The sequence below is a fragment of the Nymphaea colorata genome, chromosome 3 (assembly GCF_008831285.2).
Source record: "Nymphaea colorata isolate Beijing-Zhang1983 chromosome 3, ASM883128v2, whole genome shotgun sequence".
Taxonomy (NCBI): Eukaryota; Viridiplantae; Streptophyta; class Magnoliopsida; order Nymphaeales; family Nymphaeaceae; genus Nymphaea; species Nymphaea colorata.
The window spans coordinates 25,200,503-25,337,174 of NC_045140.1; the positions used below are offsets into that span (position 1 = coordinate 25,200,503).

Here is a 136,672-nt window from a genome sequence, read left to right on the forward strand (position 1 = left end):
CTTAACATATTTTCCATCAAACATGGTCCTCCCATGTTTTCCTACTGTGACTTTTCCTGAAACAAAACGAACTTCAAAACCTTTCCCAGTCAAAGCAGGGACTGACACTAAGTTCCTCCGCATAGAAGGAACATACAAGACTTCAGTAAGAATGATGCTTGTACCCCCAATATTCAGTTGATATGTGCCAACTCCCATTACATCACAGTATGAGTTGTTACCCATATAAACCTTTTGCATTCCCGGACTTAGGTTTTCCATACGAATCATGCCTTCTTTTGTTTTTGCAATGTGACGTGTAGCTCCCGAGTCGACCCACCAACCAGTTAAATCTCCATCTGCAAACAAACACTCTGACACAACACAAATGATTTCTTCATTGTATTCCTCATGATCTTTTCCTTTGTTCTGAATCTTGTTGTCCTTCTTGTTTGAGAATTTTGTCCTGCAGTTCTTCTTGATGTGTCCAAGCTTCCCACATCTGTAGCATTTCACTACAGTTCCTTGAATTCTTGGAGTTCCTGCAAAATTTTCTTTGAACTTGCTATTGTTTTTCCTTTTAAAGTCTTTAGACCTTATAGGCGCAAGATTTGTTGGTTTTTCTTGAACATTCATAAGTTCTACATCATTTCTCTTGGTCAAACGTTCTTGCTGAATAACTAATTGTATAGGGAGTTTCTCTAGATTCAAAGTGTCAAATTGAAGACTCAACGCTGTGACAGCCATATCCCAAGAAGGTGGTAAACTATTCAGAATGGTGCATATTTGCATGTTATCAGATATCACATTTCTCACTACTGCTAGGTCCTTAGCCATGACCAACATTTTGTTAACATGGTCAACAACTCTATCTGATTCCTTCATTTTATACGAGGTATACTGTTCTAGCAACAATTGAACATGCATAGTAGTAGTGGTGTTGAGTTTGGATGAAATACTATCTAACATATCTTTTGCTGTTGGACAGTCTTCAAACACTCTGATCAGATCATCTTCCATGAATGTTAACATGATGGTTTTGGCCATCAAGTCATCATTCTCAAACGCCTCATATTCCTTCTTTTCCTCATCAGTAGGTTTGTCTCCTAAAGTAGAAAAGAGCTTGTTGATAACATAAATCAGTCTTTGTAGAGTTAAGGCCAACATGATCATACGTTTCCATGCTTGAAAATTATTTCCACTGAGTTTTTCAGTCTTAGCTAGTTCAGAGGCTCCCACTCTTGAAGTCATTTCTAAATTAATTTATAATGACAAGCAAAGTACAATAATCAAGAAGCAATATTATGTCAGAAAATCCCTAATAGTAGCATTTTAAAATGATTTGAATAGAAAAATAACAGATATCACAATATTATTGGATCCAAAAAAATATGATAACATATAATTGAATCAATGTAAAGAAGATATGATATTTTTAACCAATATCCGACCAATATGTCATGATTCAAATTGAATATGAATATGGATCTTAATCAGATCTAAAGTAAGAATCGTACTAATTATTTAGATTCAGATCTTACCATTGTGGATCCAGACATAATGATATCACAACTCGAACTAATATGTATTTAAACAAATAAATATGGTCCATATTCAAATCCAATTAGAATATGTTCAACGTACATGGATCTAAACATCAACGACGTTCAACCATACAATAGATATGGGTCCACAATATGTAGAGGTTCAAAAATTATGAAATGGATAATAGTCAAATCTAAAACCGTTATAGGTATCCACATCATAACTAATCAAATTCATTTCATTTTATTCATTTTTCTTTATATCAACACATCCACAATATCAATTCTTTCTCGTCAAGACCGTAGGACATTCTAAGATGTCTGTTTTGTAATTGATAAGCTGGAGTGGTACCTATATGTAATTGTACGTAAAAACTCTATTTTCCATTGAAATTGCAAAACAATTTTTCAGAACCCTCTTTCAAAAATTTATAAGAACTTTGAGGGTACCACCACGAAATTTCGTATGAAATTCCTGGTTTTGCTGAAATTAATTTTTGTAAGCCTCTTTTTGAAAAACTTTTCAGCAAAAATGCTGCGCGGCATTAATTTATGAAAAATGCGACAGTATTTTTGACAATTTGACGAAAACTGTGGACTAATTTCGTAATTTCTGAATTGTTAGTATAAATACCCCTCCGAACGAGATTTCCTCATTTTTTTCGTTCTCTTCTCTCTCCTCTTCGTGAGCTTCTCACTCCACTCCCGAAAAAACCTTTTGCTAGGGTTTCGTCCGCCCCTCCGCCGTCGCCTTTGCGCGATTTTTCTCCACCGCCACCGTGAAGAAGACCTTGATAACGGCGCGGTGAAGATCTGGGAGAGGCACCTTTCAGCCAAGGTGAGGAGGACGGTCGAAGGTCTCTGCTACCATCGTGAGGAGGACGGTCAGAGAGCGTCTCCTCGCTGCAGCAGTCTTGGGTTGTTGCGAAGAGAAAAAAAACTTAGGTAGGCGGACACCAGCTGGCTAAAGGGTCTTGGGTTGTCGTAAGAGAAAAAACGACCACCAGAGTCTCGGCCAAAAATTTTTAAGTGACTAGCGCACTCCATCCCGTGAGATCGAAGAGACGGTTATCTTGAGACCAACGGAAGAAGGGATCAGAATTTGTTCCAAGTAAAGTCCCTTACTCTTCCCTGTTTTTCCCTTAGTATTCTGTTGTAAGTCGAGCAGAGCAAGCTCTGCTTTCTGTCGTTTGAGGCGTTGAGCTGCCTCTGTTTTCATAGGTCTCAGAGATATAGCAATAAACAGAGCGCAATTTTTATTTGAAACTGTAGAACAAAAAAAAACTGTTCGAACTAGCATGCTTCATGCATTTGAATTCATGCTTCAAATCAATAATAATAATAATAATAATAATAATAATAATAATAATATTATTATTATTATTATTATTATTATTATTATTATTTTATTTTTTATTTTTTTTAGGCATAGCATGATACACAGGCGTTAGCTGCAGAGCATGTTCTGCTAGAACTATAAATAAAACTGCAAGCTATAAGCGCAGGCCATAATCCTGCTGAAAACTGCAAGCTATAGACTAGCATGCTTCAAACTTTTATTCTAGCATGAATTCCTATTTTTCTAGCATGCTTTCATATACAAATAACTATCGATGTACTTACTTGGAAGAAGCGTGGCTCTGATACCACTGATGGAAACTTGGAAGAAGTATAGCAGCAGAAGGTATCGGTGATTCTTCAGCCACGATTCCACAGCAGCACCGTCGACAAAATAGAAGAGAAAAAGGAAGAAGCAAGAGAAAAATTGATTTTGGGGGTTTGCTTCTGAGAGACGCCCAGTTGATTTCTCAACCATCACTTTTAGATGAATAGAGGCTGAGCTATATAGACAGCCTCTCAGGGTTTCCCCAAATCCCAATTACGGTTATGACATGAAGATTTATGAAAAGAATTAAAACGAAAACTTTAATATTTGATTTATTTCCTGCTTTAATTTCATAACTGCAGGATCTCCATTGCAGTTATAGAGGGAAAGGGATGGGGCTCAAGGCCACTACCCAACAGATGTTTAATACTGGCAGACAAGTAAGTAGCACGAGGCTGAGGCTAAAGGAAGACGATGCTCTTGGAGAAAATGTGGTAGAAATAGAGTGAGTGTCAAATATTAAAGAGAGTTTCGGTCTAAGTCGACGCTCCCTCCTGAGAGAAAGTTACTCCAGTAAATTGGTGTCCGACTATTTACCCCAGTAAATTGTTGGGCGTCCTCCTGCCCATCTCCAGCCCATTACGTGAAGCCCATTTACCATAGCAACCCAAAAACGCACAGTGGCATCGAGGTATGCATCTCTCTTTCTCTCCCGCTCAGCTGATTGGGTATGCAAGCGTATAGAAGGCACATCCCATGTTTGATTATTATAGATTCTACTCTTTTAGATCGCCAAAGGTAGACATGCAAGTGTATAAAAGATATGTCACATGTTTGATTCTTGTGGATTATACTCTCTTAAATCGCCAAAAGTGGTGGGATTGCGACATTCAAATTGATGAGTGTACCATACTTTACCTAAGTCCCAATGCAGCATAAGACTTGGGAGACCGGGGCAATGGAGGGAACGTCGGGTCTTGTTGAGGAGGTGGGTTGCATAATTTTGTGTTGTCAATATGCATCACGCCTGTTTTGTAATGAAACAATAAATAAAAATAAAAATTAAAGTTAACCTTATATACTTGTTAAAGATCGATAGAGCTCTCTGGCTATATTAGATCAGTTTTCTCATAAAGCAAAGCTTGTAAAAAGCGTGGAACTTGAGTTACACTCATTGGCTACGAATTTTTGTATAGAGGTATTCATGCAATTTTACGCAATGTCTATGTTTAAGAGGAGGCGGTTTCTTGCATTCATTGATGCTTCTCTGATAATGAAAAGTTTTGTCTTTGAACGACGTGAAATCTTTGTGTCTTCTTTTTTATTTCGTTCTCCGGTTTCTTTTGATGTGATAAAGAAGAGAGAGAAGGCCTTGTTCCTAACATATATTTGAATGTTGAAGATCGGCGGACAAGTAAGTAGGAGAACATTGTCACATAAGAGTTGCCAGGCTTAAAGCTAAAGGAAGGGAAAGCTTTTGGAGAAAATGTGGTAGAACTGCACCAAGTATGGGCATCGGGTTGGGTACTCGGTTCAACTCGAGTTCAAAAAAATGGCATTAGGTCAGCCCGATTAAACCCAGTTGGATTCGATAAGATTTTTTTCAATACTAATTTTATTGATATATATATATATATACATATATGTATATATATTATAATTAATTATATTTATATATTATTTTATATTAAATATATATATATCTAATTTTAGTCTAGCTGAGCCAATCTTGGGCTCGGGTTTTAAGTGTCGGTCTGATCTCGGGTTTTAGGTGTTGGCTCGAACTAAACCCGACTCCTTTTATCTAGTGGGGCCTGAATTCGATGCAAAGGACATGTGGTTGTTGAAGAAAGTAAAAAGAAAAAGCTGATCATCAAGTTGGGGCGCCCATATAAACCCATATAAAGTGGATTGTAGTTGAATAAGCAGACCATAATTGATTGCATGTTTGGTATAGCATAAAATGCTGACCGCAAGCCAGCCACGGAGTAAATGTCAGAAGGTTTGGTGTAGGTGCGGACCTACACTTTTCGTAGTGGAGTAAATGGGGATCCGATTATTTAGTGTGCTGGGAGCGTTGGACGTCCTCCCAACCCAGCTGGCCAGCCATTATGTGATGCCCCATCTACGTCACGCCACCCACCAGTCGTAGCGTTGCACATAACCAGCCACCCATAGAGTGTCTTGTCAGAAGTAAGCATTTCTTCATATTTAATTTTAATGAAGCCTCTCTCTCTCTCTCTTTCTACGGATTCTCCTTGTCTCCTTTGCTTTACATTTCTTCGAGAAAGGTTTCCGTAGTGTCGCCAATTCAGTGATGTAAATAAAATTAACGTAGACACATCTATTGTCACGAGTGGACTTTTTGAAACTTTATTTGACTCGTGGGGTGTTGAAGGTTGCTCGAAGCCTTCGGCTAGCCTGACTCACTGTTTAAGATAGCGAAAACATTCATTTATTTTCTGAGACTTTGGACTAGACGAGAAGTGTTACGCACCCAGCACACCATTACCCAAGTTTATTCCATTGTAAACCATCGGCAAGCCATAGTCATAAAGCCCTGTCAGAACATCGCTATTCCTCCAAGTGCTTATTTACTTCCATACGAAATCTAAATGGGGGTAAACTTATCTTGAGAGAAAGACTCCAGTTGAAACCAGTTGACGACTATATAAGTAAGACAACCGACCATCGTCCTACTCGACGATGAGCATTCACTTGCTCATCCCCACGTGACTCTATGCGGATGTGGACGTAGCATATGCGTTCAGTGGGAGATTGCCCCTAACCTATGTGCACCCCCTTGCACATCCAAACGTTGCCCATGGGAAACCCATTTGATTTTCCAACGACAAACAAACTTGTAATGATTATGATGCATTTATATGCTTCGTCACTTCACCACTGCACTGCACTTCTACGTGCATTATTTTTTGCTTGACTTTTGAATTCTATATGCTTTCCAAACAATGCTTAAGTTGCGACACCCAACCTTGACTTACTTAAGGATAAGTGTTTTAGCCATTGAAGCATACTTGAAGATTCCAACTGAGCAGTCAACCAACCAGGATGGGACTACCCTTTTTAACTTTAAATTCAAAAAAAAAAAGGTACAACTTCTTAATTATTTTTATTTTTAATGACAGCCATTGAAAAAATTATGAGACGGGGCAAGGGCAAAAGTAAAGCTTGCCAATATTACCTTCCACAACTAAAATTAAAAGTTAATAAAACTAGGAAAACGATCGCTCTGCTTGGTCTTCTGATTTTGATAACAACATCACGAACAGTCGAACACAAGCATAAAGATTAAACACAGGAAATTAAGAAAAAGCACGACACACGCGGATCTGTCGGTAGCATGGTACTGGTTCGGAGTCGGATTCTGAAAACCGATTCACATTACCGAGCCATTAGGTCCCGCCCCCCTCAAAATCTGCAGCAAGGCTTTGAGGTTCTCAATCGAGCTTCCACCGGGCGCCATAGCATCCTGTGCCTTGCTCTTCCAGTAACCCACTTTCTCCCTCATCGCCTTCCCTTCCCCTTCATGCAGCAGCAGCCGAATCGCCTCTTCCACTGATTCCTTGGTGCACGTCCCGCCCCTCAGCCGCAGCCCCGTCCCCAGAACACGCTCCACCAGGCGGGAGTTCACATGATTATCGGCCCACGCCGACCGGCAAATCATGGGCACCCCGTCCACCAAGTTCTCCAGCAGCGAGTTGTAGCCTACATGAAAGAAGAACACCGCGGTGGAGGCATGCCGGATAACCAGCGGCTGCGGCGCCCACGGCACCAAAAGCCCCCGACCTTTCACCCGGTCCACGAAGCCGGCCGGCAGGTCAGCTTGCCGCTCCGGCTTCAACGACCAAAGGAACGGCTGCCCGGAGGACTCTAGGCCCTCCGCTAAGCCCACGAGCTCGTGCTTCGGAAGTAAGAGATCAACTACTGTGCCGAAACAGACGTAGATGACAGAGTTGGGTTGGTGGGAGTTGAGGAAGGGAAGGCAGCCATGGTGGTCATCAGCTGTTTCCGTCTGGCGGTACAGTGGGCCGACGAAGAGGCAGGCCGGGACCTTGTTCCGGATGGCCGGGAGGGAGAAGGACTCGAAGGCGTCGAACGTGTTGACGATGATGGCTGAGGAGCGCGGCGCTGTGCGAGCCACATCTTCGAGAAGAAGGGAGAATGGGGAGTCTAGGCGGCCGGAGACGACGCCTTCTGGTAGATCCTGGAGTGTTAGGAAAGGAAGGCCGGGGATGCAGTCGACGGCAACATCTCCGTCGCTCTCTGGTTTCACTGTCGTTGTACTAAACACAATTAAATGTTACCGAGCATCGACCGAATCATTTATGAAGACTTTGGCGGAATCAAATAAGAAAGCCAGCAAGATATAATGATCAAGGGTGAGGACGTTTTTTGCTTGCTAACAATCTCACATTAGCTTTTAACTTTGAATCCCAATAATTTTCCGTACAAGTGCTTCTATGCTTGTGTTATTAGCTTCATTAACAATGTGTCTTCACTTTTTACTTTTTCAAGTTCATGCATCACTTTTACTTAATTAACCGAATCACAAGTCCATTTTTTTAGGTCATAAACTATTAGAGCAACTAGCAAAAACTATCATACATGAAAAAGACAAACACCTTTATTTATTCATGGCTTTTGAATAATTCTAGATAACGGAAAGATGGGTTTACTGTCGGGAACTAAGCTATAAAAAAAATTTACTGCTGTATAAGAAAGGGGTAGTCTGAATAGTTTATAACCTTAATTTATATATAACGGGTTGCTAACTAACGGCCAAGAAAGAAGGTGGCTTGCAAATGTCTAAAATATATTTTGAGAGAGAGAGAGAGAGATGGACGTACATCCACGTGCATCAGTCGTATCCCTGATAAGGTGAGTATAGAGATGGACGGAGAGGCTGGACGCTCCGGCCGTCCAAAAGGAGATCCGGGGCACACCCAACTCGTCGGCCAGGTCCTGCGTAAGGGGTAGGAAGCAGTCGCTGATCAGGCAGGAAACGGTGGGCACGGCCGCCAGAGCCTGACGGAGGCCGTCGGGGGCCGACCTCATGAAGAGCTGGACGGGCTCCTCGGGACGTTGCGGTGAAAACGCAAAGCCCTCCGGCAGCCCATCAGGGACGGCGTGGAAGGAGAGGTTGGCGATGTCCTTGCAGGCTGCGATCTGCTCGGACATGGAAGCCATGGAGGCAGAAGTGGTGAAGAAGGAGAAGCGGACGTCGTGAGCCATGCCTGCGAGCTTCTGCGCGAGTATTAGCATGGGAGTCCCATGAGATGTGAAGGGGAAGGCCAGCAGGGCAACATGGGGAACCTGCACTTGCAAACTTCTCATCTCTTCGTCTTTCTTCTTATTCTTCAACTCAAGCAAAATGGGCAGCGTTATATTTGTAGAGAGGAGACGTGGTGATTAAATCCCACGACAGCCTGGGGAACAGTCACAGTCAGCCATTGTGTTGGTGAGATGAACGGCCGAGGAACCTGGATCTGACAAATAGACGTCGTCCTCCCTGTAGGAAGGTTGTTGCCTCCAGAAGCCATGGTCCCACCGTGGCAAATAAAAAAAAAAAATTTTATATTAAAAAAATATAATTTTTTAAGTACGTAATGTAATTTTTTAGAGTTGAATTCAATTTGGTTCTACCAAATCTAAAGGCTGAACTGTCGGCTCGTTCCTAAGAAAAATTCTGGTCCGCTCCTACAATGCTTTTCCTGTTCCACCTACTCATTCTCGGTCATGTTCATTAGGAAAGGGTCACGCATTCTCCCTCCTTCTCAGTTTCTCTTCTCTCCCTTCTTCTCATTTTCTCTTCTCTCAGCCTCTCGGCCGTAGCAGCAAAACTCGTCTGCATCTGAGGACAGACAGCTTTGGCGGCAAATCTCTCGTCTGCACTGAAGCAATGCTAAGACGCCGCTGAGGACAGACAGCTTCGTCCACTCTATTATAATGATAAACTCATTATTTTCTATTTACCACTAACACTTCACCATTCACGTGGACCATAAAGGACCGTTGCTAAATGGTTTACCAGCGCTCCCGACACGTCCACTGATGGGAGTTGCGTCACACATTAATTGGCACACTTCTTTTCCCTAGCATTAGTGACGAAGTCCTTTCTTCCCTCAAGATTCATTAACATTGTTTATTGCCATTTGCATTAATTGGCACACCTCACAAACATTAGTGCACACATAAATAACATTGTTTATTGCCATTTACACCCAATCAAACTCAAGTTATTTTAACGGCTGCTCAGATGTACTCATTGGGTAGCGTATAGTAGTGGATTTTACCATTCTAACAAGAACACTCCAAGGGAAGTGTGCCTGATAGCCAGCAACGGTGGAAACGAGAACTGCGTACAACCAAGAGGCGCCATTTTCAAACGTACTAAACCCCACGATGAAGCTCTAAAGGAAGGCAAAAGCTTTGACCCGGCCAAGTGCCAACCCTTCACAAGCAAAAGGTATTTCGTTTATTTTTTGGGGAAGTTTCTCTTTGAACTACATTTTAACGTTAATTTCAAAAAATAACTTAATATTTTTCAAAATAAAAGCCATTGAAAAAGACTATTAAATAAAAGCTAATTAAAGTGAATGACGGACAGGAAAAAAGTACAGCTTCGCTTCCCTTTGAATATTAATTTCCACAACCAAATTACACGATAACAATAATAAGAAAATGGTCTCTCTCATTGGTCTTGTGTAATAATGACTAGGTTAACGTGTTAGTTTTCAAGCATGGGCCGTCTTTAGTTTCTCCTAAAAAACTTAATAAGTTTAAGCTCTTGTTAAAATCCATTGGTTGATCATCTAGTGGAGTACATCTATGATATTAAGTACAACAAGCATCAATGGGTCCTAATGCATTTAATGTACTAAGGTTTTTAGGGACAAAAATAAGGTTTTCAATTGTTTTTTGTGTAACATCCAACAAATTTAGTCGAAAATTGTGAGGAATCTTTAAGGGTTTATAAAGGGGTTGTTACTAGATAGTTGTTTTGTTTCCTAGCCCTTTTGAGATTGGAGCTGAAACTGTTAGGAGGTGGGTTAGGATCCATCGAACCAAGGGGCCGAGTCTAGAAGTGGGTTTGTTGTTACAGTAGTATCAGAGCCGGTTCAACATTCGGACCTAGGGTCTCACATGCTTTGATACCTGTACTTTAAGGAGGTGGATTGTAATACTCTACAAATTTAGTCCTGTATTAAAAATTGTGAAGAATCTTCAAGGTTTGTAAAAGAGGTTATTACATAGACGATTGTCCTGGTTCTTATTTGGGGTTGAAGCCGAAACTGTTATGAGACGAGTTAGAATCCGTCGAACCAGGGAGAACCAAGGAGCAGAGCCTAAGAGTGGGTTTGGTTATTACACCTTGCACTGAATGTGTGCGTAAACTTGGTATCACATTTTTTTGAAGAACGCGAGTGCTCTTTTCTAAAAAAGTGCTATTCTTGTGCTGATAACCAATTTGAGTATCTTCATGTACATGCTAGGGAGTGAGTTTCTTGCTATGCTTTTTAACTTCCTCATCCTCAAACCTTTTGTTCATCGTTTTGACAGCTCATTGTTTTTCTCTTTAGATGTTCCTGCCGTTCTCTGCAACTGTCCATCTTATTGCAGCATAGTCATCAAGTTCTCCAGAGTGGTTCATAATTCAAAACACTGGCCTCACAAAATTAAAATCTCTAGTTACCTAGTGACATATGAACTAAAAACACTGTGGTGTGCCTCGAGATTTAATTTTAAGTGATAGATCAGGTGAGCTTTGACCCATGTATAATGTGTGCTTCTATCATGATTATATACCCACAGGACCACATCCATGTCACAGTGATATGTGATCTGACTGACGTGGCTTTGGCTTGTCAACTAAAAGCGTGTTTTAGAAAGCGGGCTGTAAAAACATTTTCCTTTATTTTTGAACCAATAAAAAGTTGAAAAAATGAAATTAATGGAAATGTCATAAACATGTATTTGAAATTACCAAAAGCATGAAAACATGAGCTGTATGTGATAAAATCTGAATCCACCTCCGTGCATGTCATTGTGGATGTGGCTGGGTTCTGCCATGATGCCAATTTTCTTTGTTGCTTGGTCCTGCACCGTGATGGGATCAAGCATTTCATGACAAGGGTTCCCATGTCCATGAGACTGTAATCACCTTCTTGCTGAGGGTGGATATGGAATCGGAGTTTGATAGTGGTTTGTGATTCTTTATCTTGGTGCTGATCATGCACTTGTCTATGTTGTTTTGTTCTGAATCTATCTAAGGATTTAATTTGTCAAGAAAGTTCATAGAGGAAAAAGAAACTCGTCACATGTTCTTTGATTTTTTGGAAGGTAAATAGAGATTGTAGTTTTCTCTATCCTAAGAGTACCTTTACGCAGTGGATAAATTGCAAACCATCAAAGGGAAATGGTGACCACCTGGTACGGTAATAAATAGAAACTGTATGAAATTTGGAGCTGGTGATAATCATTTTCTTATGTCAAACAGTTATTAGTAGATTACATAATTCCTGCACTTGCTGAAACATCACATAGGGTTTCATGAAAGAACATATAAATTCAAGTATTTGCTATTTTTGTTGTTTATCTTGCGTCTAAAATACGTGTGTATTATATCTTTGAAATGATAGCTATAAAAAAACTTTACTTTCAAGAACAATTGATGGTTGTATAATATCTGATGTTTTCAGGAGCCAGAGAGAGGGAACAAGCTTTTTGTTTCATAAATGTCTTTATCTAGATACCATAGTTCATGTTCCATTGAGGTAATTGGAACAAGCTTTTTTGTTTTTTCTACACACACTAGTGACGCAAACTCATCGTTCAGCCTTACTAGGAGTGGACGTTTCTCTCTGAAAATGCTGTAGTATTTTCAGTGAAGGTCTCGAGATGCAATATGTGGAAGTCATCGTAATAAATTTCTTGGTTCTTTTAATGCTCTCAAGAATCCTACCATCGTCTGATCCCTTTCTTTTTCTTATTTAGATTTCTGGAATACTTTTAGATCAAGGTCAGGTGTGATTCTGTGAAGTTTCATTGATGAGCTGAAACAAGTGATTACTGATGTAACGACAAGGAAGAGAGCCATCCTTGCTGTCACATTCTCTTATTTTTGGAAAATATGTATCGTGTTTATGAACTTTTTATGAATGATGAGATAAATGTTTTGCGACGGTTAATAATTTTAAGATTTTCTTAATCGCCTATAATTTCAGGTAGGTGATTGCTTCGGCACCTTGAGCAAAATATTCAAGGCAGCCTTTTTGCCATGATGAGTTTGCTTGATATGTAACTCATAGTGGGCTAGTTATGTAGCATAAATGCTACTTTGATATTGTTGCCTCTTCTTGTTAGATACATGTAAACTTAACATGGATATTTTCAGATATAGAGCTTTGAACGGTGCTATAATACTACTATAACAACCCGACTCATTGGTGGGCTCGAACCCTGGTTCGGCAGATCCCAACCTGCCCCTAACAATTTCGGTTCTAAAAAAAAAAGTTAACCAATTATTTAATAATTTCATTTATAAGCCATTGAAAATCCATCACAATTCAACACAAGACTAAATTTTCTGGGTGTTATAATTTATCTCCTTTAAAGCACATGTGTTTGGGTGTGTGGGGCCTCAGGTCCGAGTGTTGAACCGTGCTCTGATAGCACTGTAACAACCCGACTCACTTTTGGCTGAGATCCCTGGCTCGGGCGATCCCAACCTATCGTTTAGCAGTTTCGGTTCTAACATAAAAAAGGATAGAAATTAGGACATCTAACTATCCTCCTCATTCTCTCCACAATCACCTTAGTAATAAGGTTGTATGTATTATTACATAGACGGATGGGGCAAAAATTTGTAATATCTATTGCACATTGCTTTTTAGGAATCAAAAGGATGTGAGTTCGATTAACTTTCCTTACTAAGAGTCATATTTCAAAAAATCCTTGACCACCTCACAAACATTAGTGCCAATGATATCACAAAATTTACGGATAAGATTTTTTCTTTACGGCCCGTTTGATGGCTGGAAATCTAGAATTGAAAATATATTTCTAGAAATATATTTCTTAGAAAAATGGAATGAGAAAAATCATTCTGATTCCCATTTTGATGTGTGTGTGATGACTGAGAAATATATTTTCTGGAAAAATGAAATGAGAAAAATCTTTCCGATCCTCATTTTGATGTGTGTGTGATATTTCTTAGTTTGATGAAAAAGAAATATATTTCCACGTTTAGTGGGATGCATCTGGTTCTTGGTGTTCATATACCTCCAATTGAATCCGTTTAGTTTCTTCCTTGATTCTTCCCTTTTAGTTTGCCTACCAATTCCAGCCCACCTTCTACGTCATATGTGGTTCAATCTCCAATTGACTACCAGCATGTCGTACCTCCTGTTTCCTGCTTATGAAATTTTCACCATGTACATTTCCAGATTTCAATCCTATATTGCTCAGTGGTTTTGTTCCCAGTCTAACAACTTTGAAATAGTTGCAAGGGGCCCAATGAATGCCACCACTTTGTGGTCAGTAATCACAATATGTCCAACAACAAAATTCAAACATTAGCTACAACTGCAATGCTTTCAGCATCCTCAGCAAGCAGCTGTAACCACAAAAGGTGAGGGCTGACATGCATCAGATTTGGAGACATGACCACATACATTTGACAAAATGTCATGCCATTGTTTGAACTAAACAACCAACATCTCCCATTACAGCTGCCAAGGATCCAAGCAGTTCATGTTTGCGTTCAATCCGTGCTACAGATCTGTCATCATAAAAAAACACATTTGCTTTTGCATTTATCTCAATCCAACTGCAACCTGGCTGCTTGTTTGCTCTCCGTTTCCTCATTAGGGTTCCAATGATTGCAGCATCTCACCACATTCCCCTTGCTGCATACATATTTGAAACAAGTACATGTACTCCATCTATAGGCTGCAAATTCATGACTTTTCTGGAAGCAATTTCTCCCAGATTCAGATTCCCATGAATTCTACATAAACTGAGCAAGGTTTCCCATTCAGTGGTTAAAAGATCATCAGGAATTTCCCTTATAAATTTCACAGCCTCATTGAGGTGACCAGATCTACCAAGAAGGTCAACCATACAGGCACCTAGCATTCCATGCAACTAAATCTCTCTTCAGTCAAAAACTAATGCAGCATCACACAGAATACCACATCTTGAATACATGTAATTGGTGAACTCAAAACCAAAGTATCATGTTCAAAAGAAGATTTGATTGTGCGAAGGTGGACCGTTTCCCCCCATCCTAAAGCAGCAAAAGCAGCACAAACTGAGAGGACAACTGTAAAAGTGCCTTGATCAGGCTGATATCCATCAACAATCATCCCTGGAGAGCCAAAAAAGTGCTTCCCAACTTTGATAACCAGAAATCAGTGTGTTACATGAAATTGTATCTCTTTGAGGCATCACTTCAAACCAATTACATGCATTAGCCATATCACTTTTCATTACATAGCCTTGTAAAATACAATTCCATGACACAGTATCTCGTTTATGCATCTGCACAAACAATTTTGAAGCATCATCAAGCATGCCATTCTTAATGTAACCACTAATCATCGAATTACAGGCCATAACCTCTTTTTGAGTCATCATGACAAACAATATCAATGAGCAACCTGCTAGTGGACATGTTCCTCACTAATTGCACTTGTTTATAGTCAAAATTAGTGCAACGATAGTGGTAGAGCAAAACCAAAATAAACGTAACCACTGCTATCAGAGGCTTCACTCTCAAATGCCTACGTGAAGTGGTGCCTTTGATGCCTCTTTGGTTGATCTTCTGGAGGGGGGGCTTGCAGTTTTCAGAGGCTTCACTCGTCTTTTTTTTTTTCGTTTACTTTTACTCCCTGTGTTTTTCCCCTGCCCTTTTCCTTTTTATTGCTGTTGACTATTAGTAACCCGAAACCCCATCTTTGGTTTCTGGACAATAACGATGGTAGGCGCCATTATGCACATCTACCATCTTTGGTTTCCTCTTTATACACGCGATTGTAATAAGGACATTGAAACCAGAAAATGTGTGCAGAACGGGCAAGAAACCCGCAGTCAAAAACAACATTAAAAAATTAAGTCAAGCCCTTCACAAAATTAGGCAAAACGGGTCTCCAAGATCATTAATCAGAAAGGAAAATAACAATAGAGAAAAAGATGGAAGTGGAGGAGGATCAGTTTTAGGAAGCCGCAAAGAAGAAAAACGTCAAGGAAAAGGAGCAAGAGATAAACAGAATAAGAAAGACGCTGTCTACTGCTAGGACGAGCGAGAGAGAGAGTGGTTGAAGAAACTTCTATCAAAAAATGAAAACCGCCACCTGATGAGGACGAAGATGAGAAGAGGAAGACGAGGCAGCAGCAGTGTGAGGCAGTGGTGGAGGACGAAGAAAAAAAGAGAAAGACGAGGCAGCGGCACCGTGAGGATGAAGATGAGAAGAGGAGACGAGCAACGTGAGGCAGCCGCAGAGGACGAAGATAAGAAGAGGAAGACCAGGGGAGCCCGACGCAAAGATCCTTGACGGGCAAAAAAATATTTTTGGAAACATTTCTCCACCTCTTGGTTGCGGTGGAAACATGTTTTTGGAGATTTCTTTCCGAAAACGCTTTCAACAAGATAAACCACAAAATTTTTAAAAATTTGAATTTTTTTTTTCTTGAGCTACGGGGTTTTTCCCATCAAACGGGCCCTAAGGATAAGATTTAAAGAGATATCGTTGCCTCCATTTGTTCTCCATTATTGAGATTTTCAGTCGTAGTTGATTACTTTTGAGAATCCGGACAATGCCCTCAATTATTGTCGTTGCCCAATCATGGAGCCTAGCAACTTTTTTTTTTTTTTTATACTTCAGTGAAAGAAATATCTATAACCCGTGCTTACTCGAATCAGTTCCATTGAACCCACCATCCGTTTTCCTTCCAGAAACAATATTTTAGTTTGGCTATGACTCAGCGTTTGGTTAGACAAGTTTGAAACGTCATGACAAAAAAAGATTGCGGCTCACGTGGACGACTATCAATAGCATTTAATTTAGGGGTGGGCATTAGGCCCTGCCCTGTAAGACCTAGCCCGGATCGGCCCGTCGGGCCTTGTAAGACCAAGCCCGGGTCAGCTCGTCGGGCTCGGCCCGATGGGGGAAGAAGGAGAGGTGGAGGGGAAGGGGGGATGGGGGAAGAAGGAGAGGCTGAGGAAGGAGGGGAAGGGGGAAGCAAGAGAGGTGGAGGATGGGGGACCGGTCGGGCCGGGCCACACCATTGGGCCCGAGACCTGGTTTTCCTGGCCTGAATTCGGGCCCGACTGGGCCGGGTACCGCGTACCCACCGGCGGCCCGGCCTGACGACCAGACCTAATTTAGATCCTCATTTCACGGTTTGGGAATCGTAACATGTGTTACTTTTATTCTAAAATATTTAATATATGTAACTAATTTAAATTAAATACATAAAACAATAACATCCGGTCACTGTTCTCAAACAATCAAAGAACTCAACCAGCATGTGTAAACTGTAAAGTGTAAATCATGAGTTAAGTTAACTTGCTTATGGAAGTTAGGTCCTAACTAGTGAGACGAGGGGCATGTTGTATTTCTACACATTAAGAAAATTACAAATATTTTAATGTGCACGAGGATGGAACATTAGAAATATATATATATATATTTTTGACAAGGATATCTAAAATATGACTGCCACATGCAACACACGGATGTGCATTATTAATTAAAACGCACCACCCGATTCATATACTCTGAGAGGCTAGAGAATATTTCCATCAAAATCTGGACAAAAGAATCCCTAACTCATGTCAAACAGGGTTATATGCATCATATTAGTGCACGAATTTTCGTGTGTCTGTATTGTTAATGACTAAAACACACTTTTAGTGTATATTAAAAGTAAAATTTTACTTCTTATGAAAAAATAAAAGTACCCTATGGCGAAATGGAGCAAGTTGTCATGTTTTTGGGTGCGTCTAGAGCTGTTCATGAGTGAGTTTGGGCCGAGTTCAGCCAGCTCGAACTCGGCTTGCATGTCTTGAAAGAAACTCAAACTCGACTCGATTAAGCTCGAGCCGAAGATTGGCTTGAGCCAAGCCAAGCATTTCATCAAAAAAATATTTTTTTAAATGAAGAGGTGACATATAGACTTAAACATGGAACCTCCCACGTACTGGTCACATGTGTACCCATTTGAACAATCTACTTTTTTGATAATTTTATGAAATGTATTTTATATATTTTCTTTATCAAGCTTAGCTTAACTGAGTCGAACTCACTTAAGCTCAACTCATTTAGGTTGTCAAGTTCATTTCTTAACTCGAACTCAACTTGTTTAATAAACAAGTCGAGTTCAAGTCAAGTTTATCGAGTGAGTTCGAGTCGAGCTCGAATTAGCTCAACTCGTTGAACAGCCCTAAGGTGTGTTTGCTAATTTAACACCAGAGTTATATGTTGATAAGAGTCATTGTATGTTGGGATCTGACATTTATAAATGTCTCTATCGATTCTATTTGTGAATGCTGGATGAAAACTGCATGTATTATTAGACAAACTGGTTTTAGTTAATGTCATCAACTAGAACCCAATCTATTCCTGCATAATATTATGTTCTCGCCCTCTCTATTATTGTACAATGTTTTGCTGCATCATGGATCATTTATTACCAGGAGGCTGCATGTATTAATAAAGCTAATAAAGTCAGCACAGGATGCACCTGAGATAATCTATCTTATGATTCCCTCATGCAGTTAAAATCTCCTATGATCACTGTAGGAGAGCTTTGAGCCTTTGATAGATGATGCAAGCAGCCAAATGCTCCCTACACCAGCTTCGAACAGAACTACTACTAGGCATATATACACTCAAAGCATTGAAACTAAAACCAGTTTGTCTAATAGTGCATGCAGTTTTTATCCAGCATTCACAAAGAGAACCGATAGAGACATTTATAACTGTCACTCCCAACATATAATCACTCATACGAACATGTAACTCTGGTGTTAGATTAGCAACACACCTAGGGCTGTTTAACGAGTCAAGCTAATTCGTGCTCGACTCGAACTGGCTTGATAAATTTGACTTGACGAGTTCGAGTTAAGACATGCACTCGAGAACCTAAACGAGTCGAGTTCGAGTTAAGTGGGTTCGACTTGGATAAACTCTAGAAAGAAAATATATGAAACACATCTCATAAAATTATCTAAAAAAGCAAGATTGATCAAATGAGTACACAAGTGACTGGTTACGTGGAAGGTTCCATGTTTAAGTTTATATGTCACATCTTCCTTTAAAAATATATATATATATTTTTTAATAAAATGCTTGAACTTGGCTCAAGCCAATCTTCGGCTTGAGCTTAATCTAGCCTAGTTCAAGTTTCTTTCAAAACATGCAAGCCAACTTCGAGCTGGCTCAACTCAACTTGAAAAACACACCTAAAAATAAAAACGCGACGACTTGCTCCATTTCACCATAGGGTACTTTCATTTTATTCATAAGAAGTAAAATTTTACTTTTACCCTCATAAGGGAAATCTTCTGGTTTACCATCAAGGACATTTTTTTCTTTGATGCAGAGTCAAACCTAACATAAAGCATTTTCTGAGAGTAAAGCATAATGAGCCAAGGGCACCACTAGGCGCGGAGCTGGGGCAGGGCCATGGCAGGTTTTAAGAACAAAAATTTCTACTAATAACTTTTTAAAGTATAAAATGTTGGAAAATATAATTCATTCTTGTCAAAATTTTGGAAAATATAATTTGACCTCTAACAAAAATTTCGTCTCTCCTCTCCGGAAGCACCATGGTCTAAAAACATTTAAAGCCATTGAATGTAGGGTCGTCCTTGACAAGAATTTGGTGCACACAAGTACAGCAAATATAAACCCGGTTTGGTTGTTAAAGGGTTGCAAACGAGGAAGAAGCCCAATGGTCAATACACGTCGATGGATCTGTATCCTGATCTGGGTCCGAGTCAGATACCGAAAAAAGCGAGTCACTCTACCGAGTCAGTAGGTCCGCCGCTCAACATCTCCACCAGGGCCTTGAGGTTCCGACTCGAGCTTCCAGTGGGTCCCGCAGCCTCATGCGCCTTGTGCTTCCACTGGCTAACCTTCTCCCTCATCCCCTTTCCCTCCCCTTCGTCCAGCACGAGCCGAACCGCCTCCACCACCGATTCTCTGGTGCACGTCCCGCCCTTCAGCCGCAGTCCGGTCCCCAGAACACGCTCGACCAGACGGGAATTCACACGCTGATCGCCGTAGAATGGGCGCATGATCATGGGGACTCCATCGACCAAGTTCTCGAGTAGTGAGTTATAGCCACCATGAGACAAGAACACGCCGGTGGAGGCGTGCCGGATAACCAGCAGCTGCGGTGCCCATGGAACCACCAGTCCCCGACCTTTCACCCGGTCAACGAAGTCGGCCGGCAGATCAGCATGCCGCTCCGGCTTCAAGGACCAAAGGAACGGCTGCCTAGAGAACTCTAGGCCCTCCGCCAGCGCCACGAGCTCGTGCTTCGAAAGCAAAAGGTCGGCCACAGTGCCGAAGCTGACGTAGACAACAGAGTTGGGCGGGTGGGAGTCGAGGAAGGGAAGGCAGCCATTGCGGTCAGCTGATGCCGTCGAGAGGTGCAGTGGGCCGACAAAGAGGCAGGCCGGAATCTTGTTGTGGATGGCCGGGAGGGAGAAGGACTCGAAGGCGTCAAAGGTGTTGACGATGACGGCTGCAGAGCGCGGCGTGGTGCGGGCCACTTCCTCGAGAAGAAGAGAGAATAGGGAGTCCAAGCGGCCGGAGATGATGCCTTCCGGTAGGTCCTGGAGTGTTAGGAAGGGAAGACCGGGGATGCAGTCGACGGCCACAGCTCCATTGCTGTCAGGATTCACTGCCATTGTTGTCATACAAGTAATTAAAGTACAGACAAGCCACTTGTGGAAGATTTTTGGGGAGATCGACTGACAACTCACAAATCCGTGGAGATGTAGCAATCAAGGGTGAAGACGTTTTTTTTTCTTTACTAACAAGATCATATTAGCTTTTTAATCTTGAACCATGACACCTTTTCATAAAACCGGGATCCTCATGTATCTTACTGGCCATAACTATATCTTAATTAATCGGTCCTTTACTTTTTAGATAAATGAACAAAAGACGGGCGGCTTTGGAAACTAGACTGCATAAGTGAATGCTAGCTTCATATAAAATTAACCACAAAGATGCGACTTGTTTGTGTTATAAAAGTTAGCAATGAACAAAAACTCGCGCTTTTCAACGCAGATAAAAGATTTTACGAGTATTCAGCTTATGGGAACCTAATCATTCATATCAAGTTAGGATTTTGGGCATGAAAATTACGTATCTGTGATTGGCTTTTTGGAAAAAGTGCTTGCAAATTGGCTTTTCTCCACTCAGTAGCTTACGCAAAGCGTTAGGTTATGCTCATGCTCTGTTACTGCAGCCCCTGGTTTTATACTCTCTATCTTGCCCCTTTCATTTTACCGAAGGTGACATCTTGTCATCTTGTTTTCCCTTCTAAAATACTTGTGTTGGATGATAGGCGAAGCCAGAAGAACCTCTTCCGCAGAGACAGAAAGAGGGAGAGAGAGAGAGACGTACATCCACTGGCGTTGGTCGTTTCCCTGATGTGGTGGGTATAGAGATGGGCGGTGAGGCTGGAGGCTGCGGCTGTCCAAAAGGAGATCCTGGGCACACCCAGCTCGTCCGCGAGGTCCTGCGTAAACGAGAGGAAGGAGTCGCTGAGCAAGCAGGAAACAGGGGGCACGGCCGCAAGGGCCTGACGGAGTCCGTCGAGGGCCGACCTCATGAACAGCTCGACTGTTTCATCCGGCCGCTGCGGTGAAGAGGCAAATCCCTCCGGCAGCCCGTCGGGGACGTCGTGGAACGTGAGGTTGGCCATGTCCTTGCAGGCAGCGATCTGCACGGACATGGAAGCCATGGAGGCAGCAGTTGTGAAGAAGGAGAAGCGGACGTCCTCAGCTACGGTGGCCAGGTTCCGGCCGAGGGTCAGCAGGCAGCTGGGATGTGACGCAAAGGGGAAGGCCACGAGGGCGACGTGGGGAACCTGCTGTTTGACACTTCTCATCCCTTCTACTTCTTCCTCCTCCTTCGATCCTTTCGTCTTAATCGAGAGTTGCACTTCTCTGAGCGGCGGCACACACAGAGTGGTGCCATATTAATGGAGAGGAGGCAGGCGATGGATGGCCTACATGCGGGCGAGTGATACGGTCGGATCCGTGCAGGTGAGATGAACGGCCGATCAATCTCGATCTGAAAAACGGACGGTGGAAACTCGTCCACAAACACCTGGCTGTCCCCTCACGGACGACGTGTCTCTCCGGTTTGCTCTGAAACTTTGCCAAAAACTAAGGCATCAGGTCCATCCTTCTACCAAACGGTCCAAATCCCGTGCTTCTCCGCTTTCTCCATTTTCATTTTAAATGCAATCGAGAATTCGCCAAAAACTGCTAGTTACCAGAATCCAGTTTATGTCTCAATTATTTCCGTTGCCCAATCATGGAGCTTAGCTAGCAAAGTTTATATAATTTCTCACTGACTCATAATTCCATTCAATGGTTGAGAACTGTTTCATCCATTTACTTCGTTCCCTTTCAATTTCAGGGATGAAGCATTATTAAGGTTTTTTTTTTCTTTTTATGTTGTACTTCAGTGAAAGAAATATCTATGTTCTAAAACCAATTGTTTTGTTTCTTTTATGGTCTTTTAGATCTCACTAACCCATCTAAACGAGCATCTTCTTAAATTCTGATCATTTGTGTAAGTCGAAATATTTTACTTATAGTCTAGAGCCGAGCCAAAAAAAAATTCATAAGGGAGACCGAATTAAAGTTTTTAAATTTTATTAAAGTTTTTAAATTTTGACATTTTAAAAATTTTAAAAATTTACATGTAATTTAAAAAACAATATTGAAGTGGCCCAAGAGCCCATGGGGTCCCCCACTTGACTCCATAATAATGTGAAGCCCATTATTTTCTCCACAATATCAAGTTTTTTTACTGTGTGAATTTTCTTACAGAACCCAAAAAGTTTGAGCTGAATCAGTGTCATGTTACATCCAACCACTGACGCCTCTGTCATCAATTCTCCACTAAAAGTTTTGAGTGCAAGAGTATATTATTTGCAGTGGGGTAGCCACATGTGGGCAATTGCCCACACCAGTTCTTTAAAATTTGTTTTTTTCTTTCTGTCACCATGTGATGAGTGGTATGTTGTAGCCACTTAGTTCAGTCTTCTGCTTGGCAGTGGGAGGTTGGTTAAATGGTTTCTCGTTCATGTTCTTAAATTGAAAAAGCTGTTAGAGGCAGGTTGGAATCCATCAAACTAGAAGCCGGACGGACCCAAACTGTTGATCAGCTTAACATTAAGCCATTGAATCAAACTAATGAAGAAAAGTTAATATCATGTCTCAATCTGAATTGACAAATTCCAATCCGACTCTCAAGATTTACATCTAAAACCAAATCTGACTTTTAAATAAATGCAAACTGCATTGCGATATGTTAACAAGTGGTTTCTTAAATACATGGATATTAGAAAATTCGAATTTGAATCTGTTTGGAAAATTTTAAAACCAAATTTGAATCCGAATATAATCGTATGCCATTCTTTAAATCTGAATCCAAAACAACTTTTTAAGCAGATGTTAATTTTTTTCCGTATCTGATTTTTTCTGAAGAATTTTTTTAACCGAATATATGATCATATGTCATATATCCAGTACAAATTGGATTTTTTTTTTTATCCTAGTTGAATCCCTACTGGATATGATCCTCAGCACGCTATTTCGTGAGGTCCTGCAAATGAGCAGAAAGAGTTGTTGGCCAATGGTGGAGCTGAGGCGGCCACTTGCCCATACAAATATTTTTACGGAAAATGTCTTTTAAAAATTTAAACAAAAAATTTAGTTTGAATAAAAAAGGCATATTCACCATCTAAATACTAGCTTATCTTTATTGGCGACGCTGAAGCCAGAAAATTCTTTGGTCTATATGCCCGTGATCTAAACGGGACAAATTGGACCGTCGGATAAATAAATAAAATGGGCTCATGATTGCGGGAGGGCTCACGGGCTACACATCGACAAAAAAAAACCCTCGTTCACGGGGGGCGCTGATTTGCCCAAATTACACAAATACCCCTCCCAAAATTGGACTGAGGACAACCTTGATCATAGATGGCTTAGTCGGTGTAATTCTATTTAATACGTCAGTCGTTTTCTTATTGGTGTAGTGTACAGAACTCCATGATGCCCATGCAAATATGCACTAAATATTGACATTATTTTCCAATAATCATCACAATGGATCCCTATTTCCGGACAATTTTATCAATCAGAGGCACAATGTTCAAGTCTTTTTTACACTTTCGTATCCTTGAATTATTTTCCGAATGTAGTTACCAACAACAAAAGAAGACTTTCTATCGAACATTGTTCTGGTGACTTTGTTAAGGACTTACATCAGGATCTTACCCGGACAAATTGCCAGTTTATACAATTAAGCTGTAGAAGGCCATTTTTGGTATTGCCCTTCATTTTTTTTTATATATATACATATAATCGCGCGCACCAAGACAAGGCAAGATGAACAATTTGCCAGGCAGACCAAGCCCCTTCCAGCACCAGACTAAGGCTCAACCGCAGAGTGCACCTGCACCCCACTCATGGCAGTGGCGCCACTCTTCTTTCTCCTCCTCACCACCCACATAGCCTCTGCTCGTGTTTTGCCTTCACCGGGAACCGCCGAGACCTCGCCGGCCGATAACCGCACTATCTACGACGCGTCGAGCCAATTCTGCTTGGGCTGCATCGCCGAGTCCATGGAGTTCCTGCTTGCTCACAACTGGGCGCGAGCACAGCACCTGGAGCTGCCTCTGATATGGGACTTTGAGGTAGAAAAGTATGCGAGGTGGTGGGCAGGTGAAAGGAAGTCTGACTGCAAGTTGCAGCATTCATTTGACAATGGGACTTTTGTGATGGGGGAGAACATCTTTTGGGGCAGCGGCTCTGGCTGGTCTCCTCGTGATGCTGTGCGGGCATGGGTTGATGAGCAGAAGTACTATTCTTACAGCGGAAACCAATGCCTAGGGGGGCATGTGTGTGGGCACTACACTCAGGTTGTGTGGAGGGAAACCAGAAGGCTCGGGTGCGCTAGGGTTGTCTGTGACACTGGGGATGTGTTCATGACCTGCAACTATGACCCGCCTGGGAACTATATTGGCCAGAGACCTTACTGAATCAAGAACTGTTCTTGTTCAATAACTTGAGATCATTTCCTTTTCGATTGCTTTGTTTACAGCCGTGATACTCCATAAGAGACATTTATATACATATTTGCCTTCTTGGTGTTTTAGATTGTATTGAATGAGACAAAGATTAGATCGGTTTGTGGTTTTAGTTGAAGGGACCTCATTTGGATGTATATAAAAAGCAGAGTGGGGTGATATTCTAACCTTCTTGCGAAGGATATGGTCCCTGTTAGCTTAGGCGATAAATCTTGTGCAGTGTATTCTGGCATGAGTCTACTGCTACTTGTAAAATCCTTTCGATTTCTGCATTTGTTTTTCTGTATATGGAGTTTGTCCGCCATGGTTCCTGCTGCATTTTGGGGAGTGAAAAACTCTCTCTCTCTAGGCCCTTGTCCGACTCGGACAGGACCTGCGCCTGGGCTCCATGGATCCAGAAGACCAAGAGGATTATGAGTTTCAAGGCTAGCCCAAATGCCTGGTTCACCCATTTCTTCTCGAGTCTGCCAGAGAGCACGACCAGTAAGTACTTGTCATGGCTGGCTTACTTACAGATGGTGCTTGTTTTTAAAAGGCAGGAAATGCTATTGATGCTCAGTGTCCGGACAATTTCATCCTTCCCGAAGTTTTTTATATTCTACACCCATATTTTTATGCTTGGAATTTACTTGTCGGAGGTAATGTGATGTTCATTTAATGAGGACTAGCAATTTTACATATGATGATACATTAAACGGATGCAGATACCTTAACCTTTGCTACTGTGCTCCATTCCCATTTTAGCCGCGAAGAAGAATCAAGACCAACCAAAACAAGCCCAATTTTACATTCAGTTTTGTTCATCTAATATGTATTGGTACAACCACATCGACGATTTTGTGAGCTTAAACAACGGCATCGAACAACTTGTTTGAGCTGCAGCGCTCGCTGATGACACCTATCGGAGAGGCAAGAGCTATAACCTGACGAACTCGTTTTTATAAGGTGAGAATAGTACAAAGCGACTCTTCGAAACAGCAGGAAAGTGCAGGGAGCTTCTGCACACATATCATGAGCCAATCACGCAGAACAAAGTTACCCAACAAAGTCTTTATTAGAAAGATAAGTTCATATATGAGAGGCTTTCACAAAATCGGAAGCTAGGAGCCCTCTTCTTCCTGTCTACTTGGAAAAAGCTCATTTCAGCCATTAACTTCAAAAATAAAACTTAAACATAAACCCTACTCAAGAAGCTGTTGCGATCAAAAACTGCATATTATAAGATCTTCACTTCTGATCTGTTGGTTGATCATCTCTTCTCAAAATCAATCTCATTTCACATAGGATGATGGGCAAAGAAAAAGAAAGAGCAGACAGACAATGGACAAGCTGAGCGTTTATCACCTGGAATTTGTGGTTACTTATACCACATGTATCAAATGTACTGAGCAGAGAACAACCAAAGATCACACTGCTATTTTGATGGTAATTTTGTTCCTTGAAGACTATGCACAAGAAATGCCTTACAAGAACTTCCACTTAGGAAATAAAAGAACTTTCCCAAATTCGAAGACTACTACTACAAATCATATAAACAATGATCTGAAGTCAACAAAAAAAGCAGCCTAAAGGGGAAGACACAGAAAAACAGATTCTTCCTTGACCATTCACCCCCCCACAAAGACACAAAGAATCTCATGATTGCAAATTTAAACAGGTATTCTCAATTATACGTAGCCTAGTCCTCCGGATAAAATTTGCAGTCAGCACTGTACAACAAGATAGCTACAAATATCTCCTCAAGAAAAGAAAAAAATATCGCTTCAAATGGCAAAAAACAGAGGAGAGATTCTAAGCTTCAAATCTACTATCTGTAAGGTGGGAAGATTCTGAAAGATGAAAGTAAAATAACAATCATGATTATTAGGCAATAAGAAGGTCACGAAGTTATCATTCTAAATGACACTTAGATCCCTTTCTCTTTAATTACGTGTAAAGTGTAAACCATAAACTTGAACAAAATGTTCCCTAAGCTGCTCGCACATTTCCAAATATGGAACCATTACACCCATAACCTTCAAAGAGTAACCATTTTTTAACAACTAACACATAACAAGGACAAAAGACTTTAAGGTCAGGAATTTCAGAGAATAGATGGTGTGACTACATTAAAATGTACAGCTAACTGTGTATAGTTTGAGGACCTTCTTCTCATAAAGAAGAAGGAATTCCTCGTGTAAGGAGATAAGAACCTTCGTTCAAGATTAAGAAACCATAAACTCAATCTACGAGCCTTGCAAAGTTGCAGGAAACAAGGCTGTCCACGTAGGAACCCATTAGGGAGCGAGACCTCCCTGGATATTTTGCAACCTCTGGAATGTTCTCAGTGTTGGATTATAAAAGAGATAGCTTGTACTCGCAAGATTGGTCCTTCTATGCACGAAGTGTGCATGCTGCTCCAACAAAATTTCACCATCAAGCTTGGCACGGAAAGAAAGCGTCACACCAGTCGGTAGGGTCTCATCAATAAAATTCATGGAAACACTGTAATCCTTTTCCCACACCTGACCATCATAATCCTTGAGCACCCATACATCCATAGTTTGCTTGGTGGCATCTGGATGCATCAGATGCATAAATCCGTTGATTTCAATCAAGGGAGCAGACTCTCGATGACATTCACCAATTTCGCGATAAGTGCCAGGATGAACAGCAGGGCAGCAGTTAGGGTGTGAGAATATCTGGAATTCCTCACTACCCACCTTGAAGGCGACTATAGTTCTTCGAGTGATTGCGTAACCAGGATAAGGGAACCCACCCCAACCGCAATCCCGCGCCCAGTGAATGGCGCCATTGACTAGTGGGTATTCTAATGCCTTTGAGTAACTGGTTGCACTAAAATCAGAGCGACTACCATTCGACTTCCTCCATTGCTTGTCGACGCTCAAAGTGAAAATCTGACTGCAAGTCTCTTTGGATTGAACGTCCGGAACATGAAGAACCTTATAAACCTTCGCTGCAGGATCGAAAACCAACTGGTGGACAGTAAAAGGACCCGACCTCCGGAGGCGAGGAAGGATTACAGTTTCTCTGGTTGCTGGATTATAGACATACAACGTCCAAGGCGAGTTACTTCTTGCTCCCGTATCACGGTATAAGAGTAATCCATCTAAGGAGGAAACAAGATTGTGGCTGCCTTCAGAGAGATCAAGAGGAGGATCTATGGCATCAACCGGTTTCCCCACCACCAAATCGCATTCAAGTGGGTTTTTGTATAAAGAGATATTCTCCCAAGCAGGATGAACCCATCAAGTAATTGCGTGTAGCCCTTGACACAGAGAGATGCAACCTGATGAATGACTAGTCAGAGATCAGGGTACGCCATGACTTATTCACGAGAGCGAACCTAATCAGGGAAGTTGCAGGAAGCCGAGAGAGGATGTTAGAGAGAATGTCCAACGGGAGATTTACAAGGCCCTTGCTCCTCTTAGCGCCTCCCATCTTCACTTTTCTTACGTGGGGAGACGTGAAGAGGAAATAAGGAAGATGGTACCGTAGTTGCCTCTCTTCTATGCCTTCTTTCTTCTATTTTCCATGAAAATAACTGAGGTATACCACCTGCATATCTTGCCTGGACTTCCACCTCCCCACCATTGCTTTGTCGGGGCAAGCTTTTCTTGTCCCGATCTAATTTCTGCTTGAAGGGCCCATACAGCCTCCTTTCCTAGGCTCCAAGATCCTGTAGGTTGCGTTTGTGGTTGAGGTTACCCTCTCGTCCCGATTCCCCAACACAAACGTCTGTCTTCTCGGCGCCTCTTCGATCCCTACATCATTTGGGCTTCAACCCTTTCGATCCCACTTGGCCCAAAGCAAAACACAGGGTCAGCCCTGTTCACTCGCTTGGTTTGCGCAGCTAGTTAAATGTTCCCCTGATTTGTGGATCCGTTCTCATCATATGCCCACACAGGATGCACTTTGTACAATCTAGATTCTAAACAAGAAAACTTGTTCAGCTCAGTTCAAGCAGGCTGCCTAGCTTTGTTTAAGATATGGTCATGCACAAAATTTATGTCATAAATTGATTTTAAGGGGGATTGGGGAAAAGGAGAAAAAAACTCACATCTAACTAGTATATGGTATATAATGTTATCGATGAAGGTAGGCATCCATTTTGATTGTTAATTGTTAGGAGATGTTATGTAAAAAGGATATCATGTGCAAGTTGAAGAACAAGAGAATGACATACTGAAGCACTGAAAGCAAGCCCTGTACTTTAAAGGATAGGGATTGGATGGAAGCTTCAACACTCACGGTTGGTCTCCTCGGTCATTTGAAAGGATTGTGTCTCTTTTAACTATAAGTCCATGAAGGTAGGGAAGAAATTATGAGATCCAAACTTGATACTGGTTCACAAATTAATTACTAACTTCCAAGAATATGTCAAATGAGCCATATACTGCCCATTCGTGCTAACCCTCATATTGAGGGTGGACCTTAATTGTCAGGCCAATGGAGTTCTATTATTGGTCCCAATAGAGTTTCTTAAGGAATAACTTAGAGATCCTTTATTATGCAGTGGCGACGTTTTATTTTATTTAGACAAGCATTACATTGGTTCAAATAAATAACATTTTAATGCAATTTCAACATTCTATTTTAGTTGGCAGTTGTCTATGCTTGTGAGTCTCTGGACAAAAGCATGATTGGTTTGCACAAATCAGCAAAATATGCTTTTATTTGAATATATAATACATTTAGCTGGAAGCTGGGATAAACACAAACAAGTCGATTAAATGAAATTCTTCTGGACATAAGTTAGTTTTTGATGTATTCACTAAGACAAGCGTTCTTTTAAAAGCCAGAACAGGCACAGGTGTTTGAGGTACTAGTAAAAAAACACCCAAAAGAACCAAAAATAAGAAAACAACAAATAAATTGCTGATATCTGTTATGGATTCTGTAGCATATCTTAAAAAGCTCAAATTTCTCGGTTTCAAAGAAGTTGGCGAATCCCAAAACGCTTTGCTATGATCTAATAAAGTATGGTTGCTGGCAGGTCGGATTTCAACGCGATAAGGAGAGTTTGAAGGCGTGAAAGAGAAGGTCTTATACGAACCATTTCTCACAACCTTCTGGAATATGGCAGAAATTTTGAGGAAATGAAGTCCACAATTTAGTGAATGATGTTTGGAAACGTCCCCCGTCTTGCCTAAATAGATAGTTGAGATAAAATGCATCTTTGTGACGTTCTTTTCTATCGGTAAAATGAAGATAGTTTGCATATCTTGTGATAGAAGAGGTTTTACCACTGCTACAAGAGGAGAATGTTTGAGTTTTCATTCTTCTCGTTGAAGAAAAACGAACATAGTCAGGGAGCTCAGATTTTCTCCGATCCATCGAAGAAACACGTGACAAGAGGCTTTTATGATGGATGGTGAGCTCAATTCAGGTCATCGACCGGCCGAATTCATATAAGCTACAGTTGGAGTTTGCCGGATCAGTTTTTCATGGAATCCGAAGCACCAGAATTCCCTTTGCAGAAGAGAACAAGATGACGAAAAAAGAGGAAAAGTTTTCCATGTATATAAAAGAGAGAGAGAGAGATCTGAACTAGTATGAATATTTATATATATGCACATGGATGTTATTAGTATGGTTTTTCGCCGACAAAATTTCCCGGTGGGTCATAATTGCAAGTCATGAAAACACCAGCGCCACCATCGCACGTCACCTTGGCGCACCCAACGCTGGTCGTCGAGCTCCAGACGATCTGGGTGTAGTGCCCGCACTTCCTCCCTCTCACGCAAGAATTGGTGTGGTGGTCATAGTTCCTAGCCTCCAGCACCCAGTCACGGACGGCGTCGGCCGGAGTCCAGTCAGTGCCGCTCCCCCAGAATATGTTCTCGCCGTAAGGCCCCTCCGAGTGCCTGAGGTCGCAGTCGGCTCGCCGCTTGTTAGCATATGATTCGGCGTACTGCGCCAGTCGACCGTCCCAGGCCAAGGGAGGCTCACCCACCGTGGCCCGTGCTGCATTTTGTGGAACCAAGAACTCCGTCTCTAGCCCCTTGTTTGACTCGGACAGGACCCTCGCCTCGGCTGTATGGAAGAGGAAGACCAAGAGGATGATCTGCTTCAAGGCTAGGCCAGTGACTGGCTCGCCCATTTCTTCTCGAGTCTGCTCTGCTGCTAGAAGGAACGGCCAGTAAGAGGTTCTCATGCTGGCTTACTTATATAAGGTGCTTGTTTCTTAAAAAGACATGTATGCCCTCGATGGCTGGGTGCCCATTGGGAGGGCAGTTTCGTCCATCCCTCCGGATGATTTAATATTTTACATGCATAATTTTATGCTTGGAATATACTTGTTGGAGTTTGTATGATGCACATTTAATGAAGGTTAGCAACTTAATCTGCAGATGATGAGACATTTCAATGCAGATAAAATTTAAAAAAATGATCCAAGTTATAGAAATTTATGCCAGTGTGGTTGTTGTTAAAATGACAAAACTACCCTTTTAGCACAAGGGCAATTAATTTTTCTTTTGAAATCTACAACGGCAGTTGAAGTATGGGACTCATCATTAATTTTTATTTTATAGCAGGGAAGAACAGCTTTGCTCATTATTCAATCTCTCCCAGCCTGAACCACTCGCCATCTTCATCTTTCTATCTCTCAATCTCGTGAGTCAGTGGGACACACTTGATGCTTTTATTATGTTCATGATTATTGCCAAGTTGCCTGCTGCAATTAAAATTTATCGAGTTTATCGTCTGAAATTCCTTTATATTGAAAAACGCACATTATATTTTAATGATTCAGTTGTTGGGTCATCCACAATCTGCATGTGGTTGTAATTTAATTCCATGACCATTTTAGTTATAAAATGAATATTTTTACTTATGAAAAGATCACATTATTTGATCCAACGTAAATTTCTCCTCCCTTGTGCCAGTCCTCTCCATTTTCTCCTGCTGGAATTCAGCACTGACTTTTGGGAATCAAAAGTTACATTGATTCGGTATTTGGTATTTTCTGTTTCGATTTTTTAATGCACTACATGCCAAAATCCAGAAAACCCTGGATTCTTCTTTCCTGATATTTAAATATCCAGGTTTGGTTTCTTTCTCCCCTACCCATGCATCAGATTGTGATTCTTTTATTTTTTTAAACTTTCTTCTACTTAAGGTCGTAAAAACTAAGTCTCTAACTAGGTAAGCATAGCTCGGTTTTGGAATAAGAAAAATGGAAATTTCTTTTGGAAGGCAATTCAAGAATCTTAGCCATCGAAGCAATGCACGGTTCCATCACGTTCGTCGGCCCTACAAAATGTACTTCAATAACTTAAACAAAGTGTAAGTTGCATATTTCATTGCAACTTTTGCTGGTCGATTTGTCTTTTTAACTGTGCTTTTTATGCTTCCATCCTTTTAAAATTAATGTCGTAAAAAAACCTGCAGAAGCTCCATATGAAGTCAGTCTTTTTCGTGAGAATCGTTAGCTTGGTCTTCTTCCAATGAAAAAATAAAGGGAGCGAGCTCTTCAACATCCTACATATATACATACGCCTAATACAAGCTCGAGATTTGTATCAGAAAACATCATTCTCAATGTCTCGAAGTCAAGCAACATCTTTGGCTACTTAAGGTCGCAGTCAAGGCCTACCAAAAAGGGAACCAAACATGGATATGCAATCGAATATCTTATTGGGAAGAACAAAGTGAATCTATTCCCTCATTCCAATGATTGCAGAAATAGTTTATGGAGTTTAGGAGATCTAAGCATCAATTATAAACTTCCTTTAGATATGCCAGCCATGGTTTTATTGGAAATTAGTTGACTCCACGTCTGCCCCATGTGCAGGGTTCTGCGTGGTTGTGTGCCACCATGCAGCATGTGTGTTGTGTGTGTGTGTGTGTGTGCGTGAGAGAGAGAGAGAGAGAGAGAGATTATTCAAACGGAAAGAGATGAAAAGAAAATGCAAAGTATGGAGGTGATGTGAGGCTGTAAGCAATGAGCACATGGTTGCATGCTTTCACATGCACAAGTTGAGAGATCAAATGCTGAGTAGCACACATGCTTCCATGTGACCTAGGTTACTATACGAGGGTTTCAATCGAGTCAAGCCTTATACTATAAGGATGAGAATCCATGACTCGAACTTTTGCAAGGCAAATCATATGTATGCTTTCAAATATACAATATACATGTAACAATCCAGACCACAATATACGATATACAATATACAACAGGAGAACCCGGACGGCTCCAACTCGTCGATGTGGGTTCTCCTGTTGCCTTGTGCCCTTCCCCGTCCATCGGAGAAATCTTCCACCGCTGGAGCCCCTCAAGAATTGTTAACCAGAGAGATCATGTCCCGCAGATGCTCGGTCGGAATGCCTAGGAGGAAGGCGAAGGTCGTCGGAGAGCGACTGCTGGAGGAGGAGGAGGAAGTGGGGAGGGGTGGTGTAGAGTGAGCCGGTTGCGGCAAGAGGCGGCGATGCCGTCGTTCATTTTGCTAGGCAGAACTCTGCGGGCTTTCCCCATCGCAGCGGATGTTTGTGCTCCCTCCTTGTCGTTCACTTCCATCGACGCCTGCCATCGATTCTATCTATCCTTATAGGGTCACATGGACCCGTGAGTTGCTCTACTCTTCCTCAATTTTACTTTCTTGTTCTTGGAGCCATATTGGGTTTCCTTTCTCTGTTTTCTTTTCTTTTCTAAGCCTTAAAAAATATTGGGTCTCGGCAAATGTAAAGGGCACACTTCCATCTTTTCGAGTTGTGGGAGATGGCATGATTTTTTTCTTCTTTCTGTTTTGGGCGAGTTCGGTTATAGTGAGATTTTAGAGGATGATGGTTCGCTAGGCCTGTGGGTGTCTGAATCAACGCTTATAGGAGCATCGAGAATCTGGTATGCGTGGCAGGAAATTATTGTTCCTCAAAACATAACAAATTTTTGGAGCTACTTTTCAGCAATTTAGCGGGAGGCAAACAACAGATTTAATACAAACTAATATGAAGAACTTACATAAATAAGTGGAAAGATTTTTCTGTTTCTGCTGATTCATCAGACTCATACCCATGTTTTTTTGCTGCATCTTTTGGAAGTACCACATATAGATTAAGAAAAGCCATTGGATTGTCAAATACAATCGAAAGCTAGAAAACTCGAAAGCATAATTGAACACTAACAGCAGTGTTGCTCTCAGCAAGACCACCTCTTCCATTTGGAGTCACAGCGATACAGGTTCGTATCCCTTTCCTATCGACGCCTTGACTGCATCAAGTACCATCTGTGTCTTCTTTGTGATGACGGGCCATTTCTGATCTGGCTTTGAACCAGAATCTATAATTGCCCTCACCAACCTTGCAAATTCCCTCACCAAGCAGGCCTCTTGAGGCAGATCAGTGGCAACATGAAGCTGTGTAGGCAATGGTGACCATCCTGTCACCAGCTCCGTAAATCCCGAGTCTGAGGAGAAGGAAAAAGTAGCAGAATTCTCCTTAAAAGGTACAACAAAATCATCGACGTGAAGTGTACCTCTGGTTCCACTGACAGTGAAATTCGTGGTCAGGTTGGAATTGAACGAGCAATGAAAGGTCGCTACTTTTTCGTCATCCCATAACAGCGACGATCCGCAAGACAGCAGAACTCCCGCTGCATTTCTGGAAACTGTGCCACGAATTGCAGTCACAGTCTTAGGCAGTTCATAATCTGCTGCCCATAAGATCGACCTGATACAGTACCATCCTGCGTCCCCCAGAGCACCCAGAGCATCAAGATCTGGCTTCACCCTGATGTCGTTCTTGAGAAAATAATCCGTGGCAGCAAACGTGAAGGCACTGTTTACCTGAGAGAATTCATGGCTAGCATGTTCATCAAATTGGCATCTCTGGAAACCAAATAGAACACAATGCCAAAGAGTCGCCAAAATAGGCAGGCAGCAGGTTCTGTGTCATCAACAGGGATTCCATTATATGTCTGTTTATTTATTTTCCCTATCGCAATTGGTTGCAACATTTCATGGGATTTGCCATCGATTCCATAGGCCAACGTAATTAGTGGAAGAACCTACATGTGAAGGAGACAAGGAGATGCCATTTACCGTGAAACGCCAAAGAGGCTCTCAGTCACAACAGTATTTCATTTTTCTACAAAGGCTGCATTCAAAGAACTAAATTGCCCTCAAATTTCAAGCCTCTGTTAGGCCTACTTGATTATTCGGATAACTTCATATGAAAAACTATGTTTGCTGTCTACAAGCATCTAAGGTGAAGTTCAATACTTTCTTCACTTAAGCACAAGCTTTTAGTTTTTTAATCAACAGCTTAACTTTCTTCACTTGATTTTATTGTGTAAAGCAGAAAAATCTGAGCAATCAAACACGGCTTCACATAAGTAAGCTGTGATTAGGTGAAACCCATTCAATTTAACATTTTGATTCCAAGCCCAAGCTGAAGCGAAATATAAGTAGAGGAGAACGATCAAAGGTAGAAACGAGAACATATGCGCTAGTAGTTTCCTCAAGTAATAGTTGAAAATCTATTTACTACTATTAAATGTTGTTGTGGCGTTTGATTATTTCATATTTAAAATCCATGGATCTGATGTGATGTGACATGGTTTTGCTGATGTGGCTTTGCTGATGTGGCGAAAAATTCACACTAAAATCCATAATTCATCAAACTAAGATCTTAAGTTAGCTCTAAGATTTATACTTGAAATCCTTATTTTGCTTTTTGTATTGAGAAGAAATTAGATTTAAGATTCAAGGAAGAAAGTTGGATGTTAAACTAATCTAATGTGCCCAAATCCGGGGGATTTCAGGTAAGGGCAAAAAACAGCGTCCCTGGATAAAATGGGTCGTGAGACGGCATTTTACCCATCTGAGGTCCCCAAAGAGGGAGGCGTCGGAGAGGAGCTCCCGCATCTTGGCCGTCCGTGGATGGTGCATCCACATTGTCCCGTCCATGAACTGCACTCCCATGTCCTCGCAAACCACCAGCATTTCCTCCAGCTCCCTGGCGGCCAGTGCCGCCGGCTTTTCCACCAGGATGTGCTTCCCTCGTCTGGCTGCCTCTGGCACCCACCGGCGATGGAGCGACGTCGGGAGGGGCATGTACACCGCGTCCATCGCCGGGTCCTCCAGCAGCTCCTCGTAGGATCCGCACACGCGGGCGTCCTCTGGGAAGCCGTTCTCCATCGCGAACCGTCGAGCCTTCTCCGCCGTTCGACTCGCGACCGCGACGAGGCGGGCGTTGGGAGCGAGACGGATGGCTCTGGAAACCTTCTTCGCGATGGTCGCACACCCCATGACGCCGATTCGGACGGCCGCCTCCTGTTCCGCCTCCATCTTGTTCTCCTTCTCCGTCGTGGCGGCGCAGCTAGTTATCCTGAACCGGATCGCCATATCTCTCTCTCTCGCTCGCTCTCTCTGTGCGTCTGAGTGGGGGTTAGATAGATAACAAGCAGCTCGCATAATTGGCGTATGTCATCAAATTTGCGGTACCTGGGTGTCCCCACAAAAATTCGTTCATGTATCAGATCTCATTCACTCGAATTATAAATTATATTAGGTGAGTAGGATGTTAACAATCTACCTTCTGAGAAAAAAAAAAAAAAAACCCGTTCATCTGGGTTTTGAGCTGTGCTGCGTCGGAGAGGAGCTCGAACAAGCCACATACCTTGTATATGCCAGGCGACATAATTTGTGTATGCCCCTGTCGAACCAGCTATACTATATGGTACGTTCTCTTATTTTATTTTATTTTATTTTTTACTCAAACCTAAAATCCTTGGGAAGCAATGGTGAAGTCCCTTGAGTGTATTTTCTGGGTCCTCGCCTACAAGAATACACTCACAGTGTTAGACTTATATACGATTGACATCTTTCTGTTTTTCAAGAACTTACCGGTATCTGTTTATATTGACTAGTAATGCTGCATTATGTAATTCTATGACAATGGTCAGAGTATGTGCATTCCAACTTATGAATATCGGACCTCAGACTTCTTTCTTTCTGGAAACATTTTACTTAGCAGCATCAAGTGATCCTACCTTCAGATTCTCTGCGAGATAAAATTTGTCATTTTGTGGCTACCTTTTCCTTTAGATTAGAACAATAAGTTATTAGGTAACTTTTCCTTTAGATTGTAGTTGTGTCAGACATCACTACATTCTGTCAATAAAAACAGATAGTAGCCTATCAAACAAATTAATGGATGATGTATTATTTGTATTGACGAATTGTTTAGCAGGATATGCATTAGTTATAAATATATACGGTGACAGCATCTCTTGAATTTTCTGTGTAGGATTTCAACATTATGTATTAATAGCTGCATTTACCTGTTCTTGTAAAGCACTAGGCCTATTTGGCGAAGGGAAAATGGTGCATGTGTGCATCAAGATATCAACTGAATTAGACCTCAACTACATAGCGCTTGTCTGCAGAATAAGAGCTACCGTAAATGTAAGCCTATAGAACATGGAACAGATAAGGAAACATAGAAAAGTGGCTACACTCAGTGGTAAAATATACTGCGATAGTCAACTGCTTTTATTTCATGCACTTTAAGGTTATCGCACACCGATAGAGGGTGTAATAACTATAAAGTATTTCGTTTGTTCTGTTCTATGACCACTATTTGTGATTTAGGTTAATCAATTTTATTTTTCTCACTAGTGGTGGATGTGGACATGTTTTTTCTTAAAATCTAGTAAGTTCAACAGTATTACATCTTTACTTAGGTCCACAGGCACAGCAACAGCATCCGTGTGCCATCACTGTAACTGCGTTAAAGCAATATGCTCAATCAGCTTACGCCTTGAAACAGACAAGCCGCTGGTAAGCTTTTCATGTTTTTTCTAGTCCATATGAGAAAGGGCTCTTTACTGTTTTCTGGCACTGCAATACCTCAGGTTCTTTCTTTGTTCCTGTGGAGAATTTGGAGAATAAAAAGGCTGTTGCGAGTCAGGGTTTAGCCCAGGTGAGCTTCTGAGGGCATGCTCATCCTGTGCCTACAGGTTTGGGATGTGAATGGAATGAGGTGGGCATCTTTTTACCAGTCCTTATACTTAGAGCTAAGTTGGTTGATTTGTAAGCAAAATTCAATCAGCAGATTGCAGGTTCGCTATTCCGTCCAGGAGTATTGCAGGGTTACATGATGTCAGTCCATATTTTTTCATGTTAAGTTTCTTATGCTTATCAGTACTTGAATCGTTTGAGTCATATAATAATCACCGCAGCGGAAACTGTCGTCATTCACATTTTTTCCCCCCGCCCCCCCTGAATGATTTTTAATGCTTCAAAGTACAAGCAGTATTTTAGACATTGAGCAAGTTATTGTAGTTAACCAATTCGTTGTTGTTGATTCAGATGTTTTATCCAATGGCTTTCTTACCAAGGCAGAGAATTTTGTAGTGATAGTGCACACTGTGCATAGGATCCAACGGGAACAAAACTCATTTCAGAATTTTAATGTTTCTTTCATCAAACAGCAGAATACTATTTCTGAAATGAAAACTCCAGGCCATCAAACAGAGCAGAAAAATGGAACCATATTAAAATCTAGCAAATTAACACAAAAATTTGTTCAAAAACTGAGTGCTACTGATCTTTGCCTTGCAAGCTTAGAAAAAAAATCTTATTTCATCTGCAGAAAAGCAAGTACATGATACAAAGATGGACACAAACATTGCCTCCAACTGCGAACAAAAGCTTCCAATATGGAAGCATCATTAAAACAGAACGGATAACACGAATGGCACGCACATCGGCTTGTCCATTCATCAAAGGCACATGTTCTAGTACAGTAAATCACAGCAACACGGTCTCAAATCCCTTGTCTATGGACGCTATAATTGCATCGATCACCAGATGCGTCTTCTTCGTGATGTCAGGCCATCCCTGGTCGGGCTTTGAACCAGAATCCTTGATGCTACTGACCAACCTTGCAAACTCCCTCACCATGCATGCCTCTTGAGGCAAATCAGTAGGCACACGATGCTCATCAGGCAAAGAACGCCATCCGGTCGCCAGCTCTGTGAGTCCCGTGTTTGATGACAAGGAAAACGCTGCAGAGTTCTCCCCGAAAGGCACTACAAAATCATTCAGGACAAGAGTCCCTCTGGTTCCTGCGATAGTTAAGTTCATGGTCCTATTGGAATCGAAGGAGCGATGAAAGGTCGCCACTCTGCCGTCGTCCCACTGCAGAGACGATCCGCAGGAGAGAAAAACTCCAGCTGCATTCGTTGAAACCGAGCCACGAGTGGCCGTGACAGCCTTTGGCAGTTGGTAGTCAACTGCCCATAAGATGGACCTGATGCAGTACCATCCTGTGTCCCCCAGAGCACCCAGAGCATCAAGATCTGCCTTCACTCTGATGTTGTTCTCCATAAAATCGTCGTTGCCAGCAAATGTAAAGGCGCTGTTTACCTGGCACAGATGACGAGCAAATCATGTTCGTCTAATCAATTCGTTGGTCTCTCAGCAATCCACAAGAAGATGGCGAAAGGCAATGCTCGGGCAAGATGGCTATGTGTTCGGGCTGAACACGTTCGGCCTGCCCCTTGCAGGACAGGTGTCCTGTGTTCAAGTTCAAATTCAACTATGGCCAAAAAAAGAGAAGAGACGCATCTCTGCCACTGAAACTGTTCTTAGTGTCATGCTAAACAACTAAAACATTTAAGGATGTTAAGTTCAACTAGTGAGGACGGGAAATTTTTATCGTGCCTAATATTGCAGTGAAAAGATAATGTTTTAGCCTTTTAGGGCACTGAAAATCCTGAAAACATCCTGCTTCCATTTGTAAAGGTTGCGCTGGAAAAAGTATCCATGTTTTTATCGCGAAATGCACTGCTTGGTGAGAGCCTGCAATCATTGAATGCAGAAGATAATCCACAACGAAGATTACAGAGAAGGTTGGTGAAACAGCATTTTACCCATTTGAGGTTTCCAAAGAGGGAGGCGTCGGAGAGGAGCGCCCGCATCTCGGTCGTCCGCGGATGGTGCATCCACATCGTTCCGTCCATGAACTGCACCCCTCTTTCCTCGCAGATCGCTAGCATCTCCTGCAGCTCGCCGGCGTTCAGCGCCACCGGCTTCTCCACCAGCACGTGCTTCCCCGACCGGGCCGCCTCCGCTACCCACCGCCGGTGGAGAGAGGTCGGAAGGGGGATGTACACCGCGTCCACCTCCGGGTCCTGCAGAAGCTCCTCGTATGACCCGTAGACGTGGGCGTCCTCCGGGAAGCCGTTCTCCGACGCGAACTGCTGCGCCCTCTCCACCGTGCGGCTCGCCACTGCCATGAGCCGGGCATTGGGAGCGAGACGGATAGCTCTGGAATCCTTCCTGGCTATGGTGGCGCACCCCATGATGCCGAACCGGACCGCTGCCTCCGGCTCCGTCTCCTTCTCCCTCATGGTGGCGCAGCCTGCCACCATCTCTCTCTCTCTCTTCGTCTGGAAGGGGATTTGGACGGTAAATATAACCAGGTTTGGTAAACATGGGGCTCGCATAATCGGTGATTCGTTTTTCCACCTCTGCCGAATCTGGGCGCCTCTACAAAATCGGTTCCGACATCAGATCCAGCCCAATTTATTTACCTGGATTTGGTAATTAAGCTTAGCTACATTTCTTTTTTTCAAAATGTCAAACCTGAGTCCTTGGTGAGGAGATGCAGAAAGTGGACCGGTACACATATAGGCATCCAACAATTCCTTAGCTACATTTGCTGTTTTTCAAGAACTTACTGGTATCTGTTTATATCGACAAGTAATGCTGCATTATGTAATTCCATGACAACGGTCGGAGTATCTGCATTGTGGTTTCCAACTTATGAATATCTGACCTCAGAATTCTTTCTTTAAAATTATATGGAAACATTTTACTTAGCAGCATCAAGTGGTCCTACCTTCAAGTTCAGATTCTCTGCGAGGTATTTTGTGGCTACCTTTTCCTTTCGATTAGAACAATAAGTTATTAGGTAATTTTTCCTTTAGATTGTAGCTGTGTCAGACATCACTGCATTCTGTCAATAAAAACAGATAGTAGCCTATCATACAAATTAATGGATGATGTATTATTCGTATTGACGAATTGTTTAGCAGGATACGTATCCATTAGTTATAAATATGTATGGTGACAGCATCTTTTGAATTTTCTGTGTAGGATTTCAACATCATGTATTAATAGCTGCATTTACCTGTTCTTGTAAAGCACTAGAACTATTTGGCGAAGGGGAAATGGTGCATGTGTGCATCAATATATCAACTGAATTAGACCTCAACTACATAGTGTTTGCCTACAGAACAAGAGCTACCATAAATGTAAACCTATAGAACATAGAACAGATAAGGAAACAGAGAAAAGTGGCTAGACTCAGCAGTAAAATATACTGCGATAGTCAACTGCTTTTATTTCATGCACTTTAAGGTTATGGCACACCGATAGAGGGTGTAATAACTATAAAGTATTTCGTTTGGTGTTCTGTTCTATGACCATTAGCTGTGATTTAGGTAAATCAATTTTATTTTTCTCACTAGTGGTGGATGTGGGCATGTTTTTTTTTTAAATCTAAGTATAACATCTTTATTTAGGTTCACAGGAACAGCAACAGCATCGGCGTGCCACCACTGTAACTGCGTTAAAGGAATATGCTCAATCAGTTTATGCCTTGAAACAGACAAGCCACTGGTAAGTTTTTATATTTTTTTCTAGTCCATATGAGAAAGGCCTCTTTACTGTTTTATGGCACTGCAATTACCTCAGATTCTTTCTTTGTTCCTGTGGAGAATTTGGAAAATAAAAGGCTGTTGCTAGTCAGAGTTTAGCCCAGGTGAGCTTCTGAGGGCATGCTCATCCTGTGCCTACATGTTTGGGATGTGAATGGAATGAGGTGGGCATCTTTTTACCACCTTATACTTGGAGCTAAGTTGGTTGATTTGTAAGCAAAATTCAATCAGCAGATTGCAGGTTCGCTGTTCCGTCCAGGAGTATGACAAGGTTACATGATGTCAGTCCATACTTTTTCATGTTAAGTTTCATATGCTTATCAGTACCTGAATCGTGAGTCCTATAATAATCAGCGCAGCGGAAACTGTCGTCAATCACATTTTTTCCCCCGCGCCCCTTGAATGACTTTTAAGCAATATTTTAGACATTGAGCAAGTTATCTAATGGCTTTCTTCTTGCGACCAAGTCAGAGAATTTTGTAGTGAGAGTGCACACTATGCATAGGATCCAACGGGAACAAAACTCATTTCAGAATTTAATGTTTCTTTCATCAAACAGCAGAATACTATTTCTGGAATGGAAATTCCAGGCCATCAAACAGAGCAGAAAAATGGAACCATATTAAAATCTAGCAAGTTAACACAAAAATTTGTTCAAAAACTGAATGCTACTGATCTTTGCCTTGCAAGCTTAGAAAATTTCTTATTTCATCTACTGAAAAGCAAGTGCATGATACAGAGATGGACAAAAGCATTGCCACCAACTGCGAACAAAAGCATCAAATATGGAAGCATCATTAAAACAGAACGGATAACACGCAACGCAGATCGGCTTGTGCATTCATCAAAGGCACATGTTCTAGTACATTAAATCACAGAAACACGGTCTCAAATCCCTTATCAATGGACGCTATAACTGCATCGATCACCAGATGCGTCTTCTTCGTGATGTCAGGCCATCCCCGGTCGGGCTTCGAACCAGAATCCTTGATGCTTCTGACTAACCTTGCAAACTCCCTCACCATGCACGCCTCTTGTGGCAAATCAGCAGGCACACGATGCTCAACAGGCAAAGGACGCCATCCGTTCGCCATCTCTGTGAGGCCCGTGTTTGATGACAAGGAAAACGCTGCAGAGTTCTCCTCGAAAGGCACGATAAAGTCATGGAGAATAAGGGTTCCTCTGGTTCCAGTGACAGTTAAGTTCATGGTCATATTGGCATCGAAGGAGCAATGAAAGGTCGCCACTCTGCCGTCGTCCCACTGCAGAGACGACCCGCAGGACAGAAGAACTCCGGCCGGATTTTTCGAAACCGAGCCGCGAGTGGCCGTCACAGTCTTTGGCAGTTCGTAGTCCGCTGCCCATAAGATGGACCTGATGCAGTACCACCCTGCGTCCCCTAGAGCACCCAAAGCATCAAGATCTGGCTTCACTCTGATGTCGTTCTCAAGAAAGTCGTCGTCGCCGGCAAATGAAAAGGCGCTGTTTACCTGAAAAAGTTCACGAGCCAAACATGTTCGTCCAATTAATTATTTGATCTTCCGGCAATCCACGAAAATCGACATTCGTTTCACTTATCACTAATCCGCGCGTTGCTTGCGTCCTTCGGCAACCTCTCTGGGGAATCGAGTATTCCCCCCAGTTATTGAATTCCAGTGTAGGAAAAAACAGAAACTGAATGATGCAACTGAGGCTAATACTCAGAAATCGGATATAAATAGACAAAAGATGTTATTGCATTTTTGTCCTATTATGGTCCACTTTTTTTTTTATATTTGAAAGATAAAAAAAGCTACTAAAATTTAAAAAAAAAGAAAAGAAAAAAGAATTGTCCCACTAATGAGAAATCTTTCAGCTTCTCGGCCAAAGACGGGGCAATATTTTTCAACCTTAAAAACAAAACGTGGCCCATCTCTCTTTTCACCTTAGCATGAAATAGAGAAGAAATGCACTAGAAAAATCGAAACTGTTTAGAAAATAAGTCATCTGGGTGATTCTTATCTTTTTGAGTGACAGTGGACCGTGGCTAAGAGAAAACACGTAGGAAAGATTTTCTCTCTCACATGTTGAAGGACAAAGTCTCTGGTTGCAGGTTAGAATGGACGCTAAGACCAGCTAATGAGCACAAAAAGCCTTTTTACCGAGCCAAAAATCACAATGAGAAGATAAATTTTAGGAAGACTTGATATCCTAAAAACACCCTCTTTCCCTAGTAAAGGTTACATCGGAAAAAATTTCGGCGTTTCGACAGTGCTAGCAATCATTGGAGTTGAACGCAGAAGATAACCGAGTCAGGTCAGAGATAAGGGTATAGTGAACGGCATTTTACCCATTTGACGTTTCCAAAGAGGGAGGTCTCGGAGATGATCTCCCGCATCTTGGCCGTCCGCGGATGGTGCATCCACATCGTCCCGTCCATGAACTGCACCCCTCTTTCCTCGCAGATCGCCAGCATCTCCTGCAGCTCGCCGGCGTTCAGCGCCACCGGCTTCTCCACCAGCACGTGCTTCCCCCACCGGACCGCCTCCGCCACCCAACGCCGGTGGAGAGACGTCGGGAGGGGAATGTACACCGCGTCCACCTCCGGGTCCTGCAGAAGCTCCTCGTATGACCCGTAAACGTGGGCATCCTCCGGGAAGCCGTTCTCCGACGCGAACTGCCTCGCCTTCTCCACTGTACGGCTCGCCACTCCCAAGAGCCGGGCGTTGGGAGCGAGACGGATAGCTCTGGAGACCTTCTTGGCTATGGTGGCGCATCCCAAAATGCCGAACCGGATCGCCGCCTCCGTCTCCCTCTCAGTCATGGTGGCGCAGCCCGTCGTCCTCTTCTTCCCTGTCCCTCTCGTGCCCTCTCTCTCTCTCTTTCCCCCTCTTTACCGTATTGTTGAAAATATCATATATAACCCTTCCTCCAGAGGGTTCCATTGGCCAGATTTTTGAGCCAGCCCCAAGGGCACAGGGCAGGCCTGGAGAAGGCGTCGAGCCACCCATTTGTAGGTCCTCAGTCAAATGACATTAAGGTAGTCTTTGATGGCAGGGTATATCTTTCAGTGGTAAATGAAATAAATTTAAGGAAAATGTTATGAGGATAAAATTTCTCTTTTTCTAAGTCCAGTTTGATGGCTTGAAAGTTTTTGTGTTCGTTGCCCAAAAACAACAAGAATGTAACCAACAAAAAAAGCAAGCAAAAACTAATGCTTCATATCACCTACATTAGAATCATCACTGTCAAAAACTAATAGAGAAACAAAATTTTAAACCAGTAGTAAAATCCGTACAAGCAAGGATAAAGAGAGCCTGCAAGCAATTTATTGCACTACAGTCAGCTGGCAGGCCATTAATAGCTCTCATTAATGCAGGTCACTCCACCGAAAAGAAAAAAACAAAGGAAGCTTCAGTCAGCCGACGATATGGCTGACGGATTTGAAACCCAATTAACAAAATACGAAGGCAGCGGCATTCAAATGCAGGAAAGTAGGACCATTAGAAAAATTCAAGAAGAAGAATAATAAGGAATAAGGATACGAAGGTAGAGGCTAGCTATGATTTCAAAGAACAAGAAAGAGATTACCACGACAGGACCTTGAAGAAATTAGTAGGGCGTCTACTGAGATTTTGGCAGTGAGATTATGTACTTAAAATTGTGAATGGGTTGATTTTGTTTGCCAGTTATCAGTAATTGATATGGTAAACCATATGCACGTCACAATTGCCCATATATGTGGAATGCATTGGTTTTTTCTTCCACATTCCTTTGCGTCAAGTTTCATAAATCTGCTTCAAATATTAAGGCATACCCATGAAACATTTTGTTTTAAAGATTCACAAATCTACTCAATATTTGGAGTACATTTGTAAAACACTCACACAATATTTCTCAGATTGAATATGAACTGCACATGCTGCACAGCATGCGGCATTCATTCCAAGCAGATGGCATCTTGGCACCCCATGTCAATCAGACAAGCACTGAAAAATTTGGAGCATAAAACTATTGGTTTGGTCTCATGTGGATCCAAACCTGAATCATGATGTTTCTCGATAAGAACAAAATTGGTCGGCAAGGGTTCTATATTTTAGAATGTTGCAGATCCGGAATTAGATAAAGCAGACGTTTATCAACAGCTCCCAGGTCTGTGGTTACTTTTCGGCTACATGAGATCATATTTATGCCTTGACATGTAGCATGCATGTTGTCACAATGAAGTTTATCTGTTCCCACTTACGATACTCCAAAAGTTTAGTGATGTATTTAAGATTGTCAACAATTTTGTTGACTTATAAATTGAGTTGTTAAGTGATTGATTGTTCTAGTTCAAGGTTAGAACCAAAGCTAATAGGTGACTGGTTAAGATCCATCAGCAAAATTGTTACAGTGATATTAGAGATAAGTTCGATGCTCCAGCCTATTGTCTCACACATGTATTCACATGTATCTAGCTACCTTAGAAGGGTAGATTGCAAGATCATAAAAATTTAATTTTGTTTTTGAGATTATGAACAATCATGGAGATTTATAAAAGGAGTTCTTAAATAATCAGTTGTTCGTGCAAAGCTGTTAAAAAGCGAATTGGGATCCACCCGTTGGGTGGATACACCACTTGTCATAAATCAACCGATTGTTAGAATTTTCTTTCAGGATCGACTAGTCAATCTTTTGCACATTTTCATTCTGTTTGCAACCCAATTGCCTTTGAAAATGGATAATATTGCGCCAAGTAGACTCGATCATAATCTGATCAACAAGGTTCAATCGCTCCCCTTCTAGCAGTTCCAGCCGTCTAATTACTAGTTGAGCTTCACTGAGTCCTCATAGATAATGGCATTAATTTTTAGATCTTCAGAACGACCTTATGTTCACCAGTTTAAAATGCATCAAATCGATACAAAAATGTGTTCAGAAGCCAAATGACACTCACCTTTCCCTGCAAACATGGGGGGAAATTTTATTCCATACCAAAAGCTTCAGACATGAGCATTAAGAAACAGAAGCAGAGGACATGCATGGCACGCATCACGCATATCTGCTTGAACGTCGCATCATGTTGTAGTTCAAATGAGTGGCACAGTCTCAAATCCCTTCTCTATGGAAACCATTACAGCATCAATCACCAAATGCGTCTTCTTCGTGATGTTAGGCCATGTTTGATCGGGCTTCGAACCAGAATCCGTGATGCATCTGACCAACCTCGCGAACTCCCTCACCATGCACGCCTCTTGAGTTAGGTCAGTCCGAACACGATGCTCGATAGATGGGAATGGACGCCATTCCCTCTCCTGCGCCGAGAGCCCCGTGCCTGATGAGAAGGAAAAAGTTGCAGAATCATCCTCGCAAGGCAGGGTAAAGTCATGAAGGACAAGGGTCCCTCTGGTTCCGGTGACAGTTAAGTGCATGGTCAAATTAGCATCGAAGGAGCAATGGAAGGTGGCCACTCTGCCGTCGTCCCACTGCAGAGAGGAGCCGCATGAGAGAAGAACTCCCGCCGCACTTCTGGAAACCGAGCCTCGAATTGCCGTCACGGTCTTCGGCAGTTGGTAGTCGACTGCCCACAAGATGGACCTGATGCAGTACCACCCGACGTCCCCCAGAGCACCCAGACCATCAAGATCTGCCTTCATTCTGATGTCGTTCTCAAGAAAATAGGCGTTGCCAACGTAAGTAACGGCGCTGTTTACCTGTTCATGGTTCAGACACGTTCATCGCATCAATTATTTGATCTCTCAGCAACCCATTAAAAGGATGTGTACTTCGCTGGATCTACCAAAAGCTTGCATGCCAAGAAGAGCAGAGGGGGACCGGCGTTCGTTCTTGCTGTTCTTGAGAAGCTAAGAACAGGACCTCCTGTTTTTGGCGTTTCAGGAAGTAGAAATCAAACGTCTCTGAACTGCCAATTGCCAATTTGGTAAAGAACTCGAAAGCCCTTCCCACTTCCTCTTTGGGGGTTGGGGGTTGGACATTTGAGTTGAGGGTAAATATCATATTTATTTATTTATTATTAAAGTCTGTTCGAGCCTTGCCAAGCGATGCTTATCCCTAAGCACCAATAACAAAAACAATAGCGTCTATAGGAATTAACAATTGGAAACCCGGCCCTATGCCCAATAAATATTATCAAGACGAGGAAAAGCATCTACAGACATCAATTAGCATGAAGAATAGCATCTACAGAAATCAAAGAGCATGGTCTCAATATACAAAAATCAATTAGCATCAGTATCAAGAAGAATAGCATCTATAAAAATCAACTAGCATGGTATCAATATACAAAAATCAATTAGCATCAGTGTAAAAAAACAATAGCATCTATAGAAATTAATTAAATTTAGAATGATAACCAGAAGAATAGCTAACGATTGGACTCTCATCGGCTATTCGGTACTCCTATAACCCTTGACATATAAGCTGCCAGTTGATAATGCAACCCAAATAATCAGTAAGGTGGCATCAAGCAACAGTAAGGATTAAGGAATGCGTGTTTAATCCGAGTCTTAGAAAAAAAACAGATTAACCTAAATCAGATCAATCGCTAATAAAGAATGGGATTGAAATGAAAAAAAACAATATTTTTAAATGTGGAAAAACTCTTGAAGGGAGCAAAACCTCTTGCGGCCATGTGGATGCACGAGGTCGGCCCGAGTAGCGAGGGGCTTAACTTGTTCCGCTGACAGAAACTGCAATTGAAAAGCTGGTCCCTCCCATATTTGATCTTTCTTCGGGAAACTTAAATTAAAACTGCCCCACTTGAACCTAAAAAAGAAAGCGTATCCCTCATCTCTTCTCACCTTAACATGAAATGAGCAGGAAAAGCTGAAAATTTTCTGTATCTGGGTGAACCTTATGTTCTTAGTGATTATCATTTGATCTGTGTTTGATGGCGAAGAGAAAAGGCACAGGAATGATTCTCGCTCCCACTGAAATTGTTTCTCCCCGGAGGCCCGAAAGTTATCGTCATTGTAGTTACTAAATGCTTTAGACCGGACGTACTGCCAAAATCACCACTAAAAGATAAGTTTTTAGGACACTGGATATCATGAAAACATCCTGCTTCTCCTGTGAAATATGCAGGGGAAATAGTTTTCGACGTGTTGAACGCACATCGGAACACCGGCGATATTTTCGACATAGACGGCGACCAAAGAACGCAGAAGATAACCGATACCGAAGGTTAGACATATGGTTAGTGAAACGGAATTTTACCCATTTGAGGCTTCCAAAGAGGTTGGCGTCGGAGAGGAGCTCCCGCATCTTGGCCGTCCGTGGATGGTGCATCCACATCGTCCCGTCCATGAACTGCACCCCTTTCTCCTCGCAGATCGCCAGCATCTACTGCAGCTCGCCGGAGTTCAGCGCCACCGGCTTTTCCACCAGCACGTGCTTCCCCGACCGCGCCGCCTCCGCCACCCACCGCCGGTGGAGAGACGTAGGGAGGGGGATGTACACCGCCTCCACCACCGGGTCCTGCAAAAGCTCCTCGTATGAGCCGTAGATGTGGGTGTCTTCCGGGAAGGCGTTATCCGACGCGAACTGCCGTGCCTTCTCCAGTCTGCGGCTCGCCACTGCCACGAGACGGGCGTTGGGAGCGAGACGGATGGCTCTGGAGACCTTCCTCGCTATGGCGGCGCATCCCATGATGCCGAACCGGACCACCGCCTCCGTCTCCTTCTCAGTCATGGTGGCTAAGTCCGTCTCTCTCTCTCTCCCTCCCCCGTTCTGAAAGGCGATCTCGTACCGTTCGGTGTAAATGTTGGTCATATATATATATAGTGGCGCAGCCTGCCATAATCTCTCTGCCCGTCTGAACGGAGATTGGACAGTAAACATGGAGCTCCGCCTTATCAGTCATTCGTTTTTCTCCACCTCTGCCGCCCCTACAAAATCGGTTCCGTCATCAGATCCAGCCCAATTTATTTACCCGGATTTGGTAATTAAACTTAGTTACATTAATTTTTTTCGAAATCTGAAACCTGAACCCTTGGTGAGCAAAAAAAGTTGCAGAATGTGCACCGGTTATTCAAGTACCCAACAATTCTTTGTAGACACTATTTGACAACCTTGATATCATTTCACAACTAGTAAATATTCTTTCTCGGTTAATTGAATAGTTTATTTGTCTGATCTTCTGAATCGTCTTTAAAGAGATTTGATTTTAAAAAGCAAATTTTAGAAACATTAGCGCCACCGTACTTCAAAGTTTTTATTTGCAAACAATATGAAAAAACGAAGATTGATTTGCCTTGGGCAAAGTATAGTAGATGTTACAGTGAACGCCACGAACCGTCTCCCGCCGGCCGTATTTCAAAATTTGCATGCAAAGGAACATACCGACTGATTTCATTTTTTGGATGCAGATGGAACGCCGAATGCATTTCAAGAAGATGGCATAACTCAACTATTTTACTAGCTCTAAAGGAAGAGATTCTAGCTATTATATATATCATCTATCAATTGTCCACGGTAAGAGGACGAAACTTCTAATTCCCCTGAATCTCAATAAGAATAAAATCTTCCCATCTGTGACCAAGGAGCATTGCACGATCTGATTTGTTTGAAGCAATTCACTTCAACCATAACCAGATCATTTGAGACTCAGTCCCATCCCTAATAGCAATTCCAGCCATCTGAGTTTAGCTTAAACAAGTCCTACCAGATTATGGCATTTTTAGAACTTCTGAATGACCTTAAGCAGCATTCCCAAATGAATCAATTCCGAATGCCACTAATTAATCTTTTCCCTGCAAACTTGAGGGGAAATTGTACAGTCATCTACTAGAAAGCAAATATGGAAATCGATAAAAAGCATTGATCACCGACTGCGACCAAAAGCTTCAAATATGGAAGCATTATTAAAACAGAACGATGACATGCATGGATGCAGATCAGCTTGTGCATTCATCAAAGGCACATGATCTAGTACATTATATCACAGAGACACGGTCTCAAATCCCTTGTCTATGGACGCTATAACTGCATCAATCACCAGTTGCGTCTTCTTCGTGATGTCAGGCCATCTCTGGTCGGGCTTCGAACCAGAATCCTTGATGCTTCTGACCAACCTTGCAAACTCACTCACCATGCACGCCTCTTGAGGCAGATCAGTATGCACATGATGCTCAACAGGAAATGGATGCCATCCGAGCGCCATCTCTGCGAGTCTCGTGTTTGATGACAAGGAAAACTTTGAAGAATTCTCCTGGAAAGGCACGATAAAGTCATGGAGGATAAGGGTTCCTCTGCTTCCGGCGACAGTTAAGTTCATGGTCAAATTGGCATCGAAGGAGCAATGAAAGGTCGCCACTCTGCCGTCGTCCCACTGCAGAGACGACCCGCAGGACAGAAGAACTCCGGCCGGATTTCTCGAAACCGATCCGCGAGTGGCCGTCACAGTCTTTGGCAGTTCGTAGTCCGCTGCCCATAAGATGGACCTGATGCAGTACCACCCTGCGTCCCCTAGAGCACCCAGAGCATCAAGATCTGGCTTCACTCTGATGTCGTTCTCGAGAAAATCGTCGTTGCCGGTAAATGAAAAGGCGCTGTCTACCTGAAAAAGTTAACGAGCCAAGCATGTTCGTCCAATCAATTATCTTATCTTCCTGAGTGATAGTGTGCGATGGCCAAGAGAAAACACGCACGAAAGATTTTCTATCTGACATATTCAATGAGAAACAGAGAAATTCTGTGGTCGCAGGTTGATCAGGTAATGATCTGAAAAGACTTTTTTACCCTGCACAAAATCCGTATTGTAATTGACTTCGACTACAGATGAGGGTAGTAAACGGTAATTTACCCATTTGACGTTTCCAAAGAGGGAGGCGTCGGAGATGATCTCCCGCATCTTCGCCGTCCTCGGATGGTGCATCCACATCGTCCCGTCCATGAACTGCACCCCTTTCTCCTCGCAGATCGCCAGCATCTCCTGCAGCTCGCCGGCGTTCAGCGCCACCGGCTTCTCCACCAGCACGTGCTTCCCCGACCGGGCCGCCTCCGCTACCCACCGCCGGTGGAGAGAGGTCGGAAGGGGGATGTACACCGCGTCCACCTCCGGGTCCTGCAGAAGCTCCTCGTATGACCCGTAGACGTGGGCGTCCTCCGGGAAGCCGTTCTCCGACGCGAACCGCCTCGCCTTCTCCAGTGTACGGCTCGCCACTCCCACAAGCCGGGCGTTGGGAGCGAGACGGATGGCTCTGGAGACCTTCCTGGCTATGGTGGCACATCCCAAAATGCCGAACCGAATCGCCGCCTCCGTCTCCCTCTCGGTCATGGTGGCGCAGCCCGTCGTCCTCTTCCCTCTCCCTCTCGCGCCCCCTCTTCCTCCAGAGGGTTCTGAATGGCGATACCGCATTCTAGAAAATGTCATATATAACCCTTCTTGCTTAAATCGGATATCGGATCCAGTCAAATCCAGCACCATTTGTTTAGTCTGCCGGACTTGATTCTAAAAAACAAGCAATATAACTAAGCCATCACCATATTCGTTTTTAATCAATAACTCGACACAAGCCTAACTTTACTCATAGGAAAGTTGTTTAACAATTTAGCAATGAAATCTGAAAGCTTACCTTCCATTTTAGAGAACTGTGATTGCCACTTGAAAAACAACAAGCAATCAAAAGTTCGAAATTATTACAAGAAAACAGTCCTGAATCAACTCTGGCGAAAATCTCATCGCCGTCTTGTAGCGATGAATAGTCAAGAAATTTTATATAGTCGGCTTTCGGGTCTGTTTTTTTTAGAGGTTGGTTGATTGTCAACTTCTCGCTCAAAATGCTAAAATATGTGTTTGAGAGAAAGATGCAAAAGTTGGGTTGTCTGAGAGAAATATCATGACTTTGGTTTTTGCATGTATGGGCTTTCATAAAATGGTGGGTTGTCAATTTCATTGTCAAACGGCAAAATTTGGTTCATCTACTAGAAAATGTCGAAATTCAAAAGGTTATTTGTCTCCCAGACAAGCTTATACTAGATCCCCACCTAGCGTGAGAGAGAGAGAGAGAGGAGACGCTTATTTTGCATACTGAAATGATAGCTATAACCTCATAAACTCGTAAAGAAAGGGAACGAGGACACGAAAAGCAAGGAAAAGCATAGAAAGAGTTCATAGTTTTATCAGTTCTACAAGGGAAAAAATGGAAAGCAAAAACTTTAGAGGAAACGAAAACCAAGGAATAGAGCAAAGAACTAGTAGATTCAACCATAAAAGTATTTAATAAACTTCTGAAAGATATCGACTGTTTCGATTCTAGATTTATTTCCGCCAGGCATTGCACCTTTGCCCTTGTTCTCTAAAATGGTTGCCTTTCGTTCTGTATTAAGTTTTATAAATCTGCTTCAAATATTAGAGAAACTTTAAGTAGTTCATAAATCTGTTTCAATATTTGTGGTATATTCTTAAAACACTCCCACAATGTTTCTCATACTAAACGGGCCCATTGAGTGTGAGCCTCACATTCTGCACATCTCGCTGCATTCATTCCAAGCAAATGGCCTCCCATGCCAATCAGACAAGCACTAAAATATTTGGACGTTCAATAACAATTAATTATCCCACAAAAACTTTGCCTCTCATTCCAGGCCATCAGACGTGCCTTACAAGGAATACGTTGGATCTTAAAACTGTGGTTCCGTCTCATGTGGATCCAAACCCGAATCATGATGTTTCCCACTAAGAACAAAATTGACCGGGCAAGGGTACTAGATTTTAGAGGTGTTACAGATCCGGAATTAGATAACATATGGTTACTTTTAGACTACATGAGATAACATAGATTTTTGTCAAGCTAAAACACTACTTCTAACAATCTAATTATTAGTTGAGATTCGCTAATGGCATTAATTTTTAGATCTTCAGGACGACCTTATGTTTACCATTTTGAAATGCATCAAATCGTTACAAAAATTTGTTCAGAAGCCAAATGAAACTAATTTTTCCCAGCAAACATGGAGGAAAGTTTTATTGCAAAGAGCAACAAAGCGGGTACAGAAACCAACAAAAGCATTGGTCGCCAACTGCAACCAAATGCTTCAGACATAAGCCGCATTAAGAAACAGAAGCAGACGACATGCATGGCACGCGTCAAGCAGATCAGCTTGATCAGTTGATCTTCGCATCATATTGTAATTCAAATCACAGTAGCACAGTCTCAAATCCCTTCTCTATGGAAGCCATAACTGCATCAATCACCAAATGCGTCTTCTTCGTGATGGCAGGCCATGTTTGATCGGGCTTCGAACCAGATTCCGTGATGCATCTGACCAACCTCGCGAACTCCCTCACCATGCACGCCTCTTGAGGGAGGTCAGTCGGAACGCGATGCTCGATAGATGGGAATGGACGCCATTCCCTCTCCTGCGCCGAGAGTCCCGTGTCTGATGAGAAGGAAAAAGTTGCAGAATCATCCTCGCAAGGCAGGGCAAAGTCATGAAGGACAAGGGTCCCTCTGGTCCCGGTGACAGTTAAGTGCGTGGTCAAATTGGCATCGAAGGAGCAATGGAAGGTGGCCACTCTGCCGTCGTCCCACTGCAGAGAGGAGCCGCATGAGAGAAGAACTCCCGCCGCACTTCTGGAAACCGAGCCTCGAATTGCCGTCACGGTCTTCGGCAGTCGGTAGTCGACTGCCCACAAGATGGACCTGATGCAGTACCACCCGACGTCCCCCAGAGCACCCAGACCATCAAGATCTGCCTTCACTCTGATGTCGTTCTCAAGAAAATAGGCGTCGCCAACATATGTAAAGGTGCTGTGTACCTGAAACAGGCGCCCTTGTTATGCACCATGATGCTTTCCTTTTTAAAGCACAAAAAAATTGAAGTAATGAGAGATGAAAACGAAACTGAGTGCCTATTAGCCCTCACCCCAATTCTTGTTATTCTTGAGAAGCAAAGAACAGGACATCTTGTTCTTAGCCTCTAAAGAAGTCAAACGCCCCTTCCCTCTTAAAAAAATTGAATTGAGTTGGAGTATTGAATTGGGTTGTGGAAAAGGGGGCATCAGGGCTTTTGGAGCTGGCTCGAACCCAACTCGATTTGGTATATATTATAAAATATTTAATATGGTTTCATATATTTTGCATTATGAATATCATATTTATATATTAAATAAAATTGTTTAATTTATTTATTGTTAAAATTGAGTTCACGCTTGGCCGAGCTGCAGGCTCAGGCTCTGACCAATTCGATCCCAACTTTAAATCAAGGTGACACAACTTAATTCTCAATGTTAATTAAGGGCGTTGGTGTAATGCATCGGTGCCAAGAATAATGTCTATAAAAATCAAACTTGGACACCGGATCCGATGTTGGGAGAAAAGAATCAAACAAACAATAGAAACTCTGACCAGCTATTCGGCACCCCGATGCTCCTTAGTCATAAAACCTGATAATGCAACCCAAAGGAGGTCAATTCAGTAAGGTGGGATCTAGCAACTGCGAGGAATGAACAAATGCGTATTTAATCGGAGTTTTAGAAGAAACAGATTAACATAAATCAAATCAGTCGCCAACAAAGTATTGGATAGAAGACAAAAAAACGAAGCAGCCTTTAAAAAAGACACAGGTGGAAACCCTGTTAAGGCCATGTGGAGGCACGAGGTCGGTCCGAGTACGAAGGGGCTCAATATTCAATGACACAACTTGTTCCTCGCTGACGACCGTCGCAACAAGGCAAAAGCTGGACTGCTGGACCCTGGCATAACGTGACTGCTGGACACCGACATAACGTGTCCCTGATCTCTTTTCACCCTAACATGAAATGAACAGGAAAAATTGGAAGTGTTCTATATCTGAGTGATCCTTTTTTTTTTTTTTGGATAGATTAGCGACGATTTATCCTTTGAACCGTGATTGATAGCGAAGAGCAAAGACACAGGAAAGATTCTCTCTCCCCATGAAAATTGTTTCGCTCTGGAAGTCATCGTCACAGTAAAAACCCCATGATTAAACTGGCCGTTCATTCAACTTATGAGCACAGAATTTTTTTTTTTTTTTTTATCGTGCCAAAAGCCTTGTTAAAAGATTACTTTTTAGGAATCTTGGTATATCGTGAACACACCCTGCTTTCTCCTGTGAAGATTGCAGTGGGAAATAGTTTCGACGTTTTTAACGCGAATCCGAACACCGGCGATCAAAGAACGGAGAAGATGACCGACAGCGAATATTAGACATAAGGTTAGTGTAATGGCATTTTACCCATTTGAGGTTTCCAAATAGGGTGGCATCGGAGAGGAGCTCCCGCATCTTGGCCGTCCGCGGATGGTGCATCCACATCGTCCCGTCCATGAACTGCACCCCTTTCTCCTCGCAGATCGCCAGCATCTCCTGCAGCTCGCCGGCGTTCAGCGCCGCCGGCTTCTCCACCAGCACGTGCTTCCCCGACCGGGCCGCCTCCGCTACCCACCGCCGGTGGAGAGACGTAGGGAGGGGGATGTACACCGCCTCCACCACCGGGTCCTGCAGAAGCTCATCGTATGAGCCGTAGATGTGGGCGTCCTCCGGGAAGGCGTTATCCGACGCGAACTGCCGCGCCTTCTCCAGTGTGCGGCTCGCCACTGCCACGAGCCGGGCGTCAGGAGCGAGGCCGATGGCTCTGGAGACCTTCCTCGATATGGCGGCGCATCCCATGATGCCGAACCGAACCGCCGCCTTCGTCTCCATCTCATTCATGGTGGCGCAGCCCGTCATCATATCTCTCTCTCTCTCTCTCTCTCTCTCTCTCTCTCTCTCTGTTTCTGAAAGGCGATCTGCATCGGTGCCATATATCCATCTACAGCTAAGGGTGCAACTGGAACTCGACCTCGGCTTAAATCTAAGCTCGAGTTAACTTTCTACTCAACCATCCGAGCATGAGTTGATCGTTCATCTGATTTATTTTATCAAGTCTTCGAATTCGTTTAGAAGCATGCCTAACCCAATTGGCGCAACTGGAACTCGACTCATTAAACCTCGGCTTAGCTCGAGCTAACTTTCTACTCAACCAGCCGAGCATGAGTTGATCGCTGATTTATTTTATCAAGTCTTCGAGTTCATTTAGAAGCATGCTTAACCCAATTGGCTCATTAGCATTTTATTTTATCAAGTCAAGTTCGAGTTCGTTTAACTAGCTCGCTTAACCCAATTGAGCTCATTAGTTGAGTAAGGAATATTCTTTTTCAGTTTTTCATCATGCTTGCTTCATTGTTCTCGTGAACTCCCACGGACTTCTCTAAAACTGCAGGCTACAGCATCATCATGCTTCATTGTTCTCGTGAGCTCCCACCGACTTCTCCAAACTTCCGGCTATGCCAAGTAGCCCCTCTTTCTCTTGGCCTCCCCTATCCCTCTACTCTCCCCTTCTTTCACTTGGGAAAAAACTGTGGTGAACAGTAACACTAATGAAAATTGAACCTATTTATTGTTTTATCTTCATTTGTTCATCTTTTTCTCTCTCTTCACTCTCCATTAATGAACATTGAACCTATTTATTGTTTTATCTTCATTTGTTCATCTTTTTCTCTCTCTTCACTCTCCTCCTCTTTCATCCAACGATGCCAACAAACTCCTTGGATCAAGGAGGACATCGGGCCATTAGTGGAACTGCTGATGGCATCCAATTAGTGGAACTGCTGATGGCATCCAATAGTAATCTTTTTTTTCTTTTCTTTTTCTTTGTCTAAATCAAAGAAAACAAGGTTTCTGAAAGCCCTCTCTCCTTCAAATGAGAGAGGGTTTCAAAAACCAAATGATTTCTGCTCAAACAAGGGTTTCGGTTGAGTGCAGACCTCGCTCGAAACCCTCGGTAAGGGTTTTGCTCAATGATGACCCTGACTTGAGTGAAACGAGCAAGGGTTTTTGAAACTCACAGACCCTTTCTTGAGCCAATGTTTGTTTGCTCGAGCGAGGGTCTGTTCTTCCTCAAACCTCGCTCAAGCAAGTGTTTTAACTGAGACCCACTTTAGGTTTTTTAGATTTCAGCCCATCTGATTTTTGTTTGTTTAATTTTGAACTACCTTCCTTCTGCTACTGCCATCTTCTTCCATATTTCATACATGAAGCAATCTTGCCTTTCATAACAGAAGTATCTAGAACAAACAATTAATCAAGTTAAACGAGTCAGTCGAGTCAATGTCGAGCTCGAACACAATTGATCGAGTCAAGCTTGAGCTACCATTGTAAAACTTAACTTAAGTTCGAGCCAAGCATGCTAGTTGAACTCAGACTCGACTCGGGTTCAACTTTACGTATAGGGCTGGTGGACGGCCATTGCTATATATATATATATATATATATATATATATATATATAAAAAGTTGAATGGTGAAAGTCGCTTACCTATTTAATAAAGGTCGTTGAATCCATCATAACAAACGGTTAAAATAAAAACAATAAGAAAAAATAATGAACATTTTTATCGTGTAAGCCACTCATTTATATTAGTGGAACGGGCTTAGTTAGATGATTAAGTTACTCTAAATAACTAACGTCGCCGCCATTTTGATTTATGTGTAAACAAGTTTTTTGGTTATGCTAGCTTCCAATGTACCGGGTACGACAACGTTGGGTCGTCCGATCTTTCTTTGATCAGACGGCCCAAATTCGGTTTTGTTGAAAAAAACAAAGGGAAAAGTCGGGCGACTTCCTCCTTGCCGCCCTCTCCTTTCTCCCTCCTGTCCCATCTCGCCTTGCCACTGTGCAGCCCACCAAACGAAGTCCTTCTTCCCATCGTATTTCATAGGCTTGTTAGATTGGACACCCGCCGTCTCCTCCACCTCCCCTCTACTGCTCCTCAGCCGTCTCCGGTCTCTCCCTACCGCTGTGCACCCTTGGGACGATCGACGGCTGGCCGTCCTTCTCCCTCCCCATTGGATTTCACAGGCCTGCTAGACTCCGCACTTGCCGTCTCCTCTCAGTCGCTTCGCCCTCCACCGTTTCCTCTCTCCCCGCTTGTGTTGACAAGAGTGTTACTGTGCAGCCCACCCGTCTCCTTGCTCTCTTCTCATCGTCTGCCATCTCTTCCTGACAAGCCCGCCGGTGTGCACACCTGCGGCCGGTATGCGGGCCGAGCTGCCCTCTGTTCCTGTCTCCACGCTCTCTTCCCATCGTCCGCTCTGTCCGCTGCTGGAAGAAGCCATTGCCGCCTGTTGTTCCCCAAAATCTGATATACCTCTATATGCAGTCCTCTGATCACTCCCCGATTTTGCCCCACCTCACCTCTGCACCCGATTGTTGCCTTTACATATTCCATTATTTACTTGTGTAGCCATCGGCAACCAGCACACCACCAATTGTCGGGAAAAGCCACTGGAAAAAGAGAACACCCTGTTTTGTTTTGCTACAAAAGCTAGTTCGAATTCTTCTTACCATTTTTTCTATGAACTATCGGATTCGTGCATGCAGAAGGAAAGAGTAGCTATTAGCAATTTGGGTTTATTGGCTTCCCTCATCTACCCGTTTCCAGTTAATTCAATGCGTGCATTTGTGATCATTTGACATTTGAGAATGATAATATTTAAGCATGTTAAATTCTTAATTTATGTGCTTTTTCATAATGCTTTTACCATCAAGCATTTTATCTTCATGTCTGGCGATTGTTTTATTGAATCGAGAGGAAGAAAAATGCAACTTATCGAAAGTGCATAGATATCTATGAGCTATTGACAAGTCACAAAGTAGAAATCAAGTCGAAGCTTTAGCTTTAGAGAATAATGTCAGTTCTAAATGGAATGAAACGTCACATGTTTTAGGGTATTGGTATTTGTAAATAAGTTAGATTGATGTTTTGATGTCAGATTCTTATGTAAGGTTATAAGAGTGATGGCGAGCTCATCTACATACTACCAGTTGTTGTTGCATTGTAGGTGTGGACAAGTAGCAGCAGTTCGAATAGTACCACATGGACCAAACATGGGTAGACTCTTTTATGAATGTGAAAACTGGGTATGTGAACTAAATTGAAATGGACCTGTGATTTGCTGTTACAGTTTCTATATGTGGAGTAAATTGTCATTTAATTTTTCTAATGTCTCTATTTATAGAGATCCAACAAATATTCTAGTGTCTCTATTTATAGAGATCCAACAAATATTGCCACTTCTTTCAATGGTGCAAAAAAGAAGAGGGTGAGCTTGTGCTAGAAGAACAAAGTTCATCTTTTTGGTAAACAAATTAAACATGTGCGTTCAAAAATATCACATTTGAAGGAGACCATTAAAGCATTGCATGAAACTACAATACCATGCTGAGAAGAACAAGAATTGGAGGATCCCATTGGTTGCCTTCACATTAACACTGTAAATATTAATTTAAATAGTTGATACCTTTAAGTAGCTTTTTATTTCCCGTCGCGACATGTTCTTATGTGGCCGTTTGAAGCCTAACTTTTTGGGAAAAGGTCGGTTGCCTGTTTAGTCATGTTTTATGTTGGTATATGAATTCTTGCCATCAATGCAACACCTTCTAAATATCCATGAAACGGTATGTGAGGAAATTGAATTTATATCCCATGGAGTATGATCTTATGGTCCATGTTATAGCACTCCTATTGGATGGGCGCAAGCAGCACATGACTCTTTTTAATTGGTTGTTTGTTAAATAATGTTGAATGAAAGAAAGAGAGACGATCGTCAAGGTTGTATAGTAGCCACTAGAACTCCTATATATATATATATATATATATATATATATATAGAGAGAGAGAGAGAGAGAGAGAGAGAGAGAGAACAATGCTTCTATTTGGCAGGGACGAATGTGTGTAAAAACAATAGATGCTCCCATCTCAATATTTCGCAGGATCCAAGCTATTCCCCTTTCAGCAGCAAAAACAAGAAGCTTATAGCAAAGATGAATCAAAGTTGAGACCCAACTGGTGTTCTTGGAAAAAAAAAACACGTTTGCACCTAAAAAATCATACAAAGATGGGTTTTTAGCTTTATTTTTCAATAGAAAATTCGGGTCATCTACTGGAAAAATGTTGAAATTCAAAAGGTTATATGCTTGGCGGATACGCTTTCACAAGGTCCCCAACTAAAGAGAGAGCAGAAAAACATATATTAACATGATAAAAGCGCTGCGTCCGAACAAATGTTAGTAGCGGATCTCAAGGTACATAAATAAGAAAAAGAAGCCAGACTGCTTACAAAAGAGACCAGGGGTGCATAGGGACCCCCAGGTAGGTGGAGACTCTTAACCAAGGATGCAACATCACATTGTGTGTGTGTGTGAGAGAGAGAGAGAGAAGCTTAGTATGCACACTAAAATGGTAGCCATAACCCTAATGGGATGCTCTTATAATTGCTGAAGAGAGGTTCACCGTTGTATGATTGGCATGTCTTAACTGATCTTTTTATTTTGTTTTTGAAAGAATTCGTGTTCTTTATCATTCCAAATGGGGAGTGGGATTTTGAACTCCGGAGAGCCTTGCGTATCCCGAAAACCTGATGTTTCCGGTTATGTAGTCAGGTAATTTAATGGTAAATTTTCTCAGATTTCAGTTCCATTTACTATCATTTTCGTCGATCAGTGGTTTGCCATTTCACAAGAAAATAAGCAGAATTGGCCCCAGCGACCACATTGTCGACTTGTATCGGGGTGTTTGAAACATGTTTGGTTTACTAATTAAGATGTATTTTTGTACTAAAGGTAGTGTACTTACGTCTAAATGGGCTGAGTGCATGTGTCCGCCCAATAATGGGAGGCCCTCAATCTTCATGTCCTTATTAATTTGTTCTCTGGTATGTATGATATTCTCTTTGTGATAATTATGTGTTGAGTATTGGACACCCAATGCTTTATTACTACGCCTCTTCATGTTATATACCTAACATCTTGTTTAAACTAGGATTGAGAACATATTAAGAAAGAAAAAAAAAAAAACCTGACTCGTTTTATTTTAAATGTTTTCAGTTTAATTCTCATCAAGCAGATGGCAGTGCTCAATTATCACCATGGCTGATCCAAGTGCACGGCAATTCTGAATGTTGAAGCAATTATCTAGACCCACAATTTTTGCTTGGAGGTATACGTTGCACACTTGCAACTTATTTTATCCCGTGTACCGGTGTCATTGCTGTACGGATACAAATCATTTTCAAAATATTTGGGTTCCTGATATATATATATAAGAAGAAATACTTAGCAAACATATATCAAAATGAAAAATATATATCAACATAGACAAATAAACAACATAGAAATATATATATCAATGGCTCTTGCAGAAATGTGTGTAAGAAACCTATGAAAAACTTTAAACATATGGACAACTGAGAAGCCACCTAGACAATCAAATATGAACATAAGTCGAATTTTCACATCCAAAACCCAGTTCAACATTGTGGAACTAGAATTTAAGTGCTAAATACTGAATTGGAATGGCTCATTTACATAAAATGCAGGGTTTAGGCACCAAATATAGAAAATATTGGAATAGCTCAACATTATGAAGCATGGTTACATATAAATGTAAAAGTAAAAGGGCAAACAATATGAATTTTGAAGAAGAAAAACAAGATTAAAAATGACAAACCAATAAAAGAAGAAAAACAAAAATACTACTAAGAACAACAATAAATAGAAGAATAGTTTATGCATGAAGGTCGCTGGAGGTCGACAGAATAAATATCGCCAAAATCAGTCAACGTTGACCCAAACCATTTCTGCTGGAGATCGATGTAGGTCGCTGGAAGTCGCCAAAGGTAGTTGGAGTTCTTCCTGAGCAAAACAAAGCCCTTGTTGGAGTTTTGTCGAAGCTCTGTATTTTTTAAAGGAAATATGAATACAAAAAATTAAGAAAAAAACCCTAAGTTTTGGAAGAAAATGAACTTTGGTCAACATTGATCGAGTCTGTTTTTGGATGGATACGGACCCAGGTACGTTGACCGTACCCGATACATGTTGACCCATACCTGGGCATGTTCAACGGCGTACCCATACCTGTACCAGTGTAAAATTAATGTGCCCATGTTACATATGTTATGTGCCAATTATAAAAATAATCTTTAGAGTGCTCCTCATAGGATAAGTCAAGCCATATACTAATTACATGAGCAAAAGTTTTTAGCTTCACTTTACATTTAGTGATTTCATTAGTTATATAATGTAATTAGAATCACTACAATAGTTGTAATTAGAGCTGGTTTGATATTCAAACTTGAGATCTTACATGCATGTACCTTCAGGGGAGTGGAATGTAAAAATTCAGTCTGAAACCTTGGGAGACTCATAAAAAGCTAACTAAGAGATAAATTATCCTAGTTCATAAATATTTTTGAAGTTGAAAACGGAGCTACTAGGTAGTGGGTTAGATTCACAGGTCTATAGGTCAACAGTCCAAGCCCAATGTGAGTAGGTCAGGTTGGTTCAATACTCCGGGTTCAAGTCTGCTAAGCATGAACCCATGTGCCTTAGGGAGAATGAGTTTAGTCCATTATCTAACAATCAAAGGAACCTTCGGAAGCATATAAGAAGGTTAGCTAAGCGATGAACCGCTACTGTTCTTAACTCAACCAAAAGCTGCCAAAGGGCGTGTTGATCTGCCAAATCAGAAGTCTTAAGCCAAGGTGCTTGTGCAGAAACCCATTAACATGGAGGAACCGATACTAATACTTCGGGTCTGAAGCACAAGCGGGGAGACCATTTGGAGAAAATGTTACATTAGAATCAGTAACGAGGTTTGCTCTTGCAGAGCTACTTTGGAAGAGGAAAATGTCCTGTTCAGAATGAGTTTCTTCAAGGAACAGAACCTCAGAAGCAATTTCAGGAAAGAAGCTATCTCATCGTCGAGTTTGCTGGAGCGGCGACCACCGACCATTGAGCTCCGAAGAGTTCCTTGGGGTTGTTTCGATGGCCTAAATGAAATGTCTGTAGCTCCTTCCTCGTGGTTGTTTGTAGTTTCCTTTCGTCTGCTGTTGGGTGCTCGAATTTGCACAGTTGTTGTCTTTCTCTATTTTGTTGTTCTGGTTTTTTATTCTTGAACGTCATCGATTAGATTGGCTTTTAGAAAATCTTGCATCTTCGATGAGCTCCAATACGTGTATCACCGGGTCTGTGCCCGAACAAACAAGAATGACACTGAAAAGTGTAATGATGTCCCAATTTGCGTCCTTTCATGGATAAGGTGGGACTCTTGACCTCCTTATTGTCAGTAGAATTTTGGTTTGAATCTCCTCTTCAGTCTTACTAACTGTTCATTTGTTGGTGCAAGTTTTGTTGGTTGAAGATCACCTTTGTTGTCTTTCTATTCTCATTCTTTGCCTTTAAGACGACAAGGAATAAAGTGAAGAGGAATTTTGGGAAACCCAAAATTCTCCAGTTGTCAAACCTTTAAAATCTTCCATGGAACTTGAAATCAAATATTTGGCTTGACTGAGGTGGGGTGGGCCGATTAAACCACTAAAATTCGGCCAAAAAAATGAGCGGATTACAGAAAATTTTCAGGTGTTAACACTTATTAGGCTATTACATATTCTAACGCTTTTAGTTGACAAAGGGTGATTAAACCTCTTGAAACTAGCATGCATCACATCTTGTGATACTGGTCTCATGGCGAACTATACGTCATTCTATTAAAAGTTGGGCAGACCTTGGTTCTTCTTTTTTGGTTAAACAGGAATAGCCTTATTCTCTATTCTTAATGCTGGCCATCACGTTGGTTTTTGATGCAAATTTACATCTTCTTGAACTCTTTCTTCTTACATAAAATCCAGATTAAGAAATGGAAAATTTTCACACTAGTTGTGTCATACAAATTCATGAGACTTCCCCAAATTTTTGTTTTTGTGATCAGAAGGCTGAGTCGCAGTGTAGCATTTACAATGTTCTTCCGACAATTGTGTGTGAGCATAAAAGTTTGATGTTGAAAATTGGACTGCAATCAACAGGCCCATCTCCTTTTCCAGCAGTGTCAATTTCGAGAGTCAACATATCCATACGCGTTTGATTCTTCAAGCTGCAAGCGAACTTTTGATCCGAATAAAACATTGGGATCAACATATTAGAGATTATTAAGAGGAAGAATAGCCCCAATCAAGATCTGTTGCTTCTTCGCCACCAACATCTTCTGAGCTGTGGAGTTCACATTATGATCAGTATGAATTCATGCTCTTTACAATGCTTGTTAAGTGATATCCATTTACCTGATAGGGTTTGTGGCATCTGCAATGCTGCACCCTGCTTTATCTACGAGCGCAGTTGACAAGTTTCTGCAAAACTGAGTATGGTGTGATAATGTAAGCACTTCAATATACATATATCTCTGTATCTTGGTTCAGAAGAATGTAGGCTATATCCCAGCATAATTAGCAGAAAAGAATGAAAGATATAGCCTTTAACCAGACATTTTGGTTCATTTTAAACTCAGTTTACTCCAACATTCACATTGCTTAAGCTGCCCCTAATTGATTGCTGGCAGAAGTGGGAGGAACTAAAATTGCTTTGTGCCTTTTTAGATCTCATGCAATCTGCGCAAACAAAAGATTTGCCAAAAATTAATGTATACCTCTGTGTACTCCATAACATCGCCAGTCGACTTTGATATTTCGACCATGCAGTATGTTGGGGTAACTTCAATCACCTGACAATGACATTCACTTTGTCAGCTTAGGTTGTGAAAGGGAAGTGGTACCAACATATGCAGATAGGTAATAAGTGTTGCTACCTCAGCTGCTAATGTAAAATAAGATCTGCTCTTGGTCATCTTTTTGGGTTCGTGAAGTTTGATCTGGTATCATGAAGCAATAAAGTTATAGTTTGCACATATGTAGAGCTGGCAGAGAGATAAAAGCAGTGCCACCTTGGACTGGTTCATCCGCTTGACAGAGAGTTGTACATTGTTTGCAGCAGCCTCAATTTTTTCTATGGTCTCACTCATGGAATACTTTGACCCAAATCTTCTCTTACAATTTTCATCATTCTATGCAGGAGACAAAAGTTCGTTATATCCTGGTTTTCAACGATGGTAACCATGCAATGCAATGTGGCATTTTATTACCTTTTCCTTGAAAAGGCCTGACAAATCAAGGTCGTTGGACATGGCTATCAGTTGGAAAGCATTGATGAAGTTTGACTGCTTCTTACTCTGATCATTGGAGTCTTTCTGTTTGTGATATAAGTTTTAGCATGTTTTTCAGTAGAAATAATTAATGAAGATATGATATGAAGTTCTTGTAATTTCTTACCATGATGGTGCCAAAAGCAGCATCTACATCATCTAACTTTATGACATCTTCTGCTTTTCCTTCCGAAGGCTCATAATCTGTCTTAAACCACTCATCTTGCATAACTTCTGCTACTGTCATTCGCTATAGTGAGTAGGAAAACATTTCTTGGAATGGTTAATTGTATCTAATCATATGGGAACTTAAAGTCAAGCAGGGGTATAGGTAGGTACCCGTGATGCATTTGGATCAAGTATCTTGAAAATCATTCTTCTTGGACCAGCAGTGAACCAACGGGGGCATGCATATTCTGCTTTGCTGATCTGTTATGAAATACCAACTATCAGCTTCTACTGTGAACTCGTTCTGTAAGCTATATGTTTTGCTAGTACCTTTCTGTAAACATTTAATATGTTAGAGTCATCAAAAGGAAGATAACCAGCTAGTAGTTCATAGAGAACCACTCCACATGACCAAACATCTGCTGCTATTCCGTCATAACTTTTGCCTGCAATTACCTGAAAATCAGTCTCTATTTTAGTCGTATTTTATCATATTGATATTTGGATGATGAAAACCTTGTATTCTTTATGTTTCTTGATCTTGTAGTTTGTCTATCATCCTATTTAAACACCTAGACGTTGTAGACTAAGAGAGAAAAAATGGAGGAGTTTCGATAGTATTGTACCTCAGGGGCAATATAGCCTGGGGATCCGCAAGAAGTAGATAGTAGAGTGTTTGGCTGCAAATTCTTCAGATTCTCAGTAGGTTCCTAGTCGAGGTAGACATAGAGAATCATAATAAATTAATCTCACCTTTTTCAGTACACTTAATCCAAAATCAGAAACCTTCAGATCTCCTTTCCAGTCTAGCAGCAGGTTCTCTGGCTATAGCCAAAAGTTCAAGGAAGGGTGAGTATCTATATAATTATCTAGGAATGTAAATTTTTCTCCTGAATGGGTTCGTTTACCTTTAGATCTCTGTGGCACACGCCTCTGAGGTGGCAATAATCTACAGCATCGATCAGCTGCTGGAAATACTTTCTGGCCTCCCCCTCGGTTAATCTCTTCAGATAAGCCTGGAAAGCAGGAAACAGAATCCTATAGTTGGGGTAGTTCAAACTCTCATTTTTTAAGCTGTGATGGTTACAGGTTACATTAAACTTACAATCTTATCGGACAGCCGCCCACCAGCGATATACTCCATTATGAGATAGATCTTTGTCTTTGTTGCAAGGACCTGCTTGAAAAATTAAACCGATGATCAAAATATGTGGTGTCATATCCATATTGTACCCTGTGTGCATGCTGCAACACGAAGGTGTTCTGTGGGATATATCTAATTTTTGTCTTGGTTTAAGAGAGAGAGAGAGAGAGAGCAACCTCATAAATCCTGACAATGTTTGGATGGTGCAGGAGCTTCATTGTCTCGATCTCTCGCATCACCTATAAATTGGTATTAAGGTGGGATTCAAAAGATCGAAACAAGAAAGAAATTTTTGAAGGAAATCAAGGATCTAAAGAAACGAGACCTGATGCATGAGTTTGTTCTCCATGATCATCTGCTTATCAATGATCTTCACTGCAACCTGCTGTCCGGTCTGCATGTTAACTGCAATTTTGACTTTTGCAAAGGTTCCTTCCCCAATGGTCTTGCCCAGCTGGTACTTCCCAATCATGGTTGCGATGCACATTGCTCCTGCAGAAGGGCGAATGCAGCTTGGCTGAATCTGTTTAATACATACTTCTCCCGTTGACATCCTCCATCTTATGATGTTTGCACAAACCAAGTACAGCCAGCTTCTTCCTTATGCAGGCCAATGCGAAAGTCATATCCCGTGCAGGTGAGAGAGACTACAAGCTGGTGAAACACCATTATAGTGATCTGCTGTAAGCGGGAAGGGTGGTTTAACATGTGAAGCTGACTGGTAGTTGCAGAGCTAAACAGGTTTGAATGGAAGGTCTGCATTGAGTACTTATGAATCGCCACCAGATGAGGACCCATTTGTATGTCGTTTCGAACAAAAATGACGTAGAAATTGATTCTTTTAGAGGGATATTGTTTGGAAATCAAAATTTGGATGGATGGAATTGATCTTGTTTCATAGCCACAATCTTGATTGACATCCTGCTGGGGCTGATTGCTGCACACTCCCACGTTTTCTGCATTCAAAATCATTGCTTGCTCCGTTGGTCAATCCTCCACTTGGTTATAAGGACAGGTGACTATTCCCTGCATGATGTTGATACGTAACAACGCGCATATCCATTCATTGATACACGCAACGGTTACCTTAAAAATTTTTGTAATAATTTTCAAGGTTATAATATTCCCGACCACACAGCGCGCTTATCAACTTTTAAAAATGCTTTTAAAAATTCTTTACATCTTTGATGATCTCGCAACCCTTCGCCCGCTATGATTTGTTCGCCGTTAGGCTCACTGAGGAACTAGAAACCAAGGTCCCCGAGTTGATCTCGCAAAGAATATGAATAAATTTACAGGTTCCAAGTTAGATCTATATGTAAGAAGCTGAATCCCGACTTGATCTTTACAGGTTCCAAGTTAGATCTCTATGTAACCACGAACCTAATGAGGGGGAAATGGGTTTGTCAGAATGAATGTCAATCTCATTTGCTGCTTGAGGTTACCAGTCAATAAGTTAAAGCATACTGGGGGCAGAATCTCGATGCAACAAAAACAGACTATATGCAACAAAAACAGACTATGTAGTTAGGAGATAATGAAAAGGGTGGAAGCTTTGACTCTCTTCTTGAGCAAGAGGATGAAATACTTCTGTTCACCCAAAACAAAACGTGCGTTCATATTTCCTTGAATCGATAAATAGTGTCTATTCCATGGAAATCGTTTTTATCACGGCAGTGTCCATCATTTGTTGCCGAAGCAAGCACGGCCTTTCGGTTGAATTTATGCGGTGTTGGCTGCCCTTTTGCCCTTCCTGCCCACACTTTGGTTTGGAATGAGGAGTTTAGAATCAATTGGGTGGGAACATTATGTCAACTCTTTCTCTCTTTCAAATTAACAATGAAAGTAATAGTAAACTTCATGAGAGAAGAAAGGAAATTTTTGAGAACAATCCTTTCTCTCGAAGCGTCTGAAGTGGAAACCACGTGCAACCTCAGTTGAAAAATCAAAAGGAAGGTGTGATAACGAACAGATTTTCTCTCTTGATTTCTACCTTCAACCAAGGGCCGGGTGATCATAAGCTGTCCTCTTCAATTAGTTGGCATTTTAGAGCTTAAATATGCAAGCAAGTTGAAGTTTGCACGACTTGCGACTCATGTCAGCCTAGTAGTTTTGGACCATCACCATTAGATGATCAGCCACGTCTTGATTGCTATGTCACACTCAGTGGCACCCAAATTGAATTGGCTCGCCGCCGCAGTCATAGGCCCCGGGGTCTGGGGTACTAAATGTGAGGTCCTTGATCGCTAGCTCGACGACTTGCCGACGCAGAAGGTGCATGTTTTCCATGTCCGGATTAGTGACAAATTGTGGATCACCCATGACCTTACATCAGAGGGGCATCCATTAAGGATGAGGTATTAGGGTTTGAACATGAGAAACTTGTGGGATGGGAATAAAAAAAGAAAAATTACAGCTACCACATCCTCCCAACTTACCCACATTGGTACCATCTACTCAGTCAAGTGAGGCCTAACATCCTACCTAACTCACCTGATCTCACAGTCAGAGTTAAGACACCTTCACATCTTGAACAGCCTCACCAACCCAGAGTCCAACATGTGGAGAGAACCAAGAGTCCAACAGACATTGTTCTATGTTGTAGGACTTGGATCAAAGTTCTTGACATCGTATCGAGCTCACTTTCACCTAGGTTTATTTAGATCTGCCCCGATAGGTACCATACTTTTAATGCACATAGTTGGTTGACCTGCCAATGGGCTAAGATTTAGATCTGCCAAAGGCTAGTTTGGTTTCGCTAATCGGGTCGGGGTTGGCCCCATAACACTTCATTAGCATATGGGCCTAAGCCAGCTTTATATCAAGGTTTAAAACCATTTACATCTGGATTTGTATAAAGAAAAATGGCATTTTTATTTGCTCTATTTTTTCGTTTAACATTTACAATTTCCGCTCATAATAAACAAACTATGTAAGATTAAATGCAACATAACAACATTACGATTAGAGACTTGGTGCAGTCTAACTACTTATCATGACTAACATCCCTGTGGAGGATAACTTTAGATGAAGAGTAAGCCAGTTAATGGTAACATGTCTTGGTAATGTTTATCTTTTCCTATTAATTTAGAATAGGAGGAAGAGGAGTAAGACATTGATTTTTAACTTTTCTAACATATTTTTTCGATAAATTGGGAAGTGAAAGGTGTTGAGATTGGAGTCAAAAGGTTGGGCATGTGAAATGTAAATGACACATCAAACTTTTGAAAGAAACTAACAAATACCAAAAAAAGTTTCATGATTTGATTTGTTTAAGTTATGATAAAGATGTCATTAGAAAATGAGGTCAAAAGAACATTATGGCACCTTTTATTATCCTTGTTCCCTCCTTTATAAGACTTTAAGATAAGATTAAATATTATGGCACAAAGCAAGAAAGATCACACTCCAAAGCGCCGTATGCCCTCCCTCAGTTAAGTTGGCACTTTTCATTGGCCATCGCAGGACATAGTGGCCAATTACGAGCGTGCGTGTAGTATAAGCATTCTAGTCGTGCATAGGCCTTTACCTAGTCAATGAGCATTTGCGTTTTAAAATCCAATGGCCTGTGAATTTGATTAAAGGTAAACATTTTTTAAATATGGAGGAGTATGAGACAAAGATATTTGGATTATCAGTCAAATTAATCAAGAATCTGGATTGGGTGATCATGTTCTGACGCTCGAATATTTCGACGTCAGAAACGTATTCATTTTTTCTTATGAGATGGAATTTTAGAGCATCTCTTCTCTTAATGCTAAAAATGTCATTATCAGAGTTTGAGTTGAGTGGTCTTATAGTACATCTTTCACTTAAAAGCAACATGTTGCATGACAGCAACCACGGGGTTCAAACCTCGAACCCCTTTAAACGGCCTGATTCCACTATGCTTCATTTTTGACATAAGACCCTCAATTTTAACAGTTACAGGCACATGGTCCACCCTCTTAATTTTGCCCGGTTGGTGAAAAAGAAAAAGGGCTGTCCTATTTTTGCTTTATAATTTTGTTCCCGGCTGTCGAAAAAATGGGTGAAATATGGCAGCAAGATTGGCTGACCATATAACTCTTATTTTTTCATCATCGAGTTGAATTTTTGTTATTATTTTATTAGCGATCTGATAGAACCGGCTAAGAGAAAACTGCTTTAGAACCCATATAATATATAGAAAACTAATGTCAAAATGTTAAAATGTTCCTATAGGTTGATAATATCTTATTTCTGTGTCCTCGTAATCCCTTTTATGGATATTTTTATGATTTTATCATTGGGCCTACCAAAAAAAATAAACTACTTCTTGTGATTTCCTACTAAGAACTGCTCTTTCGTGGAAACTGCTAAATAATGGCCTAACCCGGACTTCTATTGACTTGGAAAGACAGAAAACGTAAGCTGCATTCTTTTAATATATGTTAACACTTGCGTCGTTAAAAAATGTCCTTGTCATTTTAGCTAAAGCTTTTCGATTCCCAGGTTAAACAAGTCTACTGATGACATTGACAAATTTTATTTAAAAAATATGGCTTTATTGAGAGAATTGCAAAAGCTAGTCATTTCAGAAATCATGGGCCAAAAGGTCGACTGAAAAAAAGAATGTTTCCTTCGTTTTATTATATTACAACTGATTTTTTTTTTGTTTTCGGAGGTTCCAATGCAATCCTGTTAGGGAAGGCCCCCGACCATTTTATTGAGATATTAACAAAAGATACAAAGGATACAAAAAAGTGGAAGAAATGTTCACAAGAAAGAAACCCAAAAGCGTCACTTAAAGTACAGGGCTAAGTGACGAGTTCAAATTTCATCCATGAGAGGAGGGGTCCCAATGAAAGGTAACATTGGATTGCAAGGAATAAGACAAAATGATACTTAGTTCCTTAGAGGGGTTACGACAACAGAACTTGAGATGCGACTTCAGCCTACTTATGTTGTGGAAGCCTGAAGAAAGTTGAGTTTGACCACGGATCACCTGCCACATAGCTTTAACCCACTGCATATTGCTAGAAAGAACCTGCACACTCTGCCCTTCAATCTACATCATGGACAATAGCTGTTCCAAGCTAGTAGTTTCATGAAAGAGAGGTTGGGAAGTGAACCTGAAAAGGAAACCAGGAAGCCCTTCCTTGTTTTGAATCTGCCTTTTGGTAGATATCAGTGCTCCAACTTTGACAACATCACCCAGTTTCGAAGTAGCTATCTGAATTAGAAGCTCATAATCTCCTTTAAGGAGACTTAGGCCAGGAAGAAAGCTTGTTTTAACTCAAAGAGAAATCTCTCTTCCCTGATTTGGTGGTGAATTGAGAGATTGATAGTTCAAGGAACACTCCTTCCATATTTTGTCAATATGTTGTGTTGCACATATAGGACGATCTTCAAAAACTACTGAGTTTCTCCATGCCCAAATTTTCCATATTATTACTGGAAAGGTAATTCGCCAGCACCGGCTCAACCATCCCCTCTTGAAAGAAGAGGCGATCCACCACTGGATACCTTGCGGAAACGATCTCAAAGTGACATAGGGTTTCTTGAATTTTGTAAGGATGAGATGCCAAAGACCAGTAGTGACCGGACAATGAAAAAACAAGTGATTAATAAACTCTTCATCATAAAGACAAAGAGGGCATTTATTCGGCAGATGAAACCCTCTACGTTGGAGGTTGTCCATATTGCTCAACTTTCCTTCGCTCGCAATGTATGCGTACCATTGGGCCCTTGGTGGAATCGCAGCATTCTAGATAGTCTTTTTACAATAGAAAGCATTATCTTTCTTTCGAATATCATCCCATAAGCTGCCAACAAACATTATCCCAATCTAAGCCATTCCATTGCCACAAATCAGGAGATTGAGAAAGGTGGATAGAGCTTATATGAGGAAGAACATCCTTAGCCAATCGTTTAGCATCTAAGTTGTATTGAATGGCAAGTTTTAACTTGCAATAAAAAAAACATGCATGGTCGCTAAAGTATAGAACCCAAAGGAAGGGACTTTGAACAGCAAAATGCCCTCCCCCCTATCATTCAACCACACTTGAGCTGTAGCTCCATTTCCCATAGACCATCTGACCTCCTTTTTAATGGCGTCCCAACCCCATTCTATACCTCTCCATACGCAAAAAATAGTTTCACGGGCACTTTCCTGACCTTTGGTATAGTTGGCCCGCAAAGCTTATTAGTGTTTACACTGTGTAGAATGTGCCTATGGAGACACTCCATAATACCAATGAAAAGGAAGGGTGACATTGGGTCACCTTGTCTGAGGCCAAAGGTTTGAGGACTGAAATGATAAAATCATAAAAGCATGTTGCTACCACTTGCCCAAGGGTTCAGCATTTCTTTGGAGGTTTGAGGACTAAATTATAAAGAAATAGAAAGGAGGAGTGATCTCCTTTCTTTGGACAAAGGTTCTTTAAGCCGAATCATGTATATTTGTTGTCTCTTCGTCTTTCGCCTTTTCTTTTTATTCCCATTACTTATTTTAAACCGTTTGAATTGATCCTAGAAAGATCCGTTAGCTAGTTAAGCATATGAGGGGATGTTTGGATGACACTTCAAAACCAGATTTTTGGAGTACTTGAGTGCCATCAAAAAGTTGAGGGAAATCCCGTTTTGACAAAACCTGGTTTTGTAAAAAGAAATAAAAAACCTGGTCCCTCTTAGGTTACTTAAAATCCAGGTTTTGGATGTGTTACCCAAAAAAAAAAAAACCAAGGTTTTGAAAACCCAATAAAAAACTTGGTCTTTGTATAATTTCTCAAAACACTGATTATGTGAAGATGTCATCTAACAGCCCCTTCGGCTTTTATATGGTCTGAAATGCTGAACCCTTGGGCAAAAGAAATATTTAGCTTACCAAGTAAATCGGTTGTTCTTATAGTGTAGGTTAAACGGGGTTGTTTAGCAGCAAGAACATTTTGTGAGTATCATATGAATATGTCTCAAAGATAATATGTCTCAAAGATAGTAGCAAATTCATGGATAGTGTTCAATCATATTTATGGGATACTCAAAGAATGTTCTTACTGCCAAATGACCCGTTACAGTCCACTGACAAACAGTTTTTATATATTATCCAACATAAGCTCCAAACAAGACGGTCTCATATTTGAAATAAATTGCACACATCACAATGTTCAAGAGCTCATATCTTTCACCCCCATGAACGTGCATATATGTATCCCATTTTTCCGTAATGTCAAGGTTGAATATATACACGTACTCTCCAGTAACTTCTCATAAAAAGTAAAAAAAACTGCCTTCACTTAATTTTAAACCGACAGATCTTGTGAGAATAACGGATTTACCATGCCTCTGCTTAGCAAGATTAGACAAAGTTCCAACTTAATTTCAAGGCCAAAACTCTTATTAGTCGAACTAGATACTGATGCCATGTACAGGAATTGAAATGGATTCGGATTTCAAAGTTTCAAGTCTGCAACTGAATCAGATTAAATCGGGCATGATAAATGGTGAAGCCTGCCATATCCGATGCAAACAGTTTGTTCCCCTGATCTCTAATCCCTATCTACATAGGAGTAATTTTTCGGTTGCTTTCAAAATGAACAAGATATTCATTTGTTACTACAAGCCGGCCATTTGTGAGCTTGTTCAGTGGCAGAGTACTCCTCCTTCTGAAGCCTATGCCTACACACTCGCCGCTAATCCAACCAAGAGGAAAGCTGTAAGAATTGTTCACATAGTGTTATTGAACATGGGGAAACATCCATGGAAAAAACATAAAATAAAGATGAGAAATGATTTAACGTGGATGAAATATTTTATAATCCATAGAAGGCGAACATCGACCTTACCCGATAGTGCACAATGACTTGTTTACCTATAGTGAATTTCAGAACAATTTCCAAATATTTCTCCTAAATGTGAGGATCAATTACAATAAAGATTTTCCTTATCCGAATAGCATTTGGTAACTTCTCATGCATTTCCAAACTTTCTTGATAATTCTCGATCTTCATCAGCGTCATTAACGCCTTTAATGCTGTTAAATGAGAGGCGCCCTCATCGTCAACGTATCATCTTCTTTCGACGTCTTGGTGGGGGACGCACTTTGTTGATCGTGAACGTGGCCCGGGCTGAGTCTCATGAATGCAATCCACATTGGTGAATGATTCAGAAGGGCGTATAAGTTTTCCAAGATGGAGAATATTTGGATGGCTTCTGGGATGACTAATGGCCAAGTTCCAAACATTTGATGACGAAGTGATCTCTATTTTCAAATATTTGATGACTAAGTAGTGTATGACAAGACCTCCACGACGAAAGTTTACTAATTGGGTGGACCTCGTGAAAAATGGGCTAGAAAAATGAAAGAATAAGTAGTCTATGACAAGACCTGCACCACGGAAAGCGTACTAATCAGGGTGCACCTTTGAGAAAGTGGGCTAAAAAAATTGAAGCGATTACTGCATGATGCAACACCTCGCATTGACGCATAGAAAAATGTAAAAATGATCAAATAATTGTATATATAGTCATGAATCTGTACTAAAATATTATACTGTTGCTGTTGCCAAACGGGCCCCAACAAATGACTTTTTAAACTTGCATGCAGCACGGCACATGCACTGGTGTGCTTTATCAAAAACCTGAACATTATTCGGTTGCGTTCGATTTTAGGATTAACATTTTAGATCTACTCAGACTTGATAATCTTGAAGATGATATCGTGCGATCCGATCAACCTCGAATCAAGGCAACATATGAGCATGCCACAACTGTTGGAAGAGGTAAAAGGAAAGGCGCCAATCTTGTTAACTCCAACAGCTGGTGATTATCATGATTGTAATCAAGACATTAAAGTCATGCAACTTGATAAATGTAATCAATCACCTTGAGCTGTCAATATGATATGCCCTGTCTCTCTTTTTGTGGGAAGCAGTTTCAATCCTGAATTCAGCTGCAAATCCAAGCAAAACCTTATTTGAATCATCAAAATTTGCCAAGCAATGAGAATGTTTGATCAGTTTCTGTGATGTTTTCTTGAGGCAGGTTCCCAATTCCTAACAAAGTAATTCTATCGCGGCGCGTTTTCAGATGCTCTCATTCTTTATGTATTTCAACTGAAAAGGCGCATTAATAGACCTAGACAAGCGTAAGGAGTTCTTATTTCTTAAAAGGAATTGCTCCGTTCGGTGAAAAAGAGGTTCATCCCACCACCCGAAGCGAGGCCCGAAGGCCCCCCATTCCATCTACCTTTAGGGTCATGAGTTGCATGTGTCAGTGATACCAACAGTGCACCTTTCAACTTGGATGTCGCACCCTACCACCTTAAGACACATGAACATAACGCCTACGAGAATCAAATTAGAGACCTGCCTTTATATAGAAAAAGGAATCACTCTCTCAACAACAATGGTTTATATAAAAAATGAAAAAAAAAAAAAAGGTGAACACAAAGTTTCAAAAGGAGAAAGCGAAAAATTCAGAATACTAACATAACTTCTAGGTCTTATTTTGAATCGATTAAGGCCTTTAACCTCAAATTGAGATCACGCCACTTTAGTGCTGAATGCCCATGCCATTTGGGTCACTTGATTCGAGTAAAAAAGATTTGACCCACCACCCGAAAAAGGTTGAAGTCTCCACCCAACCCACTTGATTGGCCAGACTAAGCTGTCAAGTATATTGATTGGGGTGCTACACTTCACCTCATGTGAAAAACCGGAATTGTTTGGTGACTGTGACACCAACTACTAACATGGAGTCTGGATTTTTTAGCTAAAGGGCACTCGAGTCATCAGTCTAGCTCTGATGTGGGCACTGACACCAGTCTGGCTCTAAGTCTCTAATGTGGACACCCTATATAATTTTGAAGTCATGGCAACGTAATTTTGAATGTCTTAATGAAATTTTTGATAGTTTGGTGTAGGAAGTGGCCCACACCAGCTCTAGTATCTTCACCACTGCCAACTTCCATGCACTTAAACCACTTTTCTCTCGCAGAATAGTGCTTCTTAGGTGTATGGGCACAAGGGTGTAATCCCCAAAAATTTGAGTGGAAGTAGGACAGGCTCCTCTCTCTCCGACTTTATTCACTCAATTATAAGCTATTAGGCGGTGAATAAGGTTATGAGATTTTGACCATATGTTTGATTGTCATTATGTGGTGAGAATAACTTTTACACAAACCAAATGTCATATATACAGACAATCAAACACGACTACCTTCGTGATTGGTATGCCATCAGCAGCAAAAATAGAAATGCATGTGTACTCCATATGCCGTTTGCATGCAAATTCAAGTACTTATGTTTCTCTCCACACGTTATTTGGAGTTGGTGATAAACATTTGTTTGGATATGTTTTCACTTTCTCTTTGGGGTGATTTATCTCTCTGGTTCACCTTAAAATGAGAGAAAGTTTTTCCCCTTAAGATGAATATGAGTACCAAAACTACCAGAGTTAAGAGTTATAAGATTTTTTTTGTAATCTTCAATATGAGAATTTTTTATGCAACTTCTGCACTTAAGAAATTACAAAACTAACAGAAATAATTTTCTAGTTAATTTGTGTAAATAAAAATGATCAAACCTACTTCTTATTTCAAGTTTTCTTTTAATTGCCTTTTATTCTCTCCCTTTGATCTTTTTGAGGCTGCATTTCCTTTTTAGGCTGCATTTGATGCATAGAAATTTTGGACATTGTTTGGATGGAGAGAACGAGAGGGAAAAGTGTGGATGGAGAAGAAAGGAAAGGACAGGACATTGAAAGGAATGTGGAGAGAAAGGAAAAAGAAGGCAAGGGAAGGATCGTCCATTTATTTCCCTTTCAATCTCTTCATTTTTGAAGGGATTTGAATTACATTATAGAATAATTTTCTTTTCTTTTCCTTTCTTTTATTTCCTTTTCTTTGTATCCAAACACATCCTTATTAATTAGTCATCCAAACACACGACAAACTTTTCTTTTCATTTTTGTTTCCTTTTCCGTTCATCCAAGCGGGGTGTTATTGTACAATGGGATAACTTTTCTATATTTGTAGAGATTATCTTTGGTTTATCAAATGTTAAAAAAATTGTCACCCTTAACAGTGGATTCGGTGAAATTTAACCTGAAAAGACAAATCAGAGGTAGGGGGTCCGACTGTTTTTGAGGTAGAAATTTGAGGCCCGTTGAACTGCCTCCTTTCTCGTCTCCCTTTCTACCTGTTGGAGGAGAGATCGTCGGTGGTGAGGATGCGCCTTCTACTAAAAATACAGAAAAGGTGTCTTAACTTTGACTAGGGAACGGAACTTTGCTAAGCAAAAAGAAAAAAAAAGGACTAATGCCTCCTATTACTTACAAGGTCAAGGAAAATCCCAAACCAGATGATTGGAACAACCCCTTGTAATGGATTTCAGCACTTAGACAGAGTATTTACAGGCTACGATGACTAAGACCAGGCGTAAAATACTTCATGTGCATCAAACACAACGTAAATACTTTCAGATTTGGCTTCTAACAATCGTACTTTCATATGGAGAGAGCCTGGACATTCAAACCCGAATAGTGGAGGGATGGAAACAAAAGCCAGCCGGAGGTCCTAGCAGTGTTGTATAGAACGCGTCCGAAACACGTGATTGTGATTGAAAGGAGACTTCTCGACTAAGACCAGACGAGTCGAGTCATCAGACTCCCCACTACCAAGGGAATGGAGCTTCGAAGCGCCTTTGACTCCTAAGCCTTTGGTCTGGCTCTCTGTCTCCCTCTCCCCTCTTCCCGGGAAGTCTCCATGCAGGATCAACAGAGATCTAATTTAAGAAATCCTGATTCCAAATCCCTCCCCCGCCATCGCCATCATCATCGTTATTATCATCATCGTCGCCTTTACTATAATGTATCGCCATAAACTCTTAGCACCCTTACGTTCCCCCGGCACGAGGGATTTTAACAGGTCAAGCCGCTCCGATATCTCAGCTCCCTCGTTACTTATGGCAACTGTTAATTTTCGACCATTTTCCCAGCCGAATGAGTCTCTTGTTTCTTCCTAACCCCTCGCTTTTACATCGCCCTTGTTGTTGCGTAATGTTCCCACCTTCTTTCCCTCGTTGTTTCTTTAAATAGCGAGGGATTCCGCAAGGTTCCCTCTCCACCATGCGCCTCGGAGCCTCTGATCTGTGTTTGATTCCGGTCTTGTGAGCGGAGATGTTGGCCTTTCCTGACGCAATAATTGGGGCTTCTGGGGGCGAATGCGAGTGTGCGAGGGGCTATTTTTCGGGGCTTAGGTTTGCGTCTGGTTCAGTTACCTTTGTGGGGAGTGGCTTCCTTGGAAGGAGGAGTCCGTTGAGGCAGAGCTTGAGGATCTCGGTTCCCGTGAAGGAGATTAGTGCATGTTGTTTCTGCATACAGGGCAGGCAAAGCCGGGAATCAGTGCCGAAGATGGTAAACGTCAATGGGGAGGGAGGCAAGGAATGCTGCGGCGGTGAGGATCTGCTAATTGAGTCGAGCTCGGATTTGTTTAAACATGGGGATGATCGGTCTACGATGGCAGGTTTACCTTTTGGTCTCTCGCATTCATCTTGATATTTTTGTTTTTGTTGGTTTTCTTCTTGGATGATTCTGTTTGTCTAAGATTGATATGGCGGCGCGAGTTCTGTTATGCATTTCGGTGTCTCCATGATTGGCGGTCTCTTTCTTGTGGTGATTTAAAATGTAGCATTCCAAGCAAGCTACATAAATCAGTACGGGTCGTAGATTTTTTCCTTCCTATATGTAGTCGACAGGAGAAATACTCAGCAGTGAATGTACATCCGATATCTCTCCCTTTACTTTGCGCCGGCATGTCCTTTTGAATGTATGTCTGTGCTGGTTTTGTCATTGACCTTACGTGCACTCCCTTGAAATCTTCATAACTCTGAAATCCCTCTCTTTTGGTGTTTAGATGGATGGGGTTTTGGTTAAAGGACCTAATGGATATTTACAATTAAAGAAAAGGTTGATTAGGAAGACCTTTGCAACTGTTGAATTACCTTGGCTCAATGACTTGTACACTTCATTTTTAGAAGAAACAACCGTGGATTTCCATTAGCTTTGAATTCGATAGCCTTACTTGTTCATCGAAGAAGAAAAAATTGTTTGTTCCGAAGAAATAACATGAATGATGTTTAAACTTTAAACGGTTGGTTCCATTTCTTGTACGGAAAACAAATCATGAAGAAGTAACAGCAGCCAAAAGGATATGCCCGATGTGAAACAAGTTTGACAGTCTATAGAGGTTGTCTACCTCCAGTAACGGTTGAAAGTATAAGAAGACTGTGTGGAGCTTGGCCTTGCTTTTCTATAGGAATCAATGGTGACATCTGGAAAATCATTGGCATCTTATATCCTGTCTCTAAGTGCTTTGGCAGTGACAAGCAATTCGGTGATTAGGTCCTTTCTTCGCACCCTTTCAGTCCTAGAATGCTTCTTTTTTGTGTTCTCTTGGTTCTATTTCCCTTGTATCTTATGGTCAGACTTCCTAGTTTATCTCTCTCCCTCTACTTCCACTTCTTCTCTAGCACTGGATGCACAATATTTTAACGATCTTGGAGGCTAGGACTGACATTTACCTTCCTATGAACCCAGTGATGACTGGAAATTGGTGATACGTACACATAATTTCAGAACACTATTAAGTCTTAAGTCTTAACCATTGCTTCTGATGCAATCCTGTTGAGGCATTTAGCATGGCATGTGAGAATAACTGGCATATCCGTGTAGTACAGCAGTTTCTAGACTTGGTTACACCAGAACAACTGGGTACATTTTGGATCAGGCCTGGATCAGACTCAAATTTGATCCAAAATTTCAAACAATAGAAATAATTTTATTGTGTCATTTTTTGCAATAAACAAATATTTTTGCCTTTAATTAATGTGATTATATGTATGAACTGTTTGAACTTATAAAATATTTTCTTTCTATATGCTATAACTATTTGAAATAAAATATTTTCTTTTCATGTTTTATGTGTTAGCTTACGAATTGATCTTCTTCAATTTTGTAGACCATACATGAATTTTATATGTATATTTGTGTATGCATACCCTGCCACACTCCGTACCTCCATTTTTGAAAATGTTGTGTCCAAACTCCAAACCCATATTGTTGTACTCCACCCACACCCATACTGATGTGACTTAGCTGCTGAGGACAGTTCCCTGGACCTTTATTTCCAGAAAATATGTATATGCAACATAACAATACACAAGAGGTGTGTGACACATTAAATGGTTCCCAGCCAAACGGCAGACTATGTCAGTCCCCTGCTTTCCCCAGGATGCATGGGAAATAACAAACGGTCACTAACTTTCATTGGTGGTTTAAGTTTAGATTTTCATATGAGTCTTAGACATTATTTTATCTTTCTTTACATTTCATATGCAACCTTCTGTGAATGACCTGATCCAGCTTCTCCATCTCTTGCTGTTAGTAATCATTCCAAACTTTTTGCTTGCAAGTGAAAGCTCCCTCAGAATCCAGTTCAGAAAGCTGGCTCCTGGCTTCACTAGTTTCATAGGACACTGTCACTGTGCAGCCTCTTGGCTGTTGCTGCCGGAGTTTATTGCACTGAAAGGGGTCTGGACTAGATGCTTCTCTCCTCTTCTTTTCTTAACCTACTCTGACCACAGAAGCCAAAAGTGTTAGGATTTCTAGGAAATAGAGGCTCTATGGAATAACTTCATATAGCATTTGGGGAAAAGGTTTTGCCTTTGTACATGGGGTTAATTCTGAGTGCTTATTTGACATGAGATTGATGCCTTATTTTCATTTGATATTTGTTAAGCACGTGCGCTCTATGTAAATCCTCCTCCTACAAGTGTTGAATATGCCAAAGGCTACTACTAAGTAACACAAATATTGTATGAAATATTTTTGCAAATTGGAAAATCGAAAGGGCAGGATGCAACAATATATCAAAATTTATCAGGTTGAACTTTTGGAGTTGTGAGTATTTTTTTATCTTGCAAATAATACATGCTTTAGAATCTGATGTATTTGAAACATATCCAAATTTGAATCTGCATGAACCAAACTAACTGAACATTTTACCAAGTCAAGCTGTTCTGCTTGCAACACCAGAGAAATGTCTAGACCCGACATTCTAACATTGGAAACGAATCTTTAGGTGCATGAGCTCCTGATTTGTCACTGACTCACTTTTAGGCCAGTTGTGGGAAGTCAATGAGCCCAAAGTTATGCCCACATCTTTTTCTGATGAAATATGTTGCATCTATGAGGGAATTTTTGTTGTCATCCACCTGTACTCCTAAAAATTTTCCTGTTTTTGGATCTACCTGAATTTTTGTGATAAAATGTTTTATCAGGGAATAATAAACCTTTGGTGTCTACTGTTGGGAAGTCAACAAACATTGTCTGGCAAGACTGTTCAGTTGGAAAAGCTGAAAGACAGCAATTACTTAATCAAAAGGGCTGTGTGATATGGATTACAGGTCTCAGTGGCTCAGGTTAGTATACCAAACTCTTCACATTGAAGTTTGAAAGCCGCTGCAGCGTTGGAATTTTCTCACCAAGTTTGTCGGCATTTAGAAATTCATGAATATAGTTTTATCATCTGCATACTCATGTCAATTTCCTACGTTTACCTCATTAAAATGGCCTTCAGTGGCATGTCCAGCTGAAATGGTGATGAATTTAGCAACCTCGAACTCTACCTATCCGTTATGGTGCTTGTCGATCTGATCAGATTTAAACTGGGTACTGGTTAACTCTTCTTTCAGTTAGCAAAATTATACTATGCTTACTATTTGAAGAACCATGATATCCACTTCTTTTGTAGCCTATGGAACATATGGATGCTAAAATGGTTTCCAAAAACAAGTAAATGCTTATGGGAACAATTAATTCTCATCAAGCGCGATATCAACTTACTGCAGATTTATGATGACAAATTTATCTGGTTGCCCATTCAATGATTTCTTTTCCAAGGGATCCCGTTCAATGAAATTATTATAATCCTTTGCTTGATATTTCTATGAAGTTGACATTCTAAAATCTAAAGGGCAAATCTAAACTTCTCAGTGGCAACAACAATTTTGGCTGTTCTCCTGAGATTGAATCCTGCATATTTAATCTCTCTCTCTCTCTCTCTCACACACACACACACACACACGCACACACACATACACACATGCAAATAAATAAATAAATAATACATGTAAGTATGTGTATATATGTGATGCACATATTAGTGTCTGTGTGTGCACGTGCATCTATATCATATCATGTATAAGTTTCTAGGCAAGGTAGTTGGTTTTTCCTTTTACATTTGGAGTGGATCTTCTTGTAGTTTCTAAAATTTGCATCCCTCAAGAGATGCATGATCAGATTTTGCTGCAACTATTTCCCATCAAATGATCAACTTTTTCTGTCCAACTCTTCCTTGTTATATATTATTACTTTCAATATCTTCTTCCGTTGGTCTGTTCATATGTTGGCATTTTAGTGTTTATGTTCTTGCACGTTGCCGTCTTTATGAATTTCAGGCAAGAGCACATTGGCATGTGCTTTAAGTCGTGAACTGCATGCTAGAGGAAAGCTAACTTATATACTTGATGGCGACAACGTTCGTCATGGTCTGAATAAGGACCTTAGTTTTAAGGCTGAGGATCGTGCTGAAAACATACGCAGAGTTGGTGAGTAAATTTGCTGGATAGTTTTGCCTATACTTGATAAGGTGGTTTTGCGGTTTGAAGTTGATTTGCTTGACACCATCTTAGCTTTCAGTATCACATTAATCGCAATGGCAATTCCAAGTGTAGCACACTCTAATTTGGAATCCTGCTGTATTAACCTTCTTCTTTGTACTTAAGTTTCTAGAATCCTACTTGCCTAATTTCAGGGGAAGTGGCTAAGCTCTTTGCTGATGCTGGTCTTATCTGCATTGCAAGCTTGATATCTCCATATAGGAGTGACAGGGATGCTTGTCGTGCTCTGCTGCCAGATGCAAACTTTATCGAGGTTAGACTTGAACTTCGTTCCACCTTCAAAATTAAACTGGAATTTATTTAAATGTCTTTCCTAGGTTTATATGAATGTACCCTTGGAAATATGTGAGGCAAGAGACTCGAAAGGCCTCTACAAGCTTGCTCGTGCTGGGAAAATTAAAGGTATGTGTCATGGACAGTGAATTTTTTTTATGAAAGACTGAACGTTAGATACCAAAAAATCTTTTGGAGAAGCGAAACAGAGACTTCCTGCCCCTGATGGCATGAAGCTTATGAAAACCTTCCAGTGAGGTATCATTACTACATCAAACCAGTAAATACCCATAGGAATTTCTTCTTCCTCTACAGAGAATTGTATCCAGACTCTTATTATACTAATGGCACTCAAATCCAATGCTGCAACTTTGAATTAGAAGCCAACTGAATTTTGTGCTGACTGCATCTTTGTTCACGGAGGGTTTTCATGGCAACATCTAATATTGTCTTTTGCATCTTTTTGCAGGTTTCACAGGTATAGACGACCCATATGAGCCACCCTTGAATTGTGAGGTGTGTTTCACATGCAGATGACCACGACACATATTCTTTGCAATGCATTTCTTCTGTAGCATGCAATCGTTGGGCTACAGATGCATGTTTATTTGTTGCATGTGCTGAAATCACTGTCTTGGCTGTCCTCGTGCTTTTGTGTGTGTATGTGCACATGCTTGCTTCTGTTGAAATGACAATGTTGGCTGTGTTTGTTTTACACTGTCAAGCTGGGATTTTGGTTCTTTTTTGGCGTGTCATGGTAGGAATTGTCTTTGCAAGTTGTCATCTGAGTATGAATTTCAGTATGACCTATATGGATGGATGTCCTCTTGTCACGCATGTAAGCAGCTATTTTGCATAGTTCATGACATGCAATACGGTTCTCAATCTCCGACAGTTTTCTCCCTTCATTTTGATTTGAGGATGCAATTGTTGTTTCTTCCAGATTGCGATAGAGCATAAAGACGGGAATTGCCAATCTCCCAGCACTATGGCGGAGCAGGTGGTAGCTTACCTGGAAGGAAAAGGATTCCTATATGCGTAGCAACTTTCCCTCTCTCTCGACCGATGAGAAGAATAAGAGGAAGGCTAATGCACTCTCTCCAGCGCCTTTTAAGAATGCTTGTGCAGTTGAAATTGTTCACCTCATCCCATCTTCTGTTTCTAGTTTTTGTGATATATATATTGTATGTTCTCCGGTTGCAATTGGTGTCTATATCCAAATAATTTGGTAATGATTTGGAAATGGCCTTGAAGAATGCTTGTGCAGTTGAAATTGTTCACCTCATCCTATCGTCTGTTTCTAGTTTTTGTGATATACATATTGAATGTTCTCCGCTTGCAATTGGTGTCTATATCCAAATAATTTGGTAATGATTTGGAAATGGCCTTTGTCCTTGGGTTTAGAATTTAATGTTTTTTAGTTCTTAGGATATTTAGTCACTTGGTGAGCTCGATGTGTATGGATTGGCAGCAGCGACGCATGGAAGTGATTCAACAAATTTTGCGCCATCTCCGCTCTATGCTCTCAATTTCCATTGATAGCTCAGTCATGCTCCTGGATTGGCTTTCCATTGAAGTGAATATAGAACTTGGGTGAAATGGTGACACTGATTTGCTTCCACAAATTTTAACTTTCGACCTGCACTTTTTTAACTAGGTACTCGAGTGGATACTTTAATTTGTCTCATTCTTAAGAAAGTTTTGAAAAGAAAAGTGCACTTGGCTAACTTCAAGTGCGCGGTGGAGAGAGAGTTGCTTCTGACTAACTACTGGAAGCCCAATATTATAATATCGAGGTGCCTCCTTGGCCATAAATATATAGGAGGCAGCTTATCCAAAAAAAGGAACTGCAAACTGGTAATCGTTAAATTCCATTTCTTAAATTTGCCACGATGACCTGCTGCATAAGAACTATCCTCATTGTAATGGATCTTCTAAAAAGAAGTATCAACTGTCAACAAAAAAGGAGGCCGTTTCACCGGTTACGGGAAACACCAAAGCACACCAAAAAAAAAATGTGCGTAAGAAAAATCTCGAATTGTCGAAAACAGAAGGTACGCTCGTAACTCATGTGACGGCTGAACAATGCAATAGAAGAAAGAGAGATTGTGGTGTTGCGGGGACACTTTGCACTATTAACCCTCCAACAAGCTCTCTTCGTTACTACAGAAGACCTCTTCGGTGGAGATTCACCAACTCCTAACAAAGTGCGTCCTCGAAATGACAGGATTTGAAGCACAGGAAGAGGAGCGTGGCGCTGTGAATCGAAGAGCTACCACATCAGCTGTTAAAACGCTGTAAACTTCGGTGACTAGCATTTGCTCTTCTTCGTTCTATCAATCTTTTCCCCACGTACCTTCATCATGCAAAAAACATCAGACCAAGATCAACAGAAAGATCGAATTACCAGGAAGACGAAGAAGAAGAAGCAATGGTGGTCGATGATGGTCACGATGACATCCTACCTTCCGAGCATCATGACCGTGGCTTGCGGGTTGGTGCCTGGCGACACCGAGAACGTGGAACTGTCGACCACCCTGAGCGAGCTGACGCCGAAGACGCGGTACTGCCTGTCCACCACCTTCCCCACCAAGCAACCGCCGTGGTAGTGCCAGATGGTGGTGACGGCCCGCCTGCAGAAATCAGCTATCTCCCCGTTATCCGAGAGGTTGGCCGGCAGCCTCGGCCCCACGAACCTGAACCCGCTGTTCCCAAAGCGGTCGACGAACTTGAACGGCGACATGGACTCGCTCGCCATGACGCGGGCGAGGAGCCGGACGCCCTCGGCACAACTGGCGAGGTCCGCCGGCTGCGAGAAGTAGTTGAACCGGACGGACGGGTTGTCGCGGGCGTCGGTGGAGGCGAGGCGGAGGGTGCCACGGGATCGTGGGGAGGCGACCTTTGCCATGAGAGTGGCGATGGAGAGGCGAATGGGTAGGAAGAGAGGGAGGAAGGGGGAGGCGAGGTAAGAAGAGAAAGGAAGGACGTTGGAGGCGGCCTCAATGAAGGCCGAGCCACTGGGAGGGATGCCGACGGTCTGGATGAGGGCAGAGCGGAGGGGAAACGGGGAGAGAATGGAAACGCTGACGCGTGGGTTGTCGACGACAGACTGGCCGACGTCCGGAAGGTTGTGAGCGGGCGGGATGCCCCAGAAGGAGAGGTGAGAGGCGGGGCCGATTCCGCTGAGGAGCAGGAGCTGCGGGCTGCCGAGCGCCCCCGCGCAGAGGATCACCTCGCCGCCGTTGCGCCGGATGAGTGCCCGGTGGTGAAATCCTTGCTGATCTCTGTACACCACACCATACGCTTCCTGCTTCGCCTCCTCCCACAACCACGTTGATGACGATGTGTTCTCCACTGCAGGCGCACCATTTTCGTCAACCAACGGAAATGAACGTGAAGACATCTTCCTTCCGTTAAGAAGGCATTACATACGGCCAAATTAAACAGAAAATAAACCTCTCTCTACTCTCAAGAAGGAGCAAAAGAAGAGAGAGAACAATCTACTAACCCGGAGGTATGAAAGCAGGAATTGGCATCTAACTAACCAAGAAAGAAGTACAAAAAATGAAGGATAATGAATGCGTTTCCATCAACAACAAGAAGTCAAAGAAGAGGGAGAGAACTGGCAAAAACCATGGAGCAAAAACCAAGAAAAGCTAGCAATCTAATATGAAATGCAGTTACGTTCAAGAACGAAACGAAAGAGAGAGAGAGAGAGAGAGAGAGAGTCTGATGTATACCGGAAACAGGGGAAAGGAGGATCTTCTCGACGGTGGCATGGACGGCAACCCTGATGTTGGTGCGTCTGGCGTAGGCCAAGAGATTCACCGAACTGTGTCTCCTGCCGCGCCCATCGAACGTCGACGCGCCGATCTTGGTCCCGACCAGGTGCTCGACGGTGTAGCCATTGTAAGGCGTGATGTTCGCCGCCAGCAGGCCGTCCCTCACGGCCTGCTGCCACGTCCTGACCGATGGTTTGAAGGCAACGGCGCTCTCCACCCACTCGTACGACCGGTTGACGAGCGCCATGTCCCACCCACCTTTCTCAAAGAACCCAGGGTGCGCCCTCGAGTAAAACCCAGCGTTGATGGCGCTGCTGCCGCCCAAGACCCTGCCCCGGGCGTTACGCACGCCGTCCTCCGAGGTGAAGCCCTGCGCCGGAGAGCGATATGCGTCGACGTTCATGATCGTCGGCAGAAAGCCGTCCTGGGTGGCGAGGCTCCGGTACTCGCTCGGTTGGCCCCCTCTCTCCAGAAGCAAGACTCGGTACTCTTCTGAAAGGGTGGCCGCGAGAGGGCAGCCTGCTGTACCCCCTCCTACGATGATGTAGTCGTATTCTTCCTCCTCGGGGAATTCCGTCGCGTTGAAGACGAAGCGTTTGTTCTGCCGTCCTGCGAAGGAAACAAGGAAGATGAATGGATGAACAAGAACCAACCTGCGTCGTATTCTTTGTCTCATTCTTACACACGCTCACAGATGGAGATTACCTTGATGGGAGGTGGGTCGTGGGTTAGAATCTGCGGCCGAAAGGTGAGAGGGGCGGGCGGCCACGATGCAAGCGAAGAAGAAGGAGAAGAGATGGAAGAGTTGCCGGCGCCGCTGCGTCTTCATCTTGGTGGGGTTCAGTTTGGAACGCCGTCAAATGGCGGTAGAGAGGTGGAACTTCTTTGCTTCTTTGATTTTCTTGGTGAAGGGAGAAGCTCTTCGCAGGTGGAAGGCAAGAGAGATGCCAACATACGCAGAGCGAGAGGGATTTCGCTTCGCGCCTGTGCTTGAATCTGTTGACTTGCTTTCATATCGTTACGCATAAAGCCCAGGGTTGGTTACAAGTCCGAATCCGGATTTGGATCCATATCCGCGTTATATGCAAGTGCAGTAACGTTGAATACGTATAGGTTTGTATTTCGAATCCCCGTGGTGACTGTCACGGGTTAGTAAGGCATGAATAGATTTCACAGCAACAATGGGAGAAAATTTCGCACAACCGGCTTGCATGCTCACATGAAGCTATAGCCATAGGAAGTAGACATAGTTAGAGACACTAACTATATTGTTAACAAATTTTCACTTTGACTATGAAGCAGTAATTCGAATATGGTTGGACTAGTCCATATAATTGGACCCAACTTCACCTAAGTTTCAATACTAAATTAACCTTTCAATGAGTGGGTTCCATGGGGGCGTACGCCCCCACAAAGACCCCACCTACCTACTGGCCTAGAACTAGAAGTAGGTATATTGGGCGCCAGCCAGAATGCAGAATGAGTTGAATAACTTCAACTGGACTGGGGCTTAGCTTGTACAGTTTGCAAGCTTTGGCTTCATGTCAACTTGCCTAACAAGTGAGTGCAGCTCAAGCTTTCCCAAAAAATAATAATAAGTGTTTCTTAATATAAACGTATTTTAAAAAGTATACTCATAAATTATTGTACTTGTCCTAAAATTACGTATTCGTGTTTGGGTTCACAAGCTCGAGTTGTCAGCTTGTCCATTGTGATTTTGTTGCAAAGAGTGTCCATAAGGACTCTGGATTTGTTTAACGTTGAGCCAAACGTATACGGCGTGAGTAAAGTTGGTCTAGTTTGTCCTATACCATTTCAAAGTCAAACGCGACAATGACCTTATGTTTCTTCAGCTCACCATCATATATCAGATTTTATATAAGGTTTCAAGGAGATTAAATAATAGAAAATAAGGACATATATATATATATATATAGGCAGACCGTTTGAACAAAGTTAGTCATCTTGCTATGATGTGGAAGGAGTCAACCGAGCATCAATCGTAAGCTCCAACAGAGAAATGAGCGTTTAGCACTAGTAAACAATGTAATGAAATTCAGTGTTGCTTCGAACGTTCAGCATTAACTTAAATAATAAATTTTGCATAATTAATTTATTTATTTATTTATTTATTTATTGCAAGAACTCGGGTCACACAAGGCAAGGCATCGGCCAGCCTAATTAAGGCTGAAGGCAAAAAAGGAGTCCTCGAAATGGACCCAGTGGGTCCACTCCAATCTCTATCCGCTTTATATCCGTTGCGTGCTCTTCCGAACAAAAATAAATTTAGCGATATGGACTAAAGCCCAGGCCCCATGCGCAAGAAGTAATTTAATATCTGACGGCTGATCAGCCCTGTGTTGTTTGGGGAAGGTTCGGATCCGATATAATGGTTCGGACATCCGATTTGTCGAGGTAGAAGGGCCCGAAGGTGACCGTTGAAGGATCCAGATCACAACCAACTGGCGACCGGCTATAATCGGGCGGGGGGCGAATAAAAGAGGGTAGAGAGAAGGCGGGTTGCGCGCGAGAGCCTCGTCGTTCCGAGGCCGAGGCCCTTTCCCCCCACACCGTCTTCCCCACCATCCTTCCAGGAAGGGCCAGGGCTACGGCTTGCAGGATTAGCTCGGAAACTTCCTGCCTCTTCCGCCATCCTTGTCCCTTCCCCTCCTTTTCCCGTGTGGGGATCCTTCCTTTCCTTTCTCTTTCTGGCTTTCTTCCTTTCTCCTCCTTGGTTTTGTTTCTCTGTTTGTGATCGCAGCCGCAGGAGAGGTATCTTCGGGAGCGTGCGCCGAGGTCCAGGCGGTACCAACCTCTTGCTCGGTCTTTTAACGTCGTTTTTAATTTCTTTCTTGCGCGTCGCGATTTCTCGTTGCTTGGACGTGGAAGAATTCTTTTCCGTGTCGTCGTTTTCGGTTTCTATTTCGATTCCTTATCTTTGTTTGTCGTTGAAAAAAGGCAGTGGGAAAGGTGGGGGATCTTGTGTTCTTTTTTTCTTTTTTTGCTCTTGCTATATGTTTTTCCTTGTGCTGCCTTAATCTCTTTCTAGCTTTTGTTAGGATTCGGGGCTTTTTTGTGAAGGGTTCTTTCCTTTTGATAATCCGTTTTAGAATGGCTTGAGTCGGTATCGTTTTTCGTGGCTTAGTGTTTTGCCGAGGCTTCCGAATTTCTCCGTCATTTACATGATCAACGTGTCTTCTTTGTTTTTCTTCGTGCCCAATCTGCGGGGATTGGTTTCTCCTGTCCCTCGACTCGCTTCTTTGAAATTTCCAGCCGATTTAGGGGAAGGATGATTTCAAATTTTCGTGTATTTACCTTTTAGAGTTTCTTATGCAGTCATCTTTTTTTAGCTTCCTTCCTATTGACATTGCTTTCCGCCATTTCTATTTGGAAATCTGCAGAGAGCCGTCCGATTGGATAGGAATCCGTTTCTTTTCGTTGAAGATTAGCTTTCTTGTGGTCTTTTGTGGCCTAAGAGATCTGTGAGAGCATCTAATTGTGATCCCTTCGCCAAGGGAGGAGATTTTCTTGCTGGAGATGGCTACCGGAGCGGAGGTTACTGATACATCTAACCGGATTGACATGGACGAATCGGCCGAGCTATTGTTTCAGCGTCGATGCGGCTGCTTCTGGTTCAGTTGTTTCCCGTCCGACCGGTCCACGCGGAGGTCGTCGTGCATCCGCGGCGAGTGGTGGGAGAGGGTAAAGACAGCCGCCGAGGAGCCAGACAACAGCGACAGGTGGTGGGTAAGAGGATGGAACGCGCTGAGGCGAGTGAGGGAGTGGTCGGAGATCGTGGCCGGGCCCAAGTGGAAGACGTTCATCAGGAGATTCAATCGGCACGGCAGAGGCCGTCTTGGGAAGTACCAGTACGACCCGCTCAGTTACAAGCTCAACTTCGACGAAGGCGGGCCGAACCAGGAAGCCGACTACGCGTACGGCGACTTCTCCACGCGCTTCGCTGCCCCGCTCAACAAGTCCAGAGATCTCTCAAAAGATATGCCGGTTTTCATGGCGGCTCATTGACGACGACGAGCAGGATGAAACGAAAAACCGTAAGCTGAAGAATTACCTTATCCTCTCCATTTCTCCGTGTAAAATTCTGTTCTTCTTGCGGATTTTTTGTCCCCAATAAACTCATTGTATTCTTTTTTTTTTTCTCTCTCTCATTTTTTGGGTGGTGTTGCGGTAGACATCCATTATTTATTCAGAGTCTTGGAAAAGATTCACCTTTTCTTTTGCCGACGTTTGTCTTTGGAGCAATCCCTTCCTTTCCATGTGGGCTCAACTCAGCGAAATCGATCGACCTTTTGGCATTGCCTGGAGAACAGCGGGTGAAATAAGTTTGCATCTTATAGCATTATGTTGTCATATAGTTTGGTATTATTTGGTGCTGTGATGTACATAAGGAGGAAAATTGTATGTGCGAGCGCAGTCTTGCCGGTTACGGGTCGTGTTTGTCATGGAGTCTGGATCCTTACCATGCTCCATTTCAGCACGCACTTTGGATCTATACAATTAAATACAAAAAACTCTTCCCCGATAAATGAAATAAATAAGTGGTTGTTTGCAGCGTAGCTCGACTAAAATATCAATTTCATGCAAACCTTTTCTGTGTGAAAACATGATTATGTCAAATGAGACATGCCAAGTTTGAAAAAGAGGCCTCGCCGAGTCAAAACGATTGCGGCCTTTGATTTGTGGCGGTACCATTTTTTTACCTTATATGGTAATGACTCTCGTTCGTTAAAAAGGTCTAAAGGAATCGAAGCAGGGCTGTCATCGAGAGATCCCGTGAAGGTTTCTGTAAAGTGAAAACGGGCGATGACCTTGTCCCCAATTAGGCAGAGACCCTTTCAAAAAGGCAGGTTGGTTCTCCAACCGCCATTGAACTGCAAAAAGCGCTCGATATCAGCTATGCTGCAAGTTTAATCACGTTGCAATCAAGCCCCACCACTTGAGAATCATATAACTAACGAGGACGGTGAGGAAAGCTAAGAGCAAAGCCTAAGCCGGAACCAGAGGGCGAATTCCCAGATGATGACAGCCACGGCATTCCCGTTCGACCGGACGAAGGCCAACTGGGGACAAAAAAACCAGAAGCACCGCAGAATTGCTATCGCACGAAGAAAAGGAAACTCCCGACCCTCAGATAGTCGTTAGAGGGGAATTCACGGATCGGCCTGAGAAACTTCCCACGTTAACCGGTAGTTTGAGTGCCGTCCACCACGTGGTTATTAACGTGAAAAAAGAAAAAAGCCCAGATACCTCCACACCTCGCTTTGAGATGGCAATCGATCGATTCATCCTTGATTGAATCTAAAAAGAGGCCTTAAGAGAGGTCGGTGACCGGTACACAGCCAAAAGGGTTGAATCTGCGAACGTAGGGGCGAGAGAACCGCCCCAAGAAAAGCCACATCTATGAGGGAAAATTCTGCGCGCCAAAATAATTGGACCCTTCCAATTAAATGGCCAAACTAGACCGCCCACACAACACCAGCAATAGCCAATTCAAAGCGGACGCCTGCTATTCACACGTCACAGGACGGAACTCAAAAAAGACAAGGAAAAAAAATTACGATGACATGATGAAATTTTCAACAAATACAACCACATGAAAAATACACATTCTTGAATATGTTCCCCTTTTCAACTCATAAGCCACTTTTACCAGTTAACAACCAAGGAAGGAACTAGAGCCTTTTCCGACAATCAACGGCAGAAAACATTAACCAGAAGCCACTTCAAGATTAAGATGTCAGAGGCCTCCATTACGTTTAAAGCATGAAACTTCGAAAGGAAATGCATCTCCAATTCCCAACCATGAAATTCACAGACGCGCGCGATTCACAAGCGCAGAAAGAGAAGGAAGAAAAGAAGGGAGAGAGAAAGAGAATGAGAATGAGATTTGATGCCAATTTATATCATATTTGATCAAGAAACAAAGCCAAGGAAGCCCAAAATCAACCATCAGTATTTTCCATCAACTTCAAAAGGAATATACAGGATGAAAATCCTAATAACAGAAGTTCGTCTACACCACTCTACCCATTCCGGATCCCCACCAAAAACAAACGAAAATACTTGGAAGAAGGAGAAAAGTGAAGCGTCTAGAACTCCTGAGAGGCAGAGCCAGGCTCATCCTTGCCCTTTCCCGCCTTCTTCGGGAGGAGGACCTGGTGGATATTGGGCAAAACTCCACCATTAGCAATCGTGACGGTCCCCAGGAGCTTGCTCAACTCTTCATCGTTCCTCACCGCCAACTGGATATGCCTTGGCACGATCCTATTCTTCTTATTGTCCCTCGCCGCATTCCCAGCCAATTCCAAAACCTACATAATGAGAACAAGAAAAATCGTAAGAATGAATGAGCAAGAAAGAAGATCGAAAATATGGTCAAAATCTGAACAGGAAAGACATTCTACGAGATCCAGAGAAAAACAAAACAAAAAAGAAGAGGAAAATATTGCGATGATGGAAAATAGAACAAATCTCCGAAAGAAAAACAATAAGCAAAAACAAAACTGACCGAAAGGGATCGCTTTTATTTTCCACAAGGGAAAAAAAAAACTTCAGGACAAAATTTCCAAGACTAAGAACATCAACTAAATACTACTTTTCGTTATGCATCAGCACATACTAAAAGAGGAAACCAAAAACAACAACGGAAAACATAACGGAAATAGAAACAGCCATTTCTTTCATCGGTTTCAGGAGCAATAGTCACTCACTCAAGAAAAGACGACGGGGAAAAGGGGAAAGCACAAAGGAAGAAGCCGTTGGAAGAACGAAAAGAAAACATCGGTGGAAAAAGGAACTGATTCAAGATCGCATCGAATCGCAGCATTTTAGAAACGAAAACCCTAGATTGAATCATCAGAAAACAATCCAACGAACAGATCCACAGAAGAAAGGACATATAATCAGAAACGAATATCATAATTCCCTTTTAATCAATACCTCGGCTGCGAGATACTCGAGAACGGCAGAAAGGTAGACGGGGGCACCCGCACCGACTCGCTCCGCATACTTTCCGGCTTTGAGAAATCGGGCGATCCTCCCCACCGGAAATTGCAGACCGGCTTTCTGCGATCGAGATACCGACTTCGATGACTTGGGCTTCCCACGCCCGCCCTTGGTTCCTGTAGAACTCATCCTCCCACTTCTTTTCCTTGCGAAAGACGATAACAGAAGATGCAGGAAACCCTAACCCTGAGAGGAGAGAATCAAAGACTCGCTTGCGGTGAAGGGAGAGGCGGAGACGTTTATATGTAGGCCTCCCAGGAATGGCGCCCTTAACTCTTATTGGTTAGACCCTCGCTCCCATGGATTGCCAGCGTGGCGGTTAATCTGCGGACGCGTGTCCCAATGCTATCCCTTCATCTGATGTTGGCGGGAAAGGAAAAGCAGTCGTCTCGGGTCCAAAATGGCTCGCAATTTTCGGGCCGGCCATCGGGGTGCTAGGCGGCTATTTGGATCAATGTTCAGAGTGGACCCGAATTCAGAAGGTTTTCCTGCTCGGACATCTTTGGTAAGTTTACGTCCCAAATCAAACGGTGGATGATGATCGTTAGTCCAGCATGCAAGGGCGCACGTAGGAGTGAACAATGAGCTGGCGCATGAACAAGAGTTCGAGCTAGCTTTGTTTTTTTTATCGATTCAAGTTCGTTTAACGAAGCTCGCTAACCCAGTTCGATTTTTTTCTTTGGTTGTTTAGTTAGGGGTCGTTTGATGGCCTAGAAGTATGGAATTGGAAATATATTTCAAGAAATATATTTTTTGAGAAAAATGAATGGGAAAAATCTTTCTAATTCCCATTTTGATGTGTGTGTGATGACTGAGAAAAATATTTTCAAAAATATATTTTTGAGTTTGATGATAAATAAATATATTTCTAGATTTCTAGAAAATTAATTCTTAATTTGATAAGAATGAAACATTTACATAAATTTACATAAATTAGATAAATAACTACACCAAATAGATAAATAACCAACAATCCTCAATCTTTTTAGCACAAGAACAAAAATAACTATAGAAGAGTTCGAAAAACACATAAACGCAACAAAACAAGATACATATTTCCATCAGTGATAAAATATTTACATAAAATGTTCAAAAGAGAGGAAACGGAAAAAAATTAAATACTATTCACCATTCATGTTCAAACTCTAACCTTTCGACGAAAACCTTGTAGATCTGTTGGTGCGAGAGAGGAAGAGACAGTTTCCTGTGCTTCAGTAACAAGGCAAGCCAAAATCAGTGTTTCGCAACACGAAAGCCGCTGCGCAAACGACAGAGGAAGAGACGGAGGGCTTCTTTGTTAGCAAGGGCGAGAGAGACGAGGAGGGGAGCAAGAGAGTGAGAGGGCGAGAGAGACGACGACCAGCAGGCAGGACAGAGGTGACGGAGGCAGCTGCGGGCCTGAGGCAAGAGGGAGAGGGAGGCGATGCATTGCGTGGGTGCCCTAACGGGCAGAAAATAAAACCGGCAAAATGTTTCCACCTCCCTCTCGCTGTGGAAACATGTTTCGGGAAATATTTTTCCAGAAACGTATTTAACGGTTACATTTTTCATTATACGTTTGATGGATTGAGAAAAATTTTGAATATTTGAATTTTTTTCTCCATCGCTACAAGACATTTCCATGCCATCAAACGGGCCCTTAAATGCTTCATTTTCCCATTCTTTTTCTCTCTTCACACTCTCTTTCTCCTTGGGGACTCCTCCAAACTGTAGGCTAGAGCATCAAATGTCAAGGTACACCCTCTTCCTTTCAGCTACTCCTATCTTTCTTTCTTTCCCTCGCTTGTTTCAAAAACCCTTGCTTGGGCGCGGGTTTTGGCAAAGTGTGTTTCACCTTGTTGGACGGTCTATAGACAAGCCACATGAAATTGCAGGTGACAACAGTGACTGAGTCCGATGGTATCCACCTTTGGTTATCGACTTGAGCTCGATATTGTACTGTCGAGTCAATTTCGAGCTTGAGGGAGTTAAGCAAGCTCAAACTACTGAGTCGATTTATGGCAAAGTAATAGTTTGTACATTCAAACGAGTTTGTCGAGCCTTAATTGAATCGAGCTCGAGCTGCTTCCATCGAGATATTTTTGAGCTCAAGCTCAAGGTTTCATTAGTCGAGTTGATCTCGCGCTGGCTGAACTCAAACTCGGCTCTGCTCCTGTTCACTAATAGGCACAGGCTTGAGCGGAAATTTTTTGTTTCAGACAGAAATGACCCACTTGGTATTCCTCCATGTTCAAACAAAGTCAGTTTCACTTTGCCTCATCTCTAGTTAGGAAGAGAAGCAGAAACTTGGAATCAGTTCCCCATGTAAATTGGCAAGCTTGTGAAACGCTTAGTCAACTAAAGCAAACCCGCCTTAGTTGCAGACCGAAGCTGGTTATGTAAACCAACCATAATGGAAAACAAAAAACTTTTTGTGAGAAAATAAAAAGAATTACTTTTTGTGAGAAAAAAAAAGAAAATTATTTTTTAGATAATTACCAAAATGTCCTACTTTTTCTTTTGGCGTATATGAGTGGAGTCTACCTAACGGCAAACGCAACTCACTCTAGTATTGGATGAGTGAAGGCCTAAATAAGAATTACCTAAGAAAAAGTGCCCCCAAAGGCGTCTTATGCAACATCCAAAATAAGAAATGACAGGCCACTACAGATGTGCATCGACTACCAGGCATTTAACAAGTTGATAATTAAAGACAAGTGATATTCTTTTAGTTGAGGATATGTTTGATTGTCTGGGATGTCCACACATGCTGGATTTGGTGTCAAGGAACTATCAAGCTTTGCATAGCGGAAGGGGATGAATACAAGACTACTTATAGGACCTCTTAATGGGCTTTTTTGAATTCCTTTGTGCCTGGCACACAATAGTGTGCTTGGTAGAATTATGAATGAGTTGTTTTCAAGGTCATAGAAGTCCATCTGATTCTAAGTAACTGTTCTGTCATCGTCTTTCTGCAAAAGCACTGTTGTTGATGGAATTAGCTCAATGCTTTTGAACAATACCACTTTTATACTGAGGAGTATTGCATTAGCAAATTTCTATCTCAACCTCTAGTAAGGAAGTTAAGGAACCACATCGACCTCTTCAGTTAGCGTGAAGAGGGAGAAAATAAGAGAAAAGAAAAAGATACAAGGCTGGTGCATGCGGATTTGCTGTACTCTTCATGTAAATGAGTGACTCCTGCGATGAGTTAGCCCCTTAATCAAGTCTTTTTCGTGTCTTTCATGTCGGAAGCTCCCCCAAGAATTTTCAAGAGTTTCGGCACTTTGGTACTCTAAATCGTTCTTAGATTTCCTTAATACGGTCTTTAATCCCTTCAAAACAAGCTTGCTGAATGGCTTGTTCTCCTGCAAAATTTTTTCATGGGATTTCTCTGATTTGGAAATATCAGTATCGTTTTCTGGTTGCCTTTCACGTTCTTTAATTTCTCTCTTCAAGCACAAGAGATCTGCTTCCAAGTCTCGGATTCTTAGGCTTGTGGCCTCCATTTCTGCTCTTAGTTGCGTTGCTTCTCTTACTGTGGCGTCTCTGCGTAGAATTTCTCCAAGGGACAACCCCACATTCTCTGTACAGGCTTTGCCCATGTGGTTGTTGTTCCTCACTGCATTTGTAAGTCTTTGGATGGTCTCTCTTGCCTTCAATTGCTGGATGAACATGGCATGGATTGTCAATCTTAGTGGCACTTCCGGATTTCTAACAAGTTCGATCAAAGTGTCCAAGGACACCCTGTTGCAGTCGAGGAAGCCATAGATTTGGTTCTTCTCTGCCTCTGTTAACTCAGCATGCTCCTGCATTTAGGAAATCCATCTTACAGGTTAGAAGAGTTTAGCTTTAGAACAACTTAATAGCGTGACCAGCAATAGATGCACAACTGCTGCATAATACAAGGAGAAAACAAGTTGCGCTAGGCTTATTTAGCATGGATAATGAATCCACAAAGAGGTAATTTTCCTGATATGCTGCTGCATCCTAAACTCTGATTACCTTGATGTAGAACTTGACAATTGTATAGACGGTATCATGATTGCGGGCTGAAGCTCTCATAGACTCCATCATCCTGAAGAACACATCGACGGGCAAGAAGATGATGTCGTCCTTCCAGTCTGAAACTCCATCACAGTCATCAGCGGCCGTCAAAGCTTCCAAACACCTTTTCACCAAGTTTTCAGATCGAGGAAGCAAAGGAACTGATGAATGGAGGACTGCCAATGTGTTCTCTCTGTGTGGGAGTACGGTCTTGGAAACAAACGACTCAATCTTTTGGCAGAGGTTCGCCTTTCCACCATTATGCTCCTCTGTCATATCCAAGAACCTCGCAGCGCACCCCAATGCCGCCGTGTTAAACGGTGTTATGGCGATTTCTGCTCCATAACAGAAATTGGCAATCATGTCGAAGATTTCCGGTGTAATTGGCAAGCCTTGTTTCAGAATTATGTGATTGGCTTCAGAGAGACGCAGCTTCATGTAGCTGCTTCTCCTCACCAGTAGACTCTGTAGAAAAGAAAGCCTAAGAATGACAACTCTGCGACACAGTTCGGAAAAGAGTCAGGTTGCTTGAAAATATCATGATCTTGAACAAATCATAAGTTCCTGACAGAGATCTGTGTTTTATTTCAATCTTTCACCATGATTCTGTCATGATACTGTTCTGAAGTTGGCATAGTCCCATCACTCCCATGTCTTCTCGTTCATAAGCTTCTTATGAGGTTCTGCAACACTCGCGTCATAAGCACAAACCATTTACATCCCTGTTCGAAGGTGGTCTCCATCAAGACACTCGGGAACGTTTCTTTCAGCCTCTTGATTCCACTTTCGCGTGAAAGAGGCTCTCCTTCTCATGAGACTGAAGCGGTAGTTCCCATGAGGAAGGAGGTGGCGGGTAAACTAAACTGACACCTCTCTCAATGGAGAAACAGTTTCCTGTTCTTCGAGTTTACCTTTCACAACAAAGAGTCACGCTTCCAACGAATGGCTTATTATGCACTCGTTGAGTAGCTAGTAGAAAACCTAGGGGAGAACCATTTGCCTTCATGTTATTACCGATGGACAGATTAAAGAGATCTACGTCTTAATCTTGACTTGGATTGGTTTCCCTCATGCCATTAGGGTCGTAGGCTCATTAGCCAATTCAATTTAATAATTATAAAACTGCATGGACTAAAACGTGCGCGCGCACTCACACACACATGTATTTATGTAAGCTCCCTTCTATTTTTTAAAACTTTTTTTCTTAGGGAACCCAACTTACTAGGAAAAATGTGAGTGCCGTTGGATAAAAAAAGGATGATCCATACCCTAAAAGAAATGCCAACATAGCCATGCGGTATTATTTTCACGGGGAAGATAGGTCCCACGTTAATAAGTACCCTAGTCTGGTATGATATCTTAGTTTCATTACTTAAAAAAAAAACTTTGTATATTTTATGTCCCCTTAAGTTTCGTTGAAAGTAACGCTTTCAAGGAGAATTCTTTTTCGGTTTCTCAAGATCTAAGATATTCTAGCTTCGTTTTCCCATGATATCTACCAAAAGTTCTAGCATTGGATACTTCAAGTTTCGTTAATCTTGATTGTACCCAAATTTCTAAATTGTTCATCCTTCCTCAATAACTCAAGGCCACGTTTTCTCTCCTCTCCAATATACTATTTCAGGTGAGCTTTACTTCGACTGAAAGCCGAAGCCTCCCAATTCTCTCCATCCCCTCAGGGTGTAGAACCGCTTTCACTACCTCATGGATGGTACCCTCTATTCCTCTCACATACATTAACTTGTGCAAAATAATTCAACTAAAGAAGGTTCTTCCAACCAGGACGGAAGAGAAGCAGGAAAGAGAGATTGGTAGCGTACCTTGTGGAGGTCGAAGGATCGATCCTCCACTCGAATGACCACGTCTGTTTGAAGTCCAGTAGCTTGGCACCTAAAGAAATGAAGCACAACAACAGCCTCTTGAGAAAGAGACAGAGAGACAAAGAGAGAAGCGAAAAGAGGAGAAGAGAGAGATGACCATGCATGCACACGTCTCCTGAGGGAAGGTGAAGGGAAACAAGACTGCTGGCCGTTGACAGCAGAGCTCGCAGCAACTATGGTGCTCCTTGGTCCCGCACTAGCACTAGAAGAGTTGGTGGGAGAGAGAGAGGGAGGAGAGTTGTTGTTGGAGACCTCCTCATCTTCATAGATCGTCTCCACCACCCCCAAGTTCAGAGGAAGCCTCAACATGGCCGCCACCTCACCGATCAGAAAGGAAAACTCTGGTGTTGGGATCTCTGAAAATGGAGGCCAAGCAACAGGAAGAGGAGAGGAGAAGGAGGAAGAAGGAGGAGGAACCGCATTTATGAGAGCATGTGGGGGATCATTAATATGGGGAGACTCTGCGCTCTCTGCAACACTTTTTTTTTTAGCTCCTCAATATTCGAAGGTGTCTGTCTGCGCTCTCGATTTATTTATGACTCTGTAACGGTTGAATTAAGGCAATCTTCTTTACCACAATCCTGTGCTTTTGTCTCTTCACTTTTTGGTATAAATTCTCTCTCAGTTGGCTCACCTACCTCGAGCTAGTTTTATGATTCTTTCATAATTTCTTTTGCTTCAGATCATGACTAAAACATTTCTTAGCACTAGTAATTAAGTTGGGCAGTATCTACATTCATAATTAATCTACCTCAGTGTGAAGTTTAACTATTGAAAGGAACACTTGGCAGTTTCCCTGCTAAGACCTTTTATTTAATATAACATCTTCCAAGCTGCTATGCATTATCCACAGAGGAGTTACTGGTGAACACTTTCTTTGATCTCATATCCAGGCTGTCCATCTTCCATCTGAAATATACATATATATATATATATATATATATATATATATATATATATAACTCGGATTAATACTGTATCTATAAGCGAGGGGACCAACCTTGGCAATGGGAGGTTAATGCCTCTCACGGCAATGGCATGAACTCCTTTTTCCCTCTCCTTGATCTTCGCCATCCACATTGAATGCCAACAAAAATCCGGTGGATCTGTTAAATTTGGCTTGTTTCTGAAGGTGAACATGGTGCTTTCCTTTTTTTCTTCTTCCGTCTTTTGGAATATTGGTGAGCAGGGGTTGGGCAATGCCTTGTTGGATTAGATTACGGTCCAGTATATTGTCTTGGGGATTGAGCTTGTAGCTTTTTTTCATAATATAGAAAGAATACTTCGAATCCTAGTAGTCTTTTGCTCCAGCTACCCCACGTACTTTTATATACATAAAATCAAATTTGAACTCAATGCCAGCCGTGTTCTGGCAGGACTCTTCCATTGGAAAGATCTTCTCATGTATGGTCTGCATCACGTTGCCAGGCTTACTCTAATTTTATTCAGCAAAATCAAGCACTCTCATGCAAGGAATATATATATAGATACAGATATACGACATTATTTTATATAAAAAACACATCAGTTATTGATAAATACATCTAGCTTTTTATATTGCTGATGAGATACCGAGTTTTTTTTCATGGTCATTTTTTGTAAGGCCACTTTCTTCAAGTTGACCAGTAAGTTAGTGAGAAGTTAAACATAAGAAATATATTTGATTTTGCATATGCACCTGTACTTTTCTTGCATTAGTTTCTAGCAACAATGAAGGAATTAATTAATCTTGAACTAACAAAACATAACTAATTTAGATATAGGTACACATGAATGAGTAAAGTAGTATTTTCCAAAGAAAATCAACAATGATTCACGACCAGTAGGTGCGCGTGCTAACCGGCAGCACCACAGGAGTCGAACCAGATGGTCAGGGCCCAAGCTCGAAGGACAGTGCCATTGCATGAAACTGATCTGGAATGGAGGGACAGACCCTTTCAATTTGCCATACCCGATTTGTATTTTGACACTGAGGTGCAGCAAGGGCCACGGTGTCCCAACTAAGCCCAGGTGGGTCCATGTTGAACCAACTCGACCCGGTTAGGTTTTCCTCTCTGATGTCAAATTGTGGTCCCAGGCGGACCCATATCTGAACCTGCTGGGTCAGGTCGGAGCAGTAATGGGTTTACATGAAAATGCGCCTGCATACGGAGCAGGCATGGATGTGCTTTGCTGGAGCTGCACTCTCTAGCTTTGCCGGCACTGATATGGATCCGATGTGCCTCTCCTGAACCTCCGTGGCCTAAAGAAGAAGCACAGTTATGGTGACTAGTGAGAAAAGGATGTGGTTTCTAACAATACCTCTCTGGACCATGGACTTGGCAGGGCATGTAACTCTGCGTGGTAATTTTGGCTTCTTCACCACCAAGATGGAGTAAATATATGTGGTTGTCATCCGCAAATGGATTTACATATACTTATATGGTGCACGACACATTTTCAATCTTTCTATAAAGCCGCAATTAAAAGGCATCATGTTAAATATAGTTAAGAACGGGGTGACCAAAATCTGATGTATATGTGAATGATTTCCCATAAATATGGGTAAATGACATAAGTTTTATTTGGAAACGCATTTCTAGGGAGGCAAATGAGTCGAATTCGAGTTCCACGTAGCCATTGCGATGCCTACCCAAATTTATTAGCTCATCAGATTTTTGTATGGTCTTCTTCTTCAATCTCCATCTAAAAAGAAGCTAACAGGGCAAGAATGAGGTCCACTGCCCGAGGGTGCAGGCCAAATGGCTCCTCTGTTCTTTCTCTGATTCCAACGGTTTCAAGGTTGCTTTCTGAAACAGATCGACATGTCTAACGTGAAAACACTTGTTTTCTTTTCTTGATTTTATATGCAAAAGCTTGACTTTATTAGAATTAGAATGCGTTGCATAGATATGTTTAAGATAACTCGAAGAATTTTTGGCCTAATAAAGAGGCACAAACGCCCCCTCCCTCCCTCTCTGCAACTGTCTCCCACCATCATTGTCAGATCTTAGTTGGACCTTGGTCTTGGATTCAGCGCATGCTGGACCAGAATTTGGTTTATAATTGAATGAATGATGTTTACAAACTGGTTGAAGAAACCCCAAATCTTGGCATTGGCATACACATATGGTCCAATCTTTTATCTCTTTCTTAAATTAAGATTAAAGATCATTAAAGTCTACCACATACAATCTATTTCTTTTTATTTTTTATATAAAAAAGAGGAAAAATGAAGGATGAAAAGGAGTGGAGGAAAAATAGTTCCTTCTCAGACAAGGGAGTACAAACTAGGTGAGAAAGAGAACCACCTGAACCCTGCAGCACACGTCTGTGGCACAGAGGGGCATGTGGGGAGCCAATGCCAGGTCCTCCTGGACACCATGTAAACCAGAACTTGTGGGGCAATGGACGAATAGACGCACACCAAATCTCCATGGCCGACGCAGTGAATGAGCTCATAGTTGTGGTAACATAACCCCACTAGCTTCCTGCACATCGCCTCCGGCAGCCTCTGCAACTCCACCACCTCCCCACCTTCTTCTTCCACCTCCCATACTCCCAAGCTCCTGCAGATCCCGTTTTCCCCCATCCCCCCGACCACGTACGCCTTCCCCTGGCAGCTCGCCAGCCGAAGAAATACCAACGAAGCAGGAAGCTCCGGCGCCACCCTTCCCCACTTCCCACTCTCTGCTCTGTACCCCATAACCGAGAATTGGTCCGAGCCGATGATGTAGAAGGTGCTGTTGCAGAATACCGGTTCCTGTTTTCCGTTCTTCAGCGGGGACCCGTCAGGAGGCTGAATCCAGCTCCACCGGCGGCGGCGAGAACTGTAAATATAGAATGCCGCGGAAGAATTAGTGGCTACGATGTCGTAATCAGAAGGCTGTGAGGCAGCGATGGAGGCGTGGGAGACGGAGGCGCCGTCGGAGAACCGAAGAGATCGGCAGGATTTAGTGAGGGGGTTGTATATGACAAGGCACGGAGACTTGTGAACCTTGAAGAGGATGAGGCCGGAGGAGGCGGAGAGGATGGAGAGGGAAGAAGGGAAGGGGAGGGAGATGGATCTCCATTGGTCGTGGAGGAAGTCGTAGAGGTGGAGGTTGGGGTGGAAGAGAGGGTGGGAGAGGAGGAGGTAGGGGGTGGAGAAAGGAGGGGAGAAGGCCTTGAGCGGGGAGTGGAGGGAGAGGAAGGAAGGGGAGAGAATGAGGGTGCTGAAGTGTCTGCAGGTTGGTCTGAGGAGGAGGAAGAAATGAGGGGGCAGCCTGGCCAGGACCTGCTCCAGGAGTTCAATCGGCAGCTGACTCCATATCGAAGGATCCATCTCTCTCTTTCTTTTGCCCTCGGAACTCAGAGAAGTGTCATGATCTCCCCTGTGACAATCCGCCATGGAAGGGAGGCAATTGCTGGTGAGGGGAGAAAGGGATGTTGTTTTTGTATTTGGTGGGGGTTGCATCAGAAGCATCATTCTGGGAAGACGATGAGGGGAAAAATAAATCAGGAGCAGTTGATGAAATTCTAGGAAGAGAAAGGGAGATCAACGTCGCAATCGCCGGCGATGGCCGGGCGTCTTCAGATACAAACAAATAGTTGCCATGGATTGACTAAAAGGTACTCTGTTTCAAGAAGCATTTCCACACTGGGACCGCGGAATTAGGAAGAGCGCCGGACATACTTCTCTGGTCACCGCGTGCTTGCCCTTCAAAACTTACTCATACAATGTGTTTCATAGCTTTGGATTTGAGGCTTTTAAGATTTGAAAATTATGGATTTCAGACCTGACCTTCTTGATCTCTTGAAACCAACCTTTTTGCAATATAAAAAAGGAAAACAAACAAAAATCTTAAATATAGATCTTGCGTTTGATCTAAGAACCTTGGTTTGATGAATTATGAATATTTTAGTGTATCAATAAAAATATGTCACTTCATATCCACATGAACTTCAAATTCGAAGTAATCAAAACGCTATGAATTTGAAATCAGCTATTCTTTTTTTCATAGATAAAATGAGGCTAGGCAGATCAAATACTGCCTACGGACCATGATGAATTCAGTACCTAATTAAAATTCATGGTTTTTTCCAAAATGAAAGTAACCCAAATAGTATTCAGGTTAAAAAGCTTAGCGATCGTCACTAAAAACATTTTTAATGAACAAGTAAGTTGGGAAAATATTTTAATAATCTCAAAGGCATCATAACCATCCGCATACGCGATGCCCGTTATACTTTGCTCTGTTTTAGATACCTTATCATGACAACGACCCTTTCAACTAAAATAGCTTGTGCTCTACGCTGGTCGTCTCGTCTAGTCCTTCCTTTGCGTATGCATTTGGAAAATTGTGGCTTATGTAGAAAGGGACTTCGTACATCAATTTTGCCCTTTATTTATTTCTTTTTACTTTGAAGAAAAGCTTGGTCGGTCAAGGTTATACGTTCTAGAATCAATCCCAAAGCTTGGTCGGTCAAAAGTTATATGTTCTAGAATCAATCCCAACTGGGTCTGATAGTTCTCTGCGCCACATTCTAATTTCTAGGGCTGGTTGCCCATTTTACCCAATAAACTAAGGAAGTTGGGGGATCATATATATATATATATATATATATAACTGAAATCTCCTGACCTTTTGAGTTCCATTCAGTCGCGGCCACTCAATGTATTGTATAAGCTGATGTGATTAAACATACCACCCAAGGCAATGCATGAGAAATTATCTACTCAAACCTAAATGGAGAAATCCATAAATTATATATATATTGAAGAAATCAGCCTTCCAACGTCCATTGCCGATTGATTTATTTTTGTCCGTTGCTGATTATTTTTTTTTTGTCCATTGCCAATTGATTTTTTTTTTCCAATTTTGAAACACTAAAAACTTCACAAGTGGTGCATTCAGTGGTTAGAAGCCTAGCCAATGATTTGCTATTGCAAAACACACCACTAGCTACATTTTTTAGCATCAAAAAATTTAGTTTTATTCATCCCATAATGAATGTTGGCTGGCTGATAAATTCTTATATATATATAAGAAAAATTGAATGACGACTCCAACTTTTAAAAGTCACCTATTCATCTAACCAGACCATTTGACCCATCATGATAGACTTGAAAAAAAATTTAAAAAAGTTATGAATATTTTCATCATCTAATAATACACACATTTTTTTTCTCCTTTGTTTTTCTTCTCAACCATATGCTTACTTCTATTTAAACGGCCCTCTGGTCATCATTCACTCACTCATATTTATATATATATATATATATATATATATATATATATAATGCATGTTTTGACTGGATGGCAGATGATATAAAGCTAGAGGACGCTTGTGCGTCATCAAAGTTCTAAAGTTTGTTGTCTGGCCATGAAATAAAGTGACAACTGGGGCATTGTCTTGAATTCAAAACATAAACATTTGAACTTCTGGAACGTTTCCTCCTTCTCCACCCTTAGCGGTCATTGTCATCTCACTTCTACTATTTCCCACTTTTCTCAAAGTAGGGTTCTCGTTTTCCTGTCAACCGAGGATTTAAGCCTGGCCACCTAGTGAAGTGGGAAATGGGAATAACTGGTTAAGAGAGGCATTCATAAGCCGTATGAGAACACCATCAACAAGAAAACTCAGGCAACACGGTGACGAAACAGAAACTTGATTCAGATATTGACATGCATGGTTAAAGAGACGGTTTTACACCTTTTCGGGCAACATCGGGTCCAATATAGGTATGACTCACATTCATGCTTACTATAGAGAGAGAGAGAGAGAGAGAGAGAGAGAGGGAGAGAGAGAGAGCACACAGCTGTTTATATTAGGGACAGAGAACTAAATAATACCAAGTTGGTACATTATCCAACTAAGGTGGGAAAAATGCAGATGAATCATGCCAAGCCAGGAGCGGAGACAGAGTTCAGGGACATTAGAAAAATGCACTTCTGAACATCATTACTATATTTTGATGGAGTAGACTGTTCTTGTCTACAGCAAGAATCAAAATTGATACTGTAACTCCCCAGATCCAGCTTTGAGCCTAAACTCAAAACTAACTTCTGCTGTCGTGCTGCCTATCAGCTTGGAATTGAGCAGACGTTGATTTAACAAATTACTAGACAGCTCCGAGTACTTTATATAATGATTATCTAACTTCATTTTACCCCAATTATGACTGAAATAAAGGTAGACATAAAATGTTTTATGCGGAACCTTTTTCTTCCAAAATCTGTACAGAGATAGGAAATCTATGAAAATTTTGATTGGTGAAAAAGGTCACCTTATTGAGCTCTCTATACACAACGCGAATACATTCATACATTTCAATAGAAATGAACCAAAAGCAAACATAAAACTAGAAAAAATGATTGGGATGACTTCTTGTAATGCTGCCAAACTGTCATATACATACCAGTCCTCAAATGTTGGCACAGATCCTGTGATCGGCAGAACGGCAGTATTTCTTTAGGAGGCTGCAAAACTGAAGTCCAATCCAAGCTTTTTGAAGGTGATAAACCACCACAAACCTCTCACATTGAGAACCAACAATAAAGCCTAGTGCAGATCAACATTTGACTTTGAAAACAAAGCATGAGCAGAATTCATCAAAATTTTCATCATCGTAGAATCTGTTCGGTGCAAGTTGTAAAGGTGGTTAATATCAAGCCTCTTATGACACAAGACAGAAACGCCTGGAAAGGCATTTGAGTAAGAACGCTACTAACATAATGTGCCCAGAACCTTTACGATGCTAATGTAAAATTTTCTTCAAATGAGCACTTGATTTTTCTTCAGCAGCAAACCGGGAATATATTATATAACAAAAAGCACACCCGAGTATTGAAATTTTGACCTTTTCCATAGAGTCATTTATTAGACAGTTTCTAGGAAAACATAGTTAATTCCTCAATAAGACAAATTCAATAAATTTTCAAACATCAAATAGCACATGATACAAGAAACAGCAATCCAGCTAATATAATGCTCTCTTTGCAAGAAATTCACAAGTCGCACCAAAATTGTCCCAGATTAAGAATGTACAATATGTATAACATATAATGAGTAAAACCAGTTCTAAAATGGGGATTTTCAAGTCCCTTTCCCTCCCCACAATCAGCTATGGTAGAAAGGATGCTTGTAAAAGAAAATGGAAAGAAGAAGGGGAAAGAGAAAGAGTAGGTGAGAGTGAGATAAAATAGGGTCGGAAAACACTCAAATGGGACTGGTTGAACCCATTCCACAAACACACACACACACACATACTATCATGCTGAATTCAGATAAGTACATGAACATTTTTCTTTATTTTTAAAAACATACAGAGAGACATGGAAAATGCACATGAAGATGTTCCTTCGTTTGTAAAAACATAGACAGAGACATGAGAAACAGAAAAAGAAATACAGCAGATGACCCAAAATAAGGGAAATTACAAAAAAATTGTAATAAACTAAAGCTAAAATTCGAAGTCAGATCAGAGCAAAGCTATGGAAACAATGATTAATGAAAAAAAATGACAAGATGAATTTTGAGCTATTTGTCATGAACTATAAACTATTTTTCATGAATTACTTTCATCAGAATATTATGATAAACTCCACATATTGGTTCATTTTTTTGTGCTTCAACTATACCTGGACATGTGAACATCAATCTTTCATTTTGCATTTGGTAATTCTATTGGAAATTCAGAATATGGAACACTTACCAGATGACTTCACATTTTTTACACAGTTTTCTGTTATGATACTTGGAAGATGAGATAATTAGATTGATCAACTCTAAATCCAATCAGATACTTCAAGGAACCGATTTTGTTTATCATCCCAATCACATAATAAAAGAGACGGATTTCTGCATCACGTCCTTCCTTTGGAGCTGGGCCTGATTTTCTGGACGAAGCTCTTCATCGATCTTCCTTCATGCCTGAAGGACATAAGCTACAGAGAAACCAAAACTTCTAACCTTAACTGGAGCAGGAGTTTTTTTCTCTTTCTAGGTTGGGTTGACACCAAGACTTGTAAGCATCTTGATCAAACAAAAAGAGATCGCAAAGCTCTAGAACCTTAGTGGTCGAAATTGCCAGTGCACATTAAAAAGAAAAAAAAAAATCTCTTGCAGTTAAGGTAAAACAAGATATTTGCCTCCATCAAGTCTGCAACTAATCCCATTTCTTGGGTTACAAGAACCTAAAACAACAATGCAAGTGATACATATAATACGCTAGCTAGGACCTTATTTAGGAGTTCAATTGCTTAGGGAACTCAATGAGCTTTAGACTAACCAAAGACTGATGTTAAGACTCCTAGTTATGCCTAAGTTCGTTCCAATTAAAAGAAATTAGATACGCTTGTAAGATCAATTTTGCAGGGCACTTGCAGCGACAACAAGGTACTGACCTACAAATTCTTTTAGGTCCTTCCTTCAGAGCTGCAACATTATGTCCTCCTACGAGAGAAAGATTAGATACCAGAATTGTTTTTACAAAAATCTATCTTACAGCTTAAGTATTTTTTCTTACATGATTATCCGACAATGAGCTGGACTTTTGGACTATAACCATCCAGGTCATAAGGACATGCAACTATGAGCTATTTTCCTTAAACAGGACATTTTTTTTTCTCTTTTGCAAATTTAGTTCCGTACTTGATCCCTTCATTCTCCCAATATAGAATATAATCAAGGTTATAGAACAGTAAGCAAAATGCTGAACTTGGTTCTTCCTTGAAAACTATGTGGAAATGGCAACAAATTCAGTATGGACACGACTTAGAAAATATGGAGCATCTTCAAGACAGATACATCAGAAAATTCAATTAAACAATTCAAGGCCTTGTGTCAGCTATTATAAATGAAATTCCCAAAAGAGCATGCATTATATTGAAATAAGAGGTGCACTACAAAACCACAAATGGAACTCACTTTGAGCAATGTCAGGAGCCAATCTTCTTCATGATTCCACCAAAGGAAGACCTGTTGATCAAGTAGAGTTTTTAAACTTTGCACCCCATTTGATCATAAGCTCTTCAATATCAGCATCCATTCTGGTACCTCTACCTCCCCATACCAACATATGGGTAACATCCCCCATTGATGAACCAGTCACGTCATACACGGACTTGAACCCTATTCTACTGTAGAATCTGACAAGCTGAGACAAGAGCAGCGTCACAACGAACAATTTAACATTATACATCCAAACTCGGAAATGCAAGCGACAGTAAAAAGTTGTCGAATAACGACAGGCGGCCACCCATTGCTAATAAAAGCAAAAGCAAGCAGATAGCACGCAAAAAACTGCTCAAATTCAATTGCAACGAAAAAACTGTTTGTTAGAAAAAGAAGTAAGAAAACCTTCGAATGAAAAACGTCGGAATCATTGACAGCCAGTAACTCTGCTTTCCGGCAACCATGATCGTATCCGTGCCGGATTGCCACGGCTCCGACGAACAATCCCAGCCCAAAGATAGACCGTTTCATGCCCAAGGTCTCCTTCTTCAACCTGATGGAATCAAGGTGGAGGATGGTACCGTCCACCCACAGCCTGATAACACCCTCTGCTCTCCCCACCTCGTTGCCCGTGGCGATATTGGTCGCCGTGACCCTAAAGAAAGGACCAAGAGTTTGGAGTCTCATCTGAAGGTTTTGTTGCTTGCACGAGCTCACTATTTCTTCCATAGTGGGGAACTCATTCCGGACGGTGGATAGGGATTGCGAACAGTGAGGATTCAAGCGGCTTGTTTTGGTTGTCTTCTGGGATGAAGGAAAAGGGCCAGTAAAATGGAGGGAAGGGGAGCAAACGCAAGCCATTTCTTCGCTGTTCCAAGATCGTCTTCTCGTTTTAAGCCCAAGCCCATATGAGTCGTGACAACGATTTTTTTTTAATTACAAAAGTGATGATATAACATGAAAGAGAGCATCTAAAAATCTCAATAAGCCATTAGGTTTATGCCACGTTTCCGCGGAATAGTATTTTGTGTCTCTTATGCCGATCGTGGAGCAAATTTATCGCAGCTTACGTGTCCTTGATATCGCCACTTTTTTAAGACAATTTTTCTCTCTAGAAGAAAACTATTGCTGTTATTTCACTAAAATAAAGAGTCGTCGGGACTGAACTGGCCAATTTAAACCATATATCGACCCAGTGAGGAAACATATCCGTCTTCAGGTCATTCACTTGTGGCTAATCTCAGAAACCGCTGCTGTAGGTAGCAACAATCCGTGGAGCAAGGCACAAGACCCTGTTGTCTCCAGCCAATTTGAAACTCAAGACGCGCCATGTAAGCTCCCAAATTTGCCACGCCCACGCAGTTAATCGGATTGTGTTCGAATCCAACAGGAGATAAGATAAATGAATGACAGGCATCCATCACCTTGCAGAACTTCGTTGCCACCAATTGAGTAGGGTTAAAAATTTGGAGTTGAAAGTCCAACATGTTGGAAGTTAAGTACCCTGCGTCAGAGTATGTAGATCATCACAACCGCTCAATGAACTAACCCCGAGAACTGTTATGCCGGCTCCAGATCGAGACAACCAGGCAAACTTTAGACATTAACTGTGCCTTCCCCAAAATTTTATCTCAAATGAATAGCAGGGCACGAGAGAACCAATCGATCTTTCTACATCGTATATTTTCGTGTTTCCGAGTCGTCATTTTGAGGCAATAGGACAACCAAATCAAATAATAGTGGCAACAAAATTAACCACAAAGTCCACATCTGCCTTCTGAAAAATACTACGATTAGTCTATTTCATTGATCAGCATCACCTGCTGCAAGAAGGGACCACAAATGCTTCGTGCGAAACAGATCTTTAATCAATGGGGAGAGAAGGGAAACAAACGAACATCAGTAGATCCCGAACAATGCCTAGACATATAGAAACCGGTTTTACAAACATGGTGCCGTTCAGAACTTCCAAAAGAAAAATTGCCGAGCTTGGACCCTGAAAAGTCCAAATTTCAAACGGCTCGACTTTGTAAGAATTCAAAATACATTTATTGAGTTACTCAGCCGAACATCACTGATTTAAAAATGGGCAGAAATTTTGATGTCCTAATCTTACCTCACAAAAATCAACTTATGGATTGAGAGCCAAGGCCAGTCCAAACTTGGGCTTTTTCTCCAGAGACTTAGTATCGAATTCCCCAGAGAGAGTAAGCACTGATGCTGACTTCAACTGATGCTGCAGGAGCGCACCGAGCTTCCCATGGTTATTCAGGCGAGCCTTGACCAGGGTCAGTGGATCAATGGCATGGGATGCACCAACTGTGAAAGTGTTCTGATTAGTGGAGAACTTCCTCGATATCTCGGCAACAGTTGAAGTCCTTTTCAACTGATCAATGCTTTGCACGTAGGCCACCTTGAGAACGTCACCTTTATCTGCTCTGAAACATTTTCTCAGTTTTAGTTTTACAGGCAATTACAAACTTCATTGTTTCATTCTGTAAAATTTTCATAACAAAATTAACATGAAGTGGTCATGGCCTCACAGAATTATTGAAGCACAAGAATCTGGCTTCGTGATACTGATGCCAGCATTGTACTTTGTGAAGGTACCAGCAGTTGTATCAAAACCTGTCTCAGCACCCACCGCAAAGTTTTTTGTGCCGAATGTTGCTGAGAGATCAATAAGGGGAGATGGATTCAAACCAACAGCCGTACTGAGAGTTGCATGGTCATGGAAATACTGCAGTTCAATCTGAAAACAGCAAAAAAAAGACCGGAACAAAACAGCACAAAGAAAGTCAATCATCTATCTAGAGGAGAAAAACCGGGAAACAGAAGAAAAAGAAGCAACCAAAACCACCTTGCCAGAATTGTAATCAGGCAGCTTGAAGCTCGCAATGGTCTTTGTGGAAGGTAAAATTTCTGAAACTGTGATCGTGGTGCAAATCTAACAAACAAAAGAAAACATAAGCATAATGACCTAGAATAACAATTAAAAGTTGTCGAGAAAATCATACATTGGATTCTGTGTCGACTTTGACATCAATAATGCCATTCTCATATTTGTAGACTGTGGCAATTTCACCAGATGAAATTCCTCCTTTCTTCACTGCAGTAGAGGTGAGGCCCTGGCAACATCTACCGTCAATAGACACTTCAAGAAAAAGGATAAGATTCCCAATACTAGTAAAAGAAATTTTCCATGGTACCTAAAGTGGCACTAAGCATTCAACAATTACTAAAGTATCATAATTATGCAATTGTCCATGTCTCCTTGCATGCACCACAGACCAACAAAAAGAAAAAAATAAATAAACAAAACAAATTTGTGAGATTCTCCTTGGATCATTGCATGCATGTGCTAGAACAGCACACAAGCAATTTCGTGAGAATAAATGCAAATTCGTTCAAGACCTGCTGAGCAACAAAATGCAGCTATGAGTAACGGAGAGTGAGAGAAACAGAGAGAGAGCTCAGAAGAACCAAGTCGTATCAGGTTTAAAGGTACATCCAGAAACATGAGATACAGATGAGGACAGAGGAGACTTAGGAGGTAATGTCAACTAAAGGTGTGAGAGACAAGGTTAGACTAACGGATATTAATATGACAATCATAGTCCTGAGTTGAGGGTTGGCAGGTAGACTCGGTACCGGGATGTGTTTGGCTTTGGTTGTAGATCATAGGTGGGTTGATGTTCGGTGAGGCTGCATATGGCTAAAGGGTTAGGGTCAAGCGATTTAACAGATATCAAGCATATTGGTTGCAATCCCACACTTGCACATGAAGTGGACACTACATGAGGGAGCAAGCTCCTGCACCCAGAATACTCAAATGAAGCATTCACCACGTATCCACTTAGTATAGACTTTCGAATATGGATGCGTGCTGTTTTTTTTTCTTATTAAATAAAAAATCTCAAGCTTCATTTTCTTCTTACCAGATCATTAGCCACCTAACTATAGGCTAAGCTTGCGGTGCAGAAGTAACAAAAGAATTCCTATGGATTCCAGGTTCTTTAATATTTTACGACACACATACACATGCACACGCATATTCTTGAACAATGGGAGGTAACAGACTAAGATGTTACAGCTTGATCAAAGGCCTCAATTATTCCTCCATCAATCTACCGCCACCTCACTGGAAGATCCCTCCCAAAGCTTCGGCTTGTAACAAGGACACACCCCAGGTTCAGGAACCCTTGATTAACTCCAACTAGATGTGTCAATGTGACCTACTTAGCCAAGTTTGTAGAGCCTCATTATTCCATGTCACGAACAAGTGTCTAGGTCATGAGGATTGTACATGGATCTTATTTATAAAAGAATAATTTCTCACTTTTTGTTTGTAAAACCTTGGGAAAAATCTGAAAAACATTTAGAAACAATAAAACCAGCACTGTAAATACTAATAAGTTTTAAGGCCATATGCGGATACATATCAATGTCAACTCTATCTCATCAAAGTCCATGCAAAAACATAGATCTTGCAATAATCAAGGAATTCAACTTAAACTTTAAAAAACAAAAGGATGAAAGAAAAGGATGTATCAGCAAACATATTTTTTCTTTTTTTAAGATGTGAATAGAAGGATTAAAACTGCTGAAATATAAAAGCACCGATGAAAGCAAAAAGACATATTCAAAGCTTAGATAAGAGTTAAAGCACAAAGTTATGTCACAGAGAATATAAACTCGGTTTTACACATAGCTTTTCATGAATTATTTTCGTACAAATGGGTTACACATAGCTTTCATAAAATGTTCTCGTACAAATGGGTTTACAAAAAACTAACGATATTTCTAAAAGCTTTACATGAAATAATATTGACAAGACCCACCGCTATTTTAACAATAGCTATCCACATTCTTCGACCTGCACATTCCACATCTGCAGTGGAACGTGTCAAGACAATAACCAAAACCCCATTATTCAAGATTCGCCATCAAGGACGCAAATGGATCACACATGGCACGGTTAAAGACATGGAGGAGTTGGAACAAAGATGATTCGGCCGTTCGGTAGCCAAAAGGACAAAACCCGCACATTGGAGCGCCCATTTTGCTTCCTACATGGTTATTGAGGGAAGCTCTAAGTATCTCGGAATCTGCTCTGGATGCAGAAGATTGGACGCTATAACGTGCGATTTTATGTCATGAGGAGCACGTAACTGCCCCGAGCTGGCTGACTATGATTTACCTGTAGCCACAAAGTTTTAACCAGAACACTCCACAGAACCCTTAGATTGCGCCCACTCTAGTCTTTGCTGCTATCCAAGGTTCAAGGTAAAACGAAATAAACATATAATCCGATATCCGACACCGACCATCATGTACCTTTGAGATCAAATCGGGATTCAATCACACACGAATCAAATTTCACAACAAAAAAGGGAACGGAAAAAGTGGGATAACAAGCTGTCCATACATTTCAGGAGCAAAAAAAAAAAAAAAAAAAAAAAAATCATGAATCCCTTTGCCCAATAACGGCGACAAGAACAGATTTGAACGGAGACAGGTTTTAGATCGGGGGAGGGAGAGTACCAGGCCGACGGCACTGTGCGTCGAAAAAGTAAATTTCTGGTCATAGCTATAGTCCTTCGTCAGCAGATCTGAAACAACCAGAATGGGAAGACTCTAGAGATCACAAGCGGAAAACGGAGCCAAAAAAGAGCGAAGGTAAGCGGAAAAATGAAGCAAGAAACCTCACCCTTCGCCTTCTTCCCAATGTCGCCGAAGAGCCCAGGCCCCTTGGTCATCTTCAGAGAAGAGGAATGAAAACAGGAAGAAGAAAAAGGATTTTAGGGTTCCCCGAAGGACCTCGCAGAGCCCAAGAATGGCGGAGGCAGAGACGGAGAGAAGGGCTGCCTGTGCGCCTTGCCCTTTATTCATATGTTCGCAAGAAGAGGCCTACACGTGTTTCAGGGAGGACCGAAGTTTGACGAATCGGATTCCTTCCCGAGTCATGATTCTACTGGAATCGGTTGATTTCCGACTCGGGAAAGCTTTGGTTGGGTTCAGAGGCTCGGAGCTTTTAGGGGTTGGACCGGGGATTAGAGTGGGGAATTGTTCGTATCGTCTCGTACGTGAGTATCGGAACGGCCGGTTCACTTGGGCGGCAAGATTCCACTGCGTTGAAGGGGTCGACGGCACCAACTGGACAGTCGTGAATCTTTTTTTTCTTTAAAAAAGAAAAAAGAAAGAAAGAAAAAATCTCAATAATTGAAAATTCCTATTACTGACAAAAATCTTTAGAGAAATTCCTGTTTAATGTTAGAGCACATATCACATCTTGGGTTTTCCTTTTCAAGGTTTGGAGACGTAAGACTGAAAAGATAACGTTAGTGCATAACACAAACGTCATACTTTCAAATGGGCGAAGATTCTTAAAATTGTGGATGACATTTGTCACATGGTTTTATTAAGTATATAACTAAAACTTGAGATAGACGATAGCTTTATACAAATATGCTCAAGTTTTGATGGTATTGAAAAAAACACTTTTAAATTTAAATTCATTTCATTCAATGAGGTGGTTAAATATTATATTCAAACTCGAGGGCCTCTTTATTAGCACTTTCAAAAGGTGTTTTTATAAAGTTTTCTGCAATACATAATGACTTTGAGGTACGACAAAGTCTTGGTGAAAAAATACACTACTTTAGAGAAACCACCAGCATCAACCTTCTTGCTTGCATCTCTTTCAGGGACTTGGCAAAAATGAACCCAAAATCATCATCATATAGTTTTTGCACAATAGTTCATCTAGCATTGATCTTACATCTTTATAATATATTTATAAATTCAAAATCACTCGTCCTTAACTACAACTTTTGCTAATGTAAATAAGTAAAAGCAGAACAGGTTATGTGTTGATGGGCAGCATAATAGCTTGTCGTTTTTGGAGAGGCTCATTGGCAGGGCCTTTTAATGGCCGAGACAGAAATTTTTAGTTAATGTTATTTTAAAATTTTCAAATTTTAAGGGGCAAAATTATTTATAAATAAATAAAATAAATCAAGTAAACTGTGTGAGCAATTGCCCAGAGCGGACGTTGATAATGTGGTTCATCAAGAGTAAGCCTGGGCATCGGCCTAGCCCAGCTCGATAATGAGTCGGGCTTGGGTTGGTTCGACACCTGAAATTCGGCTTCAAACTTGCTCGACGATTAAAATTTGAGCCCAAGCATGAGCCCGACCCGATTAAATTAACAATGATATTTTAATATAAAATAATAAATAAATATAATTAATCGTACTAAAATATTATATATATATATATAAATTAATAAAATAAATATTAAAAATTATCAAGCCCACTCAAACTTATCAGACCCACCCAGACTTATCGAGCCCACATAAGCCGGCCCGATAAATTATTGGGCCGGTCCGGTGCCATTTTTTTCGTGCCAAGCTTGGCCCAAGTCGGGCTGAATACCGACTAGCGGCCCAGTCCAGTGCCCAAGCTTCTATGCTAGTGGGTATGATGCACATGACACCCAGTGCGCCTCAAATATAGATTTTAAACCCGAATAAGAACTGTATTAAATATGGTAATAGTCTGGATCGTGTTTTAAGATGCATATCAGTTCTTACGTTGTTCATATTGGTTGTGACCTCATGTTCGGATTAGCATCTCATGTGATACCATTCTTATTGAGTGCTAATAATCTTAACTATAAGAATGATATATATATATATATAGCTTTTATTTGTCTTCCGTGTCGGCTGATTCTTTTGACAGGGAGAACAAAAGTCAATGAATTTTTTTCCATAAGGGGAAAAAGTTGCGAGAAATCGATGTCTCTGTTTGTTCGTATCGGAAATAGTCAGCTAAGCTAAAAGTAAGCAAGATCAAACACGCAAAAATAAAGTTCTAACTGGAAATAAATATACAATATCTAATAGAATAGCTTATCTCGCTGGACTCATTGAGATGCTAAATAATATGCGCATTTTCTGTAATGACAACACTTAATGCACAATATCTTATTAACATTGTTTTGCACGGACGCAAGTTTGAAATCTCAATTAGAAACTAAGACGACGGTGAGGGTCTAGGATAATTCCCTTCTTTATAAGTATGTATATACATTTGACTTGATGAAATAAATTTTCATCGTATTTAGTACAAGGAGACCAATTTTTCTTGTAATATCATCAAAAGTATGTTTTTTCCAAAATTACCTGTCCTATGACTATATGGCAAATGTTCTCGCCTTGATTCAACAAGCCGATCACTAGCATAATTAGTTACTGGCAATATGTTCATGTTCGAAATCAACTATTCGAGTATATATGAAGAAAAACATGTCGAGATAACTGATGCCAACATTAGGGAATAGTGTTTCGGATTACCTTATATAAATATATGAGAAAATGGATTCATATCGGATTTGTTACAGCAGAAACTGATAAAGAATCACCAAAATATATCATGCTTAAGGTTTTAATTGCTTCATTAACATATGACCCGAATGGCATGCCCTAATAGATATCAAGTCGGCTAAGCTCAAGAAGGGCAAAATCTTATGATTAGCCATGTATAATATGTCACATGAAACTCACTACTTGTACTTCAACATGTGGAGAATGTAGGGCTGCACAACAAGCCGAGTCAACTCGGGTTCGACTCAAACTCACTCAAGAAAACTCGGCTCATGGTCGACTCGTTTATAAATGAGCCAAGTTCGATATAATAAAGATAGTCGAAACGATAAACAAGTTAAGTTTGAGTTTCAGGAGCTCGACTCTTTTGTATTCGAGTCGACTCACAAACTGACATTCTATATAATATTTCTAAAACCGGTTCACCAAATCACTGGGTTTAACTTCTAGGGCAAAAACAAATTTTCACAAGTTACATGAGTCAATGCTTACATGAGTTAAACAAGTTAATGTTTACACGAGTTAACGCAAAAATGAGATAAATGTGTTAAGGAGTCGAGTTCAATTTTGTGTATTCGAGTCGAGCTTGAGCTTACTATAAGGAGCTCGACTCAAGTTCAAGCCCAGCTCGAGTTTTTTGAGCTGGGTTGAGCTCGAGCTGGTAAAATTCGGGCTCGACTCAGCTGGTGTGGAGCCCATTCTAAAAGACTTTTCAAGACGAAGGAGTTGACTATTTTAGGATAGGATATTCCGATTTCCTGGAGATATATAGAAGTTCCTCTCGAGTTGCCACCAAATATGAAACCCTGAGAGGGTGTATTGGAAATAAGAACACTAAGACAATGTTCTATGAACCGAATGGTGACTCTTTCAAGGTTATTTGGCAAGAAGAACGCTAAGACAATGCCGGCACTTTCCTGTCGCCAAATTCCACCAAAAGGAACCTCTCTATCTTGCATATTAACTCATACAAATCTTTCAGCGCATAAAATTCTTCCTCCAATATTTCTAAGTTGCTTCACGCGCGATTGGATTTTGACATGAAAGATGATATATACTAAGAGAAACAATAATATTGATAGAAATGGTTCTCTAGGCGTTCATTAATGAACTGAATACCCCTAAATGAACAAGTTAACTTTTTATTTTTTAATTTTTACGATGAATACATAAACTTTTTCCATGAACTATATATCATAGAGGAAAACTTTCTTCAAAACATCTTACGTCTATAATAAGCCCGTTGAAAAAGATAAAAGATAGATGAGACATTGGTGCAAGGGAATGTGTCATGGATAAGGAACCATGCAAAGTGGGGTTCGAGTTCAAAGATCGATGTGGCTGTCAACTTCAAGTGCAAAAAAGGGGTTGATTCCTCATGAAATTGTCTGGACTCTTCACTTGGTTCCAATCAACGAATCATTCATCAGTTCCATATCAATGCTCCCTTGTCCTCAGTTCTTGTTGTTCTTTTGTGCGCGTTTCTTTTCTTTTTCTGGTTCCTTCCCTCTGATTCTTGAAGTGGGTTCTTTTTGACTTGCCCAGCTTTTGGTCGAGCTGAACAAAAGGCAATTTGGCTTCATTATGGACTCTTCTCTCGTTCATAGAAAGGGAGGACCCAGCTCAAAGCGCGTCGGCGTCGACCCATATAAACAGCAGTTCAACTTATAATACTTTTTAAAGGAATCCACGTCCCTGTCCATAAGATATACGCGCGTTTACAAACACGTAAAGACTAAACGATTGAGCTTAAGTCTCTGTCTCTCTTTCTCCCTCTCTCTGTCTTTCTTTCTTCTCCATGATCAACCTGTAATCGTGGGAAAAATCTGCAATATTGTTGAATGAATATTCAACACGCATGGAAATTTTGCTGATAACCGCATACTTTTGATCATGTTTTTGATCTAAAATAAGCATGCAATTGTACCATGTTTATATGAAAGCATGGTTAGTATAGAATATCATATGACTTTGGTGTTTCAAGGTATTCGACATATACATTAGCATGAAATATGCATAAACTGGCTAAAAATTTTGATGTACTAAGTTGAAACTGGGGCTCGAATTCCTCTTTTGAGCGCGTACATGAGCACTTTGAAGCCTTGTATGATAAACTAGGCAAAACTTTCGCAATGTGATCGGTTTTACTCTATTTTTTTTTTCATCAAACATGGCAAAAGTTCTGCCCTTTTTAACTACTCTTTTTCCATTTAATAGTTATTCGATTTTCTTTTTTCTCTGTGAGGAGGGAAAAAGAATTCTGTTTAGGCTAAAGCATATCTTCTTCTAAAGACCTGCGCAGTACTTCATAATTAAACATGAGAAGGGTTTTCGTTGTTTTGTATTTCCATCAAACCAAACATGGCAAATGTTTTGCCTTGAATGAAACGGCGAGCCTCTTGTGTTTCTCAACCGATTCACATACATAAACTGCCTTTTGTTCTTACCAAACAACATATGTGAAAGATGTAGCAAACCAATTGTTCATCGAAAGAAATGTAGGTCCAATTGGTATAATCTTCAAACAAAATCCTCAATCCATCTTTTTTCCTTTTCTTGTTCCTTCTGTTTAGACTTAACGCAAATCGAACAATATAAGCCAAAAATGTCAACTTCCGACTCGCTTACAATGGCGGCCATAATTTGTCAACAGCATCATTATTGGCTGTTGAGATACTTATCTACTTTGTCATTTATCTTAGGCGAAAGTTAGATCCTGTCCTGCCCATCTGCTTCTTACTATTCCTTTCTAAAAATCTTTAGTAGCTGATCTACATGGCTAAATCAAAGCACCATCCTGCAGGGTCATCTTCTCACCTACTTTTCCGCGTTCCCCTGCATCGTCATCTGTTTCTTGTTTGTTCCTGAGCTTAACAATTCATTAATTAGTTCTCTTCAGTTTTTCTTCTTTTCGCCTGAAGATTTCCAGGAATCACAATCAGGAAACTATCTGCTTACCAAGTCTGACTGGAACGAACTCTTTTGATTAAGTTAATTGAGTTATTGCAAAATGTCTTGGTTTCATTTGCTGACAAGCGTCATACTTGTGTGCATGCCACTAAAATAATAAAGATGGATGGAGTAATAGTGTTTATGTTTAAATATTCAAGATTCAAGAGCCAGCTTCCTTGAATGCCACGCTTCTTTCACGTAAGTTAAATAACATTCTCGATTGAAATGTAGGTTTGACCATCACTGCGTCGAGTTGGTCGATTAGGTACGCAGGAACATCATCAGAAACGTCTGTTTCCTGTATCTTTCTTGTCACCAAGAAGGTCTTCTAGAAGCAGTAAAACACAAGCAGTTAGGATTAGATAGTCATGATCGAGCAGTAAGCTTGTTAAGACAATTACATCTCCAGTAAACTTCCTCCAATTATTCTGCAGGGAGAGAGGGAGAGAAAGAAAGAGAGAAATTGTTTATATGGAAGGCCTAGAAGCAGTGGCGGAGTTGTGGTTGCTGTGGGAAATTGTCTACAATGCTCACAAAATTCATTTATTTACATATAGAGATTTCTTTAGTTTTTATTTATTTTTATATATGAGTGCCCTTCAAGTTTGAATTTTCAAGTAATAGTGCTGCTTAATTAGAAATTTTTATCTCCACCCTTCTTAGAAGGCCACAGCCACCCCACTTCCCCATGTCTTATTATATGGAAGGCCGAAGCCTCCTCTCCCTTCTTCCTGGTGGAGGGTCCAATGATACTTCAGGAAATGGCAGAACCACTTGGAAGCCGCGTGGGCAGTTGCCCACACCAACCTCATACCAATTCTTTATTTTGATATTGATGTATTCAGTTTTTTACTCATTTTACATATAGTGGTGTCCCTCAAGGTACAGGAGATTTTGAATTAGTGTCTCATAACTTAAATTTCTTAGCTCTTTTCGAATGTAGGTGGAAAGCAGGACACCCTTCAACTATAACGCAACATATTGACTATTTGCAGTTCAGAAGAAGAATAACGTTCACCAACTCCATTAGTTATGCTACGGCCCTTTAAGACTAGAGATTGTTGGATATCCAAGATTAATTAATTGAGTCGACCCATGAAGATTGAATCATGGTTTTTCACCTAGCTATCATCCCAGCTTTGAGAATCAACAAACCAGCTTCATGGCAACCAACTTAAATTGGAATTGTATCGACTAGAAGCTGTTCTCTGAAATGACATTTTTTAGCGACCGACCGTTTCAGAGATCGTAGTTTCTTGGCAACTACGAAAAATAAAGAATGCATGGCGTAATGGTCTTATGATAACATCACAATTGTTTGCTAAAGTTTTTATTCTGCAGTGTTTGGAAAACGACCCTAAATCTCAGATTCATAGTGCATCTCGGTCCCCGGCCCATTTTTCCGGTCTGTTCTTTTCATATTAATATAAAAAAGCACCAGGTTGTCTCTATCAGTTTTCTGAAGTTGCATTTCTATAATCAAATTTAAGAAACTTCCAAGCGCCAAGTTCAGTTGCGTCTGTTACAAAAAAAAAATTGCTTTGCAATCTTGGATTTGTGCAGGTTAAGCAACTGTAGTTGCCGATGCAAAAGAAAATAATAATATTCATATCAAATAGTCAACAACGAAGGCGACGGTCTGACCTGGTAGTCGGCCGTACAAGCTCCTGCTGGTAAACAGTACAAACTCCATTGTCACATTATAGCCAACATTTCAGGACGCACAGTTTTGTTTTAGCAATGCTTCATTTACACGGTTTTGTGCCAGGTAAAGGCGATCCATTCATGGGTTGGTAGTAATTGATTTTCAGAGTTCTTGTTACTTTTGGCTATCCTTTCACGTGCACCATTCATTCAGTGACCTACACGTACTTACGAATGAACTTATTATATATATATATATATATATTACACATACATGTATTATATACATGCAAATATGTTATACATATTATATGTACATGTATATTATATATATACATAGTATGTGTATATGGATATATATTATAATGTCATATATATGTGTTATTATAACATACTAAATACTATATATATATATATATATATATATATATATATAATAACATTGTATTATATATGTTAACATATTAATATATGTATGTTAATATTATGTGTATACATATACGTCATATATTATTGTATGTAACGCATATACTATAATATATAGTACAACATATTAGATATGTATATATGTTATATACATGTATTATACAACACTCTATTATAACATATCATGTGTTATCATATAGTATATATTATATATATGTATTATTATACATATACCATGTGTAGTATGTGCATTGAATATGTATACGACATATAGCCTCCATCAACAATAAGAGTCAACAACCCTAAAGCTGAAGCTACATAAAATTAGAGATCAGCCTTGGCCTGCAGTTACTTATATATATATATATATATATAAAGCGAGAGGGAGAAATTGGTAGATGCTAAATAAGTAAGTATATGATATACAGATGTGAAATCATTTCAACCCTTCCTTTTTTTCAAATCATTAGTTTGAGAAAAATCAAAGAAAAAAAAATGATAGGATATGCACAAACATTTGGGCAAGGCCAGCAGAGCTAAGGGGGAAAGTCATTTAATATATAAAAAAATTGAGTGATTTTTTTTTTTACCCTTCTAAAAGGAAAATGTGTAGAGCCAGTTGCCAACAAGTCTGCCCAAATTCTTTTATCTACATATTTGTTCTCAATTATTTATTTATATATTAGTGTCCTTCGGCTCTAAATCTTTTTGAATTGTGTCCCTCAGCAACAATTTGGGACTTTGCCACTATGTATATAATATGGTCGGTAACATTTCACCTTTTTATATCTCTAGAAATCAATCAACCACAACCACAAGAGAGCAAAGGCCACTCATCGATTTCTATATATATATATATAAAGGTGAAATGTACGCGACCATAATAACAAATAATTAGGCCACTCAATTCTTCCTACTTTCTACTTAAAAAGGTGAAATGTGGCACGCACACACTCATGTATTATTAGTAAAGTAGGAAATTAGAAACAGAATCCAGATACCACCTAATTAATGCTTGCAATTTAATTGCTCATGGAAACTATACATTGCACAGAGCTTGGCAATGTTATCATAGATTAGAAACACTCTTATCCGGAGTACTTTAGCCGTCACATCTTGCGCCTCACATCGTTATCCCCGTTACCACATAAAAGACGTGAGAAAGGAAGTCAAGTTGTGAAAGAAGATTCAAATCATCCCAAACTCTGCATTATTTTAATCACGTAAGGACAACACCAGTATTAAAAATGCTGGTGCCCGGTTGGTATCGGACCAGTACTCGTTGAATACATGCTAAATAGGCCTTGGCTTGCATAGGTAATGTGCCTATCATTTCAATAATTTGGACGGCATCCGAACGCAAGAGATTGGTAGGTGGCTACAACATTCTGCAAAAAGAAGTAGTAAACTATAGCCTTAGCTTGCGTGACGAATATGTCTTTCATTTCAGAAAGAAGTGGGCATCCTCTTTGTTTCTCCCGTTTCAACAAAGACCATTAAGATGGGACCCAAACTTAAACTGCAATTTATAGGTTTCGATATGTGGGACTACCAGAGTAGATTATGCAAAGCCAACCCCACGAAGTCCCCACCCGGCCATTTAACGGGGGTTCAGCTAGTTGGTGACCATACATTGGACGGCGTTTACATACCACCAGCCACACCTCTCTCCCAGTACTACTCATACATCATGTTCGGTATATCAAATGATACCGATTCTAAAACTTCTTCATTGAAGATTCTTCATTATTGTTCGGATGGACGTGTAACTCGAGCAACAAATTTTTCAGTAGCCACCGACGCTTTAATCTGATGGGAACGGTTGGATGCCTTGGAACGTAGGGACGTCTACCCAACACAAAAGCCTTCCATGGATCTTGAGAACACGACGGAGTAAAATGTTGACGCTTATTTTTGTACTGTTCTTTGTTGTCCAACACTTGTTCCCACAGCAGAAGGAAATGGAAAAATCAAGGAGATTCTCGATCTCCAGTTGCTTTCTTGAACGTTTCAGAAAGGCACCATCCGACGTCGTTCCCTTCTCCGATCTAACAAAAAGAAGCATTAGCAACGCGCGTTACACCAAGACTGGTTAGATGTGAGCGAGCTGAGCCAAGTCCACTGTGCTAACCAACCACACACTGTTGTTTAAACTCGCTGTCACATTACATCAGGCGTGAACTTTCACACTGACCTAAAAGAATCTGGGATCATGACAGCAGAACAACACACCACCATGAAAACTTCCAGAAGGCTCACTCCACGCATTCACCCCACAGACACTCTGCACAAGTGTCCCTCTATGATCTCTGTGCTCCTTCAAACGTCACTAGCTTGAAATGATCCACAGTAATGACGTTTTTGCAACTCATGACAGCACCCAACAACCTTTAATTCACAGCCTCAAGAGCGGAACGATGATCTTCTCTCCACCTTCTTCTCAGCCGTTTCTTTTGACCATTTTCACTAATATGTTGCCTTCCATTAAAAAGACCGCCAGCACTAAAGTGACAGTTGGGACTTGGACGGACCACCCAAAAAACGGAGTAAGACTTGGAAAGCCAAACCCATATATTACAAAGAAGAAGCCAGCTCGCCGGAAAACAACCAAACAGGCGCCGGGAAACCACTTCCGGCACAAAAAGGAGAGGCCAGGAGGGGGCTTCTCTGAGTAGACCAGACAAAAGAAGGCAAAAACAGAAAAACAATTACAGGATTCTCTTTGTTACACGTATTTACATCTTTCATGTTTCAACGCCAGAAACGCTTCGTTTTTTTCCTTTTTTCTTTTTTCGGTTCAGTATTTTTTTTTTCTTTTCTTCTTTGGATGTATCCGCACCGTCAGATATTGATTAGTCTGAGATTTCCGTCGTCCGCGCTCCGTTGCCTCCGGATCTGGGTTGCCGTAGATACCGAATTAAAGTTTCTGCCTGAACCAATAAAGAAGAGGGAAACATCAATAGAGTTATTTAATGGGGTAGATGTAGGTAAAGCAAGTTTTTGACAAACAATCGACCAACAGCCCACACCATCTCATGGCTAATCCACTCAATTATTGAGGGTTACTTCCCTTCTCTCTCTCTCTCTCTCTCTCGCGTTTAGATCCGGTAATTAAACCAGGTTGCTGTGCCATACCATCAGAATCCAAAAGGGCCAAGCACAAAATTCTTTTCCCCAGTGTTGGTTATCGATTCTACAGTACAGGGCCAGCCGCCACCTCTCTTTCTCTCTGACACCCAATAATTGAGCTCAGAATAGACCAGAGACAGATGGGTCACTTCTGCGCAAGTAGGGCAGAAGGGACATTAAATTGTGCACCAAATTGGAAATCATGTTGATAGACTACGGCACCCTCCAGGTCGGCGGTGGACGGAATTCAACTGAAAACTTGAAAAACTCACGATGAAATCCCAAAGCTAAGCGAAGATTCCTCCAGGAAGTAAATAGCCACAAAAAGATTGGAAGACAAAACTGTTCATACATCTCCTGTGTCTTCCAAAGTCCAAGCCGAAAGACCCATAAATTAATGCCGTTTGAATTCGAACCTAGTTTTCACGGCCTTTGACAGACGAGAAGATAGCAGGGAAGAAGCTTCGGAAAGCGCTGGGAATTAAAAACTTTTATGCATGTTTTAGAACCGGATAAAGAAAATAACCCATCGTGGCTGCCGCCATTAATGATGCATTGGAAACTGTCGGCAACAAATATATTTTACGGGAAATTTACAAGTTTTTATTTCTAGAACATGATGAGGCGGGTTGAGGCACGTCGGATGACCCACGTGACACGCCCGCCCACGCACAGGGTTGAAACAAAAAGACCATTTCAAGGGAGTGGCAGAGAAAAGGGACCATCCCGTTTACTGAAAAATGAAGCGAACCGGTTTGGTGACTATGGCACCAGAGCACCGTCAAGAAGGCTCGAGAAAGTCTTTTCCGGAAAAGAAGAGGGTTTCCAACGTCAGGCAAGGAAAGTCAAAGGCCAAATACGACAAACAACCAGTAGAAGCAGTATATGCTTCGGGCCTGGAAGAACTTCTATTGACCTTTCTACTCCGAGAAATCCACAATCTGACCAACTCACACGAAGGGGACCCGAAAGCAGATTCTTTGCCATCGGCATCACTCGGTAAATAGTCCGCGGTACCAACCCGCATTCCTTTCGATGGGACAGGAATGCCAATTCGAAAAGTAAAGGACCAATCCGTCATTTTAAGAAACCCAAAAGCGGCTGGCCGGAGAGGTTTCGTTCTTCCGGCTGGTTATCTAACGAATAACGTCGATGGTCAGGCGCCTTCAAGCCCAATCAGAACGCCGGGTTCAGCTCAAGGGACCGGAAAAGGTAAGAAAAAGTCCGACTCCTACCTTCTGCCTGGCTCGAGGTGTGCCGGTTTGCGATAACGCGACGAGCGGAGGTATCGCTCCTTCCCTGGCGACCAATCCCCGATTGCGCGTGCTGTCCTCGCAGAGCTCCAGCAGGATTCCGGCGGCGAACTCTTTCTGCCGGTGATTCCCGTCCTCCAACACCTCGACAAGCACGGGGATACCACCCTCCTCCACAAGCGAGGCCCGCGCCTCCGGCGCCGTAGCCAGGTTCAGCGTGACCAGCGCGGCCTTGTCCACCATCCCGGATTCCGGTTCCGCCATGAGGTCCACCAGCGGCCGCATCACCCCCGCCTCGACCGCCCGTACCTTGTTCTCCTTCACCGTCGTGAGCGCGAACAGCGCCACCGCCGCGTCCTTCTTCCCCCGGAGACTCCCGCTCTCCAGGAGCCTGACGAGCGGCGGTACCGCTCCCGCTCGACCGATCCTCTCCTTGATTTCGTCCTTGTGCGAGAGCCTAAGAATCGCGCACGCCGCGTTCTCCTTCGCCGTCCCCGTCCCCGTCCGGAGCGTGCGGATGAGAGCTCGGTCCGCTCCCGCGCTCAAGATCCTTTCCTTGTTTTCGTCGCAGAGCGACAGGTTCAGCAACGCCGTGACGCCGAGCTCTTGGATCTGCAATTCCGACGACTGCGCCAGCGCCACCAGCGGCTCGATCCCGCCGGCGTCCGCAATCCGAACCCGGTTCTCCATGTTGTTCTTGGCGAGCAGCCGAATCTCCATCGCCGCGCTCCGCTGCGTCTCGAGGGATTCCGACTCGAGGTCCGACACGAGCTGCGCAATCGTTTCGTCGTCGTCGGGCCGGTCGCCCATGCATGCGGCGGCAAGCAGGCCCCTGCCTCCGGAGCCCGGCGCGAACTCGCCGGAGCGATCGCTGGCACAATCGCTGAAGGCGGACGTGGTGGAGTCGGCCCTCAGCCCGTCGAGGTTGCGGCCGAGGTAGCTGAAAATGGCGGAGGGGGAATTGAACAGGCCGGAGCTGTCGCCGTCCACCGTCGTCATCTGGTCTGAAGCCCAACCCTCTTCCGCACTCAATCCAGGTGACTCTTCTTCTGTCTTCTCCTCCCAACTTCTCTCCTTGGCGCCGGTCCGGTCTCTCACTGTGGGCTGCCTGGGATGCCTTTGCTTTGGGTTTAAGCCTTTTAAGGGGGAGAGGAGGGTGGTGGGGGCATGGGGCCCGCTCCTTCCTCGAGGGCGTGGAATTTGCAGTCTCTCTCTGCCCTACACGTGTACAGTCCACCGCGCTCGTATTATATCGATTTTTTTATTTTTAGGTGGATAAAAGTATCGGATGGAGCTCGTGGAACAAACTTGATGCCGATAATGTCCCTGGACGAGGGATCCGGTGCCCTCGCGTCAGAGGGGCAAGACCTGGAAAAGGGTTAGGCCGAACACACGGTGGAGGCACTGGCGTTCAACTTTGGCGGTCTGCCGTTGCGTGGTCGGAGGTGAAATCTCCGCGGCGGTCAGCGCGGTAGCTCTGACCGGAGTCCGGCGAGTTACGATTACCATCCCAACAAATTTTCTTACCGGCCCAACTTTCTTAGTCATAACCTTCAAACAGCCTCGAGATTTCAAATATTTCTGTATGGGACAAGTCCTCCTTTTTTTTTTTTTTTGACAATAGTCAAAACCAAAACGACGATGGGCCCCGGTGCCATTTAAGATGCAGCAGCCCAGCTATCATGACCATAAAGGCGCAAATCGACTCTATATATAAAAAAATAACGCGATTCATGGTTATTTTAAAGTGAAAATCCCGCGATAAAATGGAAACTATATCTTCATTTTTTGGATCTTCTCAATTCTGAAACTACCGAACAAGAGCTTGAATACCAATAATAAACATTGTCTATTGGATTCGAAGGAAATGCAGACCCAACGAATGCATGGACTGTAAAAAATTCGAGGGGACCGTACAGAACCTCTTCGGGTGTTTGGATGACAACTTTAACCTAAGTTTTGAGAGGTAAAACACGGTTTTGTTCCAAAACACTATTCCAAAGATGTTTAGATGACATTGAAACTAGGTTTTGTTCAAACTTTTTTTTAGCAAAACATGGTTTTCATGAAGAGCTCCAAACACCTGCCTTCCACTAACTTTTTTGCCTCTAAATCAAAATTTTTACTCGTCATCCAAACCAAGTTCACAAAAATAGTTTTTTACAAAACTTGTTTTCACAAAACCAAATTGTTGGATGGTGTCATCCAAACGCTCCATTCAAGATCTTCCTTTTTTCTAGTGTTTGATGCATGAGTTTGCTGTGGAGATAAAATTCTCCTACGAAATGTACCTTGAAATGTTTTTCCCGGTTCATCAAACGCCCCCTTAGCATGGGCCAATATAGCCTCAATTATATGAGTAATGCAGTTTTTGGACGTTTCCCAGTTATTAAAAGCGTAACTTTAGGGTTCAACCGTTATAAGCAGTCCGGTGTTTGGAGGGTTCCTAATAAAAAAGAAATTGAATAATTTCAACTCATAAAGGACATGGATAGCTTTTATTAGTTGTCTGCAGTCTGCACCTATATTTAACCTTCTTGGCATTGACACTTTAAAATGAGAAAATTTTGGCAACTAGAATATCTACTACTCCGGCCTTTGGAGGGTTCCTAATAAAGAAAACTTGAAGAACTTCCAGTTTTAAAATGACTGTAGGCACTTACTTTAGCTAATTATCGCCGACTGTTTTCTTGGTAATGACCGGAAAATATATAAAACCAATTCGGGAAGCAAAGAATAAGAAGCAAAACTTTTCCGGACTTCAGATATTTATTCGATAGAAAAGGGTAGGAATTAGACGACTGTTATCACGTGGCATGTCCAAGCCTTGTCTTGTCGCCGAGCCACAAGACCTATGAATGTTCCTGGTCACGTGACCACTGGCCAGAGTGATCAAAAGTTTTAAAAACAAAGCTAAATCACCGCAGAAATAAGACGACAAATGGCAATGAATTCGATATATATGTGTATTTATTGATTGAGTGAAGGGCGACTCTCACCGAACCATCTAACTAAAGTTGTTCATGTAAAGATGGTTGAAAGAAAAACGATAACAAAAAAGTTTAAACTAAGAACTGCATTACCATCATTTTTTTTTCTTCTGTTAACTGTTCGTCATTTCGATTGAATAGCTTTAGTTAGATGACAGAGTAGTTTTGAAAAACCACCGTCACCATTCAATATATATATATATCCAATTGAGGATTTAAGTTTCTCATCAACTACTAATATACGCACTAAGTTGTATCTGCAAGCATTCAGTGTTCCAGACTTTCACGTATCTTTCTTTGGATTTTAATTTGTGATCGCATCATCTTATCTTCAGATAGCTATGTCGATAAAAAATCCAAAATTATTGAACTACTCCCATATCCAATCCCATGTTCATCGTTAGACAATATTGGGCCTGGTTGGGTGGCTAAACCATTGAAAGCTTAATAAATTGGTAGAGCTACCAAATCATTCGGATCCAGAAAAGAAAGAAGCAGTTCAACTGCTCTACCACATGTTTCTGCACAACAGGATCCGCTTTAATGGTTTTTCTCTTTTTACTTGAAACTGGTCCTTCTTCTTCTTTCCTTGCCTTCATCTTCAGGATCTTGCAGGCATCTAGTTGGTCAAACTTTCAGGTCGTTTCAATTTATTGTAAAAAGCACTTGCTTCAGACTCTCAACATGGAATCATTTTCTCTTAACAGGGAACCACTTGCCTTCTTTGCACTACAAAACTATGAGATGAAGAACTGTCGAGTTTTCATAAGAAACGTCCCCCTACTTTTCTTCCCTTTTCCCTTTGTGTACCACCCATGATTTCATTGCTGTTGCTGATTAGAGACACACCAAGTCCTCCCAAAAGCAGATCTATAGTTCTCTTTTGGTTTGTTGAAAAGTTTCTTAAAGCAAAGAGCTAACGGAAAATAATAGTTATTTTTTTTTATAATTAGAAAAAGAAAATGGTTCACATCACGGTCGTATCAAAGAAGGCTAGTCATATTATGAAACACAAATCCAACATAAGGCTCTCCATGAAGTAGTAGGGCCCTCAAGCCCCAAATCCTTCACCATGTCTCAAAGAGGGACTAAAAAGATAGCACATTGGATAGGTGGGCCACTTGAACACGGGTACTTCTCCCGCAAGTTTGAGACAACTCATTAAATAGATGGCTTGAATAGTTATGCTTGTAACCATTCCGTTGTACATTTCATGTCAGTCATAAAACAGGGGACTTATTTAGGCACCAAACTTCAGGGATTGCATTCAATGATAACGGCAGACGAGCTATAACTTGACAGAACGATGATACAAGGGAAATCCAAATGTGCTACTATGACTAAATCACACATAATAATGTGTGCAGACATGCAACTGTATCAAACTAGGAATGAAAACATAAATATACATCAACTGTTAATAGAACACCCTCAGATTTGCAGGTTCGCGAAAGATGCATACATTGTTCTTAGTTCACATTAAATGCATAGTACTCATGCAAAATGCAGCATTGACTCCTGGCCACTACCTTAATTTAATGTTGAAATGGTCACTGCACCTTCATCCAACTGAAGTGGCAAGCCGATGAGAATCACGTGATCTTACAGAAAAACAAAGAGCAGATCTGGATTTTGTTGGCACCAATCACGTGTATCCAATTTAATCCATTAGTTACCACTTACCATTATGTCGTGGCTCGTTTTAATTGCAACACCGAGGGCAAACAAGAGGGATCATGAGGATGTTACTATTAACAAGAGGAAGAACACTCATCTAGAACCATTATCTGACAATTACAAATTGATTCCTGTAGTCACAACAAAATCTTCAGCAGTAAGCATCAGAAATGGTTTCATGTCTCCACCTTGAAAATCATCCGTTACAGCAAATAACCATACAACTAGAAACCTTGATCTACAAGAGAAATACTTGTGGAACGCTACCCTTGAGACCAACAGAACCAGTAAGTGTTCATACTAAATCCCAACGGACAAAATGCTACAATGCTAAGAGGGCCTCAATCTTTGCAATCTGATCTTCATCATTCTTCGGCGGACTTCTGTTTGCTTCATCAAAAAGGTCATGTTTCCACTTTTCAACCCGAGGGCCAATAGTCCGGTCATGATTTCGATCAAACCTGTTGTACCTCCTGTCATATCTGTCTCTTCCCCTAGTGCCGCCCCCAAAATGAAAACTGCCCGGTCGTTCATCTCGCATGTTCCTCCCTTCTGGCTCAGAATACTGCCTGTTCAGCTCCTCGAGACCATGCAGATCCTGGTTTCCTCTGTTCTCAGACTTCCTTGCACCAGAATTTCGAGACTGATCCGGTTGGTTTGGATAATCGTTGGCATGTACATCAGCTGCAGTAGCATCTTCTACTGGCAGAAGCTTCTTTTCGCTGAATGCAGGTCTTTTCCGCACAGCAGATTGTGGTGCTTCAGCTTCCAACTCATAGTAACCATCATGGCGCCAAACATTGTTACTTGGTCGCTCTTGAGCCTTGTCATCCCTTGGTTTTCTGTCAGATGAAGCCAAGGCTTCTCTAGGCTTCTCGCTGAACCTTTCTCTCAGATCTGTACGCCTGCCACGCTCTGTAAAGAGAGGTATAAGTAGATGGCCAAGAAAGCAATTCGACGTTCTGACAAAAAATGACAACTAGCATGGAAGGAAACATCACCATAGGGCCTGCGTATAAAGCTTCGACCACCCTGCCCGGCACTGCCTCGTTCATCATGCTGTGTAAGACAAGCATAGGCAGTCCGAGATAGTTACATATTGAGGCAACTGAAGGTGGAGATTGAAACAATCCCGCTAACAGGAAAAAAAGGTTTTGTATGCACTGAATAACATCAATGAGAGTTGTATCAACATAGAATTATTATAATAACAAGAACATGCAGCTAGAAACTCAAAACTTCCGCATTCATATCAGTCCATATGCGCATTGTAGCTTTCATAGATGATCCTGCAGCTTGTAAGTATCTATCTTCCTATCAAAAAATTAATGTATGTTCTCAGCCAAGAACCACCAAGGTAAATCAGAGATAATCAGGTATCTAAACTGAACATCACGAATCCAAAAGACTTGTGAGAAAAAATGCAAAAAGAAACACAAGCATGACTAATACCAACAAGAGCCAACTTGCACTACCCATAAATTCAATAACATCTCCAACAGCAGACATGTTTCAACTGTTCCAATTCCCAATTTTCTTCTATAATGCAACCAACCCTTAATTGTCATCCATCAAACAAGACATTAAGAAGTGGATGTACTGATATCCAGTTTACGATACAGAAAGCTAGATAAAGCTGAAGCCCATCAATTGCTAAGACATTCACTGCTGTCTGCTCTATTGCACTTCATATAGCAATTGTCTCTGGCCTTATCCACTTCTCTCAGAAACAGAAGATAATACAATCCGCTACCTCAGAGTTTAACATAAAATTTTTAATTGGAGCTAACATGATTGTCCGTAATCTCATCAACCACCCTAGAAACCTTCCACACCATAATCACCCCTTGCACCATGATACGACCTGTAGCTTCATTCTAACCTTCTCATAATGTATACTATTTTACTTGAAACAACTAGGCAATAGTTTTGGAACAACTTAATTGCATTTTTAGTGTTCCTCATAGGTTGTGCAATGCATGAGTATAATGTTGAGTAGCCTGAGTTGTGAAGCATCATCCTTGATGCTTACTGGAATGTCACTAACGGTTCTGCTAGATGGTACCATCATTCATGAAGAGATCTAGTTAAACACTTTCCCTTGAAGACCACAGTAAAGCATCCTCATCTATTCAAGTCATCTCGTAGAGGGTTTTATTAGGACCATTCCTTCAAAAGTTTATTCACAAGTTCAGCCGTTTACTAGCTAAAGACAATAAATCTCAACCTCAATGGTGCAATCTTAAGGAGCAACATGCTTTAAATCACAAGACTAAGATCTTGGATCAATTTTAGGGAGCACAATGACAGTCACAAGGATTCTAAAGAGGCAATACAAGAAGGGAGTGACAAAGTGATAAGTACACAAGGATGGCAACAGTAAGAAGAAACGGGGAAGAAGTGCAACATTTCAAGTAGCTGTTGTGGGGAGAGACAAAATTTATAAAAGTTCTCATATGAGGAAGAGATATGATAAAGAACTGATGAGAGAGGCCCACGAAACATGAGACAGTTCCACCACTTCAGATGAAAGCAATCTGACAATATTAAGTTGTATAATTAAAAGCAAAATTTCTCAAATGCACTGGTGTAAATCTGTTACCCTTAGGACAGGGTGGACTCTGTTGAGAGGCATTAAGTACCCAACTTGGGCAGTTGATCAAATTACAGAGTCCTTTCTGACATATCTAAATACACCATAACCCCATTTCCAATGGAGAAGTATTATTATCCTGTTCGAAAATCAACAAGTGTTTCTAAAAGTATCACCATGTGCTCTTCTCTCCACTTCAACATTACACAGCAACAAAATGACACAGCCAACTCTTCTACACCTCAAATGATGTGATTATGTTGAGATGCATGGACAAAGCAGGCACATAACTCATAACTACCCAATACGGCAGTTTACCCAATTATTGGATCTTCTGACCTATTCAATTATACCAACATATCAGATATCCACAATTCCGCATTGCCAATAGAGCATCTACTGTTATTTCCCTGGAAGAAAGACAAGCTAATGCATATAAAAGTATCATAATGTTCTTTTTTCACCACTCAATTTCATGGCAAAAAAGCCCACTCCTAGCACCTACGAGTATTTCTCCTTCCCATAAAAAATTCACAGAATGCAATTAATATTTTGCATTTCTCCTGACTAGTTTTGACTTTTTCCAGTTGTGTAATCCAAAGTTCAGCTGCCCACCAAACAACCAAAAAATTAACATGACCACAAAATCTATAAACTGAAATTTTCTGTGACCAAAAGACAATATCACCATTCATCCAGAAGCATTTTCTTGTATTTTTTTTCCCTCACTCATTAAACGGTCTTTTGGCTGTTCTTTTTTACAGTTGTACTTTTTGCCCACCAAAGTCAAAAGATCTTAACATCTGTATGACATGGGAGTGGATGTACAAAGGTATATACATTATATATTATCCTCTTCCTTCTTTCTTTCCTCCACTCCTCCAGCTCCTTCTTCTTCTTCTTCTTCTTCTTCTTCTTCTTCTTCTTCTTCAAGAACCTGCTTCTCCTCCTCCATCTCACCAACACAAGGTTGTCACACCAAGCTGCACCGGCGACATTCCATTGATATGGATGTGACGAACTGAGTGTCATGTCTGGACAAAATTTTGAATCCTCATTTCAAAAAGTGCAGTTTTTTTAATCCTAGATTGTCTGTGTTATTCACAAGTATCTTGTTTTTCCCATAGAGTTTTTCAAGCAGACATTGTGAAGCTCCAGTGTAGTAAAGCACAAAACATTTTTCTCTGTTAACAATTTCTGTCTTATCTATGCCTTCAACTGCAGGCATTTCAACTTTCAACTGTGTGAACATGTGAAAAAATGAGTAATCATTGTGTGAGTGTATTAAAAAATAAACAGTTACAGATATCTACGCACAGGGAGTAGCTTATAACCAAATCAGTGTAATCGTGTGTTCAACAAGACAGTTATATTATAGTCTTGGAACACACGACACATTAGCAGTACCCCATTCGTCCTTCAATGAGACTTCAGCACGTGAAAATTCATAACAAAAGGAAGTAATAGGTCAGCCAAGACAATAAGGTGAAACCAAAAAAGAAAAAGCCAAGATAAGCT

General features: G+C 41.5%; 21 protein-coding genes, 2 long non-coding RNA genes and 1 pseudogene across 33 annotated transcripts in view; 5 read left to right on the plus strand and 19 right to left on the minus strand.

Moving 5' to 3' along the window:
- Positions 1-2,047: 2,047 nt before the first annotated feature.
- LOC126409963 (uncharacterized) lies at positions 2,048-4,219 on the plus strand. Its single transcript, XR_007572986.1, has 2 exons — positions 2,048-2,634; positions 3,492-4,219. It is a non-coding gene; the product is annotated as an uncharacterized LOC126409963 (long non-coding RNA).
- A 2,093-nt stretch (positions 4,220-6,312) lies between these two features.
- Positions 6,313-8,538, minus strand: LOC116249850 (anthocyanidin 3-O-glucosyltransferase 7-like). Its single transcript, XM_031623151.2, has 2 exons — positions 7,998-8,538; positions 6,313-7,422 (listed from the first exon to the last, which is right to left on the minus strand). The coding sequence occupies exons 1-2, from the start codon at positions 8,482-8,484 to the stop codon at positions 6,527-6,529; spliced, it is 1,383 nt and encodes a 460-aa protein (XP_031479011.1). The 5' UTR covers positions 8,485-8,538; the 3' UTR covers positions 6,313-6,526.
- Positions 8,539-18,983: 10,445 nt separating this feature from the next.
- LOC116249851 (anthocyanidin 3-O-glucosyltransferase 7-like) lies at positions 18,984-21,771 on the minus strand. The gene is made up of 2 exons (XM_031623152.2): positions 20,796-21,771; positions 18,984-20,064 (listed from the first exon to the last, which is right to left on the minus strand). Exons 1-2 carry the CDS (start codon positions 21,280-21,282, stop codon positions 19,175-19,177), a joined length of 1,377 nt encoding a protein of 458 aa, XP_031479012.1. The 5' UTR covers positions 21,283-21,771; the 3' UTR covers positions 18,984-19,174.
- A 1,730-nt stretch (positions 21,772-23,501) lies between these two features.
- LOC116249931 (pathogenesis-related protein PR-1-like) lies at positions 23,502-24,773 on the plus strand. The gene has a single exon (XM_031623244.2). It carries the CDS (start codon positions 23,881-23,883, stop codon positions 24,451-24,453), a length of 573 nt encoding a protein of 190 aa, XP_031479104.1. The 5' UTR covers positions 23,502-23,880; the 3' UTR covers positions 24,454-24,773.
- Positions 24,774-26,777: 2,004 nt separating this feature from the next.
- Positions 26,778-27,942, minus strand: LOC116250415 (putative F-box protein At5g50220). Its single transcript, XM_031624040.1, has 2 exons — positions 27,838-27,942; positions 26,778-27,728 (listed from the first exon to the last, which is right to left on the minus strand). Exons 1-2 carry the CDS (start codon positions 27,940-27,942, stop codon positions 26,778-26,780), a joined length of 1,056 nt encoding a protein of 351 aa, XP_031479900.1.
- Positions 27,943-30,088: 2,146 nt separating this feature from the next.
- LOC116251248 (pathogenesis-related protein PR-1-like) lies at positions 30,089-30,626 on the minus strand. The gene has a single exon (XM_031625405.1). It carries the CDS (start codon positions 30,602-30,604, stop codon positions 30,089-30,091), a length of 516 nt encoding a protein of 171 aa, XP_031481265.1. The 5' UTR covers positions 30,605-30,626.
- A 2,061-nt stretch (positions 30,627-32,687) lies between these two features.
- Positions 32,688-41,597, plus strand: LOC116250537 (uncharacterized). Of its 3 annotated transcripts, XR_007572942.1 has the most exons (4): positions 36,048-36,183; positions 37,190-37,286; positions 37,361-37,488; positions 41,039-41,597. It is a non-coding gene; the product is annotated as an uncharacterized LOC116250537 (long non-coding RNA). The 3 variants fall into 3 exon arrangements; XR_007572941.1 differs by lacking the exons at positions 36,048-36,183; positions 41,039-41,597 and adding an exon at positions 32,688-33,073 and having other exon boundaries at positions 37,361-37,693; XR_004171442.2 differs by lacking the exon at positions 41,039-41,597 and having other exon boundaries at positions 37,361-37,693.
- LOC116250535 (uncharacterized oxidoreductase At4g09670-like) lies at positions 33,070-36,168 on the minus strand. Of its 3 annotated transcripts, none has more exons than XM_031624228.2 (3): positions 35,322-36,168; positions 33,980-34,289; positions 33,070-33,883 (listed from the first exon to the last, which is right to left on the minus strand). In XM_031624228.2, the coding sequence occupies exons 1-3, from the start codon at positions 35,916-35,918 to the stop codon at positions 33,672-33,674; spliced, it is 1,119 nt and encodes a 372-aa protein (XP_031480088.1). In that variant the 5' UTR covers positions 35,919-36,168; the 3' UTR covers positions 33,070-33,671. The 3 variants fall into 3 exon arrangements, with proteins under 3 accessions (XP_031480088.1, XP_031480087.1, XP_031480085.1); XM_031624227.2 differs by having other exon boundaries at positions 33,070-33,910; XM_031624225.2 differs by having other exon boundaries at positions 33,070-34,289.
- Positions 38,058-39,973, minus strand: LOC116250536 (uncharacterized oxidoreductase At4g09670-like). The gene is made up of 2 exons (XM_031624229.2): positions 39,383-39,973; positions 38,058-38,876 (listed from the first exon to the last, which is right to left on the minus strand). Exons 1-2 carry the CDS (start codon positions 39,956-39,958, stop codon positions 38,259-38,261), a joined length of 1,194 nt encoding a protein of 397 aa, XP_031480089.1. The 5' UTR covers positions 39,959-39,973; the 3' UTR covers positions 38,058-38,258.
- Positions 41,598-41,850: 253 nt separating the features above from the next.
- Positions 41,851-44,134, minus strand: LOC116249657 (uncharacterized oxidoreductase At4g09670-like). Its single transcript, XM_031622841.2, has 2 exons — positions 43,503-44,134; positions 41,851-42,663 (listed from the first exon to the last, which is right to left on the minus strand). Exons 1-2 carry the CDS (start codon positions 43,974-43,976, stop codon positions 42,046-42,048), a joined length of 1,092 nt encoding a protein of 363 aa, XP_031478701.1. The 5' UTR covers positions 43,977-44,134; the 3' UTR covers positions 41,851-42,045.
- Positions 44,135-46,110: 1,976 nt separating this feature from the next.
- On the minus strand, positions 46,111-49,046 carry LOC116251253 (uncharacterized oxidoreductase At4g09670-like; annotated as a pseudogene).
- An 823-nt stretch (positions 49,047-49,869) lies between these two features.
- LOC116249679 (uncharacterized oxidoreductase At4g09670-like) lies at positions 49,870-51,499 on the minus strand. The gene is made up of 2 exons (XM_031622873.2): positions 50,958-51,499; positions 49,870-50,711 (listed from the first exon to the last, which is right to left on the minus strand). Exons 1-2 carry the CDS (start codon positions 51,429-51,431, stop codon positions 50,094-50,096), a joined length of 1,092 nt encoding a protein of 363 aa, XP_031478733.1. The 5' UTR covers positions 51,432-51,499; the 3' UTR covers positions 49,870-50,093.
- Positions 51,500-53,103: 1,604 nt separating this feature from the next.
- On the minus strand, positions 53,104-55,910 carry LOC116250978 (uncharacterized oxidoreductase At4g09670-like). Its single transcript, XM_031625003.2, has 2 exons — positions 55,355-55,910; positions 53,104-53,915 (listed from the first exon to the last, which is right to left on the minus strand). Exons 1-2 carry the CDS (start codon positions 55,847-55,849, stop codon positions 53,295-53,297), a joined length of 1,116 nt encoding a protein of 371 aa, XP_031480863.1. The 5' UTR covers positions 55,850-55,910; the 3' UTR covers positions 53,104-53,294.
- A 7,879-nt stretch (positions 55,911-63,789) lies between these two features.
- LOC116251415 (CBL-interacting serine/threonine-protein kinase 21-like) lies at positions 63,790-67,374 on the minus strand. Its single transcript, XM_031625671.2, has 15 exons — positions 66,824-67,374; positions 66,675-66,737; positions 66,460-66,531; positions 66,263-66,370; positions 66,108-66,179; positions 65,981-66,034; positions 65,685-65,810; positions 65,526-65,615; positions 65,314-65,436; positions 65,127-65,231; positions 64,929-65,048; positions 64,794-64,856; positions 64,635-64,709; positions 64,273-64,346; positions 63,790-64,201 (listed from the first exon to the last, which is right to left on the minus strand). Exons 1-15 carry the CDS (start codon positions 67,049-67,051, stop codon positions 64,141-64,143), a joined length of 1,434 nt encoding a protein of 477 aa, XP_031481531.1. The 5' UTR covers positions 67,052-67,374; the 3' UTR covers positions 63,790-64,140.
- Positions 67,375-78,155: 10,781 nt separating this feature from the next.
- Positions 78,156-84,756, plus strand: LOC116251021 (adenylyl-sulfate kinase 3). The gene is made up of 7 exons (XM_031625075.2): positions 78,156-78,982; positions 81,798-81,938; positions 82,977-83,126; positions 83,333-83,451; positions 83,516-83,600; positions 83,941-83,987; positions 84,415-84,756. Exons 1-7 carry the CDS (start codon positions 78,637-78,639, stop codon positions 84,511-84,513), a joined length of 987 nt encoding a protein of 328 aa, XP_031480935.1. The 5' UTR covers positions 78,156-78,636; the 3' UTR covers positions 84,514-84,756.
- Positions 84,757-85,502: 746 nt separating this feature from the next.
- LOC116250416 ((R)-mandelonitrile lyase-like) lies at positions 85,503-87,953 on the minus strand. The gene is made up of 3 exons (XM_031624041.2): positions 87,212-87,953; positions 85,937-86,825; positions 85,503-85,827 (listed from the first exon to the last, which is right to left on the minus strand). Exons 1-3 carry the CDS (start codon positions 87,927-87,929, stop codon positions 85,752-85,754), a joined length of 1,683 nt encoding a protein of 560 aa, XP_031479901.1. The 5' UTR covers positions 87,930-87,953; the 3' UTR covers positions 85,503-85,751.
- Positions 87,954-89,752: 1,799 nt separating this feature from the next.
- On the plus strand, positions 89,753-91,408 carry LOC116250193 (uncharacterized). The gene is made up of 2 exons (XM_031623670.2): positions 89,753-90,058; positions 90,655-91,408. The coding sequence occupies exon 2, from the start codon at positions 90,791-90,793 to the stop codon at positions 91,277-91,279; it is 489 nt and encodes a 162-aa protein (XP_031479530.1). The 5' UTR covers positions 89,753-90,058; positions 90,655-90,790; the 3' UTR covers positions 91,280-91,408.
- Positions 91,409-93,149: 1,741 nt separating this feature from the next.
- LOC116250194 (histone H2AX) lies at positions 93,150-94,501 on the minus strand. Its single transcript, XM_031623672.2, has 2 exons — positions 94,214-94,501; positions 93,150-93,585 (listed from the first exon to the last, which is right to left on the minus strand). The coding sequence occupies exons 1-2, from the start codon at positions 94,406-94,408 to the stop codon at positions 93,364-93,366; spliced, it is 417 nt and encodes a 138-aa protein (XP_031479532.1). The 5' UTR covers positions 94,409-94,501; the 3' UTR covers positions 93,150-93,363.
- A 2,800-nt stretch (positions 94,502-97,301) lies between these two features.
- Positions 97,302-100,666, minus strand: LOC116250192 (BTB/POZ domain-containing protein At3g49900). Its single transcript, XM_031623669.2, has 4 exons — positions 100,283-100,666; positions 100,126-100,195; positions 98,264-98,770; positions 97,302-98,067 (listed from the first exon to the last, which is right to left on the minus strand). Exons 1-4 carry the CDS (start codon positions 100,492-100,494, stop codon positions 97,441-97,443), a joined length of 1,416 nt encoding a protein of 471 aa, XP_031479529.1. The 5' UTR covers positions 100,495-100,666; the 3' UTR covers positions 97,302-97,440.
- A 2,628-nt stretch (positions 100,667-103,294) lies between these two features.
- Positions 103,295-106,149, minus strand: LOC116250674 (F-box/kelch-repeat protein At5g43190-like). Its single transcript, XM_031624487.2, has one exon. The coding sequence runs from the start codon at positions 104,630-104,632 to the stop codon at positions 103,436-103,438; it is 1,197 nt and encodes a 398-aa protein (XP_031480347.1). The 5' UTR covers positions 104,633-106,149; the 3' UTR covers positions 103,295-103,435.
- Positions 106,150-106,459: 310 nt separating this feature from the next.
- LOC116250675 (uncharacterized) lies at positions 106,460-111,030 on the minus strand. Of its 7 annotated transcripts, XR_007572775.1 has the most exons (4): positions 110,509-111,030; positions 110,077-110,305; positions 107,567-107,635; positions 106,460-106,709 (listed from the first exon to the last, which is right to left on the minus strand). XR_007572775.1 is itself a non-coding variant. In XM_031624488.2 (2 exons), exons 1-2 carry the CDS (start codon positions 110,962-110,964, stop codon positions 110,135-110,137), a joined length of 627 nt encoding a protein of 208 aa, XP_031480348.1. In that variant the 5' UTR covers positions 110,965-111,030; the 3' UTR covers positions 106,991-110,134. The 7 variants fall into 7 exon arrangements, 1 of the variants encoding a protein (XP_031480348.1); XR_004171469.2 differs by lacking the exon at positions 107,567-107,635 and having other exon boundaries at positions 106,464-106,709; XR_007572774.1 differs by lacking the exon at positions 106,460-106,709 and having other exon boundaries at positions 106,991-107,591.
- Positions 111,031-112,008: 978 nt separating this feature from the next.
- Positions 112,009-115,973, minus strand: LOC116249586 (mitochondrial outer membrane protein porin 2-like). Its single transcript, XM_031622721.2, has 6 exons — positions 115,814-115,973; positions 115,648-115,715; positions 113,121-113,231; positions 112,964-113,050; positions 112,647-112,855; positions 112,009-112,541 (listed from the first exon to the last, which is right to left on the minus strand). Exons 1-6 carry the CDS (start codon positions 115,860-115,862, stop codon positions 112,235-112,237), a joined length of 831 nt encoding a protein of 276 aa, XP_031478581.1. The 5' UTR covers positions 115,863-115,973; the 3' UTR covers positions 112,009-112,234.
- A 9,588-nt stretch (positions 115,974-125,561) lies between these two features.
- On the minus strand, positions 125,562-129,019 carry LOC116250967 (U-box domain-containing protein 4-like). Its single transcript, XM_031624992.2, has 2 exons — positions 127,877-129,019; positions 125,562-126,442 (listed from the first exon to the last, which is right to left on the minus strand). The coding sequence occupies exons 1-2, from the start codon at positions 128,891-128,893 to the stop codon at positions 126,365-126,367; spliced, it is 1,095 nt and encodes a 364-aa protein (XP_031480852.1). The 5' UTR covers positions 128,894-129,019; the 3' UTR covers positions 125,562-126,364.
- A 3,610-nt stretch (positions 129,020-132,629) lies between these two features.
- LOC116250564 (uncharacterized) overlaps positions 132,630-136,672 on the minus strand; it is a 5,644-nt gene continuing 1,601 nt past the window's right edge. The window contains exons 3-4 of the mRNA XM_031624276.2: positions 133,563-133,620; positions 132,630-133,476 (exon numbers count right to left, since the gene is read on the minus strand). Coding sequence (XP_031480136.1) covers positions 132,884-133,476; positions 133,563-133,620 — 651 coding nt within the window. The 3' untranslated portion in view covers positions 132,630-132,883. The remainder of the gene's footprint in view (positions 133,477-133,562; positions 133,621-136,672) is intronic.

What these genes read in the sequence shown, in the direction of transcription:
- LOC116249850 (XM_031623151.2), bottom strand. Translation starts at nt 8,484, where the DNA reads ATGAGAAGTTTGCAAGTGCAGGTTCCCCATGTTGCCCTGCTGGCCTTC. An exon ending in TACGACTGATGCACGTGGAT is followed by an intron (nt 7,423 to 7,997) that starts GTACGTCCATCT and finishes GTACAACGACAG; the next exon opens with TGAAACCAGAGAGCGACGGA.
- LOC116249851 (XM_031623152.2), bottom strand. Translation starts at nt 21,282, where the DNA reads ATGAGAAGTGTCAAACAGCAGGTTCCCCACGTCGCCCTCGTGGCCTTC. An exon ending in AACGACCAACGCCAGTGGAT is followed by an intron (nt 20,065 to 20,795) that starts GTACGTCTCTCT and finishes CAACAATGGCAG; the next exon opens with TGAATCCTGACAGCAATGGA.
- LOC116249931 (XM_031623244.2), top strand. Translation starts at nt 23,881, where the DNA reads ATGGCAGTGGCGCCACTCTTCTTTCTCCTCCTCACCACCCACATAGCC.
- LOC116250415 (XM_031624040.1), bottom strand. Translation starts at nt 27,942, where the DNA reads ATGGGAGGCGCTAAGAGGAGCAAGGGCCTTGTAAATCTCCCGTTGGAC. An exon ending in CCCTGATTAGGTTCGCTCTC is followed by an intron (nt 27,729 to 27,837) that starts GTGAATAAGTCA and finishes CCTGCTTGGGAG; the next exon opens with AATATCTCTTTATACAAAAA.
- LOC116251248 (XM_031625405.1), bottom strand. Translation starts at nt 30,604, where the DNA reads ATGGGCGAGCCAGTCACTGGCCTAGCCTTGAAGCAGATCATCCTCTTG.
- LOC116250535 (XM_031624225.2), bottom strand. Translation starts at nt 35,918, where the DNA reads ATGCGAGCTGCTTGTTATCTATCTAACCCCCACTCAGACGCACAGAGA. An exon ending in TCTTTGGGGACCTCAGATGG is followed by an intron (nt 34,290 to 35,321) that starts GTAAAATGCCGT and finishes GAATTCTCTCAG; the next exon opens with GTAAACAGTGCCTTCACGTT.
- LOC116250536 (XM_031624229.2), bottom strand. Translation starts at nt 39,958, where the DNA reads ATGCGAGCCCCATGTTTACCAAACCTGGTTATATTTACCGTCCAAATC. An exon ending in TCTTTGGAAACCTCAAATGG is followed by an intron (nt 38,877 to 39,382) that starts GTAAAATGCTGT and finishes CATCTGTGCCAG; the next exon opens with GTAAACAGCGCCTTTACATT.
- LOC116249657 (XM_031622841.2), bottom strand. Translation starts at nt 43,976, where the DNA reads ATGACTGAGAGGGAGACGGAGGCGGCGATCCGGTTCGGCATTTTGGGA. An exon ending in TCTTTGGAAACGTCAAATGG is followed by an intron (nt 42,664 to 43,502) that starts GTAAAATGCCGT and finishes GAACTTTTTCAG; the next exon opens with GTAAACAGCGCCTTTTCATT.
- LOC116249679 (XM_031622873.2), bottom strand. Translation starts at nt 51,431, where the DNA reads ATGACCGAGAGGGAGACGGAGGCGGCGATTCGGTTCGGCATTTTGGGA. An exon ending in TCTTTGGAAACGTCAAATGG is followed by an intron (nt 50,712 to 50,957) that starts GTAAATTACCGT and finishes TAACTTTTTCAG; the next exon opens with GTAGACAGCGCCTTTTCATT.
- LOC116250978 (XM_031625003.2), bottom strand. Translation starts at nt 55,849, where the DNA reads ATGATGACGGGCTGCGCCACCATGAATGAGATGGAGACGAAGGCGGCG. An exon ending in TATTTGGAAACCTCAAATGG is followed by an intron (nt 53,916 to 55,354) that starts GTAAAATGCCAT and finishes CGCCTGTTTCAG; the next exon opens with GTACACAGCACCTTTACATA.
- LOC116251415 (XM_031625671.2), bottom strand. Translation starts at nt 67,051, where the DNA reads ATGTCAACGGGAGAAGTATGTATTAAACAGATTCAGCCAAGCTGCATT. An exon ending in GATTAAGTGTACTGAAAAAG is followed by an intron (nt 66,035 to 66,107) that starts GTGAGATTAATT and finishes AAGAATTTGCAG; the next exon opens with CCAAACACTCTACTATCTAC. An exon ending in CTGCTTTTGGCACCATCATG is followed by an intron (nt 65,232 to 65,313) that starts GTAAGAAATTAC and finishes TATCACAAACAG; the next exon opens with AAAGACTCCAATGATCAGAG.
- LOC116251021 (XM_031625075.2), top strand. Translation starts at nt 78,637, where the DNA reads ATGTTGGCCTTTCCTGACGCAATAATTGGGGCTTCTGGGGGCGAATGC. An exon ending in TACAGGTCTCAGTGGCTCAG is followed by an intron (nt 81,939 to 82,976) that starts GTTAGTATACCA and finishes TATGAATTTCAG; the next exon opens with GCAAGAGCACATTGGCATGT. An exon ending in TCGTGCTGGGAAAATTAAAG is followed by an intron (nt 83,601 to 83,940) that starts GTATGTGTCATG and finishes ATCTTTTTGCAG; the next exon opens with GTTTCACAGGTATAGACGAC.
- LOC116250416 (XM_031624041.2), bottom strand. Translation starts at nt 87,929, where the DNA reads ATGAGACAAAGAATACGACGCAGGTTGGTTCTTGTTCATCCATTCATC. An exon ending in CCTCCTTTCCCCTGTTTCCG is followed by an intron (nt 86,826 to 87,211) that starts GTATACATCAGA and finishes GTGCGCCTGCAG; the next exon opens with TGGAGAACACATCGTCATCA. An exon ending in ACGGTCATGATGCTCGGAAG is followed by an intron (nt 85,828 to 85,936) that starts GTAGGATGTCAT and finishes TGCATGATGAAG; the next exon opens with GTACGTGGGGAAAAGATTGA.
- LOC116250193 (XM_031623670.2), top strand. Translation starts at nt 90,791, where the DNA reads ATGGCTACCGGAGCGGAGGTTACTGATACATCTAACCGGATTGACATG.
- LOC116250194 (XM_031623672.2), bottom strand. Translation starts at nt 94,408, where the DNA reads ATGAGTTCTACAGGAACCAAGGGCGGGCGTGGGAAGCCCAAGTCATCG. An exon ending in TCGAGTATCTCGCAGCCGAG is followed by an intron (nt 93,586 to 94,213) that starts GTATTGATTAAA and finishes CTCATTATGTAG; the next exon opens with GTTTTGGAATTGGCTGGGAA.
- LOC116250192 (XM_031623669.2), bottom strand. Translation starts at nt 100,494, where the DNA reads ATGTTGAGGCTTCCTCTGAACTTGGGGGTGGTGGAGACGATCTATGAA. An exon ending in GATCCTTCGACCTCCACAAG is followed by an intron (nt 98,771 to 100,125) that starts GTACGCTACCAA and finishes TCTTTTCTACAG; the next exon opens with AGTCTACTGGTGAGGAGAAG. An exon ending in TTGTCAAGTTCTACATCAAG is followed by an intron (nt 98,068 to 98,263) that starts GTAATCAGAGTT and finishes TCCTAAATGCAG; the next exon opens with GAGCATGCTGAGTTAACAGA.
- LOC116250674 (XM_031624487.2), bottom strand. Translation starts at nt 104,632, where the DNA reads ATGATGCTTCTGATGCAACCCCCACCAAATACAAAAACAACATCCCTT.
- LOC116250675 (XM_031624488.2), bottom strand. Translation starts at nt 110,964, where the DNA reads ATGGCTTGCGTTTGCTCCCCTTCCCTCCATTTTACTGGCCCTTTTCCT. An exon ending in CCGACGTTTTTCATTCGAAG is followed by an intron (nt 110,306 to 110,508) that starts GTTTTCTTACTT and finishes CTCTTGTCTCAG; the next exon opens with CTTGTCAGATTCTACAGTAG.
- LOC116249586 (XM_031622721.2), bottom strand. Translation starts at nt 115,862, where the DNA reads ATGACCAAGGGGCCTGGGCTCTTCGGCGACATTGGGAAGAAGGCGAAG. An exon ending in CATTGGGAAGAAGGCGAAGG is followed by an intron (nt 115,716 to 115,813) that starts GTGAGGTTTCTT and finishes TGGTTGTTTCAG; the next exon opens with ATCTGCTGACGAAGGACTAT. An exon ending in CGCACAGTGCCGTCGGCCTG is followed by an intron (nt 113,232 to 115,647) that starts GTACTCTCCCTC and finishes AGATGTTGCCAG; the next exon opens with GGCCTCACCTCTACTGCAGT.
- LOC116250967 (XM_031624992.2), bottom strand. Translation starts at nt 128,893, where the DNA reads ATGACGACGGTGGACGGCGACAGCTCCGGCCTGTTCAATTCCCCCTCC. An exon ending in CACCTCGAGCCAGGCAGAAG is followed by an intron (nt 126,443 to 127,876) that starts GTAGGAGTCGGA and finishes TTATTGGTTCAG; the next exon opens with GCAGAAACTTTAATTCGGTA.